At 40.2% G+C, this 126086-nt stretch overlaps 1 protein-coding gene across 7 annotated transcripts; it reads left to right on the forward strand.

The window, feature by feature from the left end:
- Positions 1 to 10397: 10397 nt before the first annotated feature.
- Positions 10398 to 120385, forward strand: MICAL3 (microtubule associated monooxygenase, calponin and LIM domain containing 3). Of its 7 annotated transcripts, XM_010566150.1 has the most exons (36): positions 10398 to 10456; positions 11220 to 11595; positions 17635 to 17842; positions 19355 to 19471; positions 20178 to 20279; positions 20843 to 20998; positions 21567 to 21667; positions 22329 to 22586; positions 23176 to 23291; positions 24538 to 24664; positions 25193 to 25286; positions 26466 to 26613; positions 27903 to 28099; positions 29580 to 29692; positions 30201 to 30263; positions 31021 to 31194; positions 37773 to 37868; positions 40006 to 40062; positions 44520 to 44627; positions 47293 to 47400; positions 48067 to 48253; positions 50173 to 50261; positions 51393 to 51480; positions 71019 to 71214; positions 75138 to 75391; positions 82086 to 82148; positions 85243 to 85347; positions 85977 to 86105; positions 86509 to 86600; positions 88186 to 90061; positions 91003 to 91097; positions 96788 to 96895; positions 97661 to 97754; positions 102238 to 102288; positions 114320 to 114419; positions 115427 to 120385. In XM_010566150.1, the coding sequence occupies exons 2-36, from the start codon at positions 11332 to 11334 to the stop codon at positions 115767 to 115769; spliced, it is 6477 nt and encodes a 2158-aa protein (XP_010564452.1). In that variant the 5' UTR covers positions 10398 to 10456; positions 11220 to 11331; the 3' UTR covers positions 115770 to 120385. The 7 variants fall into 7 exon arrangements, with proteins under 7 accessions (XP_010564452.1, XP_010564448.1, XP_010564445.1 ...); XM_010566146.1 differs by lacking the exons at positions 37773 to 37868; positions 40006 to 40062; positions 44520 to 44627; positions 47293 to 47400 and adding an exon at positions 32311 to 32403 and having other exon boundaries at positions 115427 to 115500; positions 115585 to 120385; XM_010566143.1 differs by lacking the exons at positions 37773 to 37868; positions 40006 to 40062; positions 44520 to 44627; positions 47293 to 47400 and adding an exon at positions 32311 to 32403.
- The last annotated feature ends 5701 nt before the right edge of the window (positions 120386 to 126086 follow it).

Raw genomic sequence — 126086 nt, forward strand, 5'->3', positions numbered from 1 at the left:
AAAGAAACAGGGATGGGACAAAAAGCATTACTAATCTCAGTTGCCACAGCATGATATGGCTCAGGAAATTGCCCTTTTCTGTCAGCCTCAGATCCTTCTGTCTGCCTTTTGGTCTTCCAAATGAGTGTTCCCCAGTTTATCCCCTATAGTTACAGAACATAGTTCAGTAGTTACTGTAGAGGGTGCATGCCCAGTTGGTGGTGTCAGCCAGGGAAGGGAAATAAGCCGTATCGCTTTCAGAATGGCAATGCTCTTAACAACATGCTTTAACTTTTGGTCAGCCCTGAATTGGTCAGGCAGTTGGACTAGATGATTGTTGTAGGTCCCTTCCAACTGAAATATTCTGTTCTAGTAAACCAGGGATGTTACAGAAATGAAAAGGTAAAAGCAAGCATTACTTTTTCATTGTGGCCACTCCTAGTATTTGAAGATCCAATTGCCAAAGAGTTTTCTAGTCTACCCCATGGAATAGGAAATTTTTCATTACAGTTAGCCAGATCTCTCGGGTCCATGGAGAAAAGGCTGCCTGTGATAATTTCTGGGGTGTACGTATGGGGAAGGACAGGGGAATGGAGAGAGAATGCATATGGGTTTCACTGGTGGCTTCCAATGTAATCAGGAACAAATTGTTTACATTTCTCAGTCTTCAAATTGGAGAAGACCAAGCCTTCTTAATAGCAGCATATGCTTCTGTTAGCATAAACTAATGGTAAATATATGACTACTAAATTGTTTAATACCAGTGAGCAACTGGAGGGAGGGTGGTTTCCAGATGTTGAAGGCTCCAGGTTGCTTTCTCTGGAGAGGAACTTAGAGTTAACCCTGTCGTCTGCTGCGCAGGAGCACTGTATAGATTTCCAGGAAAGCATCTACTGTCAAGCTATGGTTCTGCCATCACTGTTGGTCATCTCCAGTTTACAGAGCTGTGCTGTGCTGCCAGTCCGTTTTGGCTGACGGACCCTGAAAGCAGCAGCTGAATGAAGTTGGAAGAAAGTATTTCTTATTTTCAGTATTTTTCTTCTTAGAGAGAGGTTGTCAGTCTGATTCTGAAGTTATTTCCTGCCTTCAGATAAGCTAGCAGCAGCCTGTTGCTATTATCACTGAGAAAGTCACAAGTTACCTTTAGTCTTTCTTGCCCCTTCTTGCTGCTTAAAAGCATTTTGAAAAAGGGACATTCTGTCTAGTGCTCAAATACCTGATGGAGGATGGCGTTATGAAATAAGGGTTTATGGAAATTATTCAGTTTGAGCCCAAGGTCCAGAACTGAATCATCCGCCAGCGGAAATCATGGAATGCCCTATGAAACAAATTCCAGCCTGCAAGTGGTATAGTGGTAAAGCAGTGCATCAGGGTTGTTGAACCATGCTGAACAGAAGTTGTTTCACCATGCGGTAGTTCTCCATGACCACTGAGAGCTTTACCTATTAAAGAGGTATATGTAGATGTCTTTCACAAAAGCTCCCTTGGTGGGGGCTCTCAGACCTGCATAAAGTGAAGGGGGTGCTCGTGCCCTCTCACGGAGTAACTCTCTCTGCTAGATAGCTGGGAGGTTCAGCTAAGGGTATCTCAGGTCCCCAGATATCCTCGCAGAGGAATAGCCTTTATCCAAAGGAGGATGGAATTAAAAAGACTAGACAGAAAAGTCCTTGAGGATGAAAGGTAAAGAGAGAAGCTTTTATGTATGCTCCCTGCTAGGAACAAATTCTGCTGAATGGCATCCTTACACTTAGATTGGATTAAATCTCTGACTAATTCATACCAAGTCTTTTCATGTCCCCACCAGTGCAGCTGTATTGGAGCAGACTAGTAATGTCTGCCTCTGGAAGTGATGACTGCCATCTTATTTCAGAAAATGCTTGCCAAAGCCTTGGGGAGAGGAGAGTAAATCACAAAACTGCCTCCACCTCTTTCCTCTGTAACTGATTTCCTAACAGATCTTCATTTGCTTGAGGCATTGAGCTTGGCACGGTCTTTGCTGAGAGAGGCATCTCCTGTACATTCATTTGGTGGCTGGAAGGGGATCTCTATCTGGCCAATTGAAACTGTTTCAGCATTTACTGAGAGTCAAATGTCCAGCCAAGTGAGGAACATACTGCCTGGTTACTATTTTTAAGCTATGTAACAGTATGTGCAAATGATATTAACTTATGTCCAGAGTTGAAAGTTTCATGTTACAAGTTTTGGTTTTGCCATACTGTTCCTATAATCTGGATTACCTTTCGAGATTTTGGTATATTTTGTAGCATGAGAAAATACAACTTTTTTATTCTACCTGTCATAATTTAGCCGAAATGTTAAACAGGTTATTTGCTTACAATATATTCCTGTCTCCTGATAAAAGCTTTCCTTCTACCAATGAGAAAAATGAATGATGGGATGCATTAGACACACAGGATTGTGTAATAGAGATGAAATTTCATTAAGCTGCTAGATTTGATCAGTTGTCAACTGACAGTCTTACAGTGAAGTTTGTCACTAAGGTTGGATTTTGCTTTGCTTTTTTCAATTATTATTGTAACTAAAGATCGTAGAGCGTAACAGAATGCAAAGGGTGGGTATTCTTGTCTTTAGAAGAGGAAAGATTTACATGAGTAAATTTATCAAGGGTTAGTACTAAACTTAAAATACTGTAAAATTAAGAACTCCAAAATGTAAGTACAGTAAGAGAGTGCTTTGAGGAAAGGCTAGGATACAGATGATTTTTTTTTTTTCCCTCTGAGGATAAAAACATGTCTACAGGAACTTAGCCTGGGACACATTATAGAAGAGATTTGTGGGACCTGTGGAATAGACCTCAATTAAATGATCTAATTTATGAAATAAAAGTTATAGGATTATTGTGTGTGTTTTTTCTTCCTGTGATCTAATGAATTGGGATTTAGCATTGTGTCCATTGAACTTGTTCAGTATGTTTTCTGTTATCTAGAAGCCCCATGCCTTAAGAATCTAGACAAATAAGTTCTACCATGAAAACAAGGTGTAGCTCCATACTGAATCTGCCAGTCGTTCCAAAAAAAGAAAATTCAAAACATGATGGGAACCAGTCTCTGGTTCACTTCAAATTCTGCTTTGTGTCCTGTTCAAACTCTGTTCAGTCAGTAGTGGTTTTGCTGAAGTGTGTAATTCTCTGCCGTTGCAAAATGAAATTAAATTGCTTAATTTTATATTATGGTCTAATCTAGTGACTAATGTAGGAGGACAATACAGGCCTGTGGTGGCCTGTGGAGCATCAAGGAACAGCCTGCTGCATCTGCCCTAGATTGAGTTCCTTGCCATTGCCATGTCTGATTTTAGATATTTAGAGAGACTACACAGCACACATTTTCATGCACAACTTTTAAGGAGAAAGGAAGGCTACTTTGAGCTACATGAGTAGGGTACACCAATCAGTGGTTATAAAGTCACTGGGATTTTCTTTGGCAGCAGTGAAGCTTGAGGGAGTTGGCCTGCTGGTGGAGCTTGGGGTGTTGGCCATGCATGGGTTGGGGGCAGTGGCAGATTGGGGCATAGGACAGCTGGGATATAGAGTGCTGGATATATTAACAGTGACAAGTGAAGGCATGTGGCAGGTAGTGAGTAAGGTGCTGGTTCTCATCTCCAGATGAATCCTGGAGATGATGTTCCTGGTTGGACCTTTCTAGTTAAGGAAAAAGAGGTGGCAGTTCTGGAGGTCTGGGTTTAAGGTCCAATTTCTTAGGTGTTTTTTGAGCTCTGCATGTATATTTTACCTGGTAATGATAAAGGCTAAGGTTATACCCACAGGTTGTAGTATGGTCCCAGCCCTTCCTGGACTTTTCCTAGAATAAAGCTTGGAATTAATTTTGGTTTTGAAGTTCAACAGCCTCTAAATGAAGTGGTTTGTGGGTTGGAGAAATCTTTACAGTTCTTTTATTCAAATGTCTGTTTACGTTGGTTTCTTGGCTCCCAAGAGAGTCTTGTAAGATCTACATTAAGAAAAAAAAAATTCCAAAATTTTTAAGTCCGTCTGCTTTCTATATTCAGTCTTCCTCAACAGAAACAGGATATACATGCCTTAAATAATCTGTTTGAACTGCTCTGTGCAGTGTACTCAATTTCTGATGCCATAGCTAGTTGAGTGTGTATGGAGGGTGGGATTATGAATCTTTTAATCCTATTTTCTAGCTACCTTCTCTTCTCCTACCACTTCCTTTTGAGGAAGTGCCTGCCTCTTTTCCACACCCGTAACAGCTGAGAGTTGGAAGAAGCGCAAATAAAGCTTGCTTTCCCATGTATTTTTAATGTCTGTAACTGGAATAATTGTTCTTTGTTTTGTGAGAGTCTGGTATTTACCAATCCACTGAGGACTGAGCCTTGGAGTTTTAAGTCCACGCAGCCATCTGCCTTGATTAGAATAAATGCTGGCACAAATGACCAGTCTTTTGAGTTTGCTTCTGAGGTGCTAAGATGTTTCTCTTGATAACGCAAACGAAGGTGGCTTTGGCAAGTTCAGCCTAGTTTGGACTCTGTGATTCTATGTGACTAGTAATCTTTGGCCTGTGTAAGGCAGAATTAGGTAATAAAAGGGAGAACTGAAGCACCTAAGTGGAGACGAGTGCATGTAATACAAGGCAAGCACATACTACATTAGATGCTAGACCTTTTCATTTTTCAGATTTCATAAACCATTTTATATGCTCTTTAAAGAATTGTAATTTTTTTCCTTTTGTCACTTGCAGATTATATGGTTGTATCTGTCCCTGTTGATTATCTTTCCTGCATTAACTTTTGTGATCGTTGCAGTCTGTTTTGGTACCAGGTTCTGACAGAAGCCTTCACTTATATACATTTTAAAAAAATGTGTTTATGTGAGTTTTGTTAGAGAATTTCTTTTATAAGATTTTTTTTTTTTCCTTTAATATAAATAAAGGCTCTCTATTTTCTCACTGTTGTGGAATGGCTTGGGGTGATCAGAGTGCTGGCAGAACCTGAAGGCCTCAGAGGACTTGGTTCACTGGGCTGCAGAGGTTGTAATAGTGTGTTTGTAGCCTCCACTCTTCGTTCTGCTCAAAATTTCTAATTGGTTCAGAACAATGTTCTTATTCTCTAATGGTCATTAAAGCTTTTCTGAAAATCTTTTCTTGTGGCATAGCATGTTGGCTCAGAAAGATGAATTAATCCATGTCCTGTATGATGTCAAAAGCTGGTATGCCTTGCTGTACTAAGGCAACTGATTTGTTTTATCCCCATTTGAAGTCGTGGAAATAAAGTTTTGTGACAGTGTCATTGCATTTACTTCTTAGACACCTTTTCTTTTGTACAGGAGCTTTCCTCTGGTTATTGGATAGCGTTCGAAGAATTCTGAGGAAGTTGAACTTGTAAAACTGGGTGGGAGCTAACTTTAGGATGGGTTTCTATGTTGAAATTTAACACCAGGAGCAGCTTCAAAGCACTTCAAATGAGGGAATGACATTCAACCTTCTTGCCCTGTTAAGTGGTGGAGTGAGAAGCCTCTGTGTGCTGCAGCCTGCTAGTGAAGTCACCTTCACCTAGTGTGAAGTGATTGTACACTTGCCTTAGAAGTGGGGTATGTGTTGCTCATCAGAAAATACCCACCATTTGACTGCCTACAGGTGTGGTGTATGGTCTTTATGGGAAATGCTTGTAGACTGAGGGCTCCCTGTATTGAACCAGCCAGATTTGTGTTTTGAGGACTTGTGTTTTCTCAGGAGGTTTTGTGGGAGATACATGGATTTCACCACCCAGATAATAAATGGAGCCTTTGCTGTCAAATATCATCGGGTTTTGGGAGGCCTGTAAGGAGAAGCGTTGCTCATGTGACTTGCTGTGTTAATGACCACGCTCCAAAAAGTTTGTCATGAGATTCTAGTGGGATGTAGTATTTTTTACCATTGGGATAAAAGCACATTTACTTCTTTGAGAAATAAATTTTCTTTTCCTGTGCTTGTAGGCTACCATGTGGTTCTTTACAGCACAGTGACAGTTCCAAGATGTAAAGAATGTCCTCAGCTTCCCAAACACACAGCTGATGAGTTGGTGCTAGGTGAGAAGGGATCACTGCATTGGTTATTAGTCGCCCGATGTGAAGATTTGTACTATGAGGAATCTCCCTAGTATGTGGCTGTGTCAGGCATTGAAGCTAGTAGCTCTTCTTGAAGCTTGTCTTACAATATGACAGCTATGCAGATGGCCTCCTATTCCCTTATCATCTTATAAGGGGGCAACTACTTTTTCCTTGGTATAGTTTCCTTTTTTTCATCCAATGCAGAGAGATGATCTGTTTCTTGGTCTCTTTATGTTCGTGTTCATTCAGTGTAGGGACTCTGCTGTGATCAAAGAGTTGTATATGACAGAGCAGCAGAATAGTATGTTTGTTGAATTCATATGGATAAAAGGTTTTATTCTGTAGGTCTGATTTTTTCAGTACTCATGTTGTGGCACTTAAGAAATGGTTAGTAATAAACAACGTACACATTTTTCTTCAGTACCTTGATAAGAATTTGGGAACCAAAATGTTATCTGTAACTGCTTCTGTATTTGTATGTTTCCTTGTTCTTTGATGGAATTTGCATTTCTTTTCAAATCGTTACTGGATTGAGTTTTTCTTGATGTGAGAATTCTATTAACTATTTGTAAATGTGCTTTGATATTCTCCTTAGGAATGGGTTCTTGTATTTGCAATCAAGTTCATATTTGGTCTCTCTTTCTCCCACTTTTGTCCTAGCTTAGGAGGGGGAGTAGACAGGAAAGAGGGGGGGACCCAAAATACTCACTCCCATATGGTAGGCAGAAGCCCAGCAAATCAGGTTTGATAAGTGTATTAAAACAGAAACATCTTTTTGCCAGCATATTGGTTTGAGTGTTGAATTTTATGAACGGGAGCAGATCTAAATACTATCTTAAAACATACTGTGGACAGTGATGACCTTTCTTTTTTCCATCTGGTATAAAAGGGAAGCTGCAAACAATGGCAACCACGCCTTTGTCCTCCTGCTTTCCCATTCTTTGTCTGCATAATATGGAGCCAAAATAATTGCCAGTTTTGGCTTTAGCTTTTCTTGTCAAAATTGTCCTCTCTTTGCCATCTGTTCCACAGTCTTACTGCTGCCCTAAAGCTGCACTTTCTGATACCCATGATCAGTTAGTCATGAACATATTGTAGCAAAGTCCTTTTCTTTAGCTTTAGGTAAAAATAAAATAAATCAAATCCTGGAAATGAAAACAGAGCTTTTTCATTTGTTGGAATAAAGACTTTTTTTAGTGTGGTTTCCTAAAGAAGGGAGGCTTACGGGATTGAGCTGTTTGTCCATCTGCTTTTCAGTTCATCCTTAATAACTTTTGAACAATTTCATCCAGATTTGACAGGGAGTAAAAGTCTCAAAGGTAATTGGTTTCCTACAAGAAAACTGGAGGCTGGGTGGAGGAGCGAGACAAAAATAGGTGTCCCCACCGTCTGCAGCATAAGCTTAACAATAATCTGTGCTTAGGCTTTTGCTAGCCAAGTTGCAAGTGTGTACTGGCTGCCTAGGTACTGTGGTAATCTCAGAGTTCCCAGAGCATGTTACTGAGTCTTGCTTAGGCAGAAGCTGGGGGGCCATGAAAGGGAGACAAGGGCATAGGGAACGTTGCTGGGGAACTGGAAGTTTTAGGGAAAGGATGAAATCAGTGGAAATTGGGGCTACTGGAGCTATCAGTAGTTTTATGATTGATGAACTAACTTGCTTTCAGATTCCATACGGTACTAGTGCAGTTTGTTGATCTCTGCCTTCTCAGAGATTTAGCTGTTAAGGGTACATCTGTCATGTTTGCCTGGCTGTGAAATAACCAAAATGTAAGAAAGCATTTACATTGTGCTCAGAGAAACTCGGCATTCTGAAGTGGAGCTGGGCAGTTACTTTGGCAAATGTTTTAATCACTCAAAATGCTGTTTTAAGCTAGACAGAACAAGCTGTGAATTTAGATGGAATTAACTCTATAGTTTCTGCTGGAAAAAAATGGATAACAATGCTGGAAAATACATTCCAATAATATTTTATTTTTCCAGGCTCAAGTCATTAGTTGAATGAACACCTTCAACAAAATCAGGATGGAAAATGTAGGGGGGGTGGCACCTATAATGGGGGTTTATTTGCCTGGAATATAGGAGCCCTGCATTTGCAACACTTTCTGCAGGAACTTGAATTTGTACAACCAAATTCATTATGTGTATCATTTGCAAAATCTCTTCCTATCACTTGCATTTGACAGAAGTAGGGCGCTGGACTTTTCTTTCTCGTATATGCATTCGTATTCCTGCATCCCCGGTGACTGTGGGAAGGAACCACCACCTGGAATTATTCATTGCCTGTGTCTCTGTCTTTCATTCGTTTCTTTTGTCCTGGGCAAGCACTGCAGATCCTGAGCGTACTTGCAGTCATGAGTCAGTGACAACCTCATGCTATTATTGTAAATAGCAACACGAACACTGTTCTTGCATGCGTTTTTTCATGGGCTTTGTCTTTCTCTCCCAATAATCCAGCCAAGGAATTTACAGAGTTTCTGAGTCAGCAATCAGCTGCCTCGAGACAAAACATGCAGGGTACTGCACACTTGCAGAATAGCCAACAAGGCATGCAAATACCCTGGAAACCTGGCAAATAATTCTTGCCTGCCCTTGCTTTCCTCCTGTAATTTCCATGTTCTCTGATGTGTTGCTCACGGGTTCCAAGTGCTTTGGGTGTTTACATCAAGAATGCAGAGTCCTGGGGAGTGACTTATTGCGTTGACTGAAGCCTCTGTATTTGACCTGTGGGCATAACTGACTTCACAGCCTGCATGAAATGGGATGTCAGCAGAACTGCTATATTAATGTGCCGCTCAGGCTGTGCTGCGTAAAATGACCTGCTTTTGCAAGTTTGTCTCCTGGCTTGGGAAACCTTGAACACAAAGCTGTAAGTTCCTGTAATGAAAGTAGGTTGGATTTTTAACTTTGGGATCTCTCTGAGCAGTGCAGATCCAATGCTGCTTTGCTCCTTTGGTGAAGGAGTAAGAAGTAAAACCTATGTTGTTCTTACATCTGGATATATCAGTAGTGGACTGCGGACTAACAGACTTAAATAGCCACTCCACTTAACTTAGGTCATATAGCTTCTATTGCTTTTTCTTACGAAGTGTCAGTCACCTGAAGTGCTGGTGTAAAGTGAGTGTTTGGATGGTAGAGTGGGGTGCAAGAGGTGGGGGAAACGTAACACAAAATAGTATTCGACTTGTGACGTGCTGATTAATGAGGCATATGACTTTAGAATGTAGGTATTTTATTGTGTCTGTATTGCACAAACACACTGAAATTACTCCTTCAGTGTAAGAGGTGATTTGTTGGAGCTCTTTGTAACATTCTTCTTGAGAACAGAAGAGGAGACACAAGCTTAAAGCACAGTGTCTTGGACCTCTGCAGTAGTGCAGTGGTTACCCTGAGGTGCAAGCCTGGAGCACATTTCCAGCTTCACAGCAGTGAAGTTAAGATTCAAAAATAAGGAAAGCAGTTATTCCATCCTGCTTAGTAACAAGTACTGATATGGACATGGCATCACTATTAGCCAGTTAGAAAAACAGCTTCATGTGTCCTGAGTCCTCTGAGGCATTTGTCCTAATAAAGTCAGAATCACATTCTCCAGTATTAACCTATTGTTGTACTATGGCTTCTGTAGGAAATTTTATTTTTATTTTTAATAATAGTGTGTGGCTGTATGTGAAGGTTTCCAGGTCTCCTTTGCTATTTCTAAACATAAGCAATAAATACCATGTTAGGGTGAAATGCAGGAGTGCCCAAATAAACTGCTGCAGAGCTGTCATATGGGAGGGGAAGAGACATGAGCTGTACTGTTTGACTTGGCTTCCTGTCTGCTGGAAGCAGGAAAAGAGCTGGTGAGAATCTAAAAAGTTTTATCCGAGTCCACATATTTCCTTTCTTACCTTAATACCCTTTGCAAAAAAACACAAAGGACAAAAAACACCTCCGAAATGCTTTCACTTCCGTAGTTCCCGCATATATTCCCATGCTGCCCTCCTATCTGAAGACAAACAGAACTGTTCTTTCTTAGAGAGCAGAGTAATCTATTATATGTATGTACTTAGTATTATGTATAAAAAGAAGAAAGAGATTTATTATATATAAAAGGAAGAGAGAGAGGGAGAGAAAATACCTACTCTTTAAACAAAATCTGCTATTTGTGATCCAAATAATTAATTCTGTAGGTCTGCAGGCTGCTTCTGAGGGATCCCAGAAAAGCAATTAAGAGTAGCAGACCTCCTGTTAGCATATTTAATCTGCTAAGGACCCCAACTACCACCTAAAATTTTGTACGGACCTGCATATCAAAAGGAGTTGAAAACCACAGAATAGAGGAACTACTATGAGAATCTCATGAGGATCATGCATCAGCCACATTTCACTCTTATGCTGCTTGCTTAGTGACAGGAATATATGCATAGACTCTAGGTAAGGCAAATGTTTATACACTTGATGCAACACAGATGGGTGGGGGTTTTTTTCAGTCTTGGCATTTGATTGCTATTAGCAGGTTTAACTTCTTTCTAGGATTGCAGTAGCCATCACTGGGTTTGTTATGTCACTGTACAAAAGCAGTGTTTGCAAGGACTCTGACAGAGGTATCAGCTTGTGCTATACCATCTTCTTTCCTCTTCTCTATTTATCATGAGCAAAGACACGTGTCCTTTTAGAATGAAGGAACCAAAACTTATTTTACTGGTGGAATATCAACTCTTTGGTGTACCGTACTTTGTGGTAGTAGTGTTTTTAAGACCAGCATGTAACCATTGCTGTGGTGTTACCACAGTGATCTGGTTATGGCAGTGACTGCTACATTAGTAAGACTGTATCTTTTGTTTTAAAACCTAGGCTTACTTCCAAACATCACCAGTTTACTTGTAACTTCTTTGCTGTTTATGTGAAATGAGTTTTGATAAAACTTTCTAGGGACTGGCTCGGGTTAAAGTATTTTGTGATTGAACGGAGGAGAGATGTCCCACCGTCTGCAGTGAGGCTCAGTGAGCTTTGGAAGGCTCTGCTTCAATCAGCTTGGGCGGGAATCCTTAGGATATTGATCAGTTGACTTATTTAGGGCTGATGCGTTATTAGTTACTGATAATCTGGGCTCTCAGTTCAGCAGCCTTAGACAAAATTTTGTGAAGAAAAAAAAAAGAGCAAGCTCAGTTACGTTCTCTTTTTTTTTATTTTATAGGTTAATAATGCTTGTAAGCCACAGGTGAAAGTGGCTCACCAGAGCAACATCAGGAAATCTGGCAGACTGGAAGAGAACAGCTGCCCTCCAGGGCAGCTGCAAAGTGTGAAGCATGGAGGAAAGTAAGAATGAGAAGGTGAACCAGGCTCATGTTCTCTTCGACAGATTTGTCCAGGCTTCAACCTGCAAGGGGACTCTCAAGGCTTTCCAAGAGCTCTGTGACTATCTGGAACTAAAGCCCAAGGACTATCGTTCTTTCTATCACAAACTCAAGTCCAAGCTCAATTACTGGAAAGCCAAAGCCTTGTGGGCCAAATTGGATAAAAGAGGCAGCCATAAGGACTATAAGAAAGGGAAAGCATGCGCCAACACGAAGGTAAGAGATTTATTCACAGTGGTCAAGACAGCTATTACCCAGTTTGTCTCTGGAATGCACAACAAAAATGTCTGGGTGTAGAAAGATGTTTTCCTGGTGTCAGTATAAGCCCAGGGAAGATTCAGGAATGTTCTCAAGCGTGCTATTAATCATATAGTCGCAATCAAAAATTGCGTTTGTTTCCACCAAATTTGACTGCCCACCTGAATAGGGGAAGCTAAATGGAAATCCTTGGGAATGACCAGAATATTTGTAATTTATTCAGGAGAAGCAGCCTGCAAGTTTCTATGTTTTATGTTTTTGTGGCATCAATACTATATATGGCTTAGAAAATCTTAATTGGTAAACCTTTAATCTTGGTACACTTTTCTTTTTTTACATTTTTTTACTTGACAATAACAGGGACGTGAAATTTGCTGTTGGGGTTGAGATACAAAATATGTATGTCTGGAAATTTTCAATTTTAATTTGAAAATTCTCATGACTTTCTCAAGAAAAGTGAGATTTCCTACCAATTTGGCAAAATATTCTATTTATCATTATTTAGACAGTAATCATTTGTATTCCAGGTTCAGAGAAGAAAAAAAAAATGCTGTGGAAATCTAAACCAATTCCTTTTAAAAGGTTGGTATGTGTGGTATTTACTGCAGGAATTCCTGCTTTTACACACACACACCAAATTTTTTTTACCTGATTTATTGTGAGCTGGTATTTCTGTGCTGCACCCTTGTTGGACTGTACAGTATGAGCTTATTTATTTGTTTTGTTGTTACTGAAAACAGTTCTTTATGTCATTCATCGAAACGTGAATGGAATAGGTTATTTTTGCAAATAATCATACACTCTTCCTTTTTTAAAAAAGGAGGATAGTGCAGAATATGATAAAATTAGAACAGGATTCTGTCCTCCTTCATTGAAGACAATAGATGCTGTTTCTTCTTTTGAATATTCACCTTTTGGGGAGAAGGAAATATCTTAATAGGAGGAATTAATGACTAATTCCTCAATAGAGAACTGACGGGGAAATATATCCTGTTTAGGATATGTCAGTCATTTCAGATCTGTGAGCTGAAGTTTAATTCCCAACTAGATACTAGAAAGTTATGTTAGTTTTTTGATGGTTTATTCTGTTTCACTTTCCAGTGGGCGTTTTCATATGGAGGGTGGCATTTGTAATTAATTACTGCAATTACACTTGGAAGAATTACTAATGGACCAAGGTGCACTTGTCCTAGGTCTTGTAAAGATAATGCTTTCCTCAAAAAGTTTACAATTGGTACATCAGATGTTAGATAACAGGTGCATATAGATTAACTTGGAAAACAATAAAACGATTGGGCACTGTTGGTCATCACAGTGGACAGTAACTTCAACATCCCAAAAGTCCAACCACTGTTAAGGTTTACATTTTTCAGGCAGCATAAGAAAGGAAGGACTTACAGGAAGACAAATATAGTGATTTTTGTCTATATTTAGGAATAAACCTTCCAAGCACTATGGACATCATGAAGAAAAATTCAAAACTGTTTTTCTGAAAACTCGGCTGCAGTTTGCATTCAATGGATTCGGGAATTGCTCTTATTTTGAATGAAACATGATGGGTAGAACTGAAATAGGGTGTTAAAAGGCTGTGAAATGAAGACAGGTGGCTTATGTTTTAATGAGAAAGACTGAGGAAGCTGTGGAAGGATGTAGAGGTTTTTTAACTTATTTGAAGTAATAGACTAAAAGAGTGATTTTTGCATCTGGGCTCTGAATATATCTTGGTGTGTAAGACTATTTGTTAACACTGAAGAAAAGGATGCTTTGTTAATAGAGGTGCAACATGCTCCATTTTATCATGTTGGGCTTCAACTGACAACTAGGTAGCCATGAGAAGATGTCGGAAAGGTAGAGATTTTAGCTTGGACAAAAAGTAGTCCACTCTGAGTTGGAAAAGTTCTGTGAATCTAAGCACTGACAAGCTGATTGAACCAGTACCCGTGAATGAGGTGATGTAAAGGCAAATTGTAGAGGAGGAAGGTAAAGAGGCGATGGGCAAAGTCCTGTGGGAAGTTGGCGGTGAGAGGAGTGGGAGAAATGAGGGAAGTCCTTCGGATAGCACCCTGAAAGAATAGCTGAAGGCATAGAGGAGTACCGAGTCTTCAAAGAAATCAGAAGAGGATGTGCTTTGAAGAAATATATGTAGCCAACTGTCTATAAAACATCTCTTCAAGTGCAGTTGAAAAGTGGGTAAAAGGGGTAAAGCATACTGGGAGTAATGTTTGACTAAAGAGTTTGCTAGAGATTTTGTACAGTCCAAAAACTTAGCCTATTTTGTGCACCAAAACCAAGCTAGAGAGAGTGTGGGATGGGAATTGGAGAAACAGGATCAAGAGAGTGATTGTAGAAGTGGCATGCGGTGATCTTGGAGATGAGATGGTGGCGAGATAAACAGAGAGACTCACGGGGTCATGCGTGACTCCCTCAATGAGAGAGAAACCTCAGAACTTGCTGGTGTTGGTGTGAAGGACCACAGGAGTGGGAGGGGGGAATGACTGCAGTGGACATGTCAGCGGTCACACTGAATTGGTCTCTACTAGAGAAATGGGAGGGCTTTTTCCATAGCTGCTCTCCTGTGTGGTGGGTGACAAGAAGAGAGTAAAGGAAAAGAAGAGGGGAGGCAAGTTTCTAAGAAGCTGTTGGTGAGATGCTGTATAGAAACACAAGTAAAAAGGGTGGATGGTGAATAAATTAAAGGTGGCACCCCCTTCTGCCCCAACCCCAAAAGATATAGGACTGTGGATCTGGGATTCATACCATTTTGAATAGTGAAATTAGTAGCTGAGAGAAAGTGAAATATAGTTTGTTCTCCCCCCCTGTTGTTAGTATGTCTTAAAAGAATATATACCTGTGATGATAAATGATTTTTGTATGCCTTTACGTATAAACTTTGTTGAAACTTTTAATATAAAGAAATGATAAATATGTGTATTCTTTTTATATTTTTCATATATGTTTCTGTTAATTACTTGTTTTCTCTCCTAATAGCATCTGCCATTAAATGTTTGTAAGTAATTCCTAAGAGTTAATCATAACTATTCAAAGTAGAGGCCTTTTGAGAACTGAATCATATCTGATTTAATGTTTCCTATCTCACTTAGTTTTATATTCCTAATGCTTAAAGTAATTTGCAAACCACTGATTAAAAAATACAGAAACTTAAGTGGGCATGTGGAGATGATAGAATTTCAAATAAAGTTTAGGGTTTTACCCATGTTATCAGAACATAAGTCAGTCATTTCTTTAGGAAGCTCAGCTTCTATACACTTGAACATATAGCAGTTTTGAAGTTCTCATCCTCTGTAGCATAGCTCTTACTTGCCCATTTAAAATTTGGGCAGGGATGAAGTGCCGTGACTGGAGTTGGGCAGTTAGTGCATCACATGGCCAGCATCCAGGTTAACCAGAATTCAGATAATCAGCATTCATGAAAGCAAGACTTGGACATGATGGGTTGTTCAAATGTGAATAGTTAAGTGGTGCTTTCTCTTCATTGGTTATACAGAGGATACAGGATTTCAGTTTGCACGTAATGCTCCATTACCATGATGTTGTTACTGAAAATTTAATATAATCTGTCTGAAAGATCTTGAGCAAGAAGTGTTTCTGAGGAGTGAGACAGCTTTAGTGCATGGAGTTGCAGCAGTTGCTTGGAGTCATTGAGGGGAAAGGGAACAAGTAACAACAGTAGCTGCCTTTACTTGGCTGTACTTAGCATCTCATGTAGTTGCTGCCTGTGACAGTACCAGAAGGTAGGTTTCTACAAGAGATCCAAAACTGGAAGAAGTATTAGTGGTGGAAAAAGGAGCAGAATCTTCTCTTCTGTTTTTAATTGTGCTTAAAACTTGCTGTGTTTTATAACAACATAATCTAATATTTTTGTGATGGTAAAAAAAATAGCAACTTTGACTATGAATTACTTCACTGAGTATCATATATTTTACATCCAGAACATCTAGAGTCTTAAACATAACCTAGATGTTGTTAGCCACATCCTTGTTTGGGGGTAAGGGGGAATGTTGTAGAGAAAAAAAAATGTTTTTACATTCTGTGACAAAATTACAGGCAATTAATTTATACTTTGATTACGTAGGCCTGAGTTTGAATAGTCTGATTTTAGTACAGTTAATTTTCTGTTGTGTACTCCATCATAACTATTTTATATGGGGAAAGTTAGCAAAGAATAAAAGTCACCCAACTCGGCGTGGTCTTGTTGTTTATTGAATTCAGTCTCTGAAGACTGTAGTTGTCAGACGAGCAAAATTATTACCTGGATAAATATGATATGCTCAGCTAATTTTCTTAAAAGTTTAAAAAAAGAAAGATTAAGTGGTATTTGAGAGTTATACTTACTTACAAAGAAAACAATATTAAATTGGAAGAATATATTAGATCCTAATTGATTATCCCTTTTAACAAATGACAAGTTGAATACCTGTTCAATATACAAGTCTGTTTAGGAATTTAATAGCTCAGTGGTTGGGCTTGCCTTTTCTCCCGTATGCCTTCAGGTTCCCGAAGCTACTAAAGAAGCAGTGTTGTTATTCTTCCCTTCCCTTTCCTTTAGACTTGGACCTCTGCCCTCAGATTTATGTGACTTCTTATCTTATACAGTAGTTTTAATTTGTACGTCAGTTGTTATGTTGTCACTGTTGTAACTTGTGCTGTTTTATTCATCATTCAGGCTTTACCTTTGCAGTTTCACATTATTTGCAGAAATTATGCCCCAGTGAATAACTGGTGAAAATGTGGTGACCTGTAAAAATTGGTATATGGAGATGACCAACGAAGAAAGAGCTTTGCTTTGGGATCGGCTGTTTATCAGAAGGTTGGGTTCAGGTTAAGGTGTAGCACACTTAAGAATTTCTTGAAGAGCTTTATTATCCAGCCATAAGGGTATGTAAAGATCTGGAAAATACTCAGATGGCAGCAGCGGCCACCTCTGTAGCACGGTCTTTATTCTGTGGGTCTGGTTTGTACTTAATAGAAATCAAAGTATAAAAATAACATGACAAAATGGATTGTGTACTATATTCCTGTGAATGCACATATCCATGCCAGCTTTCTTTGTGGACCTCAGTTTCTGTGGGTAAGAAGTGTCAACTGACTAGCTTGGCCTTTTAATCTTAAAAGAAATGATCTTGCTGTATCATTTTTTCTCAGAAAGTACTTCCAACACTAGGTACACAAGTATTTTACATTCTCGGGTTGTTTATTAGCCTCTGATAGTGTTTGTGAGTAGAGTGGAAAAAGATATGAGAAGATCGAAGACCTTTGATATGACAAAGGTTAGGTTGGAGAAAACATTTTGATAAAAGTTGTCTAGTCACACAAAGTTTGTATTTACATTATGTTTACTTTCCCGAAGTTTCCTTTGCTGCAATAGCAGAAGAACCAGCATAGATTAGAGTGCTCTGACTTGACTACTGTCTGTCCTACTCTAAATAATGATGTTTATGAAAACGTTAGCATCTCATGTATTTATCTGCTGTAGCTATTGCTATGCTACTCACTGATGATGAGGAATTTTTAGAGTTACTGAAGATTTTCTCAAGAAAGGCCACCTCAGGCTTTGGAAGATGAGAGGAAATCTTTTAATCTTTTTTTTTTTTTTTTTTTTTTTTTTAAGCAAAAATTCAATGGGTGGAATAGGAGAGGGAGAAGCCTTCAGAAATATTGCTGTTCTCCATGTGCTTACATAGCTTGGAGAGTACACCTTGGTAGCTTTTCTTAAAACAAGGATTGCAAACAGGCACTTTACTTGCTTGCTTCTCAAACTTCACTGCTCTGTGATATGCTTTATTTTCAGGTTGCGGTTACTGCTTTAATATATCAGTGGCAGAATGTGTCAGGTAACACTAGAAAGACTGATCTGAAATTTTAATTTACGTTGCAAAGACACTTACTCCTAAGAGCTGTGGGATGCTTGGAAGCTGTGGTAAAAATATCTGTTTCCTCTGAGGACTGTAAAGTTACTCTGTGCTGGTTGTTTTGCAGTGTCTGATAATTGGGGCTGGACCCTGTGGCCTTCGTACAGCCATCGACCTGTCATTCCTGGGAGCCAAGGTGGTGGTCATAGAAAAGAGGGATGCCTTTTCCCGCAATAATGTGCTGCATTTGTGGCCATTCACCATACATGACTTGAGGGGTCTTGGCGCCAAAAAGTTTTACGGCAAATTCTGTGCAGGATCCATAGACCATATCAGTAAGTACAGCTGCTGCTAGACACATCAGCACTTGTTCTTCACAGGAGACTTTTCCCCTGTGAGGTGAGGGCATGGGGTAACTCATTAAAATTCAGCCTACACCAATCACTGCTCTCAAGTCCATTGGGTACAGTTCAGCATTACCTTTGCATCATGCATTTCGGGCTAGACCTAGATGTGAAAGAAATACATTGTGTCATGAGATTATCATACATGCAATGTATATCTATCTTTTATACCTTTCCAAGGCATATCTTTTTCTTACACTGAAAAAGTACTTTTAAGGTTCCAACTTTTTAAAATGGATAATTGTTGTGTTTTTGCTGTTATATTCCTGCAGCTGCCACATTATTCTGTTTCTCTTGAGCATTGTAAGCAACTTATAAAAAAGAAAAATTACTGAATGCTTTTGAACATTCTTGTGAATGTTGATCTGGAAAAAGGAGGAACAATTTTGGCTTTGTTAATTTTTGGAAGAGTGATGTTGATATTTTCAAGAACACTGTCAGCCTGTGAATAAATTTTGATTAAATAGAGGTTTACATATTAAAATTGAGAATAATTTTGATGATTCTCAAATTCTGCAAAATCAGTCTCCTTTGAAAGGTGAATGGTTTGGTGGAGCAGGAGTTGTTATTTTCCAGTTTTTCTTTTTTTCAAAAATTTACTGGATATTGCACAGCCAGGTTTTGCCCACCAGTCTGTGTTCTCCACTGGGTATAAGTGGGAAGTGCAAAGTGGCACAAACATAGTAGGTAAGATTTGGCTTCTTTTCCAAAGCAAAAACTGCTTGCTTTTTTTTGGTGGGGGGGCAATGAATGCTAAAACTAGAAGATTTTTGGAACTTCAGTCTTGCAGATTGCTTTTTCCTTTCTGATTTCTTGTCATTTTTATTATTCCGGTACTTTATGCATGTTGTCTTCTTTTGTATCTCAGCACAGCTGAAATTCAGTGTTAGGTGAAGCATTTTTTCATTTCGGTATCTGAAATATGACAGCAAGGTGTCTTCCTTCAAATTAATAGAGTTTACACACTGTCATTTTCATACGCACTACCTACGTTAACTGAAGAGAAAAGAGGTGGTGAGGAACTTACTATGCTCTCACTAACTCAAAGGTGTTAGGATGAAGGTGCAGTTCAGTATTACAGCTAGGCTGATCGAATGGCTAGTTGCCATCTGTGACAAAAGTGCAGTGCTGCTTGTGCTCTCTTCCCTCCCTCTCCTGCAGTGCATGTTCTCGTTGCTTCCCTTGTTGCTGAGCTGTTGTTGATTAAAAAAATTACTTTTTATCCTTTGAAAAGGGCTGGGTTTTCTCAGCTGTATAGAAGTTTCTTGGCATGCTGTGATATTACATGCCAGTGTTGCCTGGATGAAGTGCTGAGAACACAGCGGGAAAAAGACAGTAGCAGCTGGCCTTTAAATCAGTTTATCAGTAATGTCAAACAGAGATGCATAGGCACTTGTACTCTTTTCTTTTGTTTTTATTTCTTTATCATCTGCTTTTTTGCAGGCATCCGTCAGCTCCAGCTTATCCTTTTGAAGGTTGCCTTGATCTTGGGAATAGAGATCCATGTCAATGTGGAATTTCAGGGGCTTGTTTATCCTCCGGAGGATCAGGAGAATGAAAGCAAGTAGTATTGAAACGGGTAGTAGAGAGAGGGGAACTTATGGTAGAAACACAGACTCCTATTCCTTAACCCTGCTTATGACTCTAAGTCCTTTCCTCATGCTCCATTAATAAGAGTAATTATTAATACACTTTTGCTTGAATTTTTAGTAGGATTTATTTTTTCTAGTGACGAAACCAAATTGGTTACTATATGAAACGAAATCACCTGAATGAAGTAATACACAGAAATAGACCGAGACACAGTAGATCGTAATTGCTCCTGAAATATTTAAGCCTGTTGCACTTAGAAGATACCTTTTTAAAACAACTCATTTCCTTGCATTCACTGAGGATATATATATCAGTGAATGATCCTTGGTATGCTTTTCGTATCTTTGTGAAACCTGTTCTCTGATTGCTATGGGAGATGGTAGCTTACTTGTTTTTTGGCATCCTATTAATTGAATAGATAGTGGAGAAGCTATAAAGGTTGTAGTGATCCTTAAAGGTAACAGGGGGCTTTTACCAGAGCTGTCTTTGCCTCTCATTCATGCAGAGAGTGGCTGTGCAAGTCAGCAATAGCCCTGTCAACAATATAGCTGTCCTGCAGTGTACCTTTACTGACCGTGTGAGGAAGGGATTATAGATAGTAAGAAGTGGGTTTATGTATTTGTTCTATTATGAACATTGTTTATATTGTCATTAACATGGAGTTTATCAACAGGAATAGGTTGGCGTGCATTGGTCCACCCCAAAACCCATCCAGTGTCTGAGTATGAGTTTGAAGTAATCATTGGAGGGGATGGCAGGAGGAACACCTTAGAAGGTAATGGTGTGTCCTTAATTTGCTTTCAAACAGAACTTCTTCTTAAATTAGTTAGAACAAAAATTGCCTTTAACATCCCAGTGAAAATCTGGAAAGATGTTTGACTAGTGAAAGGGAGATTAAAAGTCCATGTAAAAATCCATTTGTATTAAAGACATGTGGGTTGTCTTTTTCCTCTTCCTATCTACTAGCAAAGGAATTAAGTGTTTACCTGGATAATTTTTCCTACATTTTTTCTTTAGTCGAGTAGTGTTGTAGCTCTTACTTTTGGGAGTAGAAGTTGAAGTGTTGAATATTATTCTGTGTAGTATAGAATTCTATCTTAATATTTTTGATGCAAGTTGCAATTTTTGGAAAGGAGGTAGGAAAGAGGGGAGCTTTTTCCCTAAACAAGAACTTTTATTCTTTTGATGAAGCAATTGTTGCTTTCTCTGTGGAGGCATTTGTAATTCATCAGATCCATTCTCCCTTTTTATTTTGTGAGGGCACCTGTCTGTGGCATGCTGAGCCTTCTCTTAAGGTGTGCTCTATTTTTCAGCGTTACTACTTTCTCCTTCCTGTAGGGTTTCGCCGAAAAGAGTTCCGTGGTAAACTAGCAATTGCTATCACAGCAAACTTCATCAATCGCAACACCACAGCTGAAGCCAAAGTAGAAGAGATCAGCGGTGTGGCCTTCATATTCAACCAGAAGTTCTTCCAGGATCTACGAGAAGCCACAGGTTTGCCAGCAATTGCCAGATTCCCAGTGAAAACTGTTTGTCTCTATTATTACAATTTGGTAACGCGGGTATCATGTTTAATCAAAAAATGAACATCTTGTGCAAAGAAGTTAGTCCTTGCTGTCTCTGAAATCTGACTTCCCCATTTTTACAGCTGTTCTATACAGGTGTACAAAGCAGATGTGTATCATTCAGATGTATGTCATTTTTGTTCAGAAGTGGAGAACTTATTTCCCTGATGGTTTTCAGGAAATCTGAGCCCTAAATAGGAAAAGTCTGAATCCTGAGTTCAGCTTCTTGCACTCCATATCTGAATGCAAACCTTAGAGTAATGATAAATATATTTTTTAAAAGAGGTAGCTATACGCAGGTGAGATGTGTTGTTTGTGGTTTTGTTGAAGATTCAGATTTTGAAGTCATCAAAAGTGTAGGAGAAAGCTGCTTGGCATTCTCTGTCTAAGGCTTTCTAACCACGTAGTTTCAATTTACTTTCTTCTGATAGAGCTCTTGTGTTGCATGTAACATGTAACTTGTTCCTTCGCTACCACGTCTTTTGTTCTGTCACAAGGTATTGACTTGGAGAACATTGTCTACTACAAAGATGATACACACTACTTTGTCATGACTGCCAAAAAACAGAGCTTGCTGGAAAAAGGAGTGATACGGCATGTGGGTATTAATTTTTCCTATATTCTCCATAAGATTTTGGGGAAAACTTGCTTTCAGTGTGCTGAAAGAAGGGAAATACACTCTTCTTCTACCATGTAATGTTTTTTATACAGGTGTATTTTAGAGCAGTTAATGCCCTTCTGAAGTATTTTGAACCATCAGAAGAGTATTACAAGACTTACCCTCTCCTCTCCACATTTGTATCCCTTTGTAGATTTGGGGGTTTCATTCGTGTTGAGATAAAATATGCTTAAAGAACATTTTATAGCTTAGTTGAGCTTCCCTCATTTTATGGGAATGAAAAAGCAGGGAAATTTACCTATATCTTATTCTGGCAGAAGCTGATTAAAAGTCGTTTGGCCACAAATGAATAAATAAGGATTGGGGTCTTGTGCCTTTTGTCTGAAGTGTGTGAAGAGAAATGCTCAGAAGTTTCTTAGCCCTTTCACAGTCAGAAACACTAGCAGGACTGATTACTGTTTGCAGTAAGATTTACAAATTTTCTCTTGGAAGCATAAACACAGATAGGAATGAAAGAAATTAGAGGGCAAACCTGTATCAGTGGATTTGTCAGAATTTTAATGCCAACTATTGTATATACCAGTCTTAAAATAAACTTGTGGATTTGGCTATTTCACTTTTACTTTTCTGGTTTTGATAGGATTATGCTGACACAGAGTTATTACTCTCACGGGAGAATGTAGACCAGGAGGCTCTGCTAAACTATGCCAGAGAAGCAGCTGACTTCTCCACTAATCAGCAGCTGCCATCACTGGACTTTGCCATCAATCACTATGGTCAGCCAGATGTGGCCATGTTTGACTTCACGTGCATGTATGCATCCGAGAATGCAGCCCTGGTGCGAGAGCAGAATGGCCACCAGTTACTTGTGGCGCTGGTTGGGGACAGTCTCTTAGAGGTTTGTGTGTTAAACTTACTATGTGTAAATGGTGACTTGAAGCATAAGCACAAGCCGTTGCAGCCATCACTGAAATGTGCGCTGCCTATAAGAGAGTTACTATAAGGAAAGCTGCTGTTTATTATATAATGAAGTGGGAGGTTTGAAGGAAGGGTAGGAGTGTTGGGAAAACAGAGTATTTGGGATGGTAGTGATCTTGCTTAAGAAAATGTGTGCAGAGATTTTTCTGAAGTTGCGTCTGTTCCATCTGCTTCATATTGAGACAATTAGACTCTCTACAGAACCTACTGTAGGCCTGATAATAATTAGCATTTTGTAGTTGGTTAAAAAGTACAACCTTGAAGAGAAGCTGTTAAGGCACTCCAGGCTATGAATTGTTGTTGGAAATAGAGGAATATTGGCTTTGGGGGAGCTCATGGGCAATTCACCATACATCTGGCTTCCTCTAGCCTAGCAAGAGTAGAGCTTTAAGCTAATTACTGAGCTATAATTTCCAGCAGATTACCATCTGAGTATATTCTTAATATTTAAAATTTCCCCTAACTGATGCTTTTCCTTTCTTTGCTTTTTTTGTAAACTATAATATTAGCCATTTTGGCCAATGGGAACTGGAATAGCCAGGGGATTTTTGGCTGCAATGGACTCTGCTTGGATGGTACGAAGTTGGTCACTCGGAGCTAGTCCTTTGGAAGTTCTTGCAGAGAGGTAATGGAGAAAATGAATACATTTTAAGTTCTAATCTATCCTCTGATGTCTCATCATTCATTCCAGTTTCTTTTAGTACAAATATATTGACAGAATGGGAGATACAGATTCTCCCTTGTGGGAATGCTTGTGGATATAATTCAGTTGAAAAAATTTCCTTAAAGAGCTGATAAACTGAAGTATATTTATAGAGGAATAAGAAATGTTGCGGGTGTTCTTGGTCCTAGTTTTAAATGATTAGATGAAAAATCTTTTTTGGTGCTTATTGGCATTGCATGGAGAAAGTGAGCCTGACTTACTGTCACCAGCCTTGCAATAGCAAACCGGATGAAGATGTAGGTGCCTTTAATACACCAGAGACAAAAATTCTTGCCATCCCCTATTATCTTGTAAATGTCTCTTATGATTTCCTTCTAAGGAAGCTATGACCTGCTTTTATTTCATGTTCTCCTAAATTGGTCACTTTGTTTCATATAAGCCAAACAACATCTTGTGTTTCTTTGGAGTATTGAGTTCTTGATGTTTTTATCATCTTTGGCTGAGTGTTGTTTTGGTGACTCAAGGTGATCTCTTAGAGATCAGAACTAGGGTAATTAAAAGATGGAGTAAGTAGAAGCAACAGCTAGTAGAACCTATTTTAAGCTTAAGCAACTGCAGCTTCTGATCATCAGGAACTATAGTATGATTTTAAAAATTGTATAAACAGCACAATGGGTATTTAAAATTCCATTTGTTTGAGTTTAAAAAATGGTGGGGATAATAATGCTGCAGTTGGAGCCAGACTTCCATCACCTTTCCATTAGACATTTGCAGACAGCAGTAAGATCTTCCCTGAGCCGCCTTCTCTGCACACTGAACGTACCCCATTCCCTTGGCCTCTCCTCACAGGGCAAGTGGCCCAGTCCCCTATTCCTGAGTTGCTCCAGTGTCTCAATGTCTTGGTTGTACTGGGCAACCCTTTCAGTTATGCTTAATGTATTGTTTTCTTCCCTCCTTTTGATTTCTGGAGTTGTATTAAATTGCAGATTTTAATATACTTATACTGAATCTTAGCTAGTCAATGTCTGAAGTGGTCAAATTTCTGATTTTAGAATTTACTTCACAGTATTAGTAGCAATGCATCTCTTTAAAAACCAAAACGGAACCAAAAAAAGCCCCACAAAAGACCAAAACCACCATAAAACCTAAACCAAACAAAGCAACCAAAACAAAACCCAAAACTTTTTTTTAATTTTATTTTCCCAAGGGAAAGCATTTACAGGCTACTGCCTCAGACCACCCCTGAGAATGTGAGTAAAAACTTCAGCCATTACAGCATTGATCCTGCCACCCGGTATCCCAATATCAATGTCAACTTCTTGCGGCCACAGCAGGTAACTGGACAAATGGTGCTTCTGAATGCTTGTAATCTGCACTGTCTTTCCTTAGGTGAAGCTATGCTAATGTTTTGGGAACAGATAGTGACCTGATGTGGCAGTATAACGTGGAAGCAGTGAAAAGCAGATACGTCAGTCAAGAGTAGACCTCTGTACTTTAACAAATTCCTTTTTAGGAATTTTTGATTTTGATAGTTTTAACCATGCTGTAATGATACATGAAATCTATACATTTGTGTTTGTGTGTGTGCGCATGCTTGCACATTTTCTTTGTAATAATCTAGCATAGCAGTCTGTCATTGTGATTTGGTATCCACTGAGCAGCAGCAGTCAGCTAGACTGTTCAGCACTGATGAGCTGATCCTTGTTGTTCTGGGGTTCTTGGGCTAGAGATTTCTGCTACCTAGGTATACTTGTCTTCCTTCTTGCGCCTTGGGATGGGTCCTTCTTGTCCTCTGGCTCTTTCTCTATGGATCTTCGGTGCATGGCATATTGGTAATTTTGAATTTTTTTGTGTCATTTTAGGTACGCCACTTGTATAATACAGGAGACTTGAAAGATATTCACCTAGAAATAGAGAACTTTGTGAACTCCAGGACACCAAAGCTGACTCGGAATGGTAGGCCTGGCTACTGTTCTATTCCTTTAGGTATTCTGAAGCTGGATCAGTGCAGGAGCCGTAGAGCAGCAGGACTGTAAAGTATTATTTAATGAGTCTCTTTTGGTTTAGAAAATGTATCCAGCAATTGTTTCATCCGTAGCCTGATTTTTCCAATTTTTCAAGTTTCCATTAACATGAAAATATGTTTTTGTTTGCCCGATTTCCCTTGCTTTATAATGCTGTTAAATTTCTAAGCATATTTGCTTATACAAGCATTTCTTTTCACCTCCTTTATCCTATAACGATGTCCTTAGAGTGCAGAAACCTAGCCTGAATTCACTCTAACGGTAAACTCAAAATTCTTACAAACATAACAGAAAGTATTTCTTATGCAGTCTTTCATGTTCATGCTTTCCTTTACTTAATCTCATCTCCAAATGAAACCTCACTTGGTTTGCATTATTCTTAAAGATAGATGCTTTGTGATAAGCATTTCAGTATCTGTTTACTTGATACCCTGCATACCCTGTACCCTGAGGGTATGTTGAACTTTTGCTTTTGCACACCTTCCCTTTGGATGCCCAGATAGTGTTTGGGGACTCTCAGAATGAGGCTTTGCTGCTAAGCCTCCCTTTCACTGCTGAATAGCTCTGTAGTCTTTTGATTTGTTCTTTGCCCTGCAACCATGTCCCTTTAGGCTGTAATCTCATCAGATCTTGCAGTAAGGCAAGGTCAAAACAGGTCAGTGCTTTTAAAGGAAAGCTTTCAAGAGGAAAGAAAAGTTGCAGCAGTATGTTTGTAGTTCTTCCATTAGAAATAGTATATCTGGGCTTGAGAGCGCATTGTGCTACTGTATATCCTTGTGATCATATTTAACAAGCCTTTGCAACTGTTTTATAATTCCTGGGGCTCTTATACAAGGGCTAGGGTGTAAAGCCTGGCCAGTTATAGTTCAGATAATTACTTTTTAGCAAATTAAAAATCCTTTCTTGAATCTAAAATAGATATGAAGGTCTTTTTTAAAAAAATAAGAATTCTGTCCTGTATTGGCCATTGTAGAAGGAGCTTATTGTTTAAATGAAGGTTTTGTTTGTTGATTCGTGTTTTTTATGTTGTATTTTGAATTCCTGAAAGAGAAGTTGTGCATTTCTACTTGAAAACCTGATTTTTAATTTTTTTTTTTTTTTTTTTAAACAGAGTCTGTAGCTCGCTCTAGTAAATTGCTCAGTTGGTGCCAGAGACAGACTGATGGATATGCTGGTGTTAATGTGACAGATCTCACGATGTCCTGGAAAAGTGGCCTAGCTTTGTGTGCCATTATCCACAGATACCGTCCAGACTTAATGTGAGTAACTGGCTGTTTTGAATAACTGGGACGGGCAGAACATTAGTGATATTTGGAACAAACAGTATGGAGACTGAGGCAATGCATTTGTGACTTATGGTGAAATGGATTGAAATGAATTCAATTAAACTTGATAGAGGCTAACGTACAGTGATTCACCAGCAGAGTGGAAGGTCATAATAGCTTGATGAATATGAAGATAAATGTGTTGTCATTTTCCCTTCTGGACAATTTGACAGAATTAAACTTCAAATTGGTACTGACTGGAAAGCATTATTGACTGACAGCTCTTTTCTCTGTGAAGTTAGTCAGGAAGAGTTCAGAGCTTCAGTAAAATTTCTTGTGAACAAGTCTCTATACAGCCCTATATAAATCTCCTGTTTAACAGTAACTCTTTTAAAAGACTTCTAGGCTGCTCTTTCTAGAAGTAGTGACCCACAGTCTAAATAGACACGTTGCTACTGTTTGTACACTAACATGCTGATCAGATGAATGAGGGAAGCGTCCTCTTACATGATATACTGGGTAAAACAGTGCCCAGATTCTAGAATGGGAAAACACTGGCTGGAAGAAGTAACAGTAGCAAAGACTCTGGTACTTAAACTGAAATCTGAAATGTCTTCAACTTCCCAAAGGGACATTAGAAAAAGTAAATGCTAGAGCTGTATTTAAAGACATAATCCAATGTAAAGCATGCTGAAAAATTACGTGGTTATTCCCTTCTATGTACACTGAATTACTTCTCTGTTGGTGTACTCAAGTTAACCTGAGGTACTCTGTTTAATAGCATTATAGCTTGTGGAGACTTCAAATAGCTTTTAAAATGGTTTATATAACCCTCTACAAGCTATAGCTTTTTATATAATTTTTATAGAGTTCTACAAGTTTTGGAAAGTGCCAGAAGAACTAAAATATGGATCAGTCAAGAAAAAAAGAGGACAGAAGTGAAGACTTAATTTAGTTCCAAGCATACAAAAGAATTTACGTAGGAGAAAACAGTACAGTCTTCCAGCAAATAAGGAAGTGAAGATGTATTTCAGAGGATAATAAAATTTTTAAGAAGAAAAATCTGGGTTTGGAAGAGGGGCAAAAAAAATGAAAAAAGAATACGTTTGAGCCAAAGTTCACCGTAATTGAGTAGCATCAACTCTGCAATATGAAAAGGTTGCTGGCAAATAAATCTGAGAGATTTTGGAGAAAAAAAAAAAAAAGGGAGGTGGATCGCTGAACTCTTTCAGAAGACTGGTTTCTACCTGATTCAGTGCATGCCCTCTTTCTGCCCTTTGCAGAGACTTTGATTCTTTGGATGAGCACAATGTGGAGAAGAATAACCAGCTGGCCTTTGACATCGCTGAAAAAGAGTTTGGAATATCCCCCATTATGACTGGAAAGGAAATGGCATCTGTCGGAGAGCCAGATAAACTGTCGATGGTGATGTACCTCACACAGTTCTATGAGATGTTCAAAGACACCATCCCCTCTAGCGGTAAGGAGTTTGGGGCACGTCTGTCAGATTTAAAGAGGTTCAGGGTGAATGTCTGTGCTTCAGTTATCTTGATGCTTCTTCTGCATGAGCTCATACTAGTCACTCACTAACTTTAAATTACAGAAAGTTGACTTCTTATTGGTGCTGATAAAGACCATGTTAGCAGTATCAGGAGCAAAAAAAAATAGTTAATACAAAATAATGTCCTCAAAAATTCTACTCTCACTTCAGCACTGTTGTGCTTTAACCCCAGCTGGAAACTAAGCACCATGCAGCTGCTCACTCACTTCCCCCCCCACCCAGTGGGATGGGGGAAAGAATGAAAAAAAAGTAAAACTCATGGGTTGAGATAAAGACAGTTTAATAGGACAGAAAGGAAGAAGAGGAAGAAGATGATGATAATAATAATAATAGATTTGGAATATACAAAACAAACAATGCACAATGTAATTGCTCACCACTCGCCGACCGATGCCCAGTTAGTTCCCGAGCAGCAATCCGCCCCCCTCAGCCAACTCCCCCCAGTTTATATACTGGCCATGATGTCACATGGTGTGGAATATCCCTTTGTCCAGTTTGGGTCAGCTGTCCTGGCTGTGTCCCCTTCCATCTTCTTGTGCCCCTCCAGCCTTCGTGCTGGCTGGGCATGAGAAGCTGAAAAATCCTTGACTTAGTCTAAACACTACTTAGCAACAACTAAAAACATCAGAGTGTTATCAATATTCTTCTCATACTGAACCCAAAACATAGCACTATACCAGCTACTAGGAAGAAAGTTAACTCTATCTAGCCGAAGCCAGAACAAGCACTACTAGATAAGTTTTCTGCTTTCTTGCTATTATTACAGGTTCATCTGTCTTAGCTAATGTGAGATACCTTGCTATTAGTTGTTTAGTGGGTAATTTCAAAACACTGGCCAAGTTTTATGCCTATTTACCATCCGTGAATGGTGAGAATATCTTCAGGCCAATGAGGAATGAAAGATCTTTGATTAGAAGTGAAAGATGTAATTGCCTAATGCAAATAAATATGGCCTACCTTTAAATATTAATAATATTGTTACACCTTTTTTTTGTTACTGATGATCTTAATTAAAGTCTATCATTCTGGTGGGGGAAAAAAAAGTGGGTTTAATAGCCTTTTAAATATAGTTTGTATCAGGTATTATTTCCAAAACTCTGAACTCTTCTTAAGAATACTGATGATCATGATTTTTTAAATATGAAAGTAGAGTAAACAAACACAGTATTTATTCTGGGTGCTTATAAACCCTGAAATGAGAATTGATTTTGACAAAATGAAAAAGCAGAGTAGCTGAGAAAGGCAGTAATTCTGGATATTACAATAATTTTTTACAGAGAATTTAAGAAAAAGGGTGTTATGTTAAAGAAATCAGTGAGTCCTTCAGTTATGTGTTTAATAATAGCACCACAGAAAAAACTTCTTGGCATTCCCTTGTCCTACCTGTTTTTGCTAATAGATAGTCTGGACCTGAATGCAGAAGAAAAAGCAGCCCTAATTGCCAGCACCAAATCGCCTATCTCTTTTCTCAGTAAACTGGGACAAAGCATCTCTCGGAAGCGCACTCCAAAGGTAACAATACCACATTCTTGATGATACTTGTGTCTCTTAGGCTGCTGTCCAAGTAGGTGGTACTAAAAATGCATGTGTAAGTGTCTATCTGCAATGTGTTTACAAGAGATCATGTGTTCATCAGCTCTTGGTATGGGACAATACATGACATTTATAACTGCAGAATTGCATCCAAAATATGTACTCCCAAGTAGTGGTATATTTCAGTCTTAAAATCCTAGCCTTGTGGTAGTATTTGGGGATATATTTTGTATTGGAACATAACTGGTTACTCAGTTCCCAATTAGTTGAAAATGTTGAAGAATGTCTAATTTGAAGGTAGGAATCCCCTAAAGAGGATCAGGAAGAAACCCTTTTCTTAAACAAATGGAGAATGAGCCCAGAGAATTAATCAGTTGTGTTGTAAAGCTTATTTAAGTGCACTGACAACATTTATCTCAGGACAGAGAGGTATGAGAATCCTTATCTTTGGTTTGTTTTTTTTTTTCCCTCCTCCTTCCATTTTCAGGACAAAAAAGAAAAGGAACTGGATGGTGCAGGAAAGAGGAGAAAAACCAGCCAATCTGAGGATGTAAGTATTACAGTGAGGAAGGTGTCAGGGAGGAAAACATATGGTTCCTTGGGTTCCTTGTTCCCACTTCAGTCCTTTTATTTTCTATATCCAGAAAAGGTTTATATAAGATTTTTTAGATAAAAAAAATTAATTAATTCTTCTTCTGAAGAATTAATTTATTCTTCTTCAGAGGTTATGCTTTGTTGTGTCTGTAGTGCAAATATTTTACTGATGCTTATGAAAGAATAGTACACAACAAATGGAATGTTGCAGTTCCCCCATGTTCTGTTTTTAATTTATTGCAATTCACTTTGGTTTGATGAGGACACCAAGGATAAAACTTTCATTTAGTAAAGTCATACGGTATAGCCAGAAGTTTCATTCGTATTTAAACTTTAGCCTTGGTTAATACAAAAAGCATACAGTTCTAGTATGCCCCATAAGGCAGTACTTCAGTTGAAATGTTTATAGCCAAATAGGTACAAGTGAGTTAAAATTTAGTGCTTTGAGTTGTCAATGAAGGTTTGAAGATAGGCCTTTACTTTATGTCAAGGGATTCATGGGAGTGTTTCAACTGTGGTCTCTTTGGTACCTAAGTGTATCAAGTAAGGTTGAAAAGATAAGTAACATGCCAAAGGAAATTAAAATGTGAGCTTTCAAGTGCAGACTAATAGATTTGTTTTCTACGGTGTTAGAAACCTATCACAGCAAAGGGGTAGAGAGGAAAAGGTGATCTGGTTGTATCTTGTTAAATTTCGATATCACTGATTGTTAGGAGGACATCCCACGAAGCTACAAAGAAGAAAGGCCCACACTGGTGAGTGCCCTGACAGAAAGGAGAATTGATGCTGCCATTGGGAATCAGAACAAAGTCAAATCTATGGCAACCCAGCTACTGGCCAAGTTTGAGGAGAATGCACCAGTGCAGGCCTCAAGCTTACGAAGACAGGTAGGACATGGATAATAAACCCCTTTATTTTGGAATTGTGAGGGAAAATCATGAATGATAACATGCATTCCTTGAGACTGGATGTTAGTGGTGCTTTTCTACTTCAAAGGCTCTCCTAGGGAAGAGGGAAGCTTAATCAAAAGAGAAAAAATTAAAATTTAGGAGTATAGGGTGGAGAAGAACTTCCCAATTAAAGTCTATTTCTCTGTTATTGCCCCTATTATATTATGTAATCTCTTTCACAAACATCTTACCAGCAATTAGGTTTCTTTTATAACTACTATTGCTGTTTAAAAGCTTTCCAGGAACATTTCACTTCTAATGTTTAAGAATGATCATTTAATTTCTGATTTGAACTTTTTCATGCCAGGTTACACCTGTTTGTTCTTGTGAAGTGAACTGTGATTAAGTTTTGTATGTGTATGTATGTAAGTGCAGCAGATAAATGCCTGGGAGTTTCTTTGCAATTAGGATATTTGTGTCATTCCAAGTGAAGCTTCCCGATGACTGCTGGTTATTCAGCATGGTATCTGAACTACTGCAACTCCAGGGTGGTTGTCTTTGAAGTTAGACTGAGTCACTTCAACCTACTGCTAGCAATGCGGTGTCAGCAGTATAAGGTTCAGTATGGTTTAAATGCCTGAGTTCTTGCTCTGCTGCATAGTCTGTCTTCATAGCTTGTGTCAAGCTCTGTGCCATGCCCACATTGTGAGTGGGACCTGACTTAGCTACTTTAAAGCTAGGTCAAGTATGTCTATACTACACTGCACATCAGTGTTAGTAGTATAATGTAATCTCAGAATGGTGACCTTTATCCCACTCTTTACCAATCAAATGTTTCCTCAACCACTACACATTGGCTGGAATAACCAGGCTGATTTGAAGAAACAATGAAAATAAAGGGTGGGTCCAAAAATATGTGTAGTTTCCCATTTTTGGATGTTTTTTCCCTTTTTATATTTTACTTGCTAAATGAATTCTCCCCTACCCCTTTTTTTTTTTTTCCTAAATGTTTGACTGTCTTATTCTGTATCCCATTCCTTTGGCTTTCTTTGAGTTTCCTTTACTATTTTATCTTTCCTCCTGGGTCCCATTTTTCCTACAACCTGCATGCAGCAACCCGTCCTGCCTTATCAAGAACGTGTTCACAACCAGCCATCCAGCAGACGAGAGCAGGGCCGTCTTGCTCCCATACCCCAGTGGAAGCAGGTAAAGAAACTGATTATGAATATGATGCATTGCCCACACCCAACACCAGCTATCACTGTCCTGTCCTTTTCCAGCACCTTGTGTGAGTCCGTTATTTTAAATAATTTAACATTCGGTTAATAAAATCAACATCTACCTTCGGTAATGCTGCATGGCTTAATGTTTCAAAAGGTTTTAGTAAAATTTTCCCTGCCATCTTATGCTGGTTTCAACTTCCCAGGGTTTCAGTGGATGTTTTAGCAGAAACCTTGCCTACAGAATTTCTAGATTTTTCTGTTAGAAAAAAATTGAAAATGTTAAGCAATTATCACAACCAATGAGGTAAAAGGTGTCATGCCATCTGTGATATTAAAGCTCTTCCTTGGTATAAACAGTAAAATCGGTTATCAGTTTTGCTGTTCACATGTGAAATCTTATGTGTTCTGCAGTTACAGGAGATTTTAGTGTGGTTTCCCTTTCTTTATGACAAATGTAGCTTTCCTTGCCAGCTTCTCACATTCATTGCATTGCAGATTCCTGTATTACTGTGAATTAAGTAAATTTTGGGTTTTCTGCCACAGAGGGGTTCAGAATAGGGATCAACAGCAGGAAAATTGACAGGTATCAAATTTTATTTTCTCTCGTGTGTTTTGGTCCATTGTCATTGCTGGTGTTTTTCTTTCAGCCGTGCACTTTCAAAAGCTAAGGCATGTGACAGACGATCTTCTTAGGCAGATAGGGATACTTATCTCACTGTCTTCCTCTGCTTCCACTGTTTCCCTGTGCAAATGGCTTCCTCATGTTTCTGAGAGTGCTGAGAGATATTTTTCTGGCAGCCATAATTTGGAGAAACATCTGCTTCTTTCTGGTTGCAGTTTAATCAGCGCAATCTTTGGAGTCAAGAGGAAGAAGGTGACACTAGTTTGGAAATTCACAGTTCAGCATGATTATGGATTCATGTTCAAGGCATTCAGCACAATTAATGCTGCATGTCATGACTGGTGCCATGATCTAGAAGATTTCTCTCCAAGGAAGAAGACCCAAGACAGGGGAATTGTTGTCAGTAGGACTGTCAAGAGAGTCTTAAAAATGTCAGCACTATGTTTAGGTTTCCTGACTCAGTGTTTGTTCTTCTACCTTCTGTCTCATCAAAATCTTCTTTATAGGCTAATGGGCACTTTCAGATGGATACACATCATCCATGATTAAGGCAAATTTCATTTTTTAAGAATACTTCCCAGGTAAAACAGAGAACCGAAAGAACTGATGCAGAGGAACATAATATGGCTGTACAATATTAAGTTAATTGATGAGCACTACTCATGTTACCCCACAAAAAAAAGGAAAACTGGATTGCACTGGTTGTTTTTCTCAGTTCAGAAGGATGAAAATTTGTGTTTCAGCACATGGAAAAGATCACATCCTTGCAGCCTTGAGATTTCTATTTGAACCCGCTATTGAAACTTTATGAAGGCTTTATAATTAAGCCTTTATAGTGAAACACAAAAGTTCTTATTGTCATCCTTTTGTAATTGATCAAAAAAAAAAGGACAAACTTTGGTTTCCTGCTTTTGTGATGAGGATTTTCTCCTCACCAGAGAACAATCTGTTGTTCTTGTGTTTGTTGTTCTCTTTATCCGCACTACATGATTTAAAAAAATGAAAGGGAGAAAAAAATCCTTCTGCTCTCCCTCACATTGATAGCATGTCCATATAGGCAGCAATGTAGGGCAGATCTTTGAAAATCTTTTTGTAACAGTTGTACTTACACAGGACTGAAATTATTTTATTCAGCACTGACATTGATTATCTTGTGTGTATGATTTCCCTCTCAAGATTGCACCTGGAAATGATCTTTCCTTTATAGGCTTTACTGTGTCAACAGAAGATGATTGGTTCTTGGGTCCAGGTTTCATGCTGGGTTTGCAGTGCTTTTCATCTGACAATTGGAGAAGAATAAAACTGGGTCTCAAGGATGCAAAATCTGCAGGATACAGTAGGATCAAAGAAACGATTGATACGGTCCCTATTTCAAAGGTTCCTTATTACTTGCCTGGGGAAATGAAGAACATCAGTTGTTTTCATTCAAAAGCCATGGGCATACATAGAACCATTTATTCTCGACTGATCAGAGATCAGCTGAGGCAAGGAGCCATCCACTTAGCCAAGCAGCCAGCTTTGCCAGGCTTGGACAGAAATCCATCCTGCAGGAAGTTGTTGCTGAAGCAGTGCTTTAGCTGGCTGCTGAGATTCCCAATTCTGGTTGCTTAGGCACACAGAATCTGATAGCTGTGAGATTGTACGGTACTGCATAGGCTTTCTGCAGTGACATTGGGCACACTAGCTACAAAGTTATTTCTTGGGCCACAGGTTACCAACAGTGGAGTTGGTGCTGGGTACCTGAACATGTTATTGGAGATGCTGTAAAAGATGAGTATTGCTTCTGACAAGCTCTTTGGGGAGGATGTATGTTTACTAGAAAGAGCTGTTCATGAAGCTATGGGAAAGGGTTCTCTTGTTTGGCACAGGTGTCAGAGTTTATGAGCAGAAACTTTTGTCAGTGACTGTGTATAAGATATATCATGTAGCAAATACCTTCTACTGAAGAGTCCTTTGAAAAGGAGCAAAGCAGTTCCTAAGGGAACAAAGTGGTGACATGTTATCGAGGTAAACCACAGGTTGCCTAATGTTCTTGCCAGTAGGCAGAATGAAGTTGAGATCCTCAGGGGTCTTTGGGAGAAAGGCAGTTTCGCATCTTGCAATTGATAGGTTTGGTCCTTCCTGCGTCTTGGAAACAGTGTGGAAGAGGAAGGAGAGTGTACTGCAAAAGCATAAGAGTGATTGCAGGGGAGAAACCACGCATTTGCAAAGGATATGGTCTGGATTGGACTCCCATATTTGATGGAAAATTTACATCTGCCTTGGGCTGTTGCCTGCTCGTGTCTGTCAGATGGACTTCCTTAGCTGTACTTGCTTATCAGTTTAAGTCTAGAATCTTGCTTTGCCCTGGAGTTAAGAGTTACGAGGCCAGCAGTTTCAATGAGCTTGTAAGGCAGAAAGTCTCTGTGTCTGTTGTACAGGTTGGGGTAGGGGTGGCTTGCTAAGGTGGAATTCCTAGAAAGAGTGAAATCTTGTCAGAATCTGTTCTGAAGCAGTTTTTGCTTTCATCACAAGATCTTTAATGCTATCTCTCTTAGAAAGGGAAAACTTCAAAAGATCAAGCAGGTTAAAAACCTCACCGATCTGCTGCTCACAGCATTCTGTTTGGCCTGCATTTTCCTCATGAATTGGATTACAAAGCTTGCTTTATTGAGCTACACTTGGAGAATGTTGATCTGTGTTGTCAAAATGGGGTTCATGCTATTATGAGCACCTCAGCAGCAGCTGGTAATGCATGAAGATACTCTTAAGTGTATGTGCACAGTGGAAATATGTGTAATTTTTTATGTGATGGTAATATCTCCTAAAAAAGCTGGATTGTGTTTCATGGTGTGGTGGTTAATCTCCTCAAATGAGTGCCCACTTGTATAAAAACATCTTCGATGGTGTGTTCTATGGCTTTTTAAGCCATTTTGGCTGCTTTTGGGAAAGAGCATCTCATCAGGGACCATGAAGCCATTGGAAAGCCATATGGTCTGTCCAGAAGAGAATCTGACTGTTTGGGTATGGTATGAATGTTGTCCTGACTTTCCAGACTAAGCGTATGTCCTTCAGCAGTTTTCTGCTATAGTTTCATAGGTCTCTTAACAACAAGGTACGTGTGTAATATGTAAGCTTAAATCACTGATGTGTACAAAGATGCTTGTAAGATGGAGACCACATGTCTTTTGGTGCACATCTTATCTGCCTCTGGAGGCCTGATGTTTGTTCTTTTGAGATGGTTCCCTGAACTGTGGTAAAGGTACAGCAGTACAAACTCTTTTCAATAATTCTCTTGGAACTGTGGTTTTTGAGGACATGCAATGACTGAGATGACCACAGTCAGCAGAAGCTGAAATCTCAACAGAAGAGAACTTACACCACCAATGATTTCTGCAAATATTGTTTTTCCTACTTAATTTCTTATTTAAATCTGTTGATATATCTTTCCTCTTTCCTATAGCCATCTTTGTCTTTGCATGCTCAGAAATGTATCTTACTGGAGGACTGAACATACACTTCATATGCCTATACAATGTTATATTCTGAGATCTGCCATGGAAAAATACACAAGTTTGTGAAAATTTTGAAATTTGAAATGCAAATTCAGCCATGGTCACACAAAAATCCGTGAACAGCCGTAGTGGTTGAAAATGTTATCACCCTTTCAGCTAGAAATGAGTGACTTCATAGCTGAGCCTTTTGAAACATCACATAAATGTTTCTCATCCACTTCAGTATGATGTCCTGTGCTTTAGTTTAAGCTGATTGTAGCATCTGTTTGAAATGAAAGAGTTGATTTTATTTTTTTTATTTTTTCTTCTGAAAGGGAAGAGAACACCCCAACAGATGTTAGCACCAGCTCAGCTGTAAGGGTGGTAATGAACATCTGTAATATCTATAAACAGCATCCTGTTTCTTTGGAGGCTACCTAACAGTGGCTTTGGATACACAGCATTTTTTTTTTTCCACCGTGCAACAATTTCCAGATATGCTCTGGTGAGAATTCAAAAGGAAAAATCAGGCAGAAGATACATTAACAATGAATAAGTGGTGGAGAAAAGACTGTACGTAGTAAGGAGGTACAGAACTAGAAAGGCATGTTTTCTGGCATATTAAAATGAGGACATTTATGTGCATTGTGTACTATTCAGACTATTAGATATGGCTACATTTTGGCTATAAAACAGCTGTATTTCTGTTCTAGTAGGATGTAGTACAGTTTAACTTGCCTGAGATGGTTTAATACCTGTAAGTTAAAGAGGAGGGATCTGAAGTTGAGAACAGAATGCTCTGACTTGAGTTGTATTGCTAAATCAACTGCAAGCAAGAGTAATTAGATCAACAGGATGGATATTTTTAAACATTGCAAGGCATGGCAATAAGTCATTTTTCATGAAGCAAATAGAGCAGTCCAACTGTGCTATGGAGAGTTCCAAGTTGTGCTTTTCACTGATTGTAAGACCTTGAGCCAGAAACTGTTGGTTTAATTGATGATTGACGTAAGTACATGCTCATTGGCTTCCCCTAGAAGTATCTGTCAAATGGACATCGTGTGGCTATGGGTGAAAAACTTAGGTCTTTCAGGTTGAGGTAAAATGTGACGTTAGGTCATTCATGAGAGGTGGGAGCTTAAGATCACAGCCTCTCGGTTCATGTGTTCTGGCCTATCTTACCAAAGCCAATGGTAATGTTATCTCTTTTCTACCATTATTATGTTTTTTTTTTTTCTTTTTCTGTTTTAAAAAAAGCTGAGGAATAAGGAACGTTCTCGGACCTGCCCCAAAAAAGTGATCATGCTCTCTTCTTCCACTCCACCTTCCTCTCCACCGTATCCCAGACAGCAGGTGATTCCCTCTGCATGCTCTGTCCCTCTCTCTTCATTACTGTTTGTACGAGTGACTAGATCAGTTACTGGATGCATTTCCAATTTTCTTTTTTCATATGGTGATAGGGCTTCTTCCACCTCTTAGGTTAGAAACATAGGTTGGCATTAGCTCACCAGAAGCACGAAGAGTCTCCACTGGAGACTCTGAGATATTACTGTAGGGTAATTTGTAATTACAGTAGCCTTTCTCAGTTTTGAGTTGCATCAAGGTAGAAATGAAATGTTTGGAGTAATGCAGGAAAAGAAAATGCAACTTTTCTCCATCTCCTCTCTTCGTTTAAACAGGTGTGACTGAAAATTTGCCCTTGTATCCATGAAACTCTTTCAGGATTACTTGTATGAAGTGCTTTTTTGGAGAGTTGTAGTGGCCTGCACATGTCCACTGTGGTCCTTCTGTTTCACCCACACCCAGGCCTTTGTCACACAAGAATTTGTGTTCAGTCTGTCTGAGTTGAATTTGGAGCAGTGAGAGCTGTTCTGAACACAGTGTATAAATGTGCATCCAGGTGTTCATGCACATGTATTTGTTGTCCTTCTAGTTAAATATTACCTGAAATCCTTTAATATTTGTGTTGTCTTGTACGTGGTCATTGTGCTTCTTTGAGTTGTATTCTTTTAAAATTTTTGTTTCATTTTCCTACCGCAGTAATAAATTCCACTCCTCCGTGATCAATCCTGAACTAATCTTGAAATGATAAAAAGGCAGCTGCAGTTCCACAGACCTCTCATAACTTTAAATAAGTATTGTACAAGTAAATTTCCCCATAGGTGCAAAATGTTTCTTTTCTGAACACTTGTATGCCTATAAACTCTGTAAAGGCATGTTACCTTTTAGCAGAGTAGACAATACTTATTCTTGGACATAAAGTTTGACTTGCCTTATTGCTGTGATTTCTCAGAGTGTAGTTAGTTACATGTTACAGTTAATCTGGTCTAATTATTGTCAGCCTCCAGAGCACAGATTCTCCGCTGCCTCTCTGGTGTCTATATATGCAAGAGAGGTCAGCTCTGCTTACTGATCTGATTTAAAACTGTCCTAACAAAAGAAGTGGTTAGTTTTCTGGCACACTGTGGACAGCATATGGTTCAAGGAACGATACAGGAATGGACGTGTAGGTAGAATAGGTGGGGGAAAGCCCTTTTCATTAACAAAACCCACATTTAAACTGAATTGAGAGTAGTATTATCAGATGATGTGATAGCTAGCTGCCTTCCTTTTATCAACATCCACTGAAAATTTTGACAGATACATTAAGGCAGTTAAATGCTGAGTTTTACTTTTTAATCTATGGTGTGGGATTAATTTTCCATATAGAGAAATTGGCTTTCAGTAATTAAGGACCTCTTAGCTTTATATTTTCCTTCCCTAGCTTCTCCAAGTGTGTGTTTGTCCTGTGTCGTCTTGGTTGCCTAGTTCAGTCGTGAGAGCCAACTACTGCTGGGTCCAAGTGTACTTGGACCATTTTCTACATTGTGTCCTGTAGGAAACTTTTTTTGCATGTCGTCTTGCTCAAAGAAATAATAATAGAAAAAATTTGGCTTCCTCCTTTTAACTCTGAGGAAATTTCACCCCCTCTGCTACAGAACTGATCTATTAGACTCGGTTGAGGGGTCTGCTTTTGGAGACATTCTTTTATCCTTAGGAATGATTCCTTTCCTGAAATGGTCTTGGCCCAGGCCTCATAGTGAATCAGATGGATCTGCGTCCTTGTTATACTGATGTCTTTTAAAACCTCTACCTCTGCGCTTTTAATACATTCATTCTGCCACTTCTTTCTAAACTTTCCATTTCCTTCCTTTGATCTAACATCACAGTATGAGTTATACTGAGTGTCTTACCATCTTTACTGTACTAATTTCATTATATTCTGGTACTATATTGTGGTTTACTGACCTAATGTGAATATATGCATTTTTAAAAAATTTCCCTACAGGAGCCGAGTTATTATTGCCAGGTTTAGAATATTCTAAACAAACTGTTCTGCTATCATTATGGCCTCTCTTCTGTCTGCATCGTAAGAAAAATCAGATGAAGTGTGTTTTGACTAGGAGGTTGGTCTGTGATTGTTATTAAGCTCATAATTTGTTGCCTGCAGAGAAACAGGGAACCTGGTGCCGACTCTCCCGGGGAGCAGAGTCCCGGACAGGAAAGGGTAAAGAGCATGAACAAATGGCATGGATACTGATGACACAAGGCTGTGGTGGATGTGTGCAATACAGAGAGCAAATATACTGGGTAGTGAAACACACTTATCGTAATGCTGCTGTTAACACGCTGGAACTGCTGAGAGTCGATTAGGAGTGATTATTTCTGTGTGATACCCACATAAATGCATAACAAGCCTTCATCAACAGTTTGCTATATGCTTTTACTTTGCCATAGATCTAGCACTTAAGCTCTTCCCATTCTTCTTTTTCTCTTACACCTATTTAGTGAAGTATGCTGTGGCTGTAGCAGAACAAGAAGAGTTATGTTTCGTGCTAATTCATGTGAACATGGTTGCATTGTTTTCACTGCTTGCTTTCTGGATGGTTAAACAACTGGCATTCCATCCTGCCTCCTACAGGCCAAAGTAAAAGGAAAAATGATGAGGCATTATTTAGTACAGAGACTTTGAAGCCTTCTTAACAATGAAATATTCAACAGTCTGTCTGAATGGCTCAGTATTATACAGAAGCATGGGAAAAGAGAAGATAGGCACTCAAAAGAATTGGTTGATTTGAACTCATATTGACAAATTAATTGACATTCCAGTAAAGGCTTTGAATGAATTAAGTCATAAGTGGTAGCCAGCTATAAAACTGTTCTAACTTTCAGAATGTGTTCTAACAAAAGACTCTTGTGGGCCAAATGTTTTCTGACAGGCAGTACAAAATGAATAAGCATGTGTCTGCACTGACATGGAAGCCCACAGCTTTATAATAGGCCCTAGTTTTAGTGAAAATGATCTAGTAGGAAGGAGTAGGTGGAACTGAAAGCAGCTGAAAATAGAGAGTATTATTAATGCATCTGAATGGGAAAAGTGTTTTCTTGTAAATTGGGTGTGAACCCAATTTTCTGTTCTGCTTTGGAAGACAGTTAGCAGTACATAGCAGCACCCTGGCATTCTTGACAGATCAAGCCTGAGGTTTCTTCTTGCACATGTTTGTAGTTCCTGGTCCACTTACTTTTGAACTCTACAGACAAATTAGCTGAAGGCTGTGTGATATTGTAAGTGATACTCATGTCTTGTACAGCAGGCCACAAGCCACGTCTTTTTTCCATGTCACTAAGTGCACCACATAACAGTTTAAGAAGATTGATATGAGAGACCAGAATAGCAGAGGTGTCAAATATTATACCTAGGCTGTGTTGACATGACAGTACAGTAAGAATAAGTAGGACAGTGAAGTTGCAGAAGTAAAATTAGAAGCTTCTGTCATAGTTTGATTTTGCTGTGCTTTGCTTCAACCAGCCAGGCTCATTAAACATCCTCTCTTTGGTAAGTACAGCATTACTTTTCATATACCAGCATGTTTAAGGAAACTAACTCATTCTTTATGAGAACTGAAGTACATTACCCTAAAAACATGTGTTTCTGTACACAAAATCTGAGAAACACAAGTATGTACGGGTTTAGATATGTAAAGGAAATCCCTGAGAATCAAGAACTATGGTGAAATAAGTTGGCAAATAAGCTCCTTTGTGCATGATAAAGCCTTTTTTTTTTTTTTTTTTGATGGTAATGCCAGAGACAGAGGCCATGTGCTTGTTTGGTTTTGGCTGCAGCAGTCCTCGGTGGGAGAGTTGTGAATAATGACTAATTCAGGTGTCTTTTTTTCTTGGCCTTGAGGTTCAAAACTTAGCACTTCATTAGAGCAGTAGACATTGGGAATAAAAAACAGTATTCACATGGGAGCTCCTCTTACTGTTCTGCATGTGAATTTCATACCTTTTGTCTGGCTTTTCAGTGTCTGTTCCTTTGGGGGCTTTTTTTGCTGGTTTGTTTACTTCCTCCCTCCTTCCTCATCTCACAGAGATCTCCTCGTTTATTTTCTGATGACCAAGTGCCTGAGAATGTTGAGCAAAGGGCATGTCAGCTGGCTGCCCTCCCGGAGTCCAGACCTGCCATGAGGCATCAGGTGACTACAGCCCTGCCTATATGGTGTCCTGTATCAGTGTGGGATTCTGGGTACCGGTGACGTCTGGGGTCAGAGGGATAGAAAAATTTACCAAAATATGATGACTATTGTTGTGCAGTCATGTGGTTAAAAAGCCAGGGTCAAGTCTATTTTGTGTAGTATTTCTATCCTACTTGCCAGTTCTTAACTGTCTCCTTGTCTGGTGAATGACAGTCTTTCTTTTTCTCAAAACACAAATATAAACAATAAGGTAAAAAACAGCCTCCAAGTTTCAGAGTGCATGCTGAAAACCAGCTGGACTTCAGATCAAATCATCTCACAGTGGTCATTTACCAGTCAGTTGCTCACAAATTTTACTTGCTTATGGAAGCAAGAACATTCTCATTTTCCAGGCATAATTCCTGGCTCTGAAGTACTACTTTTGTGTCCATGCTTCCTGTAGACTTATTTCCAATGGTAGAGTTGGCAGCTTGTGCAGATTTTCTTTGATTCCAGCGTACACTTTTGGTTTGGTTTTGTGCTTAATTTTCTCTCCAGTGTGTCTTTGGCATATGGGAGCATGCCAGTTTGAACAGTGGTTTCTTTAGTTTCTAGTTGCTTGCCCCTGTTTCTGTTTTCAGTTATCTTCAACAGCATTTGGCAAACTGGAGAGTGCTTTTGGAAAACACCACCTACATAAGTAATTTTTTCATAACTTACTGTTTTGAGTTAACCATCCAAAATCAAGCTGTCTTCTTGAGCTGGAGTATAAGCAGTCCCAGAACTTTTGCTGGTGGGCATAACTTTTCCAAGCCATGCCAAAAAGAAATTTATAACATCTAGGTCACTTTTCATTCCTGTTCTTTGGGGATGCCATCTTTGCTGATGGTTAAAGTCAGAGAAGCTCTCCTTCAGGAAGGAAGAATGAAACTTTGGCTAAATTTGAGATAGTATTTGGGGACATAGAAGAAACTATGAAAGACTAAATAAGACAACTAGTTTAAACATATTAGCACCTATTTGTTAATGGGCAATGCAACTGAAGATCTCAGGCATGATCCAAGACTAGCATGCTCATGTGCATTTCCTTACTCAGTTGAAATGATGATGCAGAAATTAACATCTAGACCAAAACATCTTGCTTCTAATTTTTCTGTTGCTCTCTAGCACTTTTAAGCTCCTTTTGAGGGTGGAAAAGATTAACAGCATTACAATGCAAAGATAGAAATTAGTTTTGAAACTGTGTAATGTCTGTATAGTGCAGAATTAAGGAGGAGAGAAAATAGAGGGGAGATGGAGAACACAAAGTAGAGGAAAGGATAAAGTGAGTAGGGCAGAGAGGAAAAAGAGGAAACAGATGTTGGAACACTGCAGGCAATGATGGATTATGATGTGAGATTTAAGGGAAGAAAACAAGAAAAATAGACTAGTAAGAGAAAGAAGGCTTAGAAAAGTAAGACATTTTCAGAAAAGAAATTTGATTAAATGTTGATGATCTTAAGGGCAGAAAATTTGTATATAAACAGTTATATTTCTTTAAATTGGGGAAATTGTGAAAGCCAAGCTATTTTGCATTTTGTCCAGTAGATTTAATCTTGAGACTAGCCTATTCTACATGGCTAGAAATAGCTATTTTTGTGGGTCATGCAGCTACGTGACATTTATTTTTCCTTTTTATAACTAAAACCATAATTTTCTTGTAAAAGAGTGAAATATTTGAAATTTGCATAATTTTTTTCGAGGCTATAATTTCTAGGAATGTATAGCTTCTACTAGTGCTATTTGTCTGATACTTCCAGCTACTGTTTTTTTCCTTTTTAAGCCATAGAGATAATGAGAGGGGTATGTTGGAAGACCAAATTTTGGGTTCTCCTGTGAGGAACCAGCTTCAGAAGGATGCAGATTCTCAGTTTGGGATTTACTGCTTGCCATTTAATAAGCAAGAACAGCAGATTGTTTTATATTGTTTCATTCTTTTTAGTGGATATTTCCAATCTGCTTATGGTAAATTTTAGGTTGGTAATTTGCTGCTAATTACTGGCAATGCATACAAGTTAATTTCTTTCTCTTCCATCCCCAAGGAGAGCAGGCTTTTGGTTTATATAGTTAAAATATAGAAGAGATCTCACATGGCCTGAAATATGATCTTAGTGCCTTGGGCCAGTAATACAGAGCAATGGGAGATACAAGAGTAGCAGAGGAAATTGATTTGGGATATTTGCCAGTGGCTTGGTTGGGTTACAGGAGGTTGGACATCTGTGGAAGTAGGTAACTGCTTCCAAATGGTCCTAAATAACTTAAAACGTAATAAAGAGCAAATAAGAATAACCTACCCTGCCTCACTAGGGAGAAAGTGAAGATACACTGGACATTTTTCTCCAAGTTTTCCTACAAGAGTCTTTAAGAAATTTTTTTTGATGGTGGGTAGAAAGGCCTCAGTTTTTTTATTTTCTCCTCTCTTCCCTCTATAGCCATGTATGATTATTTTGATTTTTATTTTATTTTTTAGCTAGAGACTGAACCGTCTCGACGATTCTTTGTTGACCAGTGGGAGCTCTCCCTTAGCCTCCGTTCTTCTAATCGCCCTTCTTCACCTTCATCTGACTCTCTTCGACAGGTAGCATTAGCCTGAGCACTGCAAGGTGCACTCAGCTGTGTTCGCTTGCTGCACCACAGTCCCACCAGCGAAGGACACACCACAAGAGACGGCTAGGCTTGCAATGCTTCACCTGCGGAATGCAATGTCTGTGCATATTCATGCACAAATGAGAAGCCAGAAGGCAACCTGTGGCATAGCTTGGTTATCGTCAGCCATAAAGCAGTTTGAAACTAGATATATTTAACATTTGGTGTAAATGAAAAGCCTGTGGTACATCTCGCTCTCAAAATCAGTTTTTTTTGAGCACTGATAGTCCTTTGGGCTTTGCAGTTTTGCTTGCTGCTTTCGTTGACGTCTTGAGCCAACCTACAGAATGTGTTTGTGCGTATATACTTAATGAACAGCGTGAAATAGAAAGTACTTTGGCTTTCTGAAAAGGTCACTGAGAATTTGAACTAGTTGCTGTTGACATACATAAACAGCAGGAACTTGATTTGACCTAAGCTGGAGTGGGTTCTTTGCCTTCTCTTGAAAATGTTGCAGGATGATGTATATCTTGAAGGCTTTTGCCTATGGGAGAAAAGATAAAATGCTTCATTTAAGACCCAATATTAGGCCATATGGGATGTGTAAGACAAAAGCAAAGCAAATCAGAAACACAGAACCCCAAATAAAAAATTCAGCAACTAAATTTTCCACACTAAATAGTTCAAGGTATTGTGAGTTAAGATTAGCATCATCACTTTTTAAGCATGGAACTTCATACGTGCTGGTAGAAATGTAAAGATCTTGAAGCATCTGCAGTTAAGGTTGGATGAAGGTTTCAAATCACAACTTCTTCACTGGAAACCTGGTTCAGCTAAAAAAGTTTTTTTCCCATGGAAAAAACTTGAACTATCTTTTAAGAAAATTTAAAAAGCCTCAAAGGTTTCTGGTCTTTTAGAGGAAAATGGAAAACTCTTGGCCAAATGATTATGGTTGTCAGTTAAAGACCAATACTGAAGAAAATTTTTCCATTGGGCACTATTTTAAATGTAATGCACTATTTTAAATGTAATATTTGACAAGATATGATACATGACATTGAAAGGCAACTCTGCACATGTGTATGCACACACTAGCTGAGGAAGAATATGGAACTTGGAAAATTCTGAAAGACAAATGATGTTTTTTCTTGCCTATATAAATACTGCGTATGCTCTGCATTTTGGGGTGGAATCAGTAGACAGGTAGAAGTTCTTTCTGGGTAGAAATAAACCCTCATTACTGCAGTGGCACAGAGCATAAGCAATCAGGACTTCAGTGATAGCAGCAATAATCTCTGATGGCTGAGCACTCCATTTTCAAAATATTTTTCCCCAAAGAAGTACCCATTCTGTGGTGAATTTCAGTTTTTGTGATGCTTCCTGCTGTTCTCATGTCTGAACATGTGAAGGTCTTAAACATTCCTAAAAGGCTAATAACCTCATATATGAAATTTATGCTGCATTATTAGTTGTGGGAAATAACTAATGTGCTTCAAACAAGTTCTGCTATATGAATGAAGGAGGTTTTGAGATACAACTTTAGTCCTTTCCTTCAGAAAACTGTTACCCTTGGTATTTTACACTTAACCAGAAGCTGGATTGTCTCTCTGATGATTCTTCATTTGCTGAAGAGAATTTCGCTAGAAACATTTATAATGCTGCTTAGTCTGGAAAAGAAAAATTGCTTGGTGTGCTCCTTGCTGCTCTGAGTCAAATATGACATGACATTTGCAGTGTGATTGAGCTAACATGGATGTAACCACATCATTTTCTTAACCATGTAATTATTGCCAACGGTTGTAAGTATTTCCTGTGAAAAACGCTTCCTCTGCTCTTGCAGTGTCCAAACTTGGCTTGCAAATGCTCATTTTGTACCATCTAAAGTAACAGCCAACCTGCCTAGATTTCTCGGAATACTGGAGGGTTTTTAGATATCCAAGGTTATGGAGTGAGTCAATGCCCATGATGGGAGAAAAGCCTAGTCATAAAGCAGTGTTCACAGTTGAACAAATGTATGTTCCAGATGTATGCAGGTATGGCTTTAATGCATTGGATGAGGCTCTTGTGTCTTTTTCCATATAAATCTTTATGTATTTTTAGCATTGGAAGAATTCATATTTTTGAATCAGTGTGAATTCCTTAGTTAAGGATTTCTTCCTGCTCTATGAATGCTCTGTAAATTAATTCTTTCCAGCTGCTAAGCTTATAAATATGCTGTTGTGATCAGCATGTTGCATTAAACTATGTAACATGTCTTCTAAAAGATCTTTGTTTCTGATGGCAGTTTTACCTGGAACCGAAAAACTTAACCTATATTTGGCCTCGTCTTTGAGAAGTTTCTATGCCCAGGTTTCCAGGTGCAAGTGAAAATAAGATCTTTCTTCATCCTCATCATCATACTATTTCTAGACCATTTAGAGAATGCAAAATGCAAGCCTTCTTTTCCGTTCTTACAGTTGATTCTGGACTGTACTGGTGATTTCTGATGACACTAGCTTTGCTATTACTACTTGTCACTTCATATTGTCCACTGTCTTGGCATGATTTGACCTCTCTGCACCTTGTCACCACCTACGCTATTATCCTTTTAGTCATTTTTTAATTTGATTTTTTTTCTTTTCTCACTTCACTATTGTTTTATTCCATCCATCTGGTAGAAGTACATAAAGATGTACACAGGCGGAGTGAGCTCATTGGCTGAGCAGATAGCCAATCAGCTTCAAAGGAAAGAGCAACCCAAAACCCTTCTAGACAAGAAGGAACTGGTAAGATGATGTACAGAAGATGATCGTGTTTGTGATTAGATGTACTGTAGTTCTGAAGTATTGTGAGTGTCCAGTTGTTACTACCACTGATGAAATCTGTCGTAGTTTTGTGAAAGACTTAATTTCCCTTTTTCCATCCACCTTCACTCTTGTCCTTATTTTCCTTGCAAATTTTTTTGATCTAATCTCAGCATCCAAGGATTGTGCATAAACAATTGAGAAACTGCTTGTCATATTCATGACGATGTGTTTGATCCACTGGGGCTACTTCTGCATTATTGTTTTCTGGAGGAGATTTTGATAATGTAGGTCTAAGAATTGCTGTTTGAGGGATTTCTAATGATTTTGGCTTTCCATCATATGCCTCCTTCAGTCATTTATTTCAAGGTCATTAGTAGTAGTAGTGGTGTCCACTCTTCCATCCAGAGCTTATTTTACTCCTGACATGTAGGCATGGCATCCTATGACCTTCTTCCCTGGACAGTAAGGTTAGTTTTTGATGTCCTGGTTAAAACTGTGAATTGTGTCCAAGAACTGCAGCATCCGTGTGTGAAAGGACTGCAGCATCCAGATGCTCCTGTATCTGCATAAATGACGAGAAAATAGGAATGTGCAATCTTGTTGAGGCTGGGCACCACAAATTTAGCCATGCCTATTTCTGTCTAGGGCTCGCTCAAAAAGGAGTTCCCCCAAAACCTGGGAGGCAGTGATGTGTGTTACTTCTGCCGCAAGCGAGTCTATGTGATGGAAAGGCTGAGTGCTGAAGGCAAGTTCTTCCACCGCAGTTGCTTCAAGTGTGAATACTGTGCAACGACTCTGCGCTTGTCATCTTACGCCTATGATATTGAAGATGGTAAGACAAATTGCCTTTTTGTCAGAACTCCCGTAACTGTTCTGGGAGGTCGTCTAGCTATTTCAGCTCTTTCTTTGCCTAAAAATTATTTGGTGAAGTAGGTAAGAGAGTAACTTGTTCCAAAGACACCATCTCTCAAAACTGTTGATACTGTATGGATTTCCTGTGGCCAGGTCATGCTGACAGAAAAATAACTTTGATAGGTATCTCATGTGTGTAGGTAGGAAGAATCTTTTTGTGTGTACTGGATAAAATAATGGCCATGGAAACACCATCTAGGCTTAAGGGGCAAGAAGAACCAAAATTATGTATTGATAATGCATTATATAGTGACTTTAAGTAATGGACTTGCTCAGTCACGAACAGTTGAGGAAACTTAAGAATCATCAAACCAGTCTCCCAGTAAGGAATAGAAAACCCATTATTACTTGACCAGAAGGTCAGCAGACTTGGCGTGTGAGTTTAAAGGAGCCAATGATAATTTTGAAGTGAATATATAAAAGTAACATCTTAACCAGTAATCAAAGCTGGGAAAAAGCATTTTTTGAGTACTGCTGTTATTTTGGGCATTCACAAGTAACCAAATGTCTGACTACATGTTTAGCAATAACAGACTGAGCTCCTTTGTCAGCTGTATGGGCTGAAAGTTTTTGCCACCAGGTTTGGTGATACCCTCTGCCAGCAAGCTTATGTATGCAGTTATGGCCAGATAGTTCTCAATGAAGCAAACACAAAGCTCGGAGTTTCAGCACACTTACAGCATTGATTCTGAAATGATATTACATGCCTAATGTTTGTGTATGTATAAGAAATAGATATGGCCTAACAGAAGTGTGAGGTATCCTATCTAATCATTGTGAAATTTTAGCTTATATTTCATTCTGGGTTTTCTTTGAGAGAAAAAATAACAAAGCTATACATGCATTGTTGCTCTAGCTGTTTGGATTGATGAGCATTCTGCAGCATTCTGCAGTCAGTATCTGGTTTTAGGCTTCAAAGTCTGAGAATTTTTATGTAAAAGCTTTTCTGTTGTTCTTTTCAGACAATTTGAAAGAGTAAATATTAAGAAATGTTTATTTAAGCAGAGACTTCTCGAAAGATAGCGTTTGTCACTTTTCCATCATAACAAAACATTGTGCAAATACCAGCCCAGAGAAACTAGAGGAAGGGGCAAAGGTCACAATATATGTTTGAAATATGTTTGGAAAGCTGTAGGAATAGGATAGCAGTATGGGATGCTATGAGCTGCATATACCAAGCAGGATACACTGACAAAAGTACACTGGAAAATAATCATGTGCCATCAATTTGCTGCTATTATTATTGTTTGTATTACGGTATTACTAGTGCAGCTTTGACTTCCTGACAGTGTTGATACTGGTGAAAACCCATCTAGACTTCTGGGGTGTTAGTAAATCAGCAGTATCACAAAAAGTCTCAATTGTGAAAATGAATCATTGGTCGATTGTCCTTTCCACAAGTAGCCACTGTGCATTTTTAGAGATGGTTCTTTGGGAGTTAACACTGTCCTCTCCCACTTCCCTCTGCTGGTTGTATTCATTCTTGCTTTTTCCAAAAGTGCTTCTGCCAGCTTTTCATGTGATGATTTCTTTGTTCCTCACACACTGCTGCTTTGTTAGCATGTGATACAACACAAGCCTCACAGCTTTGCTTTGGTGTTTGATAGGATTTTAAGCTAAATGGCTGTCAGGCACCCAATGGAAAGGAGGCTAGCTAGGAGGGGGAGAGAGGAGGGCTGGAGTTAAAACTTCAGATAGTGTTTGCCTCCATGTATAGTGAAATAATTAGAGGGAGCATTGGGAATGGCAGCAGGAAATAAGTTGCAGTGAGATGGACATTTATATTGGGCTAAACTGCTGTGTTCTCATTGTTGACCATCATTCGTGTTTTATCTGCAGGTAAATTCTACTGTAAACCTCACTACTGTTACCGACTCTCTGGTTATGCTCAAAGGAAGAGGCCAGCAGTGGGTCCTCTGTCAGGAAAGGTAACTCGTTATTTTTATCTAACATATCATGTTAATAGATTTTGATTCTTAACATTGAAAAAGTAAATATGCTGGGTTTTTTTCAGAAAGTAGGAAAAAATCAGAGTGCATAGTTTCTTTTTTATGTCATGAAAGCTTGCACTTCTATAAATTTTATTTAAAAGCAGTTCCTTTAATTACCGCTTCTCTTTTAATGGTTCGTGTTATAAAATAATGTACTGTCCCATTTAGAACAGGATTTTGATTTGTTTTCTTGTCAGCTGGCATACTTATTCAGTCCACACAGAGACTAAATGAATAATGTTACCAGTTTTGGTTTTGCTGTGTTTTTCCGTGGTGTTTCTGAAGATGAAACAAATTATTTGCATTTCCTTTGAAACATGAAGTTCTACCCCACTTGCATAGGCTATGAAGAAGACCTACCTTCATTTCTGAAGGTTTTCTGTGTGTTAATGGGAACCTGTGTGAAAAAAAAGGATATCCCTTTTCTTATACTATCATAATGGAAGCATTTGTGCTTTAAATATAGGATCAAGATGCACTGTGTAATACAGAAAAGTTTCCCAGCTTTTGTCATTACAATCCAAGGCACTTAATTTGTCTCCACAAGCCCCTTCTCAGTATTTTTGCATATTCTGAGCAAACTACATGCTAGTCTCTTAACAAGTTCTGTTAAGCTTGCCTGCTACAAACTGTCCTTCCCCCTTAAATTATATTTTTACTTTGTGGTAGTGTTTGTCTTTCTCCCTGTTTCTCAAGTTTTATTAGTACAAGCTGAAGCTGTACTCCTTTTTGGAAGGATAAGGGGTCCATCCCAGTATTTGTGCCATATTTCCTGCCAAAAATAAAGACTAAAAATTTCCCAGATGAGCAGACTTCAGGGATCTTACTGCTTTGACTTTCTTGGATATCCAGCTTGTTTTTCAGAGCTTTAACAAAGCCATAAATTGAGAAGGAGCATACTTGGTTCAGACCTTGCCTTATGTGATGATTAAGGGGTATCTTTAACAGCAAGAGGGGTGTCTTCCTAGTTCTGTGTGTTCAGTACATATAGCCTCATTAAAAAAAAGAAGAGTATTTCTGAGGCGTTTTCAATTTTAATAGGAATTTAATTTCCCCATGTTCTTACAGGACACCAAAGGACCTCTGCAGGACGCCATGGCAAATGATGGAAGTGGACGGGCAAACACCATCCCCGCCTCAGCAGAGAGGGCCCCAGGTAGCTCCGCTTCCTTCTTTAGCAGGGTGGTGCAGTACTCTCTCAGCCTCTTTGACAGAGTTAGGGTGGCAAGCCAGCGCCTGCAAAGCACAGTTTCCGCGATTGGGCACCAGGTAGCCCAGAACCCTTTGGACTCCTTTTTCATGTGTCAGCTGATGGCTTTTGGGGTTCCCTTTCTCTATGTCCAGTCAGAAGTTCTCATGCAGATCCTAGGGGAATTCTGTGGGCAGCCTGCTGACCAGTAAGAGTTAATGTGACCCAACTTTGAGCTGTATCACTCGCGTGATTTTTGGGGTGCCATGTGAATTTTGTTTGTTATGTGAAAGTCTCAATATATTATTTTGCACTGTGGCTTTGGGGCCTAGATGTTCTCAGTCCTTTCAAGGACATCATCTGAAAGAATTCCAGGAAAACACAGAGGTTCCGTTGAGGGTCTCCTGTGAGTGGGCCCAGACAAAGGGCCCCGTAATGTATGCAGCTCGGTGTTAGTGAAGTTAAAAGTTCTTCTGATGCACTGGAATAGCTCACAAACTGGATTTCTGTGTTTGCCTGAATTCTGGGTGTGGTTTCTTGTTCTCCCAAGCTTCTCTTCATTAATCTGGTACTTGAATGGGAAAGATCCCATTATCTCTGGATTGTGTCTCCTTTGGAATTCTGGGTGTCTGACAGCTAATGGGATCAGATTCCTTAAACCCCTTGAATTTTGTGGTGCTGGCAGGTCATGGTGCTCTTCCTTCACTGCCAGAATCTGCGCTGCTCCTGGCCATGGCTTTGGGAATGGGGTGGTGAATGTGTGTGTCTTACTGTGAAGTAGTTTTGCCTTTTAACTTGAAATTCTAATTCCTTCTAACATGGGAGAAGCGTCTGTGCTACAAATGCTCATTTGCCCAGCCCCTAAGTGCTCATTTAGTGATGTCAGGAAAAGGAAGAGATTTGATTTTTAGTATTTGTTCCAGAACACTATGGATAAACTAAGTCAGCTGCTTTTAGAGAGAGAACATAGAGCAACACTTTGAGAAAAGAATGTTTTCTCAGTGCCAGTTGAGAAAAGACCTTAACAACATGCAGGCAAATAAAAATCATACTTCTGTTTGATTTTGGTATTGCTCTTACAAGTGTTTCTAAGATTGTAACTGAATGCAATCCAACAGAAATTTGTTCATAGCGTGCATAGTTGATTCTTGCAGTGTAGTTACATTTACTGTTTCCTCTTTTATTTGTGTGGAATTTCCATATGGCAAGATGGAGGAAAGGGAAAAGGTATGGAAGAATGACAAATGCTGTGGACAGATGGGTTAAATACAGCATTTTTTGTACAGCTGGATAGACTTAAAATTGCTTTCCCTAAAAGTGAAGACATTTTTTTTTTGTAGCTGGAGGACATTCTTTAAGGTGAATGGAAAAAATATTTCTTGGAGCACAGGGCATGTGATGTGAGAATAAGGTGGTTTATGGAGTGAACCTATTGGTGATGAAAGTGGAAGGAGAGTTTAGCTATGTATATCAATCAGTTTACCAAAGCAATTGCTGGCAGAAAGTCTCCTTCCTCTGATTTTGTCCTTCCAACTGATCAAATTTAATTACTTTTAGAAATGGGCATTCAGTAAATAGCATCTAAGTGATCACTAAGTAGAGCAAACAATAAGCCATGGCTTGCTATACACTTCTATAAAACAGCTATAATCAGGTGTTTCCATCTCTCCTTGCGCAGCGGTGGCGCAATCCTGTTGCAGAACTGTAGTACTTCCAGAGGAGTAAAATGGAACAGACACCATTTTATCAAATGGCAAAACTTGAAATCTAGGTCTCCTTCTGTTTGCTTTCTGCTTTTCTAAAGCAGTTATAACTGTAGCATAATTTTAAAAGCTTTTGGACCTTTTAAAGCTTTCCCTCTTGCAGAGCCCTAGGTACATTAGGATATACTCAGCTTAGCTGGGTCAAGCTAGGTCATCTTTAAGGCAGTGTATTGTGGTGCATTCTGGTGTGTGCACGACAGAATTACATTTAATGGTAGAAGAGTGAGCAGTGCCTCTGCCATTCCCCCCCTTTCTGCTAGAAAAATGCCATTAGTGGCTGAGATTTTGTTTTCTTTGTGAAGTAAGTTCTAAGTATATCTTAAAACTACTGGCTTAACAGTGGTTAAGAAGTGGGAGGAGGCTAAATGCAATGTACTTTAAAAGCAAGCCACAGTGTCATCAAAGGCAGGTCAGTTGTGTATTAGTGTAAAGTCATGTTCTGTAGGTACCTACCTTTAGCTCCTGTTCTTGCTGGGTAGGTAGGTCAGCAAACCCACAATGTGTTTACAGTTATATATGGTTTTTAAAAACAAAAGAAACCAACCCCTTTTGAATTACCAAGCGTGCTAATACAGTGGAAGAATAGGATATTATTCTTGAATAATCAAAAGGAGTCTATAAGATTACATCTCAGTATAACTGCTGACTTCGAACTATCTGAGTATATGCTGTCTTGCAATTTATTAAATTGTCTGTTTAAGAGGCTATAGACATTCTGCTTTCACTGTAGAGTAGGGAAATACCTTGAGCAAAAACCTGTCTGAAATGAAGAGAGAGGCAGAGCTCTGTTTCCAAGGCTCCACTTCACCCATGTGGTAGACTCATCTAATACAGGTCATACACCTGAAAATGTTTGACCTCCCTTAAGGCAAGTGCCACCAAATGAAATTTGGCAGTAGCAATTTCAGTCCCTGAGGTCTGAGCCAATCCTCAGTAGCAAGGTAGATCTTGATGTGGAGTGTAAGTTGCCTCTAAGATGATTAAGTAAAAAAAAAACCCCAAAGTTTAACATGCACAGGTTTGATATTTGATGGAGATGTAAAGATAGCTTAGAAGGCAAAAGGAAGGTGTACAGCAGAAACATGAATTAAAGAATATACAAGAAAAAAATGCTAGCTGTTTTAAAATTTTATACCTCTGAGTTAAATTCAGCCCTGAGTTAGCAAAAGTGCTTGTTCATTGAGTTTTATGGTGACTCATGCAAGGCCTGCTTTTTAGTTGCCATGGAATCCCAAATGGATGTAAATTGCATGGGTTCTCCCCCTACACTCACTGCCTCCTTTGCTATACCACCAAGTCTGGCCTCTTCTTTTTTAGCCATCTTAATGCTTAAAATACATTCAACCACAAAGTAACATTTATCAGGTTTGGTCAGCTGAGGTAGGATTGGTCACAACAAGCTCTTTCTTGTCTTGTGTTACTAACCTGATTGGCATGTATTAACTTTGCTAAAGATGTCAGTCCCTCACTGGGTGGCCGCAGTCTTAGGCGGCATTTAATGTGTTTTGTCTGTCCCTTGTATTGTAACGACGATAGTTGCAGGGCACAATCTGTGATAAGGAAGTTGAGTTTGATTTAGCAGTCAACTAGAATTACCCTTCTTGTGAAGGTTTTGCCTGGTTTGCCAGAGAGCCTGCATGGCATCTTCTGTGGTGGTTACAAGGGATGTTCCCAGGGAGGTTATGGTCAAACTGGCCCTTGCAATGTAGATCAAGCTTTCAGTTTGGGAAGTGGCAACAAGCTTTTGAGTGATGGGTGCCATTCTCTCTGGGGAAGGGAAGTTGGGAAAAGCTGTTACTGTGCTTTTGGTCCTGCTGAACTGTGGCATGCTTGTCGTAGATTCTGTGACCTTTCTCTGTACCCTGTCTGCCTGTTTTTCTCTATCTTCTGCATTTGCCTTTGTGCCAAAATTGCTGCTATTGCCAAGAGGAAAAAAAAACCCACCCAACTTTGCTTTTCAACTGTCTCTCCCTTTGATAATCTGTAACTGCTGTGTCTTGGATTTTTTTGAATATTATTTACAGTACTATATATGGTTTTAATGTGCTTTTAATGCAAATGCTGTTCTTCTGTTTGTTCTAAAGGTCTGTAAGAACATATTTCTGAACTTTCAGCTCTTTCTTGACAGATGGACTTGGAACAGTCTTTACCCCTATCAGCTTTATGATATGCTCTTTGGGGTGACTTTAGCCAGTGATGTTTTCTTGTAAGATGTTTCCCATTTCAGGCTTGTGTTCTCAAAGCAATACGTTTCTGTCCCTATCAGCAACAAGGAGTTCATAAAGGAAAGACCTGCTAGGGAGACTCATACTTCAAAATGTACAGCAATAAAAGGCAAGTCATGAGATCTTTGCAGTAGTTACTTGACCTGTGAAAGATTTAAGAAGCTGAATATAAGCCATAGTATGCAAAACTGAAAAATGCAATACAAATTAGAGGTACTAGGTCTCTTGCTTTAAAATCACAAAAATATATATAGTGGATATGATATAGGTATGCAATATGAAAAGTTAAAAATCCTCCTCTGGATGTGCCTTAAGTGTTTTCAGGGAGCAATGCTCTGAGCAAAGCCCTTCACAGTGGACTCTTAAGTAATCTGTTGTATATAGCAAGCAAAGCTGGACTTTACATGAGGAAGTTCTTTTGCTGACTTGGAGAGCTAGAAAAGGGTGGCTGCTTCCTCTAAATAGCATGCCCTTTAAAGTAAATTATGCGAGCAACATTTTCAAAAGGATTTTAACTGTCTCTACAATCTTAATGAATCTTTATGAATGTATCCAATATTATTTGCACACAATTCTACTTCTGTGTCTTAACGAAGTACGAATACATTTTATATAGATTTCTGTATAGAAATAAGCTTCTTGTTCAAAATCATTGCCTCTTTATGGTTCTGCATACATTGAACATGCCTTACTTGTCAAAATGATTCAGCTTGAAGCAATACTTTTTGCTTGTGCAAACAAACATATCGTCATGAAATCCTCCATTTGGTCACTTCTTTTCATTATTATTCACATTTGGTTTTTGTTCTTGTTTTAATTTGGTCTGTTTTAAACATTAAATTACAGAAGATAGCAGCAAACTAATTCTATGACATTGTGTTCTGTTTGTGGTGCCTTCATTTTAAACCACTGAACTGTGCATTTACAAACACATCCATATCCGCACACCACCATTGCACCCTGCCCCCCCCGCTGAAAAAAAAAAAAGAAAAGAAGGAAGTACATCCATATTTCAGGATGCACCACCAGACTGGGAGGAAAGATAATTCCTCTACTGCTGTGCCTTGAATGTTGTCTGTTCTGTTTGGAGGAGCCATGGAGGTGTTTTGCAGGACATGGCACATGATACTGAACCCTTTTATGGGGTATCATATGACTCCAGAGAGATCTGATGGAAGATTTATTTTTCTCTGTTGGAACATTTAAAATACAGACTTAAGAACCAGACCCTGTATTTTTGAAAGCTGAGGAGAGTGTGTGGGTTGCCCGATTAGGACCAAGGTTCAGTGCCCAGTGAATCATCACTCAATAGCAAGCCAGGAATCTCTGTTAGGATAAATGCTTGACTGTTCCCAGTCCATCATGTTCCTTGTCAGTGTTCTTATCAGGATTTGGGTGGCTTTGGCATAAAGGAAAGGCAAATGCTAAAGGACCAGCAATTTGAAGCCCAGAAAATTTGGAAGGCAAAGGCATGATGGAAAGGTTATTTGTTCTAAAGAGTGGAGATGCAGCTGACCTGATAGAATTTCACTGAAAAATCCTGGAAATTGTTTTGGGAACCAAGGGAGGATATACAAAATAGCGATGTGCTGAGTTTGTGCTCATAGCTGGATCCTGCTAAGAACACTTTTTCTTGGGAGTAACTGGGCTCCCGATTCCACCTTTCTCTCTAGCTTTCAGACCTGTAGACTTGTGCCACTGGAATATTTGTTTACTGTTTGTATGTGTATATTCTGAAGGGTGATATGAATTTTTCTGGGCACTTTAAGAGCTTCATGGAATGTTTTTGTGTCTTAGAAAAATAGTATCAAGATTTTGTGAAGGAGTTGGATTTTTTTTTTAATTGCAGAATAAAAATGTCTGATTTTTTTTGAAAAGAGGAATCTAAGAAATGACCATTTTGAAATTGTTTCCCTCGGAGAAAAGGAGGGAGTGTGCATGAAATAAGCTTGGTGACAGATAATGTTCAAGTGAGACAATCAGTGCTCAGAAAGGGTTCATGTCTCCATTGTATAGCCTCTTTGAAGATTTTGATTTATGTAGTTGTTTTTAACCTGTTTTTGTTTTGGGTGTGTGTCTCTTTGAATTATGTAACACGTGGTTTTCCTGTTGCTGTGAAATCAAGACGTTATTTGTTCAACTGTGTGAAATGTTCAAGGGAATAAATTCCAAACAAACTTCAGGTTTCTGAGTTTTTCTTTGTCCTCCCCCTTCTCCCTCCACTGGTTCCAGGGGAGGGATGCTGCAGGGGATACAGAGTTGCGGGAGAGTGGAATGAATAGATCTGGCACGCTCGAATGCAAAAGACATTTTGGGGAGCTCTGTGTCACGTGCAGTCTGTCATTGCAAAGTACTACTTTTCAGGCTTCTTCTGTATTGTGGGTTTTTTTTAAATTTTGCTGTTACGTTGTGGTTTGCTCAGAGTGCAGAGTGTACATTGCACAGACAGCATGACATATTGCTGTAGAAAACCTGCTAAGGACCCCCATATTCAATATTCTACTGCTTTGGCAAAGCTGGCTTTGGATAGATGCACTCTCAGTGTTGCAGCTTCACTGATTTTGGTCAATTTGGGAGGTGGTTTTGTGTGCTTTGCTGCAGGCCAGAGGTCTTTGTTGCATTCTGTAAGCAAGGCAGTGATACCCACGTGTGAGGGGAAAGGAGGAACATGGGTGAGTGCAAGTCAGCGCTCGGGAACAGGGAGGCATAGCCTTTGCACCTGGCGTGACAGGTAAGCGTCTTGGCAGGATTTGGTTCCTCTTCTTGGTATAGCAGCTGCTGTGATGATGGGATGTTTTGATGTGATGGAAAGGCAGAAAATGAGTAAATACGGAGCCTTGTAGGCAAATCCTGCGTCTTATGTTCTAGCTGGACAGTTGTCCTCTCGCAGGAGAATGGCATATGAGGAGATGACCTCCCTTCCTCAAGACCGTTAAGAGACTATTCTGTAATGTCCTTACCATGACAAACAGATAGAGCTGGATCATAGTTTTGAGCTGCATTTTCCTGTTCTCGAAGATACATTGGATTAGTCTACATTAGGGACTCATTCCATGTCTTTTCTTGCATGCTTCTCATGCTTCCTGCTGCACCATTGGCAACTAAAACCAGACTTTTGAGAGTCTAATTGTGAACGCTATGCCTTCTCTTTTGGGTTTATTTGGCCAGAGTAGTTATGTTTAAATGGTAGCTCACAGAACTGCAACCGCAAACCAATTCCGTTATACATAAGAGTTCCTTCTTTGGAGGAAAGTAATCACTTTATGCCTTTGTGATTGCCTTTTATTTTTCTTTACTGTGATCAGTAGTCCTGATTTTGAGGCTAAAATGGGCCTTCAGTTCTGAGAAGGAGCTATCAGTGTCCAGTGTAAAACTTCATGTGTTCATACGTGAACTAGAAATGTCATTTTGATGCACTGCTAGAACAGCCTCCACTGTTCTGTATCAGGAAAGCTGTTAACTTTGCAGCTACACGTATGCTCTTCAGAAATCAAATGTTTGCTTCATGAATTAAAAAAAAAAAAAAAGATGAAGTGAGGTGCACTTCCTGAGCTCATCCCCACCAGAAGTGAAATCAGACTTCCTTGCTGTACCAGTATGGGAGACATTGTTTTCAGCTAAAACTTGGAGAAACCAAGTATTTGTGTGATGGGAGAGCTCCCAGGCACTTTCACCTCATTCTCTTTGAAGTCTACACAGATGCCTCGCACTTTCTGTTTCTCTGCCTGTGGTTCTTCTCTAGTCTCATGGCTTCTGGTCCTCTTACTAATGCCTACAGAAAGAGTTGAGCTCTGTATCCTGCCCCACTGGATGGGAGAGGGGTGCTGCCAGGGAACTCCTTCCATGGGCCTGACACTCTAAAGTCACTTTTTGTTAAAGGCATTCTATTTTTGTTTATGAAACAAAGCTGAACCTTTCAAGCATTCTTCCCTTCACTGCAACCCTTCCTCCTTAACTCCCATTCCAACCTAAGATACTTACCTTAAAATGATTTACTCTAGAGGAAACTTTATTCTGTAAATAAAGCCCCAAGTAACACCCTATGTCAAATATCATTCTTTTTAACCTTTTTGTGCAAATAAAATGACCTGAAAATGAGGAAGAAAAGTAGATGATTTGGGCCTGGCCACGTTCTTGCTGAGTGTATGTGCTTCTTTGTCTGTAGTTCTGTAAAGAGAACACATTGATTTTTCTGAATATGCTATTCTGGGATCTTGCATTACACAGACTTGTCCTTCCGTTGCATCTGTCACTTCTGGGGGTCTTTAACATTATTTAGGACTTGTAGAACTTAGTAAATAGATTAAACATTGTCTTCATGTTAGAGAAAATGAGGTATCATGTACTTTTTTGTAGCTAATGTCCTTGCTTAACATCCTCAGAAAGAAATTATCCACAGAAAAATCTTACATGGCTGCTAGCTAACATCCAACTATTTATCCCAGAAGTGAAACTGAAGGACTGAAATCCACTATATAAATAATAATATATTAAAGACAATTTTTAGAAACAAGGTATCATAATTAGGTGTGTAAATCACTTCAAAACTTTGAGGTAGTGAGCCATTCACAAGTGCGCAAAAGTCTGTGGGCAATGTGGATGTTTTATTTCCTCAAAAAACGGATTACTTCCACTGAAGATGGACTGAATTAGCTTTTACAGGGGTTTGGAAACTTCATTCTAAGATTTGAGCTTTTGGGAGTAATGAGATGTTTTGCACCATGCATCCCAAAACAGCTTCCTTCATCAGATATATTTTGGTAGCAGTTTTTCCAAGAGGCATGTTTTTCTAGACCATTTCCTTTGCAACACGCATTGCTAGGGTAGTGTAGAAAGCCTGCTGTGTACAAGTTGGTTTACATTTTAGACATATTACACTTCTTCATCTGGTATGGTAGAAAGCAGAGTAACTGTTTCATACAGCTCTTTTCCACTAATGTTCTGTAACAGTGATGAGAAAGTGTAAGGTACTTTTAAAATAACAAGACGAATGAATAAAATGTCTCTTCACCTCTACACCAATTAAAACAAGCCAATGATAGTTTTATTACCTGCTTGTGATCAGCAGCATAATATATTAAGGTATGTAAGTTGGTAATGTATCTTAAAATACAAGGAGAAACAAGGGGAGAAAACCAAACTCTAAAAAAACCCCAAAAAACCAAAACCAAAAACCCCAAACAAATAGCTATAATCTGAAGGGGAGGAATAGATACGCCAGAGTCAACACTGAACCTATTCTCCTGCTTCTGTGAAGTGTGTTTATGGAGGAAGATGGAGCAGTGGTTGCTGAGCTCATCCTGGTGATGTAGAGCTTAGCTTAGGCTTTCCAAACAAAACTGGGCAGATGCTCTTTAAGGATGAGATGGCACTTCTATGCTCTGTTCAGTTGCTTACATCTTCTCTCAAAAATGTTTGTTTAGTCTGACATTTCTCATGTTTGCTGTCATCCCAGAAGGCTGTGTTTTCTTTTTTAGGAAAATTTCATAACTGTCCTTTCTGCTGTTATAGAAGTTTATCTGATGGCTTGCGGGTAGAAGGGTTTAAAAATAGGACTTTTTTTACCCAAGAGATGTTTCAGATACTTTAAGGCTTGGGTAACTCAGTGATTTAAAACATCAGAACTGATGTATAAGTGATCTTTAATCAGTAATGTGTGTTTTGGAAGCTTTCCTTCCAGAACTGTAGCAGATTTTGAATATACCTAGCTATATACCTATATACAAGAATTTTCTTAGTTTCAGAAAAATTCCCACTAAGGTGTGAAGCTCTGGATTGCTTGGAATATTCAATTGCTTTACAAGTTATACAAGAGTATGTGGGATAAATGTAGATAATAGAAAAGTATGAAACAGAATGAAGGAGCAGATGTCTATGCTTTTTGGAGTATATAGAGCTTTTTACTTAGAGCAAGTATTCTCCAGTATATTTTCCTGTAACTGCCAGCCTCAGATTTCAGCCTGTTCCATTTGCAGCACTTCATAATCTTGACAGAAGTGATAGAAATTATGTAAGGACATGGTTAGTATCGAAATATATTCTGAGATCCAGTAATTATGGAAAACTGTAGTACATTACAACGGAAGACAGTGGTTATTAGCTCAGTAGATGAAAGAAGATACCTATTTGAAAGCTATGTTTTGAATCTGATCACAATTTGAACAGGAAACTGAAAACATTTGATATTCCACACTTTTGTTATGTATGATAAAATTTCTAGTTCCTGATTCGTTGTTCTTTAATGATCAAAACATCATCCAGTATCCAAGCTGGAACTGGAAGTACCAGTTTCTATAAAAAGTAGGCAATATTTGTGATAGGTTCCTCTACTACTTATTTGCACAGTGGGAATCACCTGTCTGATCCCTTCTGGTGAAATGATAGGTTCTAGAAGGCTGCTACTTATGAGTGGCAAGAAATAGGTGCCACAATGAATAAACTACATGAAGTCTTATGTAGTAGAGAACATAGCAGAGGCTTTCTAACAACATAAAAGGGGTTACTGTTTGGATTATAACTGGACAATCACTCTTAAATATTAATTTCCAAGTTACTTAACAAAACAGAGTACTTCACTTAAAAAGGGGGAAGACCTCATGAGCCAAGGTCATGGTGATTTTAAAATAGAGTGTGCCCTTTCTCCTCTTTTCTTTTTCTCCCTGCCAGTCCCTGGATATGCTTCATTGCAAGTGGTTCTCTGAGGTAATATACCTTTAATAGCTTCTAGGACAAAATTTACGCCTGCAAAGTAATGTTATCTTTAGCCAGAGTATCCTTTAGTGCTGTCCAGCCTTCTCACACTCAGCTTCTTTCAGGAAATGGAAATGAGGCCAGGCAATATATGATAGAGTTGATCAAAATACTGGAGCTCAGACATCTTAGATGATACCAACAAAATGGAAGATGATTGGTAGTATGTTACTGACTTACACTATTCCTGAGTAATAGACACACCAATAATTAACAGACTTAATATAAACTGATGTAGGGATTTTATATCTCTAGTACTGGAAACCTGTTTGGGCAGCAGTAAAAGTGAAATCTGTACAAATGTTAAGGTTTTCTGCCAGAAGAGATGCAATAAGGAGAATCAAGCTTGGCAGTGTTCCCTGGGGCTTGGATGAGGTGACCTAATACCTCCTTTCCCCTGTTTCTTTTCTCCACCCACCAGCTACAACACTGGACTCTTTCCAGGAGTCAAAAATAGATCTATTCCTGGATTATTCTATACCTCTGCTGTAACAAAGACAACTTTTCTGTATTGTTAAACCATATACTGAACTTCTAACTTTCATTACGTAATACTGCTGCTTCATGCATCTGCATATGAAAAACATTATTTCTCAAATACTGTTTTCTTTCTTTATTGTATAAGTTGCAGATGAATTTTTATTTGTTTTCAAGGCATAAGTATAAATTACACATGACCTTGAAATAAAACTGGTTAATTATATTCACTTCTGGTTGCTTCCACTAAAACCAAAGAAAGGTCAGATCAATCAAACTGACAGCTGTTTCTAGGCCTCGCACTACTGATGTTGTAGGAAGCAGTGTTTTGTCAGTGTCTGTTTTGGCAATTCTAGAAGTCTATTTTAACCAAAGTATTGTGGGGGTGGGGAAAACATTGCAACACCCATAAGATAAACATATAAGTTACTAACTTCATTCAGTAGTCAGTCCAATGCACTTTCATAATGATGAAGAGAACAGGCTTCCACATTTATTGACAGTATCTGAGGTATGAAGAACTTAATTCTAACTGGAGATTGTGGAATGTGTGGAGGAGGACTTAAGTCTTCATATGTTTGTTTCTGGGGTATCTGTTTCAGAATCCCTTGAATATTTTAGCTGTCAGTTATTCCCATACACATTATAATAGTGTGTGTGTGGGGTGTCTTGGCGGCCTCTCTGTTCCTCATTGCTTAGGGAACCAGTAGATATTGACAGGAATCTCACTGATTTTTGTTTCATGTGCTGTGTACTGTTGAATCAAGTAATGCTATAAAACTTCTTGGTCAGCACTGGAAGTCGTGTTGGTTCTTTTATAACTCTCTGCTGGGTACTTATGCATCAGAGGATATTTAGATAAAACGCCTTTCTGTCTATACAGCTTAATCTCCCCACTTCTCTGTTTAGGTACCCAATTTGCTAGGAAGAATTGCCAGACTGACAGCTTGAGGACTGAGCCTTGATATGGTAGTAGAGCTCTTGAGCATATTGGTTGCTAAGTGGCAAAACCCTTTTTCTTCTGGTAGGCTAGAGAGCGCTGCTGTTCTGCTCTGTGTCTGGTCCTTCGTTCCCTAGATTTTAAATGTCAGTTTAAGGATAGTTGTATTGATCAAGTCCAACCTGCATAAGACAGTTTGCATATGTACAATTCCCATATCAAACTCCAAGAGCTTTGACTCAGTAGAGCATATCTTCTAGAAAGCTTAGTTAGTTACTGTTTATTGTTATGATTGATACACATGCATTACAGAAGAATTTCAGTAGGGCCATCTTGAGGTTTGAGCTCATTTTGAATCCTGTACATGGACACTCTCGATATCTTGCTTATGAATAGACTTTGTTTTTCTTATCATACTGTCCTCTTTGAATTCAGGGGTTTTGTATTTAGCAGAACGTATTATGGATCAAACTGGAAACACAGACATCAGAAAATTCAAGATTTGGTGGCCTCTTAATACAGCTGAGTAATTCAGGCTTCCTGAGGGCTTGGGAATACCCTAGGATAGTAAGAGAGAAAGTTGAGGCATTATATCAAAATAACATCGACATTTGATGACTATTGAGTATTTACATTCGAATAAATGCATTCTTGTTTCTGTTTGAGCAGGTGTTGTATTACCCCTTTTGGCTCTGAGGATGTGCTTATCAAAATTCAGGGGATCCTACCAGGATATGTGCAGTTCTGCAGTATGTGATGCGAGGCTGTGTGAACAAGCAGTGACAAGAATTCACCAGACCTGCTGGGCTCCTTCCAGCAGTTTCCTGGAGACATTTCTTAAAAGAGAAGATAAATTTTAAAGGGTGGATATATCTCAATTTAAAACCTTAAACTTCTTCCTAACCCTTAAAAAGTCCATTCCATTTAACGTGCTTCTGCAGGTCAGTTTAGAGTTGCTGTCTACATTTTTTAGGCATCTTTTACTGTACAGTACAAAAATTGTTAACAGTGGCTAGGTGCTAATTTTGGAGAGGATTAAGGAAAAGATTTCTGGCTATGTCCCTCAGAAGAAATCAGTTGCACTTATTTAAATATAATGTCTTAATTGACTTAATGTTTCAATATGTGCAGCATCCAACAACAGGCCTTGGTACTCAGATTTATTGGGTTTTTTTTGTACACACTGTGCTGAGCACAGTGAGCATCTCATAGGAGGTGCTGTGGCTCAACCTGCTCATTTAAACCATGTAATCATTATGCTTAAAATCCAACATATTTTAGTCCCTTTCTTACTTCAAAGTGTTTTGTCTTGACTTAAAGTGAAGTTGAGAGTGAAGGGGTTGAAGTTGGGCATTCTGGACCCTGTTTCTGGCACTGCCACTAGTTTGTTGTGAAACTGCCTTGCTGGTATTTAATCTCTGTGTCTGGACTTGTGTAATGCCTCCACAGTACTCACCTATTTCCAAAATAGGTTTGTTTTAATATGCTAATATTTGTAAAACACTTTGAGGCCCTTGGATGAGAAGTGGAGTTGAAATCAAGGAGGCAGTTAATGGAATTGAAGGGGCTGAGCGTGAAACTTCAGGGGAAAAGCTGAAACTCAATCTGACATTAACACGGATGAAAAATGAGAAGCCTAAAAATGCTGCTGGATCTCATTTGCTGCCTTCTCTATACCTCAGTGATAATGTCTGCTGAACTGCAAGCACACTTCAGAAACCTTACCCCAAAAGATATTCTTAGAAATTAATGGCAACAAAATCTGACAACTTTTGGCATTTCTGACTCAGAGCTCACTGCATCACTTTTAAAATCCCACACAAAAGTTCCCATCTTCCATCTCTGTACTTTGTCATATGCAATATGCTGCTGTTTCTATAGGACTTCTTTTGTCTGATGTAGTTGTGTTCTCAAACAATTGTGTGGAGGTAGAAGTAATTGAAGAGTTTGGGAAAGACAAGTGAAAACAAACAGGTACAGTGTTTCACCGTATCATAAAAGGAAAAGATTTGAGAAATCCAGAATGAAGATTTTCCTGAGAAATGTATTAATTCCTCCCCCCTTTTGCATGTGTTTCACAGTAGACTCCTTTATTTGAATTTCTGTAACTCTGCAAGGCCGCAGCTGAGTCTGCAAAATACTGGACCCACACTTCACAAGAGATGACATTTAACTTGGAGAGCTTGCGATCTTAACAGATTGGACTAAGAAAAGGAAGTCTAGATGGACTACATGATTAATGAAAAATAAATTCTAGTCAAATAGGCAGGTTGTTTTCCTTTGGGAAGAACTCATTGTTCTCAGATTCCCAGTTTTCTCCTGTATCTTGAGCAAGTGTTCTATCAGGGAGTAACCTTGACAAGATTTCATCTAGCTCCTGAGAATAATCTGTAGATTTTAAGAACAAGGTATTACTGGGGGAAAATCAAGACGAGATCCTCTCTCAAGAGGAGCTTCCCAAGCCTTCCAGTAATTGCCAAAGTTGCTGGAAAAGGACACATTTCATGCAGGCAAGGAGCGGTTCAGTGTAGGAATGTTATCTCTGATCATACGATTTTCTTTACAGGAGGCAGGCTATGTCAAGGTTGAGACAAAGGACTCTGGCAGCTTTCATGCAACAGCAAAGCAGCCTGTCCTGTTAAGAAAAACGGTTTCCTTTAGATTATCTGTGTAGTGTTCATGGCCCACTGATTCTTCCAAAGTAAAGAAGCAGATTTTTAAATGTGTCCTATTTTGGATGTTGTTTGTGGATTTTTAGCTATCAGTTGATTGCATGAGAAGCTGCTCTTGTCTTTCAGGTAGCTCACCTCTCTGGCTAGTAACATAGCTTTTTTTCCTGGCAAATGCAGCCTCATCAGCTCCTTTTCTCTCAGTTATGACTGGTTGCTGACTTTTGGCTCTGTGGGCCCAGATGCACTGACAAGGTAGAATGTCAGCTAATGGATAATGAGTGCACTCTGCAGCTATGTCCCACCAGCAAGCTACAAAGCAGTCTGGGGAATACAACATAATGATTTGAGAGAGGCACCTTTCCCCTCCAGAGGAACATTAGAGAGTAAACTTTAGCATCTACAAGAACTGCATTGGAATAGAACTTGCCCATGCATATAGCACCATATATATATGGAGGAAATGAGGGTAGGAAAGCTTCAAATTTCCTTGTCCCTATTTATAGTTTCTTATTGTAGCTTCAAATGAATTGGTGTGAACTTTATAGCATAATATGAGCAAATTGTTCATCATCTGATCATGTTAACGATACCTGTATCTCACACCTACTTTCGTCCCCTGGGTAGGTTTGTGAACTGTAATGCTTTTCTTTCTGATAGTTGAAGGCTTTGTGGAGCAGAAAGTTGGCTATCGGTAGCATTTCTCCTGTTTTATATTTGGTAAGAAGTTTGACGATGGCTTTGCAGCTAGCCAGATAAGTCTTCATCGTACCTTTTAGAAACAAAACCAGCAGACAAGTAGACCAACTGGTCCATACAGAGCAAACGCCTAGAAATCCCTTGCTGAAGCTGGTAATCAGTTGAGTTTCTGTATCATGTTCTCTGATGTAGAGCTGTTTTCTTTGCTAAGTCAAGTGGAGGGATGCGACCAATCCTGCATCTCAAAGTATATGGATATATAAATTAATTAGAGAAAGTGCTGGCAATGGCCTTTCTACTTCTTTGAGATTCTGAGTGCTTATCAAGCTCACAGGACATCTTGGCTTGACCACATCCTTTTGCATTAAAGTTTAGGCAGATTTTCCATCTTTTCAGTTTTTTTAACACAGTTACATTGAGTCACTTACTCCCACTTGCAGTTTTTGCTGTGGTAGAATTGGTTTGATTCTCTATGTACCAGTTCTACTGGGTCTTAATGATGAGAAGGACGATGATGATTTGTGTTTTGAAAAACAACTGAAAGATCATATATGTTCACGAAATGCATGTAAAAACAGATGTCGCCTTGATTTTCAGTTCTCTTTTATCTTAGAGTGATTGCTGCCAGTCTTTCTCCCCACCCTAGATATTGCAGCATTGGAAGAAGCATTTTTTCATTTCATTTAATTATATGGGAATGATTGTATATTTCTTTTTTTGTTTTACTTTGAAAAGGCTGACAAAAACCCTTAAGATTGTTAGAAAACAAGAGGAGTAAAATAATGTCAGATGGATAAAAAGTTCTTGTTCTTTTTGTTTTCATTTTTTTTTCTGCTTCTGGACTTTTCAGCTATGTTGGGGTATGCATCAGAAGAGAGCAAGTTAAAAAGAGCTTGTGAAAAGATATTTCTGTTGAAGTAGCTGAGCCTAGCTGATGGCTCTGTTATATATGAAGAGTTCCAAGTATTACAAAAACTCTTGGTTTATGATGATTTTAGTATATCCCTTGTTTGTTTTCCCTCACATTGGTGTTCTTGTGTTACCCAGAGTCCTTTGGTTTTTTTACTGTCAGCCAGGAGTGGCAGAGCAATATTCCAGGTCAGTTCCCCTGTTACTGTGAAATCAGGGTTGGGGAATGTAACACAGATCACAAAAATAGATTTGGCTGAGGTGTTATCTCCATTTAGAGAGAATGAAATGGAACGTGAATCCCAGCTGAAAAGACTGTCCAGTTCTACTAAACTTTGAAAATACTAACACAACATAAGGCTTAGCAGCAGGAAATGGTAGAGACCACAGTATCCCTGGAAATGCAAGGTGATGTTCCCACCTGCCTCCTGTGCAAGCTTCTGTGTTTTATACCATAAAGAAGCCCTATAGTTCTAGCCAAGGGCACAGTAGCTACTTGCCCACATCATAGAAGAGTTCAATAATGCTAAGGAAGAGAGAAAAACACTCTGGGCAGTTGTCTTTATGAGATTTTATCTTTCTGGAGAGGGTTTGGAAGTAAATGCCACTAATTATGGCATGCCCCATGTAGTTTTGTGTCAGTGACTAAAATGGTACTGAGTGAGTAATTCCCCTGAAAAAAAGGCTGTTAGGAATAAACTGAGAAAAACTACAAAGGATGGAGAAAGAAAACGAAAACTGTCTTGGAGGTCAAAACCTGTGAGGATAAAGTAAACATTGCCAAAGCTCATGCTGGGTTAGACTTTGCAAAGGAAAGGAAAGTAAACAGCTGTATTCCTTAAGCATGTAAGTAAAAGCAATGTAAGGGAAAGCAGAAGTGGGTCCACAGTGAAAATGGGTCTGACGTAAAATGCAATTTTATGTATAGTCAGGCAATCAAATGAATACTTGGTCTCCAATTTCAGTTAGGACAATGGCATTGGACATGGGAGCAAAAGAAGTCAGTGTGTAGCAAGATTTGGAAATGGAAATTAACCCAATGAAGCTGGAAGAAATATTTAAGTATTACGATAGTGTAATGAGTGGAAATAAAATTTGACCGAATAGACTTTGTCTCAGAAGAGTGGAAGAATTGTACAATGAAATTGTGAGCTTTGTGGTAACAATTTGTGATGAAATCAAGCTATCCTGATGTACCTTGACTATCTAATTCACTGTAATACTATGTGACCATGGGGTGACAGAAGTATGACCTGCAGATAAACAAGGGGGGGCGGGGGGGCCGAAAAAAGGCGATCTGAACAAGTACATATCAGTTAATCTAAACAGTAGATAAAACACCTTCTTTGAAGGAATAACTAAAGACTGCTAGCTCTGCAAGTGAAGTCTTTTGACCTTATGAAGGTAAGTGGTATAAAATGTGACATGGATTCACCAAAGACTATGCTGGACTAGCTTGACAGCTTTTATTGACAAAGTAACTGATTACCTCTGTAAGGGAAATGTAGTGCATTTGAACAGTCTGGACTTCAGTAAAGCACCTGAAGGCTGCCACGTGGAAATAACTATTTAAACTGGATAAAATGAGGGAGTAGTACACGAAGTGTCAAGTAGCTAAGAAGTTGACTTCAATGAGAGATTAGAGGTTTTATTGAAAAAGGAAATAATGGGGTTGGATGTCACCTACAGACTGTGGTGTTTCACAAAAAACGATCTGGGGACTGATCTTTATAATACTTTCATTACAGTTACTGGCAAAAAAAAGGAAAACAATTTGCTAATGAAATTCATTGCTGAGGCAACATTTCAAACCCTCATCAATCCGGAGGATGATAGGCACGTCATACACTAAGAACTGCAAAATGTTGCAGACTGTAATACTAAAAATAGAAATGTAATAGTAGAAAGTACCAGGTCATGCACTAAGAAAGTGTTGAGAACTTTGGCTACCAACAAGGTGCTTATCAGTTGAAAGCAAAGAAGGAGAAATATCTGAATATCAGTCAGTAAATAAAAGCCACCAGTATTATGTGGCCTATAAATAGGCAAGTGTGTTCTCAGCGTGTATCAGATGAGAGATTTCTGGCAAGGTTGTATGTTACGCTGATAAAGCCTCATCTGGAAAGCTGTGTTCAATTCTAATCATGCAGGTTCTGGAAAGATTAATCCAAACTGGGACAGGTGCAGAGACCTTGGGGATGATCAGTGCACTGAAGAGATTTTCCCATGAGAGGAAGGCTTGGCTTGTTTAGCAAAGCAAAACAGAAGCTAGGAAAGATTTGACTCTGTAAATAGTGAGCTGGGTAAGGGTAAATGGTTGCATGGTATTTAAGCTAAAATATTAGAATTTTAAAATTAAATGAATGAATGCAGGTTAGAATTTAATTCATTGAGTGCCACAGTGAATGAAGCTCCTGTATACTTTTCTCCACCTGCCTGATTCACGTGTCCTTCAATTTTCTGGGCTTCATGGGATTTATGCTTGCAAACATCTCACTTTAGATTTTTTCCCTGTCGTTCATTTCATCCCAAACTGATTAAAAAGCAAATCAATTCAGGTCTATAAAAAGTTTTAAAACTTGCTCCAAGTGGGCCTATTTCATTCCCTCCCTCCTTCATCGTTAAGTAGTAATAGTATTTTCTTGCACCCTAACTCTGTAGACTTACCGTGACTGGTAACAATTTTAACATGCAGCAGGATTGCCCCATAGCTTTCCTACTGTGTCTCATAGAGTATATCCCCTCAGTGGCCAGGCCTTCCCCAGTACTTACTGCATAGACTTCATTGCAGCTCTAGTTTTTGCAACTGAAATGTCCCTATTTCCTCTCTCAACTAGGACATTTAACATTCTTTTTAGCATCTGTTAGCCAAAATCACTAAGATTCCCTTTTGCAGTCTGGCTCCCCAGCAGGTTCTGCCAGTAGTGGCGAACGGGATAATGACATAAGGTATTCTCTCGCTTTATTTACCTCCCTCTGCCTCATGCCCTTTTTCTCCCAATTGCTCAATTTTCTTAAAAAATTACAGTTCTGACCGTTGCATTTATTGTTTATTCACTGGCTTATTCTTTAGGTTCTAATGTAAATGGGCTGGAAGAGCCCAGCCTTGCTAAGCGGCTGCGTGGCACACCTGAACGGATTGAGCTGGAGAACTACCGACTGTCACTGCAGCGGGAAGAAGAACTCGAAGAGGTTCCCGAAGAGACGCTAGCAGAGCATAACTTGAGCAGTGTGCTGGACAAAGGAACAGAAGAGGATGTGCCCAGCAGGTTAGCACACGTTGTGCATAAGCTTTTTTTATACTCATCCCAACAGACTTTTGCCTGCTTTTCCCTTAGCTTTTTTTAACATATTATTTACCAGGTTGCCCCTTTTAAAGTTGTTGAAAATGCTCTGCGCGTGTACACAGGTATTTTATCTTGTAGCTTCTGTTCTTCTAAATAGCTTATTACCATTCTTAGAAGACACCTGTGGTACCATAATACCATGAAATTCAGTTCTAAGTTGGAAGGAATTTTTTAATTTGATTTTTTTTTTAGTTGTATCAAAGACAAATGAGTCTTTTGAGCAAACAGAACATGGATTCAAATGGGAGGGGGTTCCAAAATTAACTTCTGTATGTTTTTCATTACAATTCAAAACCACTTTTGGTTTAAAGATTCAAGTTTGACACACATGTAATCCTGACTGAATGCTGATGCAATGCCTGAGAGATGTTAATTTGAAGCAATAGTTACAGCTGCTGAAAAACATGTTGTACCTTCACAAATTTCTCTTTATCTGCAAAATGAAGTATAAGCACACCAGGATCCAAATATATGCAGGTAAAGCTACTGGAAATAGTTGTTGCAAGAGTCATTGAGAGAAAATATTTGATGAAGAATGCTTGTGAACTTTATAGTCAATCACACACTTTTTGCAGAGTCTCGATCTCTTAATATGGTTTCTAATAATTTACTTTTGTTTATAGCAGTAACAACCCTTACCTTTTCAGCTCTCAGTCTGTCCAGTAGTCGTCTTGAAATAAACTCAGAAAATGCTTTTACTGGTTTCCTGAGACTTAGATCCTACAAACATATTCTATGTATGCATTACCTACAGGTATAGGGCTGTATGAGAAATTCCTTTTGCATGCAAAAAACAGTGTTTAGTGGGCAACTCACACTATGATAGAGAGGAAAGAGAAAATCAAATTCCCTGTCAGTTTGACCTGGAAAAATTTCTGTCCCAAATCCAAATATGGTAAGCAATTTAGTCAGACCATTGATAAGGCTGTGTGGGTCAAACATCAGAGGGAGAACTTTCTAGATGATGTAGTTATCTGGTATCCTCTGTTCAACTCTACCCGCTCCATGACATGTCACAGAAAGACCCCTCCCAAAAACCCCAAACAACAAAAAAGGGAAAAAGTCTGACCACTTTTTTGTCAACAAAAGAAAAAAATGTTTGACTCCTGCAACAAGCCAACCAAAGCCCTGATTCGATCATCTTCACTGTCTTGGTGCAGCGCCGCAGGGTTAGGAGCAGGCAGAGGAGATGGGGAACTCTTTGTTCCCTCCATGTCTTATGGAGTGATGGATTGGGCTTCCAGGTTCACCAAGGTGTTAACTCTAAATCAAGCAGAGACCGTGCATTTTGGTGCACAGCTTCCCATCATGCACACACTTGGGAGCATGCACACTGCAGAGAAAGTTTACAGAAAACAGTATTCAAAGTACATTTTTTCAAAAGAGAGTTAATCTTGTTTAAGCTTCAACAAGAAAAAAATCATTTATGCAATCAAACTCTGCTACGCAGTTTTGAGGAGTGAAAAAACCTTCAGATGCCTTCTTCGTCGCCTTTAACTTGTAGTAACTCCCAGTATGTCACCTGCAGTTTTGATGTAATACCCTGTGGCCCTCTGAAGGAGTGTCATAAGACAGCTTGTGCTGTATGGGTCTGTATGGCAAGGGAAGAGAAGAGGTTCATTTCCACAGTTAAGGTTTTGGTTCCTCTCCTCAGCACTAAATCTGTGTAGGTACACCTTTTTAATGCGATATTCAACTGCTTATACAAATTCTATAAAGCAACCTACTTTGGTCACTGATCTCTTCTTTATAGAAAAAAAAAAGTTTCAGCTGTTGAATTAATTTCTGTGGCACAGAGTTGCCATGGTAAAAGGAATGCCCACTATACCAGACCATCTCACTGCTGTCTTTCGGCTTCTCCTTTCTCAGTATTTAAAGGTCAAACAAAAACCAAGTTATAAATAAAAGCCAAAGAAGGTAAAGTGAGCTATGTGGTAAAGAATTTATGTCGTCAATATTACATGCGATAAGCCGACTGGTTGAAGAGCAGCAGCTTGTCCCATTCAGCAGCCATGGCAACAGTGTGAGCAGCAGTAAACCTTATTGACACCACATGAAAACCCCAGCATGCAGCACCTGTCAGGTTTATTTCCATACCAAAGGGTGGGAAAGTTAATCAGGGAGGAAGGGAACATCACTTTTTATCTCTGTGACAGTATCTGCGTAAAGCCTTTGGAATATTGCTTCGGTCTCCTGGAATATCTACTGAGTCCATGGCATGCAACAGTGTTTGTGTTCCGTACTTAGCATGTGAAAACCAGGCAGCCTGTTAAAAATAAGTATTCAGTTTATGCTGTGAAAAAGTGGGTTGTAATTTGAGCAAAATAATGTTATATATATGCAGAACAGTGAGGAGACTTTAAGAGCCTGTGGACAAAAGTACTTGACAATCAGAGCATGAAAAAGTGGTATTTTCTTTATTAGCTTTGCTATCAAAAACAGCGTCTCAGACAAGTCGATGAATAAAAGTATGTAAATATGATATGTTCATGTAGTGTTAGACTAGTTTGAGGTTCTGCACCTGATTATGTTTATCTGCAATATAAGGGAAAGAGTGCTGCTGTATATAATTTTTTTTGGAAACTGCCAGTTTGTCACATACTGTAATAAAACCTGTGTATGGGAAACAGAATTACAACAACTGTACAAGTTATATTTTATAGACCTACATGAAATTTAAACTTCATTATTTTCAACTTGTCTGTTTTCCCCTCTCATTGTTTATATGGAATGCGATCTGCCAAAGGCTGTTAACTACAGTGGTAACTGTCATAAGGAAGCAGCAGAAGTAGAATACTGTTCTCATATGATTCACCCAAACTTTAACCATTCACAGTTTTCTTCTTCAATCCAGATGAATTTGGGCCTTTTAAGATTTATATGGCAAGTATCAAACTGTTGCTCTAATAAATGCAGTTCTTTTAAGGAAAAACAGAGACACGTCTTCACCCTGCAGATATCTTTTCTGAATGTGCTGTAGTTCACATTCATTTTCCAGTGACAAATGCAGCCATCTTTCTCCCCAGTACCTCTAGGTGGTCCAGCATGTAATAGTGAACTAGATTAAATATCATTGTATAGGTGGTTACATTTCTTGCCTCTGCTGCTTATACTGAGGAACTGTTAGAATTAAACAGAGATGTCTACTAAAGAGCACTAATGATTTCCTGTTTTGCATGTTTTAGACTTTGCTGTGAGAATAATAAGCTCATTATTGTAATTATCCTTGCACTGCTTCCTACAGTTTCTTGCCACTATGTACACTGTGTACTTAATTGGATACAATTTTTGTGATTCTTTTTTTCTCCAGCTCTCCTTAGCTCACATACTGTATCCTTTGGCATGATAGTTGTGTTGTGTGTTCTTTCTACTTCCAAAGCTTTCTGTGTTTCACCCCAGCAAGTGCCAAAAATATCTTAGCTATCCAAAATGCTAGCAGTAGCTGCCATTATCAAAAGACGTGACCTTCTGCATTCTGACAGTGCTAAGAACTCTGGTACCAATTTATGCAAAGCAACGTGATAGGAAGAAAGTAGTTTTTCTGCTGTATTCGACTGTCACAAACTGTAACAATTAATGCTGCACAAATATTTGGACTTGGCTTCACAGGCACTTTTCTTCTGCTTCATCTTCTTTAAAAGAAGCAGGGCAAGGACCATACTGCAGCCCACACGTGATGCTGTCACTAAAATTCCTATGAAATATTGAAAGCAGAAAAATTAGTATTACGATTTCCATCATATGTTTTAGGCTTGTATGTATTGAAACAACTTGTCAGTGATCTAAGACTGATCTAGGAAACATTAACTAGTTGTTTCTTTATCTTTTTTTCTAAACCCTTACAGTAGTTCAGAGTCTGAGATGGAGGAGGAAGATGAGGAGGAAGAAGATGAACTATTGCTGCCTCAGCAACCCCCTTCAGACTTGGGTGGTGTGCCATGGAAAGAGGCTGTGCGTATCCATGCCCTCCTGAAGGGAAAGAGTGAAGAACAGATTGAGGCTGAGGAAAATCATGAGATTGAGGACAAAGAAGAAGAGGAGGAGGAGGAGGAGGAGGAGGAAGAAGACGAAGAGGAGGAAGATGAGGAGTCGAGCGAAGGTTAGACACGATTGATTTGTCCTTTCTTTCTGCTAGACAGCAGGGAAAACCAGATTGAGTGTTTGCCACACAGAATGAGAAAGACTTGCCTTGAAAACTTTCCTTCTTTCACTTCTTTATTGCTTTGATTTTTGAGGGAGTTATTGTCAAGGAAAGCTTTAGCTGGATCATTCTGGATACAGATGATCTTTGCCCACAGGGCAGTTATAGCACTACTACCAACACAATATGCTTCCCATACACCATGCCAACATGTGCAATTCACAGCTTTGTGACACTGTACTATTTTTTGTTGTTTTTTATTATTTTGGGGAATTGGATTTGAATGTGCCCTTTGTTCTTTTGCAGCAAGAGCTGGAAGCAGCGTGGAGGCAGTGTTTTCAGTTTTGCAGAGTGCCTCACTAAGGGGCAGTGCCTTGTAACTGTCATCAGGGCATCCTAGAAGAAGCTGCTTGTAGCTCTCCTTAGTTAAAAGACAGCCTTGAGAAATCAGGAGTTCGGGTGGTTCCCATTTTAGCTCTGAGGGATTTCTGTGGAAAATCTTAGGGAAAGACTCCTTCCCCTGTGTTTGTCTCAGTCATCGAAATGCAAAGTTTGTGCTAAGAATAGACATGCTTCCAGTGTTTCACCACCATGCCAAATTTCTTGCTGATTTTGTCCTTGTACTCACATTTCCTTTTTGTGAAGACTAGTAGATTCCAAAGAGCTTCTTCGTAAAGGTCTTTGGCTGCCTAATGCAAGCAGAGGTCCAGTTTTTTGAGTCTTAGTGGCAGTTTTGTTGATGAGCTCAGCAGGCTGCTTGGCTACTTTTTCAGCTGTATCTCCATAACTGAAGTCTGTGGAAGTCAAGACTGCTTTTTAAGTACGGTAACATGCATGTTGTGCGTTTAGTCTGCTAAACCATGGTGTTCTTGGATGGACGTTATTTCATTCGAGCAGTTTTCCTGTCAGACACTTTGAATACAGTGGGAGTACGGGGAGTTACTGGGTTTCCAGACAGTCTCTCTTTCTGATTCTGTCCTTTCTCTTTCTTTCTCTCTCTCCCTCTCCCTCCATCGCTTGTGTGTGTACACGCGTGTCTGGTGTTATATGTGGATGTGTGGTTCCCTCTGCTGTAGAGGGGGAGTATTGCCCTTGGGAGAGAGAGCTGCAGCAAGGCCTCTGGCTTCAACATCTCTCAAATGAAGAGGACACGGGTACATTTAAAGGTACCCATATACCATCTCCACTTCCATTTCCCCGAAGGAGGGGGGAATGTTTTAAAGAGCAGGTCCCACATGAGAAGTTTCTGTGTTTTATTTAAATGCTTTACCAGCTCCCTAAAAACTGATTTGATAGCTGTTGTTATCTTCATCTCCTGGTCCAAGTGCCATATATGAGGTCTGACATTGCCACTGGTTTTAGGGAAAAGATAAAGCTGCCAAGTACCTCAGGATATCTAGAAAGCCTGGACAATTTGCTACTGTAATGAGCATGGACAGTGACTCCCACCTATTTAGGAGTTTCAGATTTGTTCCATACACACAGACTAATTGCACCTGTGCAGTATGTCAGACACATGGGGCACATCAGAAGTACTGCCTTTAGATTGCCTGTGTCAGCAAACTTGCATTTTTTGTTGTCCTTTGTGAGTGTGTGTCTGTGGGGAGAGTCTGTGGGGGAAGATAATCAAGCTGCAGCGATCCCTCAAGATTTTTCAAATAGTCATGTAATGGGCATAAAATTAATCTGACATTCCAATCTAACTGGTTGTGTAATTTTCCATGATGCATTCTCTTGCAGTTTATTTCTTACGGTTTGTTTTCTTGAAGCACTTGGTCCTAATAGCTTGTTAATCCCTTATTCCCTCCACATGGTTCATTAGAGCCAGAATACATAAGAGGAAAATCCAAGTGCCTTCCTGCAGGTAAGAAGACATATGCAGTTGTCAGACTGCATATTTTGCAGCTTATGATTGTAACAACTGTAGCTTAGCTTCTGACTTTTTTTTTTTAAGAAAAAAAAAAAGACGTGTTATAATTTTTTTCCAGTTTAACTTTTCTGATGGTAAGAATGAGAAGTATTAGTAAGATGGCTGAATAGCATAACTGAAGAAGTTCCCCCTGTTGCAGTTGCTAGTGTGCTTTAGACCTGGCTCCTAAGGAGTTGATTTGCAGGTGGATTCTCATTCCATTAAAGTTAAATATTGAGACTGCTTGCTGCTTATGAAGTGCTCGTAGGTGCTACAGTGGAACTGGAGTGGAAAGCTACCTTTCCAAATGTAAGTGCAATTAATGTCCAGCTTCCTGCAAAGCTTAGCAGGCAGCCTTGAGAGAAGGCTATGTCAGGTGTCATTTGAAATTCTCAAGCATTTTAGACCTCAAGGAAACATTAGTTTGTCTGTTAGCCAAGCAGCAGTCCTTCATGGATGGCTGTGCTGCTATTTACTGGAAAAGGTGAGGAGGACCCATGCCTTAATCAGGGCAGGTTCAGCCCTCTTTCTAGAGACTTGTGGAGTAGCTGAAGGTGTGTATGTTACACTGATCTAAATCCCAGAGAAATCAATTTTAAAACATGCAGATCATGTGGGACCTGCTCTTTCCGAGCCTTGCTGAGTGACTATATACTTCTCAGCTATTGCTGGCAAACTTAAACCTTTTAACACAAAGTTTTGTGTGGCAATGCAAATGCTAACTCTACTCATCTTGGGGCCTGCATGCGAGTGCTTTCTTACGGAGTGAAAACAGCCCAGGTTCCTGTCCCTGCAGGATGTCCGGTAGCTCTGGTAGACCATGTGGTTGTGCTAATTGATATGAAAATTCTCTGATGAGGTGACAGAGACATAAAACTGCTAAATACTTGGCTAAATTGTGAATCCCGCTCTGCATTCGAGTTTGTGCGTGTGAACCCATTTCCCCTTTAATAACCACTTTGTGGTTCTCTCCTTCCTGCAGTTCCTTCTGCCTGTTTCTTCTGCAGTTTTAATGCCAAATCTCACACACAGTCGTTCCTGAAACGGAAGTCCCAAACACTTTGTCATGTCTGGGGAAGACATGGCTGGGAGAGAGGAACTTGGTTAAAACGAGACAGCAGGAAATAATGAGTGCAACCTCTAAACGCTGCTCATGTTTCTTGTTTCCTTCAAACACTAGTGCACCGTATGAAAATCTAACTGCTTTTGAGGTTCTGAACTGCTGAAACAGTGTTTTGCCTACAGATTACTACTCAGTAGTAGTGACTACTGAGTAGTAATCTGTCTGTTGTGAAAATTGACTTCCTACTTTATAAAGTAAGTGGGCATTTTCCTTTCAGGGTGAGTCACTTGCTTTTGAAGACCACCCCTGCAGATGCTGAACACCTGTCCCCCCTAGAATGAGTTATTTTATTATGGGTAAAGAAAACCTGAGCTATAGTCCCATAGCAGATAGCAATAGAGACACGGTCTGTGAGTATGATACCTCAGGGTAGGTGCTCCCTAGGTGGGTATTCTGCAGCAGTTGAACAAGTTGTTTATCAGTTGGTTTTGGTGCCCATTGTTCCCTTTGACACTCCATAAGTAGCTGAGCTTTGTGTAGGCAGGTAACTGAGGAGTAATGCAATTTCTTTTAAAAAAATTCATTTGTGCACAGGAAGGTCCCTTCTGGGGAGGTGGGGAGGCTCTTAAGTCATAATGAAAATGCTCTTATTCTTCAGAAAAAAATTCTACTCTTTGAACAAGTCGGTACAAAAGAGCAGGAGTAAACATACCAGTGTTTTAAGTGCTAAAGTAAGTGTGCGCCCATGTGTGCATACGCACATACACACACACGTGTGAAGCTCTGAGATCCATCATGTAATTTAATTCACAAAGCAATATGCAGCGAGCATAGAAAGGAGTGCTTAACCCAATAGTAGGGAATGAAAGACCTTTTGTTTTGGTGCATCAAACTACAATGCAGACTATGCCTTGCCCTTAACAGCAAGATGTCTTTGGCAATAATCATAATGAATAGGCTGAAGGAGCTGGAAATTTCTGCTAAATTGGTATTTACATACCACATACTGTTCAACACCCAGAGAATGTCTTTCATTTCAGCAAAGCTGCTTGCAATAGAGATAAACTACAATGAAGTTTTTAATAGCATCTCTCTGCCTTTGGAATGGCATTATTCAGCTTTGATGGGAAGTATGAGGAGCGCTGTATTGGTGTATGCGTGCACACACAATGCTGAGCTTTTTCTGTCTGTCTTGCAAACTGATCTTAGCCAGTAATATTTTCTTTTCTTCTTTTCTTATTTCCTTTCCTATGATGTGTTACCTTTCCTTTCCGCTGTTCTCCCATCTTTTCCTCCCTGGCCTTCATACCCCCTGCCTACAACCTGGTATGCCATGCCCTCCTACTGCTAGCTGGAAACCTTAGACTGCAGCAGATTGTAAATCCGGTTGATCCTCTGGAGATTCTGGCAGATGTGCACTGGACACACATCCGTGAAAAACAGGAGGAGGAAAAAATGGTCCCAACCTCAAAGTCCTCCACCTCCAGAGGTAATCTCCCCCAAGCCCTGCTCCGTCAATTCCTGGATCGCGGTTGCAGCTGTTTAACTCCGTTGCTTCTGCACCCTTCAAGAGCAGTGTACTTCAGCAGGGGCAGCAGTGATTGAAAGGAACTAATGTCAAATTACACTGAAATTACACTTGGTTAAACATTTTGCTTTTCAGGTCAGTGTCCACTTACAATGTCTGCTTTCTCAGCTCCATGGTGGTGTGACTTCTTCTGACCCATTTGTCTGCCTGCTTTGACTCCATAGCATTTTTCCTCACTACACACATGATTTGACAGTGCTGGCAATCAGCCCTTGGTAACTGACTTTAGGGATAGTAATAGAAGCTGTTACGTGCTTTTTGTGATGTGAGAACTCTACGCCTCTTTAGGGAAAGCTGAAGGGCTATGTTGTGTAGTTACTACAGCAAAGATTGAACAGGGCCAGCTTCTGTATTGAGCATGTTTCTCTGCTGCTGGTTTTCAAAGTGTATAACTGCATCTGGTATTAGTAGGGAATGATGGGGTTCAAAGGGCTTGCAAATCCTCTTAGTGGTGGTTTTGACTCCCTGTGTTTAAGATTTGACAGTATATTTATTTTTTAAAGTGAGGTGTGACCTTTGTGAGTTGCCAGTTACTTAAAGGAAAACTTTGGAGGGGGAAAATGACAGTAATCTAGCTCTCTTGTAAGCACCTTCCAGCAGTCCCTGCTGACCTTATTCTAGACTATATGACAGCATGTCTTGAGGTAAGTATGTCATAGGTGCTTTGCCTATGCAGAAATCTAGACTTAATAAATGTTAAACATGCAGTTGATGAGTAGTGGTCTTCTCTCAGAGTCTGTAACCATCGTGCCGGATTTGTAGAGGGAATAAGTATGCTGTGGAAAGGGGTGTCTTTTACAGCAAATGTGAAATTAAGTTAATGACAGATCTCTGTTAAAAAAGCCTAGGGCTTTACCTCATGTTGCCTGATCATATTTCATTCCACATAATTATCTTTTACTCATATTTGTTGTTGTTGTTTTTTTTTTTTAATCCTGGTCCAACTTGATACACAGTTCCAGATCAGTTTGTCTATGCTTATAATTGCTGTTTGTAGAATGCACTGGGATTTTCCAGTGTGAAATCTGCTCCCTACAAATAAGAGATGGGTATTTCCTTCCCACTGCAACTACAGAAATAGGCTGTGTTCAACTGTCTGTAACTTTCAGTATTGCTAGAGTAGTTGCTTAACATTTAAAAATGCTAAGTGAAAAATGTTAACACAGTTTCTTAAGCTTACTATGATTAAGGTTACTTTAGCTTCTGCTTGAGGGTCTGTATCACTATAGTTTCCAAATTTTTCTTTCAGTTTGTATTTTATAATTCCTACTTTTCCATAGTGTATTGGTACAGCTGCCAGCAAAAGATGATCCTTCCAAAATTGATTTTGTGGTCTTTCCAACTTCCTTTGGGAAGGAAGGCAGTATTTCCTTTCCTTCCCCTAAAACTGGGGCTAACTAGGACAATCCTGATCAACAGATTAGCTGCTTCAATTACTTTGTCATACAGTACAGGTGTGTGCAGGTGTATCAGCAGTTTGTTTTTTTTAAAGGGCTGTCGCCAGTAAGTACTTGTGGATAAGCTGTAAGTGTTCAGCCTGAGTTCAATAGACAAGTTTGTTCCTAGCTGAGCTGTGTTCTGTGATACAAGGTGTTTGGAGAGCCCATCAGTAGCAGCGGTGATAGGGTTTGATGTGAAAGCCTGGGGTAGCGTGGCAGTACACAGAAGCCCCTCTCATTCTGCTTTGGGTGCTCTTCTTCGTCTGGTGGCGTTCGCACCCAGGCAGCACAGGTTCTGGGACGCCTGTTACGATCGCCCCTCTCTTGTTGCTAAGCTCTTTCATCTCTTATTTTCCCTCCTCTGCAGTTTCAAGTGGAGCACAGCAGCAGCAACCTGCTGGTCAGATGTGGTGTTTTTTTCACTGTGCCACCTGTATTTCCTCTAACATTACATATCCTAAGGGAAGATTAGGCCTCTGACATTTGTATGTTATCTTGATTTAAATCCCAAGCCTGGAATTGGTTGTTTAACATCTCATAGGTTTTATTCCTGTATTTGCTACTGAAAAATTTCCCTTTGTCGCTCTTCTGTTTTAGACGCTTACTGATAGTCTAATTTCGATTTCTTACAATTTATTGTTTTTTAAATTCAGCATCCGACCTTCCCTCCGTACGCCATGAGGCGGTACAGGCGTGGCTGGAGACGGTCCCTGGAGGTAGTTTGGTGATGTTCTATGTATTCCAATGCACAATAACCCTGCCCGTCTCTTCTCCATGCCTTCAGCAGCTGAGCTGGTACTTTAACCCTGGAACTTACGGCCCTGTCGCTACTGCATGACTGGATGTGGAGGGAGGGAGGAAGGGGGAGTGTGCATGCACGCCTTGCTCAGACAGCCCATTCTTGCATGAACTCGACATTTGTTGTAACCCTTCTGAAGGCAGGGCAAGTGGAGAGGTTATCTGGGGTGTAATAAAGTAGAAGGAGGAACTAGTTGAGTGCTTCCATTTGCTTTGTAAACAGAAGACTGGACCAGTTATTCTTCCCCTAGCTCCTTGACTAAAAGAACATGGGGCTTGCTTGCAGTTGAAAGATTAAGTGACAGAGAGTGCGTAAAGCAAGTGCAGTTCTCTGTAGCAGCTGCAAACTCTAGTTATCTGGTTAAGAAAACATGAAAGAAGAATAAGGTTGAAGCTGGGATCTTTAGGGATAGTGATAGCTGTTGTGTCTCCTTTGACTTGAGGTTTGTGTTATTTAGGAAAGCCTCAAAAAAGTTGAAGGATGGTAGAGCTCAGCTGGTTTTTTTTTTATGTGGCCCTATTAAGCTCTATTATAAAATCAATGAGCATGAAGATTCTGGGATTAGAGTAGGGGAGTAAATTTGTGTGAAGCGGTGAAGGTATCTAAATCAGCGGAACAGCAGTAGTTTGTGGCTAGGTGGTTGATCTATAGCTAAGTTGCTTTGGCACATCAGAATAGCTAGCTTGCCTATAACTTTGCTTCTGCTGCTGCTTTGGCAAGGCAGCAGTGTTTACAAGAGGTCTGCACCTGATGCAGTCTGCTCACGGCTGCTAGCTGATATGAACCAAGTGCTGATCCCAGTTTCTGGCTGCCATAGTGCGTAGCTTCTGAGTTATTTCTGAGTTATTGTGTGACAGCTTTTGGCCTCTTGCTCTTTATCCTAACTGCATATACGTATATACACAGTATATGTATCATATAACCAGCCACCTGCAAGCTCTCCATGTCCCTCAAAATGGGATCCACCCTTGCAACAAGTCGTTACTTATCTATGCATCTGTAATCTTCTGTTGAGTTTTGCGTACCAACCTATTTAAGAGTTGATTTTCTCCTCTCTCTCCAAAACTCCCTATGTGTGTCATGTGGGTTCATGGTTTCTGGGTCTGAAGACATACATACACGTAGTGGCATCAGATATTCCTAACATCAGAGTTACATTTCTGCAAGTTTTGATTAAGATTACTCACATTTGCTGCTACCATAAAACCATCCCATGACATCATTATTTCCAAAATAACATAAGCTACTGCATACCTAAGCAACAATCAGACTGGGACACAGTTTAGTTTTGTTCAGTAGATTTGTAAATGCCCCTGTGGGCAGTCCAGCCTTTGCCATATGATTCAGTCTCCTACGCTCGACATCTGTAAGATTCTGGATTTTTAAGCCTCTGATGTGAGGGAATAGGCCAGTGCTTTATCACACGTAAGTGTAACTGCCTTTTCACAATAGTTGACAGAAAATAAACTAGCCCATGTATTTGTCGTCTTAATACTACAGAGGGGAAAAGCATGGAAAAAGAGAAATTCCCAGGTTGAAGGAAGAAGACAAACCACCCACTGAACGCTGTGTTTTGAAATAAGCAAAAACCTGTATTAGAGGAAGAAGAGAGAGGGTACAAGACCTGCCATATGGCTAAACTTTTTTGCCATCCAGAATCAGGGAGCTGTGTCCAGACTGCCTACTGGAAACAGCCTTTAGCCCTACCATGGGAACCAACTGCTGGGAGTCATGCCAGCAGCCCTCCTAAAGATGACAGTATGACACTGTGTGCATTCAGGGCTAGAGACTTGCACGGCTTAGTTTACTGGTATAGGTGCAACCAAGAAGGTTATAAATATATCTGTTATCATTGTTATAGGACCGTATCCTATGTGTATAATTGGCAAATGTTGTGCATAATAATACATGCTGACTGTGTACACATTTGCAGTAGGATATACAACAGAGTTAGCTGTCTGCATGTTGTTGAACATGAGTTGATGCTAACTCGCTGTACAAATCTAAAAATGTAGTTGACTGACTCGACTGTGGAAAAAACCTGGAAGTGCTTGCTTCTTTTTTTATATTTAAATTATGTTTTATGAAAATGCTTAACAAAAAAAAATTAAGCAAATCATCCATAGTACTAGAGATGGGGCAAGGATTTCATAATGTTTAGGGTTTTTTTTAAAAGTGTAATTTAATAATGAAATTTAGGCCACGCAGTTTGGTCTTGTCTCTTCTCCTGTAATTAAATCTTGTCACAAGTAGTAATGTCAAATGCCCTTTTCAGAGCTATAAATTCAAGAATCTTTTCTTCATTTTGACCCAGCAAATCAAATTATGATCTGTAACACAAAAGAAAATTTTGAATATATCTTTTTATTTACTTAAAAATATCTCAATTAATTTGTGTCCTAGTTACTTGTACAGCATGTCAAGTCTCTTAGACCCTTTTACCAAAGACTACTGTAGCTGCGCAGAGTTAAACAGTTTCCAGATGTAATAATGATCAATCCCAGAGCTAGACTCTGTCTCTGACTTACACCCTCAAAAACCTGTTTCAATTTCAAGATGAACAGTTGTGGTACATTGTGAAAGTTCAGTTTTTACCTAATACACATATGCTATAAAATGGTGGTAACTGTTCTGGTGTGGTAAAGAAAAAAAAAAATCTTCCTGGAAGAACAGTAAACTTTATTCTGGTTTGATGCCCTCCCAGTTACCTTCTTGTTTAATTCTTCACAAGGCCTGTTGCTCAGAAAAGCCCTAGTTACTTTCACTGCAAATGCCTTGGAGACTCCCCAAGTGCAGGCATTCCTTGATTCATTGGAGTCAAAGTATTTCACCATAGATGTCTTTCTGGGTGACACATTTCAGGATTTCTTGTTTTGGCAGTAATTAACATCTCCACTATAAACTGTTGGTACAATTCAATGTAGAACCTTTTCACTGTATAGTTTTTTGGTTTGTTTTTTTTTTTTCCTTTTATTTTTCTTTTTTTTTCTCAATATTTGAATATATTCTAGCTCCATGTGAGGATAATGATGTGGAGGACGAGCTGGGCACAGAGCCTGCAGACACAGAAGGGCAGGCAGGTGAAGAGGGAGACACAGGTGCAGAGCTGGATGACGGTAGGTTACCACCATGCATCATTTAAACCTGTTACATGAACAGAATTGTATTGCCAGAAAATACTTTGTATGAGGGTACTTAAACCTGATCTTATTTTTAGTGATGTAGGAGTTTGTTTCAAATAGTCAAGAGAGAGCCAGGACTGAAGGGCAAAAAGAAACAGAAGAACCTCAATGCCATGGGTTGTAAATTTCTCATGTCCTCTCACCATCTGCTAACTAGCAGGCTTGGTCTTGTGTCCATATTCAGTATTAATGCTGCTGAATAACAGAAATAGAAGTAACTTGTGAAAAGTCCACAAAATTATGCCAAAAATCTTCCCTTGGTAGTGTAAAATGAACTGTGTACGTCAGAAGACATTGAAAACTTTCCAGAAAACTGGTAAGGTATGACTTCAATTACTAATTTAGTTATTCGTACTGATAGTCCATTATTTACTGCTTAAATGACTCTAATTAGCGCACAAAAAAAAGGAGTGAAACGTTTAGGTGCTCAGGTTATGAAAATGATTGGCACCATGTGAATAGAAAGAAAAGATTATGAAAGATTTTTAAATAATGAACAGATGTCCTGGGGGATTTGTATCCAAGATCTCTTGTTTTTTTTCCCCTGCCCTATCCGTGATCAGATGACATCCCATCTGATGCAGAAGCAGAGTTTCGCTTACATCAAGGTGGCGTAGAAGAGCCAGAACTAAAAGTCTCTGAAGACGAAGATGAAGAAGGAGCAGAAGATGGTTCTTGCAGTGTGACAGAAGGTAGTAGCTTTCCCAACAGTTTTTGAATTATTGTAATTGCATTTGAGAAAGTCTATACATTTATTAGATTTAAGAGAAGACAGTCTCATGGATTTGAACTATCTCACTACTGTCAGTAGCAAGATACGTGCTTGCATTAATGTTTTGAGAAGAATGTTCTGAATCCATTAATTACAGCTTCCTAATGCGTCAGAACCCATCTAACTGCTTTTTCTTGTAGAAATTTTTACGTTAAAAAACTTGTACCATTTTGGACATTTAAAAACTTTTGTCTGTGTTCCAGATGTCCAATCTAGAATTTGTAACAAGCTGAGAAATTTGTCACTACTTGCTGTGTGTAACATACAAAACCTAGAATATTAGCAGTCTCATGTGGTTTTGGAAACATTTTTGTTTTCTTTAGATCCATGCAAGCCATCCATCCCTATCCAGTCATCTAGTAACAGTGTTCTTCCTCTGTCTCCAGTTGATAGTCCCAAAGCAAAACAAGCAGAGGTAAGAAAGGGAATCTTTGAAAGTTTTCTATTTATTAGCTGTAGTTCAGTAGAACAGTTTGTTGGATAAACTGAGGACTGACAGCAGTGGGCTTTCCTCCTTTCCTGTCTCTATAATTTATGTTGATCTTCTTGAAATCTGACTTCTTTTAGACTTAAAAAATAATGTACTATCTTTCTTTCCTATCTTCAGAGTGTAGCAGTTCTGTCACAGTCACACAAATTTCCATCACCAGGCCCCAAAAAGAATTATACAGGTCAATGTGCAGTTAACAAGAGATATATATATAATGCATGAGGGCAGCTGTAAGAAAGATGTTTCCTGTTTATCCTGGTTTGGCTATCTTTTCTGTACCAAAAGTAGTTTCTCTACAGTTGCAATTCAAAAATATATTTGTATTAGTAGTAACCAAAGCAGTGCTTATTTATTCCAGAGTAACAACATAGTTCAGCTGAAGGAAGTGAGACATGTCAATGATGTACTGTCATGTTGTCAGCCCTGCAGTCAGCATGCAAGTATACTGTGGTGTTTCCAGCTCCTGGTGTGTAAGAGCAGGAAGTACATGACCCTTAAAATGTTCAATTCAAATTTTTCCCTCCCAAGTGTTTGTTTTTAAGGTATTATTAAAAGATTAGACTTTATCCTAGAGAGTTTTGTCATAAACCAGTTGACTTTTACAATGGACACATTATGGGATAAGGCTGGTTTGCCGACAGCAATTGCTGCTAACACTCACTTTCTATTAAAATTAAGGTTGGTTTTTTTCAGGACCATCTAATGATTCTGTTAGACATAGTTATTGTTTATATCAGGACTGTGCCTAAATGCAGTATTCAAGACCTAGGTGTTTAATATGTGTCATACAAGCACATAGGTGGAGAGGTTCATGCTCTAATAGTCACGCATCAGTTAAACCAAACTGTCTGCATTCAAAAGAAAGCCGGTGCAAAAGTTGTCATTGAAAAGAATAATACCAGAACTCAATAAAAAGAGTCCACTGCCAAAGGGTTAAATTGTAAAACAACGAATTGTGCTACTGAGTAATTTGGCAGTCTGGATGTAGGAAATGAAAACCACGACTTCTCAGACCATTAAGGGTCAAGAGAATTGCAGCCTAATTTACTCTGAATAGAGAAAGCACCCCATGCTTTAAGAAAACATTACAGCAGATGCTAGCCAGCAGAAAAGTGCTGTATTGATGGGAGCTGGAGCAACTTGCATCAGATCTGTCTAAGTTAAGGGACCACCACAGTACACAGAGTTGGAGATTCGAAGGAAGAGCAGGAAAAGATAGAAATGGATTTCTGGAGTTTAGTTTAGCGTTTTTTCTTTCAAAAATTAAATATGCCTTGTTGTCATCTACAAAGGATGGTTTGTACAAAATGGAGCAGGAAAATTAACTATACCTGATGAGAAGTCCTAAGTGATGTTCCAGGCCTGCGAATGGGATGCCACGTGTGGGTTTTTAATATTTCGATACTTGGATGGTTTCCTTATTGCTAACTTTGTTAAAAGCAAAAAAAAATGGAAGAGTATTCTAATGTTCCCAATGACTATTAGGATGTCCCTTTTTCATTTTTTGTAGGATATAAAAGATCCCCTGGCTGAAGTATCCCGTGCAATAAAATCTCCAGAGGCACGCTTTTTTCCTGAGCCTTTCATTCTTGATGAAGGACCAAAAGATGAAATTTCCAAAGACAGGAAAGTTAAGAGCCCTTTGGTGCCACCATCTCCAGTGTTATCCCAGCCAGTTGCATCACCAGAAGCCATTGCACCTACATCACTAGCAGAGTCTCAGCCAGGAGCACCAACATTGGCTTCATCCCCAACATCTGCTCAAATGCCTATCTGTTCCCAGCCTTTGCCTTCTGCCGAAACATCCATTCCCTCCCCAGTGGAGCCTCCAGTATGTTTCCAACCTGTCCCAGCCTTAACATCTACTCCCTTAGCCAAACTGGTCCTTAGGGGCCAGGATAGTGAGGTGGAAAAACTGGGGAGCCCTACTACTGCAGAAGAAGCCCTGAAACGGAGTAACCTTGTAGAAGAGTTCTGGATGAAGAGTGCTGAAATCCGGAGGAGCTTAGGGCTCACCCCAGTAGACAGAAACAAACGCTCAGAGACAAATTTTACTGTATCTGCCCTTGAGACAACTCCTCTGAAGACTTTTAATAGCGAGAATATTTCAGAGGATGAAAGGATCCATCTTGTGAAACCCCAGCCTGCCCCAAGAAGGCAGGGACTGTCCAAGTTTGAAAATGAGCAGATTTCTCTGCTCACTCCAAAATCTCCATCAGAAAAAGAGCTAAAGAATTCCAGTGAAGTAAGAAGAGATGTATCCAGCAGTTCTGGACTTGGCCTTCAGGAGAGCTCATCTAACATGAGAACTATGGCTAGCCAGAGCTTCAACACTTCTGACTCTACCATGCTTACTCCTCCATCAAGTCCACCACCACCACCTCCTCAGGGTGAAGAACCAGCCACTTTGCGTAGAAAAAGGCATCAAGCAGTCTGGCAGAATGAGGTTGAAGCCAGGTCACCTCCAACACCAGCATCAACACCTCCTGCTCCCCCACGCCACGAGCTGACCTCTGCTGCCAAAGAGTCAACCCAGGCCAAAAAAGACGACGTGCGGAAGTCCTTTGCAGAGAGTGTGGATGAGATTCCATTTGCTGATGATGTAGAAGACACATATGATGACAAGACAGAGGACTCAAGCCTTCATGAGAAGTTTTTTACACCTCCTACCAGTAGGCCAAGGCCAGAGAAACCACTTCTTTTGCCCTTGGTCAAAGAAAATGGTGGTCCACCCTCAATGGAAGGAGGGGTTAACCAAAAGAAGAGAGTATTGCCTGAAATTTCTGCAGAGGCCAAGGAGCTTGCTGAAGAAAGAATGAGAGCCAGAGAGAAGTCTGTCAAGAGCCAAGCACTGCGTGATGCCATGGCTAAACAGTTGTGTAAGATGAAAGATATGGAGATGGCTGCAGCTGCTGCTACTGGGGCCACAAGGGCACGAAAGGCATCTTCTATGCCCTTGAAGACCAAAGAGTTGTTTTATGACTCTCCAAAGCATCTGGCCTTGAAAATAGCAGAGGGATCCACACGAAAACATGATGCTGCTGGTGAGAAGTTCTCCGCTCCTGCTGCTGATGTGACTGGACCTGAAGGGTCTGTCACCTCTTCAGAAGGCTCCAGTGGGAAGAGTAAGAAAAGAACTTCTCTTTTCTCCCCTCGTAAGAACAAAAAGGAGAAGAAATCAAAAAATGACAGCAGGCTTTCTGACAAATCTAGTGGTGGGACAGAGGAAGCAACAAAGCCTAGGTCATTATGGAAGTCTGTTTTCTCTGGGTATAAGAAAGACAAGAAGAAAAAGACTGATGACAAATCCTGCCCAAGTACTCCCTCAAGTGGTGCCACTGTGGATTCTGGCAAGCACAAAGCTTCTCCGTTGGTTACAGCTGCAGGTATAATAGATATGTGCCTCTACACCATGTACTTTTCCTACAGCTAGGTGTCCTTGCAAGCAAGTTTGGCTTACTTTGTCATTCAGCTACTGTGCTGAATGACACTGCTCCCCAGAGTCAAGTGGGCAGGTCAAGATAAGTGCTAGCAACTAGAATTGTACATTTGCGTATTGACAGAATTAGTTGATGTGCCACTGAAAAAAAAGGATCCTTAAATAAAAGCTTCACACTCGGTATGTACAAGGCACGTCTTGTTTTCTGCCTTAGACTGATTTGAGAAATAAGCACTGTTTGGAATCAGTTGTTTGTGACATTTTGTCTCTATTTTAAATCTGATCCTCGTCGTTTCCTTGGGTGGTCTGTTTTCTTTCTTTCAACCTGGCTCCATGGATGCTGAAGACTGCAGAGATGCAGTTACTCCTGTGTTTTCAGTGATCTGGCAACTGTCTGCTGATCTATGAAGTGGGGATTCTGCAGCCTCATATAAATCTCTCACATGCAATCAGGTGCAGGCAGAGATGTTTAATGGCAACTTGTGATACAGTAAATAAGTTAGCCATAAATGTGATTGAAAGCGAACATGTTACGTTTCTCTGGCCTTGTACAAATAGGCAAAATAGTGCCAGCTGCTGTCACACAAGTGCTGTATCTATCCTAAGAGCATTGATACAATACAAAGGGAGAGTCACGACCATTATTTTTAACAGCATTTGCAGAAAGTGATGCTCTCTTAGAATAAAGCTTGTAATTAATATTGATCATTTTGCAGAGCAGTGCTGCTCTGATCACTCTGTAATCCCAGGTGAAGCAACTGAGACTAGCATAAAAGGACTAAGAATTTTTGAAGCTCAATCAAACAACTAAAAATTGAGTTCTGAAATGTTTACAGAAAGAATAGTTACCACTCCTCTAACTTCCCCTTTTTATTCCTGGCTTCTCAGATCTGCAGCTCCGTCAACATCTGAGTTTCTCGGAGGACTCCGACCTCTCCAGTGATGATATTCTGGAACGCTCCTCCCAGAAATCCAAGCGAGAGGTAGGCAGATGGGAAATGCATTTTAGATGGATCTAGCATCATGCAGGTCACAGGCTCAGAGAACCACATCAGAAACTTGGATGATTAATTTTATTGTTCTTACTGTTTCTTCTGTGGAACAGGCTTTCCTGTAAGTTGGCTGACTGTTCAGCCTAAATTAAGTTCACTTGGTTTCACAATTGCAAGCTACTCCCCACTGTTGTTATATGAAGGATCTGTTGTCTCCCTGTGACATTACTTTACAACAAATATCACAGAATAGTGAATTTTGTCCCTGTTGTGAGCATGCCAATGATCTACAGAAAACAGACATTTAATGTTAGAAGAATACATTTCACTGGCTCTAATGCTACTGCAAAAAGATAACAATGAGAGTTCTCACTTTTTGTAAGGGTCCGATTTTAGGATATTGTTTTACCAGCCTCTTTGAAGTGGTAGAATTCCAAGCAAACTACAGACAGGAAGGTACTTTTGTATACGTCAAGACAGATCATCAACTAGGAGGTAAGCTACAGGCTGCAGTTTTGCAGCTCATGCAGATTTGCTTATTTTTCCTGGGGGAAGAGAATGTGTACAATCTGAATTAGTACCTTCTTTTTTTGGAGAGAAGATGAGCCATCAGCTCTTTCTTCCATTTTGACCATGTTTTCTTTGAGGTCTTAGAATCATAGAATCATTTAGGTTGGAAAAGACCTTTAAGAATGAGCCCATTGATGAGTATTTCCATATGTCTGTGTGTGTAGATGACAACTGTGAAGCTGAAATACATAGTAGTGAGCCCTTATGAAATGCCAGTATGTAGGGCTTGATCTCAGCCTGGTGTTCTTGTTCCAGTGTGGTCTGGTATGAACACTGCTTCTTCTGAGAGAGCTGTTTCTTGTTCCCGACCAATTTTCCCTAGCTAGTGCTGTAATGTCATCTTGTAAAACATATCAACGGCTTTCTAGCCAAAATAGTTTCACTTTAAGTGGTGCTTTAAGGAAGTTACTGTGGAGGAAAGAGGAGACACCAGTGCGTGTCCATAAAAGACTAGAGAGAAAAATACATTTAGTTTATTTGCACATATTTATATGTGGAAAATATATGGTGAGAGCCAAGTGCCAAAGTTAGTTGCTTTTAAACTATTTATTTCAATTTTAGGATGGCACTATTAATGCAAAAGTAAGTGAAAAATGTAAGGAACTACTCAATCACAGTAATGGGGAAGAGCCGTTCTTTCATTCCTGAGAGCTTATAAGGTCTCCTAGACAGTTTGCAAGGTTTGGAGGAATAAGTAGAGATGTCATTGATCCCACAGAACACTAAGGCCCTTCTGGTACTGAAGAATAAAAAATGTGTTCTACCTGTCCCTTGCTGGTGGTGCCTGGTTCACATGTTAAAAAGACTTGGGAAGAAGAGAGCATCTGAAAGGGTAGTGTCACAGACACAGTGGTCTGTGCCTTCTGTCTCAAACCTGTCATCCAGGGTGCACAAATCAGTCTCAAATGGCAGGATCTAGTTGGTACTTGGCTCAGACGGCAAAGGTGTGGTAGTACTGCGAATTGAAGTGTCATAAGAAATGCTTTCTATGTGTGTGTATATATAATGGAATGAATTAGAATAACTAATGAATTTAAGGCTGGTGGAAGCAGTTGGTAAAGTAGGTAAGAATTTTCTGTATTTACTTACCTCTCTTTTAATCTCTTTCCCTAGTTGATCTAGATCTCTTCTAAGAGGAAGATTATTTTGGTTTTATTTTATTCCCTTTTTTCTCTCCCCCTTCCATTCTTCCTTGCATGCCCTCAAGGTGTTTAATGAGAAATTCTGCATTTTCCAAGAGATGCAGAAGAATGAGGTACCTGTGGCTAGCAGAGGACGGATATGCAATACAAGGGGTTCAGATAAGAGTTACAGAGTTACTGTTCTGCCTTGTAAGTTCCTTCAGGGGGAAGCAGGGCTTCAGGAAGGTCCATGCTTGTTTTCAGACTTTGGTATGCCTTGATGGTCACTTTTTTTTCTGTGCTGAGCTACTTTGATTTAAAATGGCTTTTGCAGAAAAAAAGGTCACATCACTAAGCATTGGAGGGGATAGGTGACAGTGGCAGATGCCTGGAATCCTAATGCTGAAAATATCTCACCAGCTCTGCCAAGGGTGTGGTGGTGGTGTCTCATTTTCTCCCATTTGCTGTTGCTGAAGTTACATTAAGAATTTCTTTTCTCAGCATCTGCCTATTCTCTAAAGAATAGTTTTGAGAATGAATTTATTTAGGGGAAACAAATCTGAGAAGTCTACTTACCTAGTTTTACTGCATCCTGTGTAAGGATGTAGAACGTACATGCAAACACAGGAATGCCTTGCTGTCAAACAAAATGTAACTGAATTTCAAGACTGACAAAACTGGGTTTGTACTGATTTGGGGTGGGCGTTATATTTTTTAAGTTACAAACTGCCTCCTACTTATTATGGGTAAGAGTTGACTTCCTGTGTGCCACATAACTTTTATGTGAACCCCTTCTCTAAACTGAAATTCTGCTTGTGCTGCTTTTTTGGTAATTGTAGTAAGCTTGCTTCCCAGACAGCTTGCTCTGTTTAGCCTGTTCTTTGTGGTCAGCAGTGAATTAATTCAGTTGTTGTTTAATGTAGTGTCTTTCAAGAGAAGCATCTTGTGAAGAATTCCTAATGTAAATGCCCTGTGGGTCTCGTGTTTATAGGTGTGTGTCATTGTGTACGTGTGTTTGTCATTGTTCCCGTAAAATTGTGGTATTGTGATCAGACATGCGTTTTGCTACCACAGGTAGCTTGCTTTTTACTGAAGGTTGCATACATGCTGAAGTTGTTCTATGGCTTTTCATTTGTGACTGTTTTTAGTTAATTGAATGTGAAAATGCAAAATGCTGGTTGTTTGCCCAGAACGGCACAATGCCCTCTGTACTTCATGACACAAGGGAAATTTACCTCTCTCATAAACCCTAAGTAGTTTACTTGCCTTATTTTTGGGTACAGGGTAATGTAGAATGTCCTCGGGTAGAGAAGGTAGTGATTTTCTCCTCTGGTTGTCCCCTCCTGCGTGGGTGTCCCCCTCCTGCGTGGGTGTCCCCCTCCTGCGTGGGTGTCCCCCTCCTGCGTGGGTGTCCCCCTCCTGCGTGTGATTTTAGCTCCTCAAGCTCTCTGGAGGCTCTCTTTTTAGACAGAGAAATTACATTACTGTGGGACACATACCCACTCTGAGCCCAGCTGGTGTTCTCCTGTCACTAAGCATGCTGTGAGGAAGATTTATGATGTTAAATGCAAATGATCATTTGTATGAAGTAGCGATAATTTAAAACCATGAAATAAACACAGTTCCTAGGACAGTTGTAAATCAGATTGTAAATGGAGAGTTGTGTGACAGAGCCACTTCGCTGAGCAGGTTCAGACCAAACGTGCCCCAGCATAAGCCATTACTCCAAATCCTAAGCCAAAATTTTGTATGTGTATGTATGCGTACTTGCTTAATGGACATGAAAACCATAGGTTGATAAAGGCCAAATAATTCCTCTAGAAAAAGATATTTCCAAGTTGACTGTATCTTTAAAGAGGCTGCCAAAGCTAATTGCCTTCAGGAGAGTGCTAGAAACTTGATTTTGTGGACAGAAGTTCCATTGTGCTTCATCAGTCTGGGTCATGTTCAGCATTTGCACAATTTTATGTTTCATTTAAAAACAGCTTTGTTTTATTACTGTGCATCTGTTTTCAATGTTGAACTGATTTTGCTTCATTTTGTGCGTTTGTTTTGTTTTTTTTTTTTTTCCCTTTACCATTCCCCCTTTAAAGTCGATTTATGTACCACACGCCTTGGCATTCAAGAGATCATATTCGTCAAAGGTAGTGTCTCCATTCCCACTAGCTGGCCATTGTTGCATTGCATGTCCCTATATTAACCCATTGAATCCATAGCTACCCATCACATGTGCACTAACATCACAAACATTGACTGTGCATGCGTGAGATGTTAGCAGATGTGGGCAGCAAATTCTTTGTAGAGGTTGTCTATCAAAAATGCACTAAGCTTTGAATTGTCTGATTAGAATGCATGCAATTATCAGTGCACAGCAGTGCACCACTGTACAGAGTGATGTAGATGATCTTTGAGCTTCAGAACAAATTGGTTTTCAAGGCAATTAAATATGTATGCATTTTTTTTTAGTACTTAGAATATGAATTCAAGTGAATCGTCACACTTTAATCAGTGTCCTTCAAAATTGTTGAGTTCACTGAAATCTTAGTGAAACTCTGTATCAAGCTAAAATCAAGACAGAAGTTGCATTTCTATTTCAGGAATGTTGCTGCTTTCTGAAATTATTGTCCTGTCTTCACAGTCACAACATGGGATAGGAAAGTCACACCCTCTATCACTTTACCTTCTGATTCGGGTATCATTGTGGTTTTTGTGTTTTAAAAAAAGAAAGAAAGAAAGAGTAAAGTGTTAACTTCTTGGAGCTTTAATGATGGTGCTCGCTAACCACCTATCTGAGGGATTTTTAATAGAGCTATGATCCTACCTTAAACTCTATTCACTGGGAACAATAAATCAGAGGTAGACTGACCAATGTGGCAGTACAATAACTAGATAAAGCAAATTTCAGGGTGCTCTGTCTTAACGTTTTGTCCCTAAAGTTGACTGTCCATGGAGAAGATCTCTTTCCAGAATTGGAAGACATCTGTTTACAGCTGTCCCTTAAGGCTTACATACATGTATGTGGGAATAGAGTTCTTTTCTTCACTGGAGTTCACTTAATGCAGTTGTAAAGTTTCTCTGACATTCTTAAAAGTCTACGAGAGGAAGCCCTCCTGGACTACAACACAACCAACTAGTACACCTGCTAAGATACTAAACCTCATTTCAGGAATGTTAAAAAGACCTATTTATTTTTAAACTAGTTTCACTGGGAGAAAAGAAGAGGAGAAAATACCTTTCTATTTCTATAAATGTAGCCTTTCTCCTTTTGGATGGCTTCTGGTGTTGTAATATTCTAGTTTTAGTTTAGGGGTGGTTTGCTGTGTTTTACACCAGTCAGTTTTGTGGGGTTGCTCTTGAGAATGGATTTCCTATCTCACACCAGAATGTCATTCTGCTTTCAAATGTCTTTTTGCCTTCTGGATTCATAGAAAAGTTGCCCAAATTTAACAGGTAGTCATTACCAGTTGTACCAGTGTAACTCCCAACTATGGATGTTCTTGCTCCAGAACAAAATAGGGAGAAGGGAATACTAATACAACTACAGTAGTCTATAATTATTTCTTAGCTTATGCTGCTATACCTGTTCATGTAGACATGCCTATACCCTCTTTTAAAATGAAATCAAGGTGACCCCTCTATATGGTACTTACTGATTTAACTAAATCCACTTGGCTAAATCTATCGAGAAATAGAAAAATTGATTTGATCTTTGGAGAGAGGTTTCATATAGCAGTGGAAGACAGGGGTGGGACATGGTGTAAAATCACAGCTTTGCAGTTGGCTTATATGCTCCTTCACTCCTGATTTCACCCTGAAATTGTTGCTCACTGCACTGTGAACACCTTTGCCTACAGAAGCTTGAATTTTGACACAGCCATGGCAAAGACAGAACATCTCCCTTCCGAGATTTTGGAAGAGAAAATGGTCATCCCTCCCCCCCATACCTCTGAGCATGTAAATAAAATCTGCTTCTGTTTTCCCTTCCTTCAGAGAGCCTACACAGAAGAGGAACTGAATGCCAAGCTGACCCGGCGAGTACAGAAAGCTGCCCGTAGACAAGCCAAGCAAGAGGAGCTAAAAAGGTTACACAGAGCTCAGGTAGTGTCTCATAGTCTTCTTGTCATGGCAGACAGCTAACTCTATGTGAAAGCACCATGATCCTGACATTTCTTTGAGTGTGTCATAAGAGAATCCAGAGATTGATCTTTCCTCTGTTTCTACATGATTGTCCTTCCTCCTGCTCCCTCTTTCAATTTTGATACCATGTCACAGACATGGGAAGAATGGCTGAAACCTATCATGATAGTTTTACAGGGAGAAAAATAATGACTATAACACCTTTCTAGTTGGAGATGAGTGAAGCATCATGCACTGAATGGAACAGAGATAGTCAGATAATATCTGATAAAGCTGCACCTATCATTGCTTTGCTAGTTTATGCTGCTGGGTGAAGTGTTACCACATTAACTTGTAATTACTGGAGAATCTGTTGGAAAACTGCTGGCATCATCTATAGGTGATGGTATTTGTTTAAAACTTGAAGTAGAGGCTCAGCTGACTGAATAGCATGACCTTTCACTTCAGCGTTTAAGAAGGTGATTGGAGTTGTGGCAAATAAGTGAGTATCAAGATGTTTGCAAAATTAAGAGGTAGGATGCAAGGGGCTGGGGAGGATGTTGTCACTGGAGGGACTGTGATGCTAGCTTTTGAAGCAGTTAGCTTTTGAAGAAGTATATCGTTGAATATAAATACTTGTTTTTGAAAAGGCCAATTTAACTGAAGTCACTTAGTGCTGGATGAGTGCTGCAGACAGAGCAGGAGAATTGCTGTTGGTGAGGTTATACTCCATTCTTCTCTGAACAGATCATCCAGCGGCAGCTTGAACAAGTGGAAGAGAAGCAGAGACAACTCGAGGAGAGAGGGGTTGCTGTGGAGAAGGCCCTTCGGGGAGAAGCAGGTATCCATCAGAACTTGGTTTGCTTTTTAATGTTTTCTTATCAAGTGCTTGTGCAGTAGTCCATAGCTGCTTAGATTTTAGAGGCAATTGGACCATTATAGCCTAGAGATAGAGTCCAATGGAGAATCCATTCTCTGTTTTCTTCTTTCTTTTTGAGGCCTCGTTTTTCCTGTGTTTCTGCTAATTCTGGGACTTCCCTGTTGGCAAAGACTTAGTTTGCTTGTCTTTGCCTTAGGCTTAGGAGGTAATTCTCTGACTATTAATAATGGATGTCTAACTGTTTCTGCATATTACTGGATATTACAGCTAGAAAATTGCAGGGGTTTCCTAGCTGCAATTCACATAAAGCTGTCACAGTAAGAGAACCCTGTTTGTTTGTTAAGGAAGTAATTGTGAAATTGTGTGTGCTTTCTCTATTGTGTTGGATTATCAAGGTAGTGTCCTTACAAGGGACCATCACAGAACATCTTCCTCACTGCACAGCCCAGCACACTGGCTACTTTCGACAAAGTTGTGCAGAGCAGAAATGCACACATGTACTGAAAGGTATTCATGTCAAGCTGTTAAAGGAATGTTATGTGTACTTGAAATTTAATTAAATGAGTATCACCTGATCTGGCAAGTGTATGAGTGGAGGAGTACTTGGTTCAGATAATGCTGATGGTAGTATAATGATTTGGAAAAAAGAATCCCCAATTGCAAGGAGTCAGATATCCAACAGGCAAATGCAGTGTGCGTACACCTGACAGGCCCAGGATTATGTCCCTGATTACAAGGGTCAGAGATCAGAAATGGTTATAGTGGAATAGGTGTTTAGAAAATGTTTTGGCTCGTTCTTGGATTGAAGAGCCACCACTATGCCTGTGAAGATGGAACTTGATTAAGCAGTGAAGGTTCACCAGAGGAAAAGTCTGTTGTGACTTCCCGCCAATTACCACTTGGCCAGGATTAGATATGTTTGATGCTCCATAAGGGTATGCCAAAGCAGCAGGACTGAGTGGTTGCCAAAGCAAATAGGTACTACAAGTGTGGAGAACAATCTTGAGGACTTCAATGGATTTGTGGGTTCAAAAAAGTAGCCTTGTGCAAAAATTCTTTCTTTGTGGTGGTGCCTCCTTCCTTATGCTGTGTATTTCTGTGTAGCCTCACTCTGTTCTCTGGCCTGCCAGTTACTGCACTTACGAAATCGCCTCTCATCTCTAATTGTTCTTTTCCTTTTTCTTCTTTTCATCTGGAAGTCCGTCTTGATTACTCAGCTGCTAAATGACTTTCACATAAGACATGTCAGCACAAGTGGGAAATCTTAGCATCTGAGAGAACATTCTTCATGATATAATGCTTTCTCATTGAAGAATGCCTAAAAAACATTCAGAGAGGGCAGAATATGACCAAGAGTAAGAATTACTATTTTGTATGGAAAACTGCAGAATTAAACCCTTCTATAACTTCTCACTCCCAGCTCTCCCAAAATGGAAGCAGTCTTAGATGAGCTTGTGTATTTGTGAATTTCCTAGCAGAATTATGAAATCGTAGGTCACTCTTTGCAAAATTAATCTCTTTTCTTCAAGAAGTCTCTAGGGTAGGCTTTGCTCTTGCAACATGTTTCCATCAACAGATCATACATTATGGTTACAGAAGTTTAACTCTGTCATAAAGAATTCACCAGCCTCAACTCTTCCAGTTATTTCAGGAGATTAACAAGTAACACATTCTGTTGGGGGGAGGAAAAAAAAAACATGTTCTAACCTGTGTTGACTGAAACACAAGATTATAAATTAATTCCATGTTTCACCTCTCTAACCACTCTTGCATGGACATTTTACATGTTTGCAATAAAATAAATGAATTTCTTCTTTTTAAAGCCTGTGGCATCACATTCCATGGGTACAATTAATTTCTGCCTCCAGTAGCCATTAATTTATTCAGGAGGGCAGTATAATTTTCTTTAATCTGCATTGCCTAAGATACTGACCTAACAGTGACCACCACATTCAGCAGGTACCATTGTGTAAAGCTGTGGAGTCATGCTCTTGTCTCTGATTGGTCTCTCCCCTAATGAAACCATGTAAACAAAAGTTAAAAAAGGGAAGGGCGGTGTATAAAGTGGTGTTGTCATCTGAAACACCCCCCCCCCCAACCTCTTTCCTTTTAATAAGCTTTTACAAGGGGAAGAAATGGGTGAGGGTGGGAAGTATGCCTCCTGTGCACATACTCTGTCCACATAAATAGAGAAGGATTGCAATGCAGGAGCAAAGTAATGACTGTCCCATAGACAGCAACCAGTATTAACTGTTCTAGGAGAACATATTAGACTCTGTAATGAGTGGGTTATTCAGCTTCCCTCTCTGTAGGGAATGAAGAAATCATTCGCTGACTTAGGCTTTTAAATACAAAGTTTTAGGTAGTATTAGTAGTAGTTTCCTACTACTAGATATTTGAAAATCCCGGAAGAAACAGAATTCTGTATTTTGTAATGATTCTTTTCTTTTTCTATTGTAGAAAAAAGATAGACAAGACCATCTGAACTACTTGTCTATGTCATTTACCACCTTTTAGCCTGTTGCCTGTTAGTCATCTTTCCTGTCTGTGAAGAATTTAAAATTTTGCTTTTGTAGAGGTCTTCCATTAACTTTAATTGCTCAGATCGCTGATCTCTGGACCTCTTTCCATTTTTAGAAAAAAATATTTTTCAGTTGGACTGGTAAGAACAAAACCCAGTACTATAGGTAAGAATTTGTTTACTCTAGACTAATTTTGCTTCTATTTTCCATCCATTTTGCATCATCGCTAATATGTTCTTGCCAAGTGACTTATATGAGAAGACTGTCCATAAATTCTTCACAGCAATGCCCTGCTGTCTTCCTGAGAGATGGCAGATAATTTAGATCCTAGTAATAGGTACAGACAGCTCAATACTCTTTCCAGGAATTTCACTCATTATCTGGTAGTTGTCAAGTTGGAGTATTTGGATGATGATACTAGCTTCAACTAATCAGACTCAGAAATATTTTGGAGGTCATTGTCAACTTTAATTTTGACAAAATAATTGCACCTTGTTGGCTACCTCCTTGTATTTTCCGTTTTTAAATTGGCTCAGGTGCAGTTGGTCTTTTATTCTTTTAAAAGCTGAATGCTCAATCTAACATTTAGGTTCTGATTCAATAAATGATCTCACACCCTATGATTACTTAATTGCCTTAATATGTTCTCTGTGATTATCTTTGAAAATCTCAGCCTTTGATAGTTGCATTCATAGCAAGAATGAATGATTTGGAATGTAAGCTCTATTTCAGGTGGCAAGTTTGTCATATACAGGTGGTCTAAGCTTTTGTCATCCCTTTTTTTTCCTTTGCTTCATGGTATTTCACTGCAAAGGTAAAGTAGGATAATCTCAATGAAAAATTTTCCCATTTTTCTGCGGCGTCCCAAGAGACACCTAGAATGGGATTGCTATTAATGTAACACTACTTCATATTATAGTGCATTCGCCTGTTTGGACATGCTTATGACTTTGATTTCTTGTGTGGATTTTTCATTTTTTTCAATTATTAACTTAAAAATATGTAAAATCAGAAATTTCTGGAACCTTTTTTTTTCTCCCTTATCCTCCTTTAGCGTACACTTTGATAGTCCTTTTTAAGAGCTGGGAAAATGTATCCTACTGTCAGATCAATACTGAAAAATTTAAGAGCCACCTCTTTACATCAAGTGAATCGTATGCAGTGAGAAATAGTGCTCTCGGTACTCCCATCTGTCTCTTCCCCAAAGAAACATTACACGGTGCTAGACTCATGGTTTACCTGTCTCTAGCAGCTGTGGACATACACGTCTCTGTTCTGCACACTTCTGTGCAGATTCTTCTCTGGCATAGATACTGCATTAGCAGAAGCACACATACCCATCTTTCTACACTTAGGCGTTTGCCATTCGCGTCAGCGCTCAGGCAGTGCCTGCCACCCGTGTGCCATACACGCGCGTCTTCCACTCACTTGCCTGGAAGCAATCAACCCTTTACACCTTTCCTGCAGCTGACCTAAGAAATTACACCGTTTCCTTCTGACATATTGCTCAGCATGTAAGCAACAAGATTAGTTCTGCTTTTCTCAGCAAGAACAGGAAAGACATCAGTCTCAGGTGCCGATGCAGGCTGAAATAGGTCAAGTGTCTCTGTGTAGGCTTCTTGATTCTTCCCCTTGGAAGTACTTGCCTGCCTGCTGGGATTTTTCTCCTCATCTTCCCAATATATATGTTTGTGATATATTTGTGTGTGTGTACATATATGTATATATACAGAGAAAGAGAGACATACAATTTTTATTTTTTTATATATATATGTGCCCACCTGTATAGCTGCATGTTTCTTGTTTGCCTTTTTTTGTTGTTGTTTCTGTCTGTATGTCTTTTTCTCATATATTGCTTTGATTGTGTGGGGCTAGGGTGGGTATCTGATTCAATAACTGTCTTCACCAATTCCTTGTTGTAGACTATTGGGGAGAGTCTTATTACAGTGACCTCATCGACTTGCATCTGGGTGGTATGTATGGCTGAACCTCCTGCTGACACTAACCCTGCTGACACTCCTCCCCACCCCTCCCTTCACCTACTTCTCCCATCCTTGGCTCACAAACAAGAAGAAACAGCCCTTGCACATGACTGGCTGTAGCAGAACCCCTTTTCCAGCTCAGGAAGAGGAGATCCTGGCATGCTCCACAAACCATATGTAAGGCTCCCTCTTCTATTTTCCACAGTGCTGATTATTTTAAAATTTACTTACTGTTTTCACTCCAGCCACATTCCCTGCTAGCAGTGGAAGGCTGTTCTGTTTTTTTGTTTCTCCTTTGTACAGTCCAACTCTACCATCTCTGTAGGAAAATACTGTAACGTGAAGGGGACAGCAGAACTGATCTGCTCCCAAGAGCTAACAGCACTGTAAAGGATTAGTCATGCCATTGTCTCCCTCTTCCCCTCCTGAGGCTCGTTTGCTTCTTCCAAAAAAGCCAGAGCGTGTTGATGATCTAACAAAAACAAAATGCTCCCTCAAGGAACTTTGGAAACACTTGTAGATGACAGACTCTTCTTCTTTCTTGTTTTGTCTTACTGTAAGGTCAGGAGAGAATCTGCTGTTGACAGTTCCAGTCATTTTTGCTGGAATCTGCTGTTTGAGCTTCCAGTCAGCCCAGTTTGCATCATTACACAGCTAATAAGCTTCTTGCTATGTTGTTTTTTTTAATATCCCATTTAGAGCTAAACACACGTTACAGTGTTTATCTCTTTTTCGCTTAGTGATTATAATCTGGTCATCACGCTGCACCATGACTCTGCATTTCTTTAATTAATGTTACTTCCTGAATCCCTTAGTAGGTGGATAACTTTGGGTTGCAAATGGCATTTGTTTAGCATTTGCCCATCTTGAAAATTAAAATTCCCTTTGCTAGTTTAATCACCCTAAATCTATTCTTATAAAATTAACACGTCTGTCAGTGGATCCAAGAGAAAGCAAACTCTGCCTGGTCTGCCTGGTCATCAGAGGGTCTCATTTCATTTGTCTTTCAGATCGTAAAGTTGCTTGAACTGAGCTGTGTTTTTGTTGAGGGAGTGCATTACAGTCCAGCTGCACAGAGTGGAAGATCCACACGCTCTAGGCCTGATCCAAGACACATCACTAGAAGTCTTCCCCTGATTTCATTGTGTTCTGCATTTGATCATTCAAACATAATCTTGCTGAGGCTTTTAACTGTCATTTTTTTCTCCTCCTCCACCGGGAGGCTGTCCCACATAGTATCTATCTGTAGCTGGCTGTTGGGAATGACCCCAAATTGTCGTGGCACAATAAGCTGAAGAACATCCACCTGAGTTAAGAGTATCCACATAAGTTCAAGTTTCAAAATGGAAGACTTTTCTGCTTAGTAGACCTAATTTGTTGCTCAGTTCCTCTGTGCTAATTTGATGTGATAGTCGTCCACTAGCCCTGTGCTTAATTCACTGTTCAGTCCCTCTGGCATTCTTTCCTGGGGTATCTTCTGCAGTGAGACTTTAAAACCGTCTTCCTGTTCATGTCCATCAGGGCTGGCCCATACTTGTATGTTCATAGGGTAGGAGCTGTAAAAGGGTTGATGCTGAATTACACTTAACAGACCCTTATCCCTATTTAATGCTATTTCCACTATACCTCTCCCTCCTCCTGCTTCTCCTAATGCCTCTTTAGAGACAGCAATCCCAACAAAATCACTAATAGTGGCTTTAAGAAATGCAAAATTATCTTTACTTAAAGGGACACTGTCACTTAAAAAATTACTGTGTTGAAGAAAATCTTAATTGAATATTGAATTTACTGTTTATCTTTTTTGCGTGTTTGCTTTTTCCACTTCTCTGAACCCAGTTACCCCAGAGTGGTCATTTTTGATCTTCTGTAACAGGCTGGTTTTATTTATACGGTGACTCAGTCACTTGGGCTTCCAACAGTCAGAGACAATGTTCACTCTTTTAAAAATGGTTGATAGATTTTAAAACTATATCCTGCTCCTCTCAAAAATACCTTTTTTGAAACAAGCTTTAAAAAACTGTATTGGGCAGTATCCCTTTAAATGCAATGAGCCTGCCTGGAGTATGTGGCTTTACAGTATTGTTTTGTTGCCTCTGTAATTTGCTTTATATTTGCTTTTGGGGCTGCCAGAACACTTTTGCCAGAAGGGATACATTGCTCTGATGATACTGGTCACTATTCAGTGGCAGATTTAGAGCTCAGCTTCAAAATTAACATGTCTGTGCAGGATGCTGCATCTGGGTGAAGTGCCATTAAAATCCCTGGAACGCCATGTAGCTGTGTGGTCCTGCTGAGCACTATAAGCAGCTAGGATGGCTGTGTAGTTAATTATTCTACTGGCAACTTGTGTCTCTGAGGCATAGGCATGACTCTAGAGTCATGCTGTCAGTAGAATGATAAGCAAAATTGCAAAATACTCTGAGAAGTTATCTGTAAATTGTTAATAATTTTTGAATGATTAGGACATTAATTTATTCTGCATTTTCTTTACACTAATGAGAGTTGCGTTTCATTTAGTTGTTACAGATTGCGCAACAACTTCTGCAAGGGAGTGGTAACTTCTGACATCCTTGGTCAAGTTCCAGTTTGCAGGATTACAGATTGCTATCTTAACTACCCCTGTTGCTCTGCTCAGATGCCATAATCCTCTCTTCCTGTTCTAGAATGTCGTGTACCGTTGCTGTAAAGCAGATGTTTCATTTCATGCTACAGATGGTCACATTTCAATTCTGAGTAATTATTCCTATGTGTATATCGTATATGCAGTTATGTTAAAAGAACATTACAAAGGTTGCAAAGTCAACTGAAATTAAGATTTTGTATTATGTTGATATATCAACAGATTTATAACCTTTAGATCCACTGCAGAGAACTCTGCCTCATGCCCTTATGGAATAACTGGTAGCAACACTAGGTTGTCATCCTCTGTGTAGATCCTCATGGAGAGGAAATGGGACATGGTCAGTGGATTTCACAGATGTTTGCTGGCAGCTGTGGAATGGTGAGACTTGAAAACACGGACTCTGAGCCAGACACTGGAAAGATGCAGTGGTCTGGTGGATACACACTCTTTGTCCCTTTTATTCCTTCTTTCCAGGTAGTTCTTGTCCTAATCCTGTCTTTTTCCATCCAAAGCTCCTTACCCCACTTCCATTTTCATTCTCAGTCCCAGTTTCTGCTTCTCAGGCATTTAATTTTAATCCTACCTTCTTGACAAATTCTAGTATTCTACCCTTCAGACCTCCTGTTCCTCCCTGCTAGCTGTTCCTAGTCTTTCACTCCTGCTCTAGTCTTCCCACTGAGTCACCTCAGTCTGAATCCCTGCTTCTGGCCTTCTCCCAGAATTTTTGGGCTCTGGTCCCTCTTCTACCCAGCATTATTTGTCTGGAAAATTGTAGGTCATATCTTCTCCAGAAATCTGCCTTTCCCCCCTTACCCTTTTCCCCCTCTCCTCTCTGTCTCTTCTCCTTTAGTAGTTTCCATTATTAGTCTCCTTGCTTAATTAGTCCCAGCCCTACTTCCTCCTTACCCATCGGTTCCTTGTCCCAGTTTGTTCCTCATCTGCCCGTGGAAAGTACCTCCGTTGTTCCCTCTGTGTTCAAATGAGTGGCTTCCTTTTCCTTGCACCCAGAAGGGAATCATTGAGGAAACAGCTCCACATTCCCATCTTGCTTTGCTCTTGGCTGGAGTATGCCAAGACAGGCAAGAAGGATGTAAGGAAGACAGCTGGTGTGTTTGATAGTGCTGATTTCAGACATATGTTCTCCCTTTTGTTAAGTGCCTTATGAACATCAGGTAAACAGGGGAGAAAAAGTGCGATTGCTTTTTTTTTTTTTTTAATTCTTTGTACTTTGTTTTAAAGAATACTCTACAACAACTTCACTTTTTATTAACTTCTTTATAATACTTGAGCTGACTACGTCCTTTAAAGTCCTGTAGATGTAAGTCTGCAGGGCTGGAGTCTGATATACTGAAGTGGGAACAGTCCTATTTCTTGTGATTGGCACACACAACTCTCCTGGAAGAGGAGTGGAGTTTTAAGATAAACATTGTTTTCACAGTCCGCAGCTGCTTTTGACACTGAAGTGAATTGGTGACATGTTTTCTTTGCTGTAAATTTGGAGCAGGAAAGAGCACTTGATAAGCAGAACTTGTTAAGTATACTTAAAGTACTTTTTAGGTAGTGGAAGCAAAGCAATTACCATTTACCTGCTTCTTTCTGCACACGTCTCACAACTGTCAGTTGTGAAACTAACAGTCTTGGGCGACAGGGTCAGTGCAGGACTGTACTAATTCTGACTACATTTTGAAGTGCCTTGAGGTCTAGTAGAAGCAGAAGATTTCTGTGCAGTCATTTGTGTGTATATTCTGCTCCAACTATTGCTTTCCCTAGTTTTCTTTCCCCTCCCTGCTCCTCCTCCCCACCCATCCCCACCCCACCCCACCTTCTGCTGGATAAATAAAGGTGTGCTTCAGTCTGCATGACAATTCAGTGGTCTGTGAGTTTTCCCCAGGTTTCTTCTAGTGATTGTGCTTTAGATGATATTGGGTTGGACACAGTTTTAGTAAACTGTTAGGTCAGACATAATGACTTATGGGATAATTGTCAGAATCCTTGCCTTCAACTTTATAATACCTGCAGTTGTGTGGATACTATTCTCCAAGAGGTGGCTTTCTGTATTCTTGCTCTTTTACAATGCTGCTGCTGTTGAACAGCTGCACCAAATAGTAAAGTTGGAATGCTTTATTTTTCAGTACTTGGGTTTCTGACGATAACTGATTTTTAAAAGGTGGGAAAAAGGGTATTTCCTGTGATCAGTGCACAGTGTGTCTTACTGATCTCTTTTGGACTGATCCTTATTTTAAGCACCAAGTTAAAATTAGAGTTCTTAGTCTGCCTGCTAAATGGGTGTTGGAAGTTGTTAGTAGAATAAGAATTTCTAAAGTATCATGCTCTTAGCTTGTGAGGTCAAGTAGCAGCATGAGAGCTGAGATTAGCCTCAGAGCTGGATTTCCTGCCAAGTGTTACTGATTTCCAAACTGCCCTGGTTACTTGGCAATATAGAAATCAAAGTCGTTGGATGCAAAGCTTACAAAGGATGTGATCCCATTTGGTCTGTGGTGTATCTGTTCAAGTCATTTTGATTTGCAGTGGTTCACTACTCAGAAATCATCACAGCTCTCTCACCACAGGACATGGGCAAATAGTGAAGGTCATCGATGTGAGCTGTAGCTTGGGATAATGGTGTCTGCCACCCCAAACTTTCTGCTGTGCTTTCTTCATCCTGATCGATCGTTTTTACTACTGTGCTTCAGATATGAAGAAATGTTACGCAGCTACAGCAGAAAAGGGCAAAAACAGTCCTGAAGTATTGCTCTTTGAACAATAGGAAAATCAAAAGTAGAAAAGATGACAACAGTCCGGTGTAGCTTGTGTAATAAAGAACAACATACAGTGAAAAGGAAGGTATGTTTTCATGGTGGCTATACAATCTCTGTTCCCTGTTTTGGTGGTGGTGAGCTACGGTATTTATTCTTGGCCTGGCTCTTGGTTTCCACCACTGTAGCAAAGTCTGCAATCTCTCAAGGGTACCACAACAAACAAGGTCGGTCTTGTCATGACTGCATGAAAGATTTCCCAGAAAGATCTGGCGAAGGCTTCTTTTCACAGAGGCAAGATAATTCATGTCACTTTGTTGATGGGACGTGCCTAATCTGCAAGGCAGAGCTTCTACCTCTCCAGAATGTTCAGTGTGCTCAGGAGCTGGGGCATGGTCCTTTCCTCAACATGCTGCAGCTCCTGGCTCCATACCAGACACCCCGTGCGCCCTTCTGAATGCCTCTGCTTGCCTCTCTGCTACTTGGGCTGCTGAGCTCTGCTTTGAAGGCTTTACGTGCATTTCAGAAAAGTTGCCTTGTGGCATTGAAAAGGAACAACTGGTGATTAACACAGTCTGTTGGTGGGTTTGCCTCTCTGGGGAAAAAATAAGTCATAATATTCTGTCCAGAACCTATGGTCACACCTCAGACTCTTGCTGACAGCACAGAGGGAACCTGAGAAGTGAATTGTCACAGAAATGGTTCTTCTCTTACCCTTCAGCTTCTTCTGAGCAAACTGCCTCAGTGGGGCAGTGGGTAGCTTGTATTGCTGCTGCTGGCAGCACTCTTCCCATGCTGTGGATGAAGACCTGTATTGCCAGACCTGGCCTGAGATTTTTGGTGGTGGAGGAAACTTAAACAGAAAGGAGATTGGGTTTTGTTTTGTTTTTTTATTTGCTTATCAAAATTTTTTCCCACTGGCCCTGACTCCATGGCCAGGAAAACTGTCTTGCAGTGATGATCATGCTTTTAATTTAATGAGCCCATGAAGTGATGATTTCTCTTCTCTAAATAATAATATAACAGTAATTCTATATACTGTAGGATTGGTGATGGCTTTGGGAGAAATAAGAAGACGTGTAAGGATTTCCATTATGCAGTCGGACAAGTGGTAAGGGTGAGGTAGATGAGAAGGTTTTTGACACCATACTGTGAACAAGGGTATTGTATAGGTCTCCTTTTTAATAGTACTGGATGATGAGTTCAGCCTTTTCCCAGCGTTATCTTTAAACATAAATATACAAAGTGAGAGCTCTTGCTGTGAAGTTGCATTTTTTTAAAAATTAACCTTGACAGGAATGTGAACGATCTGATGATACATATCACTGTCTAAACTCATCAGCTGGCTGAGGGAATGCTTTTTCCATTTATCAAAATGATCTTTTTTTTCCCACAGTTCTCTGTTTCTGAAACAGTTAAGAGGCCTTTTCTTGAAAGAGTTCATCTGAAGGAATAGCGCAATGTGTGACATGGAATACACTTAAAGATTTGTTACTGTCAGCGAAAAATCTTTCTCCGTTTCAAGAAATATGATAAAATAATTTTCCTCTTAAAGTTACAAAGTTCCTGTTTCAGTCTGCTTGTAGTATCTGTACCACACGTATCAATACTCTTTATTAGCAAGGGTGGGGAGGCAGTTTTCATGACTGTCACCTTAGAGAATTTTTAAAAAAATATATTTAGAATTCTGCATTATATGTATTTTAGAGCATAATAATTGGTGTAGTTTTCACAGCTTTAGAGAACTAGAAGAGGTAAGTTTTCAGGTTGCACTTTATCTTCACTGTTAAGGACCTCCAGTACATAAGGAACACTTTGTAAAGCCTTGCTAATCATCCTGGGCTGGACTTCCAAAGCAATTGTAACGATCATATAACATGTATTCACTGATGCAACTATAATTTACATCTGGAGTAATTGGAAAGGTTCTTAATAGTACAGGTTATGTTCATTACCTTACTGAAAAGCAACGTTAACATTTCCAGTAGTAAGATTATTATAGATACCATGGACTTTGTGACTTGATTCAAGGACATGTTTTCCTTAGGCAAGAGTGGGAGGATAATATTTCTGTTAAAAAATAGCACAACTAAGAGCAAAGGAAGAAAACACAATTGCAGCGAGTGGGTTCAGTATTACAGCCTTCTGCTATGTAAGTCCTGTGGCTTTTTGCTGAAGACCAAAGATGGTATCTTCTCCTAGGATCAGCCCCTTTGCTTAGTGATGACAAGTTAGTAGTTAGTGGTCATGTCACAATGAGATGAATGGCATTTTCACATACCAGATATTTATTTTCAGATCAAATATGGTAAATTGGGAATTCCTCACCAAGTCTGTATGTCCATGGTTTGAAATGTATAAATATAGCTGCTTTTGAGTTATCAACATTCCATACACACACACAGAGACACAAAATTCTGAATGAAATCTCAAACCCTGAAAAATTGAAGTGGATTTTTCCATGTAATTATATGTCCGTCTCCTGATCCCCCCAGGACCAAGTTAGAGAATTAAAGCATATATAGAAGAATTCATGCTGAATAAGATAGGATGTGAAATAAAAAAATATAACAGGTATCATGCACTAAATGCTCTGCTTTGTGTGGAAGCTTATTCTTCACAGTGCCTTTGCGGTTTGGGGTTTTTCTTGTTTGTTTTTGCTTTTGTAACCTAACCTGTGAAATGGCAATCATAGAAAAAAAAGCCCTAATATTCTTCCATTTTAAATGAAGAAGCCAGAAAATTCTGAACAACTAGAATTAAGGTTCTGGTACTGTCAACTAATGTTGGTACGATCCTTTATTTGTAACTGTCATATGGCCAACTGTGGCACCTCTCCTAATGTTGCCCCTTCCTGCTCCCAGTACAGAGGTTTCTTCCTGTCTGAGAAAGCCACGCTGCTCAGTCGCAGGCTTTGAAGCCGATGTGCTCTCCCTCTCACTCCAGCGTGTCCTCTGTGTGCTGGTCTAGTTCTGTGATGGTCCCTTCTAAAGCCTTCCCAGTTCACTGGTAGTCTAGTTCTGTAAAGGTGTCTCCAAACCACATATATCAAGCTCTGCTGACTTCTCCAAAATAAGTGTTATTCTTACCATATTATTGTTGTGGAGTTTATGCCTTTTCCCAACACAGAAATGCCTCCTCTTTATAAATGCGGTTGTGCACTGAGAGCAGTAAATGTTCCATTCTGCTAGCTCTGATGTTTCAGGCTCATCACCTTCCTGGTGCATATGTTCTCCTGTAACTATTAGTGATGTTGGTTATTTCCGTCTGTTTATCTCTGTAACATTAAGTACAGCTGAAAAGCAAATTCTCAGTGTTAAAACAGCTGAACCGTTTTAGAGATGAGAAATGTTTGTCCTTCACTGGGTGATGAAAAAGATTCAATAAGTCACCGATACTAACAGAACTTGTAAGCTTTAAAATGTTTTGTGAAATGAGAATGTCAAGGGAGAGCTTTAAATTTACCATTTTAACTCTGCAAAGCCCTCAGTTGGTCATTGCCCCTGCAGATCCTGATGTGAATCACTTTTTTTATCCACGTAAAAGCCTTTTCCCTTCTAAGCACAACAGTACAGTTGAGTACCTGTGTACTCACCATACTTGACACAGCAGATCCTGGCAGGCTGGTTCCACGTTAATCAGATTCTTCCCATGATGTTCCCTGTCTGAAGAAATTATTTTCCATTAAAAAGAACACTTTCACCATCAGTGGATGCTGCCATGGTGTTAAAGAGCATGGTACTGATAAAGCTTTAAGGTAGGGTGGCTGCTTACAGCTGGTGTCTTATGCATGCGGGCGAGACTTTTTGTAACCCTGCTTGAAATTTGACATTTATCAGCAGGAGTTAAATATTCATCTCTGCTTGTCCTGACATCTTGTTCACAAACCTTTTGGTTAAAGACCATGTGATTGAAAAATGTATGTTAGGAAAAAGTACAGTAATAATAACCTCCTGCCTGGTATTTGTACAGCTCAGTAAGAGTTCACCAGTACCTCAGTCTACCTCTTACCTGTTATCTGTGCTTATTAGGGACATTATTCATCTGTAGACTGTATCCCTTGTTTCTGCTTCTCCATTTCTTGTATTTTTTCTTTTCTTTTCTTCTTGTGTTTCCTTTCTTTCTCACTCTTATGCTTTTTGTCCTTTGCTTGTCTTTTATTTCACCCCTTTCCTCCTCTTCCGTTCCACTTCCAACTTCCTCTTCCTCTCCTGCCTCTTCCTCTTCCTCGTTTGGTCCTATTGAAGTTGAGCCCAATGCCGGGACACCACGTCGTAGACCTCTCTCCTTCTGCCCTTGCTGTGCCCATGAAGGTAACGTAACCTCACACACTCCCTGTTCTCCTTGACCACAGCTGGGTTGTCATAGCAGCACTAGTCAGCTAGTGACCACAAGGCCCCCAGCCTTTTTCTTGCTGTGTCCCCAGACCAACCTTCTCAGTAGTAACCTGGTAACCAGCTTCTCTGAGCCTGTGGCAGGTTATTAAAGGTACAGTATCCCTTTTGCTAGTCCCAGCTGTGCTAGGGAAGGTGTAGCGACTGGGAGGGACATTGGGCAGCAGCGGTGGGAGCAGTAACATCACACTTAAAAGTTTCTGTTTTCATTTGGTGGCTTCAATTTCTCTATTCCTCCTGAAAGATGTTTGGAAGGTGGGGTAAGGGAAGACAATCTGCTTCCTTAAATACGGCCTTTTAATTAGCATATATGGATTAAAGGAATACTGTGTCTTTATAAGGACTGGTTTCTTTAAAAACCAACAAGCCTTAAGCTAGATCAGTTTTCCCTCATCTGTCTTGCTGAGTGCATTCTTTAACTGTCCCAAATGGAGTTTGCTGTAGAGTTTCCATTGCCAAGGCATGGGGGAAGGGGTTGTTCATGTGTGTTCATGGTGTAATTTTGCTAACCACTTAGTCTGCTTTCCATGGTGCTCCCTCACATCAGTTGTCGGTGCTCCCCCTCCAATCCTCCCATTATTCCTCTGCTCATTGGCTGTTTAAAAATACTTATGTATTTCATAGGTCAGTAGCGTTGTGTTTTTGGCTTTTTCTTAGAGGCATTTGTTTTCTATACATCCTGGCATCAGAAAGGATGGGGAGACTTCCCAGTGTTTTCATGGCGCCACAGCACTGGACATCTGCATGTACAGTCTCCCTCTCCTGTCGCCACATGGGCATATTGTGCAGAGATGCTCAGAAAGGAATGCTTGGAACTGAGCAACACACTGGTATAAAGTCCACAGAGCCGGAGGCTCTTAGAGTGGTACAACTGGGTCTGGTATTCCCCAAGGATCTGCTATTACTATTTTTCAAAGGCAGGTATTCTCAGCCTGAGCTGCAGGTTACTAGGAGTTGCAGGCTCTCCTTTGTTTAGCTCCAGTGCAGCACTTCTCTGAGCTCCTAAGGATGGAGGCAGGGCACAGGTCTGAATTAACTAGCCATTAATGTGGTATTTGTGAAGTGTTTCCCAGAGTTTGAATAGTAAGCTTGCTGCTTGATTATTTTTAGCATCAAGATGACTATTTGAGAGTTTTTGATTTTGATGTAGATAGTATGTATCCTTAATAACAAACTTAGGCAGGGGTGTTAGTTACTTTAGGATGCCTAGGTTACATGCAGTGCAAGCTGATAGGATGCAGCAACCCAAAAATACTGTTGAGCTTGATTTGAGGCCTTGCTCCTGCCTCCAATTCCATGCAGGCAGGCACATTGCTAGTGTCCTTGAGGGTGTCTGATATAAGTCACAGCATTCATCTGCAGGTAGTTCAGTGTGGAATCAGTGGTCCAGACCAGGAGATTGCTAGGAGGAGCTTCCCTGGTAAGCTCTTGCATTTGGTAAATTTTAACAGAAGGCTTTGAGAACAGCTTTCTGCGATTTATTCCACATAACTCCTGACAGACAAGAGATTCATCAGTAGACTACTGAGTAAGTTTAGGAGTGGGTTTTAAAATAAATGAAATAACAACCAAGAGTTCTGTACTAGGTGGCCAAGGCCCAAGGTATTTTTATTCTGCTTTGATATTAGCAAATGTGTCTGGGGATTCTTTTTCTTTCCAGTGCTGATGTGCAATACAGTAGAAGTAGTTTCTGTGTTCACTGTGCAGAGGGGATCTTCAAGATGGATAGGTATACGTGGCTAGGAGGAGCAGTCAGGAAAGATTTATTTAGCTATTGAAAAAAGAAAAGACAAGATGTTACTTTTGGCCAGTAAAAGAAAAGATTGAGGACATGCAATTGAAGAAAATAAAGGTAAAACACATGGAGTGGCAATTGAATCTGTTTCTGATGAGCATATGTTTAAGTAGCTGGCGTGAGGATCTATAATGCTCTTCTAATGAAAGGAAAAGTGAAATGCTTACAGAAATCTGGGCTTTCTGCATTAAGAATGAGGAAGAAACAAGCAATCACAAGAAAAACGGAAAGGGGGGAAAAAAAATCAGGCTCTAAAGAGAAGAGAATCCTTTTGGAGGTGACTTCCACTCTTCTGTGTACTCTAGGCAAACTGAATGGACCCGGCTTGGGAGTGCTCTGGCAGCATCTTGCTCGGCTTTCTTTGCACATTTTGCCCCATTGTTGTTTTTGCAGTTTGGGCTTGTAAGGATCACAGGGTGTTACCTGAAAACTTACCAGGTTTCTTTTTTGGCAGGCATGGGTAAGAAGGATGATCCCAAGCTGATGCAGGAGTGGTTCAAGCTGGTGCAGGAGAAGAATGCCTTGGTTCGCTACGAGTCTGAACTGATGATATTGTGAGTGAATCTGCAAAGCTTCAAAAGGGGGATTACAGTGTCACTAATAGTATTGGAAGATCTGTCAGTACTGTCTTCCCCATAATGACAGCAGGTCAGCAGTCTCCTAGGCTGATTCTTGGCTGAGATACGAACCTGAGTATGTTTCAGAGGAGTGGTAGAAGAAGGAATAATGCAATAAGGAATGAAAGTTCCAACTATTTATGCACATGTGGAAGTACGGATGCGTGTTTAAAGCTCTGAGCCCTTCCCAAGCTGTTCTTGGATAAAACATGTCTTTGTTTACACAAGTGTTTTCGAGCTATTCAGAAATAATGTGCGACTCCTTCTGGTTTTGGTAGTCCACTTTTAAGTGTAGCCAGAAGTGTTTAATTCAGTCACCTTTGCCATGTGGCCCTCTGCCTGTAGTGGGACCCCAGTGCGTCTCATTTGGGCTCAGATGATAAGGCTTTTTTCCTGTTAATGAAATTGGGGAACTTTCTGAGTCCCCATGCTGCAAATTCACTGAAATTCATTTCTGAGTATGTCAGCTGACCCAGGCAATGTGGAGGCTGGTCGTCTTAGTGCCTGTGTCAGAAAAGCCCCAAAGTGTTGTCTGTATTGTAATCTGAAAAGGCAATGGCCTGACATGTCCTTAGTTGATAAGCGACTTTTTCTTTAGAGTGGGAAGTTGCAGGAGATACATAGAGGTAAAGTATAATTTTGCAGTGATTGCAGATTTGTTAGTTCCTACACACTGTTTTAGATTTAATATCACCTATAATCCACATAACTTTCTCTATTGCACTTCCTAGCTGAAGGTAGAGAACTTGAGATGCTGAAAGTACATTTAAATCTTTAAAAAATATAGTTATATATCTCAGGTGTTTCAAGAGTTGTTCCAAAACAGATTGGGAAAATGCATAGCAGATTTCTAGAAGGGGAGCAGAAATTGAGAATGCATGTGAAGCAATGTATGGAGTATTTTAATATACCCAGAACTTGGACTCCTGATATTTCCCTTTCAGTGCTCGGGAGCTAGAACTGGAAGACAGGCAGAGTCGATTACAGCAGGAACTCCGGGAGAGGATGGCAGTAGAAGGTGAGAGCAAAAGGGAACATTCCGTAGATTGTATGTGCGTATTTCTAGCCTTGTGTATGCTGATAGTTTTTGATATCTCTGTAGATCATCTGAAGACAGATGAGGAGCTCTCAGAGGAGAAGAGGATCCTGAATGAGATGCTAGAAGTAGTTGAGCAGAGAGATTCTCTCGTCGCTCTCCTTGAGGAGCAACGGCTTCGAGAAAAAGAAGAAGACAAGGACCTGGAGGCAGTCATGCTTTCCAAAGGTTTTAGCTTGAACTGGTCCTGAGTTTAACACATTTACCTCCGCTGGTCTGTGTTGTCCAGTTGGCCTACCCTGAGTTCGCCAGAATTACGTGGATAGGAAGATGTTGAAGGGGAAACCTCCAAAGGGTCCGACAGCATGCAGGGATTTGGTTTGAAGCACTCAGAAGCCTTTTGATAAGTGTGTTGGTTCCAGAAGCTTAAGTTGTCTGCAAGCCAAGCTGAAGATAATGAGTTGAGGCTGTGGAGTCTCCTTGAGGTCCTATACAATGGACCATATTTTTGTGTGTGTGGTAGGAGGGAGAGGAATAATCCATGTGTGGGGATGGAGGTTAAGGGAAGAAGTACCCTTAACTAAACTGGATTTATGGCAGTCCATTCCTTTCCCGTTTTTACTACACCAGTTCTAATAGAAGGGAGGGAAGTGGCAACCCTCTCTGGAAAACCACAGCAGCCTGTAGCAGCTTGTATGGTGGACTCAGCTGTCAAGAGAGAGCTCCAGAAGCCCAGGGCAACACCTTCTTTTCTTTAGTCTTCCTCCCCACCAAAGAAACCTGCAGTTGATCATTACGCATGGATATGAAGAAATATGAGACAGAAAAGATATTACTAGTATGTGTGATGAAACTCTGCCTCCCGGTTTTTAGAGAGATAGGGGCATCAGGGGACTCTCTCCCTATCACAGCCTCCTAAATCATCATCTTATGGGGAAAAAAGGGGAGAAGAAGAGAGAGGGAAGATGCCCTTCTGCTTTGCTACACACTGGAGAGACAGCTACTGCTGGCCTTAGTCTTCATGGCCACAGCTCAGAGGCTGGTGGGCTTCTTTGTTCTGTTTTTGTTGTGACTGTTTTGACACTGGAAAATACTGACCGTGGGACAGTGGTAAGTGTTTGCTGGGGCAGGGGTGTTAAGAGGCAGCATTCCCTGGCTGTTAGGCCCCTAAAAGGGAGAAGCCCTTAAGTGACTGAACCACCATTAAGACTTTTCAGTGTTTTTATTTTTTTCCTCTGTATTTTGTTTTTGCACATTGGAATCAAAGCTTAAGACCTGCCTGGGCCCTCAGTCACTTTGACCCTTTTATGTCAATTAACTTATTTTTTTAATACTTGAAAGAAGATTCATTTTTGTATCTTTTAGGAAAAAAATGGACGAGTGATGGGTGTGTGTGCCTGCTGCATCCTACAACTTCCACTTCTAAATTACTGGACGTTGTTACCTGTGGCTATTTATTAGTGTTCTTATTAATAATTTGATTTTTACACATATTTGATTGTGGAGGGAGTGTTTTAACTCTGTTAGAGAAAGACACTACTGCGGATTGGTCCCTGCTTCACAGCAAGGACAGCCTTTATGTACCCATGGATGTATCCTGCCCTAGGAGTTTTCCTTTATGACAAAATCCTGTGCACTCATGGAGTTGTAAGAATCTCTTTGTGTTCCTAGCATACTTTTCTTCTGCATCCTAGATTCCCTCTGTTGGACTAATAAACCTATAATTTATTTAAATTTTACATTTTTATAATAAGAAAGCCAAAGCTGTGAGGTAGAAATATCCCATATGTCTCTTTCTCGCTCAAGGAGGGGGGACACACTCCTGAGATACAGCTAGAGGGACTTCCATGAAAACAAAAATAGCACATTTCCTGCTGCATCTGATGGAAGAAGCTCCTTTTGGCTCAGCTAGTGACGCTGCTGCTTTTCAGCCAGGAGGGTACTCATTGTAATTGTACGTTAACCAATGAGCAGGATATGCACTGAGCAATTCAGTGCGATTCACTGACGAATTCCCTCAGCACACTACTATGTCCTTAACTTGTCCCGGCAGAGCTGAAATAGCACTGTGCATTGGGTACGTGTCCCACCCTTAACATGATGTGTTAAGAGGTTTTCCCCCCTTGGGAGGTTGTCTGTGTTCTCTTCTTGTTAAAGAAGTACTAAGCCTGCTCTCCAATGTCTTTGTGAAAGTGTCCCATTCCCAAGCATATTCATACAGTGTACTAACTCTTTCAGCTTGAATTTACGCTGTTGGTGCAAGGCACCCAAGCAGGGCTGAACATCCTTTAATCTTTTGCTCCAGGACAGAATTTACCATGGTTTCTTGCTGTTGGTTCTCTCTCCTTCAGGGAGGTCTTCTGTAAGCCAGGGTCTATTTGAATTCACCTCTGACTCAGGAGCATACCTCAGGCTGAGGAAGAATGGCTAGGACTGTCCCCAGAGACTCTGAGCAGTGCTGGTTATTAACTGTGGAAACATGGTTTTTCTGCCTCAAGTGTTCCCCCTTTACCTCCCCCCTAGTGTTTTCTGCTAAGGCATTACAAATTAAATCCAGACGCTCCTGAAACCAAGCAGGCAGGCAGCTGCAGTGCTACTTCGTAATTGTGCATGTTAGCAAGTGGTACCTGCTATACCAGCATCACAGAGTGTTGGCTTACCCGCAGGATGTCCAACAGAATTCCCCCCATTTGCCAGTGCAGGGGCCAGCTGCACAAGTCAAATTGGCAATGGTAGTTCACATAGTCTGCATCTGAGGGGCCAGTGGAAGCTGGAGAGGAGGAGGGAAGAAGGAGGGAAGCTAGATAACATAGTTTGTTGTAAACTGTCTTGTGGAGAGAATTGGCCTCAGTCCGTTTTATAGTGCACTAGGTATATGGACCACATCTAACTGCTAACAAAAGATCATTGAATGTGAGCCGTAGAACAGAAAGAAATCCTGAAGAAGAAATACCAGATTACTACTTTTCCCTTTCATGCTGGGGGACGCTGGCCAGATCTTTGCAATACTGAAGAGTGGTATCACTTGAGGGTGTAATGCCCTACTGCAGGGGAAAACTGCGTATTCTAAACCTGAACTCTTTAGGTTATGCTGAAGGCCTCCAGCAGTGAGAATGAATATGAAGAGCTAACATCGCACATGCAAATTAATTAAAAATACACGAAAGGGAATGTTAAAAGGCCTTTTTTACAAATGGTTGTAAAAGGCACAACTTGTATTTGCTGTTCCGTTGCACTTTAAGAATATGACTTGCATATCAGATACTGAGTTTTTTTTACTATCTGAATATTTTTAATTCAAATTTTATATTTTTAAAGCTGAAGAAGGCTCTTGTGACCACAAGATCCCTTATTTGTATCAGAATCCAAGTAGGATGTTCTAGCTCTTTGTGCTGCCCGGGTGGGCAGCAGCACATGACTCAGCCATGTGCATTTAATGACCCGTGTCCATTTTGTGTATGAGGGTAGCGAAAAGGCCCTCAGCTTGTGAGAAGTGGGCACACAAGGGCATCCATCCCCATGTGACAGGGTCCATACCAGGGTCTGGCCGCTTCCTCCCTGCACTAGTAGGAGGAGAGCCGAGCTTGGAACCTAGCCTGTGTTCATTTTGAAATGAGCACACTGAGGATGGGGCAAGCACTTCAGTCCCCTATGGGGAAGGGAGGGGGATACCACCTCCTGGAAACACCTGGGAGGCAAATGGGGATGGGGGAGTGAGGACTGCCAAAACAACTAATCTGCTGTTTTCACAGTACAATTCTTTTTTTTAACTGTTCTGTTCCTTTTAACCATGTTTTCATTAAAACTCACAAACGGCTGTAAAATCCTGAGCTTCAAAGAACTAATGTGTGGGGAGGTGACAAGATGTTTCAGCTCCAACTTCCAGACATATTCCTTCTTTCAGTTAACCAATACCCCATGGTCTCACTAGGGCATGTTACAAACTGCGTTGCTGAACATATTTTAGAGCAAACCGCAAGTTTTAAAAGTCTGTCCTTCTCTCTATCCGTCTCTGCATTTTATGTAAATATTTGTTTGTATGTAAAGACACCAGTGGATCCTTGGGTTACCCCCAGGGTCAAGAATCTGAGTTTTGTGCAATGCCTAGGCCTCTTTTAGAACACGGTGCTTGCATAGAGCTAGTCACCACATTTGTGTGCACTCTGGTGGTTTTTAATATTTTTATACATCCTAATCCTGAACATTATGAAGTATTATAAGTGGTCTAGACTGCATGATCTAGAGCAGCCGGCAGTTCCATTTTCTTAGCAGCTGTTCCTAAAATGTGCACAGATACACCTTGTTTGGTTAACATTCTTTTAAAATGAGTTTTCAATTAAGTGTTTACACCAGACACCAGTGGATGACAAAGGTGTTGCGTTATAAAATCTCCTGTGTACAAACTGAAAAGCCACAATATGGCTTTATGGGAATTTCAGTCATCGCTGTCTGCAATAAAGAGAACTCTAAAGCATACTAAAAACCAGCCTGTATATAGTTCACAGAGAAGGAGATTGCTGGCTTCTGACCATTGCAAAATAACAGAGATTAGAAGCTTTCCAAAAGTTCCTGCTTTTGGATTGCTCAGAGTACTGCTATATAGGCAGGGTAGCTGGGCAGATGAGGTCATCGCTGAAAGCAGATGTGAAGGGGAGGATGCCATGTTGTCATGGCATTGCAGTAATTTAAATACTCTGTATCTGTGCGTGCATGCGTGTGTGTGAAGTCTAATCCAGGGGAAGGGATCTGCTTTGGCATCTTCCCTTTTGTATGAAAGTGAACTCTGATATTCAGATTGTTCAAGGCTTTTATGGTTGGCATGTATGGAGTGTTAACAGAAAAGCGTATACCCTACCTGTAAAAAAAACCCAACTCTGTTCCAGCCTGTTTTCTCTGTTTGGTTGTGTTTTATCTTTGTTTTTATGCACACTTGCTTCGTTGGTGTTGAGATTTTAGCACCTCAGATGGCCAACTGAACTAAAAAAAAAAAAATAAAGTAATTATTTTTTTCTTTTTGTTGGTGGAGTTACCATTTGTTTCCCTTGCGTTCATTCCCATCGTTCATGATTAAAGAGGAAGCCAGGAGCTGAGGGAAGGTGATCTTGAAATGAGATAAAAATCTAGGTGTTAAAGGGCCTGACTTCAATTTCTCTTTTGCTGGAACACTTGGAGCCCATCTGAACTATCTGAGATACAAATAAATCGATCTTGATACAGCCCCAATACATAGCTCTTCTTTCTCCATATTTTACATTGTTTCTTTAGATTCACTGTGAAAAGAAATTACAATAAATAGCCAAGAAGGGATGAAGGTAATGTACATTGAATTGTAGGAACTAGGATTTCATTTCTGTAGCTGTAGCTCACTTCCTTAGCCTGCAGTACTAGTGTGAACATCTGATGCTGGTATAGCAGCATTCCATAAAATAAGGAGTGAATGACATGAATGCCTCTGTGCTGACTTTCTGTGTGGTTTTAAGCCTTCATCACTCCATGCCTGTGTCTCATCTGCACTGTGCCAGCTGAGGAAGGTTAGCTAAGCGATGTGCAGTTCCGGAGCTGTGCCCCTTGAACAAACTGGAAGGATTCGGAGTTTCAACCTCACCAACTCATGTGTCAAGAAAAGGCATCTTGTCTGGGTGAGGAACCTGAAGGTGCACAAGTCCACAGGACCTGATGAGATGCATCTGTGGGTCCACTGTCCATCATATTTGAGAAGTCGTGGCAGTCCAGTGAAGTTCCCACTGACTAGAAAAGGGGAAACATAACCCCCATTTTTAACAAGGGAAAAAAGGAAGAACCGGGGAACTACAGGCCAGTCAGTCTCACCTCTGTGCCCGGCAAGATCGTGGAGCAGATCCTCCTGGAAACAGTGCTAGGGCACATGGAAAGTAAGGAGGTGATTGATGACAGCCAACATGGCTTCACTAAGTGCAAATTGTGCCTGATAGATTTGACGGCCTTCTGCGACAGGGTTACAGCATTGGTGGACGAGGGAAAAGCAACTGACATCATCTGCCTGGAACTGTGCAAAGCATTTGACACTGTCCCACATGACATCCTTGTCTCTAAATTGGAGAGACACGGATTTGATGGATGGAGCACTCGGTGGATAAAGAATTGGCTGGATGGACGCGCTCGAAGAGTTGCAGTCAATGGCTTGATGTCCAAGTGGAGACCAGTGACGAGTGGTGTTCCTCAGGGGTACTGGGACCAGTGCTGTTTAACATCTTTGCCAGCAACGTGGACAGTCGGATTGAGTGCACCCTCAGCAAGTTTGCCGACGACACCAAGCCGTGTGGTGCGGTCGACACGCTGGAGGGAAGGGATGCCATCCAGAGGGACCTTGACAGGCTGGAGAGGTGGGCCTGTGGGAACCTCATGAAGTTCAGCAAGGCCAAGTGCAAGGTCCTGCACAGGGGTCGGTGTGGCAGTACACTTTCCCCCTGCATCCCGCCAGCAGGAAATGAAACTTCTCCAGGCAGGGAGAAGGGGAAGGAAAAAAACCCCCTAAACCCTGGAGGCCACAGGTTGAAATTTGAACTGGCCAATCGAGATGTGCCAGGTACACGGAGGTGACCCTCCTGGCCCATAAGATTAAATGACCACAGGTCAGATTCGACAGGGGTATAAAAGGGGTCCCGCTGGAGGACACGCTGGAACCAGTCCTCCTGGGAGCAGCGGGTCTGCAGTCGGGGACTCCCCCTCGGGTCGGGGCACCGCCCAAAGCAACTCCTCGAGGGAGAGAGCCCTCGGCTTTTTAGGTGAGTGACACGCACGATTCGGAGCCATCACTTTAAATCTTGGAGATTCTTGAGTCGGCTGTGTAGTATTAATTCTCTTTACATCATTGAGCCTGTGGTTTATAAAATGTTACCAGACTTCTAACTTTTTACTGAAGAATAAATCTGAGTTTAACACCTGTTGGATTTGGTTATGCGTGCATCCGTAACAGTTGGGGCAATCCCAAGCACAAATACAGGCTAGGCAATGAGTGGATTGAGAGCAGCCCTGTGGAGAAGGGGATGAAAAACTGAATATGAGCCGGCAATGTGCACTCGCAGCCCAGAAGGCCAATCTCATCCTGGGCTGCATCAAAAGAAGTGTGACCAGCACGTCATGGGAGGTGCTTCTCCCCCTCTGCTCCGCTCTCATGAGATCCCACCTGGAGTGTTGTGTTCAGCTCTGGGGCCCCCAATATAAGAAAGACATGGACCTGCTCGAGTGGGTCCAGAGGAGGGCCACCAAGATGATCAAGGGGCTGGAGCACTTCCCCTGTGAGGACAGACTAAGAGAGTTGAAGTTGTTCAGCCTGGAGAAGAGAAGGCTCTGGAGAGACCTTATAGTGGCCTTTCAGTACTTAAAGGGGGCCTACAGGAAAGATGGGGAGGGACTTTTTAACAGGGAGTGTAGTGATAGGATGAGGGGTAATGTTTTAAACTGAAAGAGAGTAGGTTTAGATTAGATATAAGGAAGAAATTCTTCACTGTGGGGGTGGTGAGGCACTGGAACAGGTTGCCCAGAGAAGTTGTGGGTGCCCCATCCCTGGAAGTGTTCCAGGCCAGGTTGGATGGGGCTTGGAGCAACCTGGTCTAGTGGAAGGTGTCCCTGCCCACGGTGGGGGTTTGGAACTAGATAGTCTTTAAAGTCCCTTCCAACCCAAACCATTCTGTGATTCTATGATCTTCTGTTTGAAAAGGGCGCATGTTTAGCCTAAGTGGTGGGTGCTGGGTCCAGTAAACATCAGGAGCTTGAAGTCCGGAGGAATATCAGCAGCACTGCTGTCATTAAGGAGACTGAGAGAAGTCACAAGACTTTGTGCCTGTTTTTTCAACAGGCAGAAAACACACAGGATGTTGTGGGAAATCCCAGCTGGGGAAATCCCAAACAATGAGTCTAACTTTCCTGCCCACCCAACCATTTTCAAAACAAAGGATAAACCCTGGTGCATGTAAGGTGGTTGGATTAAAGCAGACCTGTTATGGCAGCAGGGGCGATGATGGGCCTCAACTTCTGGCCTGGAGGCTGGGGATGGCAGGCTGTGCTGTAGGTGGCAGGAGGGACACAGCTCACTCCTTCGTTTGTGCAGCTCAGTAGGTCAGCAGTTCTTTGGGGACATTTCAAGCTCTACAATTCTTCTTGTCCTTTTGGTCTCTTGCTTTCAAATGCTAGTGGGAGAAAGCTGCGGTCACCTGGCAGGGATCCCTCTGGTGTCAAAAGGCCAGTCTGCAAGGATTTCTCCCTTGATGTGAGAAGAGAAATGAATATATGGAAAGTGACCACTGGACTCCAGGACACAGGAGGTTGGCTCCCATCCATAGCTTGAGACCAGTCTTGCGACACTTCATCATGGCTTTTTAATTACACTGCAAGCTTGTTAGCCCCCGATGTCAATTGGGGACCCAAAGGTTCTGCTATTTTGTAAACTACAGTTGTTACCAGTGCCCTAGAGAGACCTTCTGTATTGCTTGCTCTGGCAGAGACCTACGCCAGCTCTGGACAGAGGGCCCTCCAAGATGAGCAGGGTCACGCTTCCTACACAGATTAGCCATGTGTGTGTAAGAAATAACACCAGAAAAAGGCCCTCTAACAAAGAAATCCCGCCTCAGGAACCCAGCGTGGTGGCAGCTGCTGCTTTCGGTTTCCATTCATAATGAAAGCAGCCTTCAGGAGCCTCCGACCCTTTCTTTCCACACGTGGTGTTTCATGCCCGCGAAGCTGCCTCACCCACCCTACGCTGTTCCCCTTGGCACACAACTGTGACCCCTCCCCAGCCGTTTGGGTTCAGTGCTGAGGTAAGGAATAGCGCAGCAGTTAGCAAAGTGGGAGTGTGAATATGCCCTCGGCTCTGAGGAGAAGCACAGGAAAAAGGATGTATAATGGGTTCATTAAGTAACACGCAGAGCTGCCTCTTGGCAGCAGAAGATATAACTTGGCCTGGATAAAGACAATGAATGTAACTTGTCAGGAAACTGACAGTTAACTAGGGGGAAGTCATGCCTAACACTGAGAGCAAAGAGCAGGTGAAAAATCTGGCATTCTGGCTTCCCTCATGTTTAACAGTTTTTGAAAAGTCCTTACCTGCAGTGCTGTGAGAGCTGCCTTCATTAGCAATTGCTTTTTTAATTTCTGCATATAGGAGAATGCAAACCTAATCCTGTAAGGATGCTACCTGGCCTCACATCTCTCCAGGAAAAGTATTCTTGGAGGAGATTCCCTTTAAGAATTCAAGCAGGGCCTGAGTGCATCTTCCTCCGTTAAATCCTAAGCAGCATCAGCAACAGAGCTCTTACCAGAGAAAAGGATCCTACAGGTGGTCATGGGTGAAAGCAACAGTGCTGGCATGTGGCTGCTTGACTGCATCACAGCTGGCGTCATCCTCCCAGAGAGCCGGAGGGAGGGAGGGGGCCTTCTGCTTCATTTTATATACTATTTGAGAGAAGGGATGAAGCGTTGCCTCCTTCCTTAGCCTGCACCCTCTTATACAGCACTCAAAATAAGGAAAGAAAAAAAAAAACCTGTCCAAGCCAAGCTCTGGAAAAAGTACCATTTTTCCCTTGGCATCTTTGCAACAGTGTAAATGCCTGCGGACAGCCAGGGAGTAGATAAACGAGTATTTCCAAAAAGTGGTGCTTTTCTGAATGTCTCAGACACAGGAATCACATGGTTTCCTGGAAGCAAAAGATAAGATCACATCTCCTTTTTATTGTTAAAATTTTCTATACAAATATATAAAATAAACTCTATTACTCAGATACCAGAAACAACAAAACGCAGATTTCTCGAAAGAAATATATACACTTTGGGCAGCAGGATGAGAGTGTATGCATTTTGCCTACTTGGGGCTAGCAGTGCTGACTTCCCAAGATCAAACTGAAGTTTGAGAAAACAGAAACTTCTCTTGGAACTCCTTGAAATTTACAAAAGTTGCCAGATACGTTGGTGTCGCTTTTTTCCCCTGCTAATTCCCAGCATGAAGCCACCAGTGGGTTGGCCAACACATGACTCAAACCTGAATCAGAATTGGTCTTCGTTTTGCAGAATCCCAGGAACTTTAAAAAGCACTCCGTGACCAGCCCCTTCCCGATTAAACACCCTTCGCGTGCTCTGTGTAGCAAAACAAAGGCGGAAAGTGGTACCGTGACTCGGCATGTTGGGAAGAAGAGCGAGCATGACAGGAAGCCTGTGTTAAATACAAAGCAAGCATTGCTTTAAGCAAAACTATGTTAAACCTGTAGGGCTGTATTAAATAAGAAATAGTTTAAGTAGAACTACGTTAAACCCATAGAGCTATACAAAATGCAAAGTTAAATTTATGGGGCAGGGATGCAAGCGGTTTTAAGCGGGACGCGAGGAGATTTCGGCCAAGCAGCGCAAGGTCGGGACCCACCCGAGTTCCAGAACAATCCTGCCAGCAGCGAGGCCCGAAGGCCCGGGACTGCTTTACCCCCAAGCTGAGGTACCTCCGGAGAAGGCTGTGCCGGCGGGAGAGGAGCTCCGCTCGGGGAGATCCCCCGGCACCGGCCGCCCTTGGGGTCGGTTTCGCGGCCCCCTGAGGAGGCGCGGCG

Source organism: Haliaeetus leucocephalus, unplaced genomic scaffold (genome assembly GCF_000737465.1).
Source record: "Haliaeetus leucocephalus isolate CR32 unplaced genomic scaffold, Haliaeetus_leucocephalus-4.0 Scaffold206, whole genome shotgun sequence".
In the NCBI taxonomy this organism is placed as follows: Eukaryota; Metazoa; Chordata; class Aves; order Accipitriformes; family Accipitridae; genus Haliaeetus; species Haliaeetus leucocephalus.

Bases quoted from the DNA above. Each gene is read 5' to 3' on its own strand.
- MICAL3 (XM_010566150.1), top strand. From the start codon at position 11,332: ATGGAGGAAAGTAAGAATGAGAAGGTGAACCAGGCTCATGTTCTCTTC. The intron at 22,587-23,175 runs GTTTGTGTGTTA...CTATAATATTAG, and splicing joins TTGGGGACAGTCTCTTAGAG to CCATTTTGGCCAATGGGAAC. The intron at 47,401-48,066 runs GTAAGATGATGT...ATTTCTGTCTAG, and splicing joins TTCTAGACAAGAAGGAACTG to GGCTCGCTCAAAAAGGAGTT.